Here is a 108,038-nt window from a genome sequence, read left to right on the forward strand (position 1 = left end):
TGAACATCTTCAGGGCACCCCACGCCCCCACCCCTCCACAGGGCAGAATAGAGCCTTAACTTCTAGCATAAGCTACCCCCCGCCCTTTCCACTCCATGAAAACTCTCCACATCCCACAAGACCAGGTCACACCTGTCACCCTTGCCTGATGTCATGGCTCATCTTGACCACTGTCCCCAGAACTCCTTTGGGGATCTATCAGCTGCTCTGGTTTCCCACATGAACTGTTCTTTAGGTGGTACCATTTGTCCCTGGCATGTCTCACTGAATGGTGACAGCCTGGGGAGCAGAGCAGGGATCCGATTTGGCCACCTTTGGTTAGTTGTTCAGTGTGTAGCCCAGAGCTCTTCTCAGAACAGAGGTCAGAGACAGTGATGGCGGTTGGACAGCCGACACGGGGCTGCCAGAGGGACTCACTGGATTCCCTTATCAAGCACACAGAACCCCACCTCCCCCCCAACATACTGACATCTTTCCCTCAACAAGATGTCAAAACAGAGCCCCTTACCATTGAATTTGCAAAGCATACAGGTCTCTAGGGGAGAGGGGGCCTCCCTCTGTGTCTGTCCCCAACCTTGACACCCTTCACCTTCACATTCCACACGTGATGAGGGAGCGGAAGGCTGGCTGAGAACAAAGCACAAGCTGACACCCTGCAATCTAACCCCCGCCCCCCCAACCCCTGGGGGGGATATGTGTGATATTCCTCCGGGAAGCTCCCAACTATCTTAATGTTAATGCTTTGCTAGAGGGAAAAACAACCTTAACTTGACAATGGCAAGACCTCCAGTATCCTGTGGGTCTTTAACATATGAAAATCCTTTTGAAACCCCTCTTTTCCTTACCTCCCCCAACTCCCAAGTATAGAATCAGTCACCCCTCACATCTCTGGGGCAGCAGCTCTTTCTAGTCCTATCCTGTGCTTCAATAAAACCACATTCTTGCACCAAACACTTCTCAAGAATTCTTTCTTGGCCATCGGCTCCAGACCCCACCCCACCTCACCTATATTCCAAAACCCCATCATGTGGACCAAGATCTAGCTGGGATTTTCACATTCAATTTCCCATTTAGTTTCCACCATGCTGCTTGAGGTTGGTATTATTATCATTGAACAGAGGGCCAAACTCAGGCCTCAGAAAAGGGAAATGATTGGCCTAAAACCTCACGGCTAGTAAGTAGCCAAGTTAGGACTTGAATCCAGATCTTTCAACTGGATTCCCCAGCTCAGTACCCTTTCCACCGAGCCTGCAGTCCCTGCTGGCCTCTCCTGAAAGGCAGCTGAGGTACTTGGCACCCATGCCCAGCTGGGAGGAAAAGGTAAGGTTTTAGGCCCCCTGGAGACATTAGGTGCCACGGATGATGGCCAGGGGCCAGGACAGACTATGGCCCTGCTTTGCATAGCAAGCAAACCAGGCCTCAAAGTCCTCAGGAATGCTGCAGGACAGCTCCCTGGCTCCCTGGCTCAGTACAGCTGAGAGTAGGCAGTCCCAGCTCGCAGGGTTTCCTGATAGCGGCTGGGTCCCACACCCCCAGCACAGACCTGGCTCATGCGGCTCATCTTTGCTGGACATGTCCTACAGCGCAAGCACCATCCACACCCTGTCCTCGGGCCATTTTCATTCTTTTGGGCCTTGATTTCCTGGTCTCAGGGAAGATGATAGGGGCGCCTAGGTGGCTCAGTCGTTAAGCGTCTGCCTTCGGCTCAGGTCTCGATCCCGGGGTCCTGGGATCGAGCCCCGCCTCGAGCCCCGCCTCGAGCCCCGCCTCGAGCCCCGCCTCGAGCCCCGCATCGGGCTTCCTGCTCCGCAGGAAGCCTGCTTCCCCCTCCCACTCCCCTGCTTGTGTTCCCCTCTCTTACTGTGTCTCCATCTGTCAAATAAATAAATAAAATCTTTAAAAAAAAAAGGATGATGATAATAATGGTCTATATGAAGGATTTTTTTTTTTTTTAAGGATTTTATTTATTTGACAGAGACACAGCGAGAGAGGGAACACAAGCAGGGGGAGTGGGAGAGGGAGAAGCAGCCTTCCCGCTGAGCAGGGAGCCCGACGCGGGGCTCGATCCCAGGACCCTGGGATCATGACCCGAGCCGAAGGCAGATGCCCAACCGACTGAGCCACCCAGGCGCCCCATGTGAAGGTTTGTTTGTTTTTTTTCCTGAAACACCACTTCCACTCCATTCAAATACCTTTAGTCCCCCCACACACTGCATAATAACAGTTGTGACTTACACTATCTGGAACTGAGTTACATCTTTACATCATCCCATTTTCTAGACAGGAAAACTGAAGCACAGGGGAGTTAGGTCAGTTGCTCTAGGTCACACAGCCAACAAATGGCAGAGCTGTTATTTAATTTCAGGATTATCCAACTCGGAACCCAGGTCTCTTTCCATGCATTACAACATTCTTGTTATTTGCTATTCAAAGTCCTTCCTCCATAACCTGCCTCGACTTCCCTTTGCAATCCCAGCTTCATCCACAGAAGCCCACTCACTGGTCCCCTCTGCGTTTTCCTGTTCTCTCCAATGGCCTCAATGTATATGCTCACATTTGGGGGTGTGTGTACTTTTGTGAGTGTTTAGATACATGTATTTGTGGGGCACCTGGGTGGCTCAGTTGGTTAAGCGACTGCCTTCGGCTCAGGTCATGATCCTGGAGTCCCGGGATCGAGTCCCGCATCGGGCTCCCTGCTCAGCGGGGAGTCTGCTTCTCCCTCTGACCCTCTTCCCTCTCGTGCTCTCTATCTCTCATTCTCTCTCTCTCAAATAAATAAATAAAATCTTTAAAAAAAAAGATACATGTATTTGTATGTGTACAGGGTCTGTGATGTATATATGTATTAATGCATGCACAGTGAGTCTAGTGTGCTTATGTGATTGTGTTTGTTAGTGTTAGTGTGTGTGGTGGATGCATGCATGTGAGGTTAGGATGTGTCTACCTGTATGTATTTCAATGACTGGGGAAGGATTTGACAAGTATTCCATGAACTATCATTGTACCTAGTGAGAAAGAAAAAACCCTGACAGTTGGTAGCTGACCTATAGCATAACCAATTGTCCCAGTTTGCCTGTCACTCGTCCAGGTTTAGCGTTGAAGATCCTGTGTCCTGGCTAAGTCCTCAGTCCCAGGCAAACTGGAATGGCTGGTCACTCTACTGGCTTGGCCAACAACAGGCTGTCGTGTTCCCTGCGGAACATAAACGGTTTCACAGAAGACCAACATCGCAGGAGGGCACTCTGCGACCATGCCAAACATAAGGACATTTTGCAACTCAGAAATGACCGAACATCCTTCTCCCCCAGCTAACACGAGTGATGGCTGTTTCATCCCCAAGGACAAAGCTAGTCCTGCTTTGCTCCTCCTGCCTCCTCGACAAAAATGATTCATGTTCTGTGTTGTCAGCACGAACCCAGAACAAACTTTTGATTCCTTAAATACTCTCCGAAATTGCCCGGCACAACCCCAAATCCTGTAACAAGCTCATTCTAACTATCTCCTGGTTACAAAGCCCCGTCGTTCCCCGTGGTGTGTGTGTTCCTTTTCGGTCAAGTTAATAAACCCAACTTGGATTACAGGTGTGTTCCTGGTGGTATTTAGGCCCTGGGCTTTTTCACTGAGAGTCTAGCAAAATTTCATGTGGAGAGAATGTACCAGTTCAACTTTCATTTGCTCAAAAATATCTAATGAGCCCTTACTTTGTGTCAGGCACCCTGCTGGGCAGTGGGGGTGGGGAGGGGAAATCCTTTGTCCTCATAGAGTCTACAGTTTGTTGAGGGAGACGCACTATATAAAGTTAAAGAAGTGCCCCAATCAAACTTGGATTCACCAGTCCTTGCCTCGCCAGCCTCCTGAAGAGTCTCTTCAATTGTGAGGATTCTACTTGCGGCCCAAGATCTATTTGGGGTTGGAGGCCCAGAGAGTCAGAGTTTCCCTATTTCTCTTCCCAAGCTTCCTCCCTTAAATGAGTCCCTTGAAGCCCCAGGTAGTAAATCCCATACTGGGAGGAGGTCAAGGTCCTAGCAGTAGCTGGAGATCAGGAAGGAGATCTCTGGTAACGTAAACCAAATGGGAGGGGGGAAAGCCCTGCTGGGTGGGAGAGCTTGTCCAAGGTGTCTAAGGACCTAGACCCAATCTATGAGAACACTTGAGCCCTGAAAATAATCTTACAGTGGCACCAAAATACAAAAGTCAAAGTGCAAAATAAAAATTAACTACTTAATAATTCATTATATGTTTCCCCCCAATGTAACCTGTAAGGGCAATTCAATTCCACGTGTAAAGTTTGTTTACTGTGGGATGTGCATCTTCCTTAATAGGGGATGTCAAGTGGGACAGTGGAAAATAAGAAGTCCTAGAGCTAGGGGGGGTCTTCAGCTGGCCCTGATGCTGGGGCTTCTGAGCCCCTCTGCCCATAGAATCCACCAGCTCCCCCAAGCGGGGGGAGCCGGCTTTGCCAGACTAGCAGCCCTGTGCTGGGCTGGACGGGGACTCCCAGCCGTCACTTCCTCCAGGATCGAGTCTCCGTGTTGTGTTCCCCTCCTAGAGGCGACCCGCGTGTCCTCCAGGGCCCCATGTAAGAATCAGGCGATTCCTGGGACACGCTGTCACCCCAGATAGCGGAGTCACTTTTTAGAGGCACAGACCAGAGGCGGGGGCCACCGCAGAATTCCCCAGCCGGGCAGCTCTGGGGTGGGGTGGGGGCAGGGCGGGGGGCGCGGGAGCTGGGGAGCCTCTCCACCTAACTGAGCAGAGAAGTAACCGGGAGTTGGGGACATGCCCCGCAATGTCAGCCCCAAGCACGGCTCCCTGACAAAGTTGTCTCCAGGCCCCTGCGTGCACTTGTGCCAACACCAGCCATAGGCATCTGTGGCTCTTAAGTGGTCTCGTGGTCACATCTTTGTATCCTGCCTGTTGTCCTGATCTATTTCTCCATTTTTTAACCTATGACATACATTTTTTTTTTAAATTCTATGAGAACACTTCTATTCTTATAAGCCCTCCAGTTCTTTTTGAAATAATAAAGTAAATGAACTCAAGACTTAAACTACGTGATAATCAACACTTAAAATTCTGGGAGGTTAAAGACTATCAACAAAGGAAAGACAGTGACTAGCTGAGGAGAAAAATATATATAGAACATCTATAATAAACACCCATTGCTATATAAAAATTTGTTGTTGCTGTTGTTGAGAGAGAGAGTACACAGGAGTGGGGAGGGATGGAGGGAGAGGGAGAGAAAAATCTTAGCAGGTCCACGCCTAGCGTGGAGACAGGGGGACTCAGTCTCACAACCCTGAGATCATGAGCTGAGCCGAAATCAAGAGTCAGACACTTAACCAACTGAGCCACCCAGGCGCCCCATATAAAATTATTTTAAAGATTTTTATTTATTTATTTGATATATAGAGAGAGACAGCACAAGCAGGGGGAGCAGCAGAGGGAGAGGGAGAAGCAGACTCCCCAACGAGCAAAGAGCTAAACATGGGACTCGATCCCAGGACCCCGGGATCATGACCTGAGTGGAAGGCAGACGCTTAACCGGCTGAGCCACCCAGGTGCCCCTAAAATTATTTTAAATTCCTAGAAATCACTAAGAAAAAGGCCTGGGAATTTGCAGAAGAAAGCAAATGACCAATAAACATGAAAAACTACTGAAATTCAGCAATTGTTAAATAAAGCCTCATCTGCCCATCAGATTGGAAAGTTTTGTAAAGAATTCATGAGAGTGAGGAGTGGGAATTTAAAACTTGTACAACTTGTCTGGACATAACGTAGCAATAACCATCCAAATTTTCAATGCAAATCCCTTCGACTTAGCAATCTTCCTTCTAGGAAATCGAACCTACAGAATTATTCAAGTGTCCAGATGTTTTTGTACAAGGCTATTCACTGAAACTTTATTTTGAATAGTTAATGATTACTTGTATAAATTATGAAGTAGCCATACAATGAAATATTACGCAGCCATTAAAAAGAATGACCTATATGAATGAACATGGAAAAATGGTCACAGTCTACTATGAAATGAACAAAGCAAGGTGATCCTGGTTTTGTAATTAAAGGCAACAAAAACGAAATTCTTAAGTGTGTATCAGTTAGAGTTTTTTATTTTAAGATTTTATTTATTTATTTGACAGAGAGAGACAGCGAGAGCAGGAACACAAGCAGGGGGAGTGGGAGAGGGAGAAGCAGGCTTCCCGCCCAGCAGGGAGCCCGACACGGGACTCCATCCCAGGACCCTGGGACCATGACCTGAACCAAAGGCAGACGCCCAATGACTGAGCCACCCAGGCGCCCTTTTTTTTTTTAAAGATTTTATTTATTTATTTATTTGAGAGAGAGAATGAGAGAGAGAGAGAGAGAGCATGAGAGGGAGGAGGGTCAGAGGGAGAAGCAGACTCCCCGCCGAGCAGGGAGCCCGATGTGGGACTTGATCCTGGGACTCCAGGATCATGACCTGAGCCGAAGGCAGTCGCTTAACCAACTGAGCCACCCAGGCGCCCAGTTAGGGTTCTTAATTAGCTAGTTTTAGCAGAAATAATTTAGCAGGAAAGAATTCATTAAAGGCTTTTGATAAGTCCCTGGGACAGCGAGAGGTCAGGTTTAGAGGCTCTACCACCAGTAACAATACTCAACCCAGACCAAAAGTCTCCTCAAGGAAAGACTTCACTGCCACAATTTCTGGGCACAGACATCACACCAATTACACTGAGCGGTAGACACCAGGGTCCTCTGGATTCTAGACAGTTCTTTTTTGCTCCTATTGTACAACAACAACAACCCATTTTTCTTTGGAAAGTAGAATCGATAGTCTAAGCTAATATTGCAATCCCATCTCTTGGCTGATCATTTGGTGGCATAAAAGCCCACAAAGTCCAGGTGACAGTCTCACATCCAATTCAGTGCAATCACTCCGTGTTCTCTGATAGAAGCATTTCTCCTTTTCTTTGGATTTTTTTCATTATTTATTTATTTATTTATTTGTCAGAGAGAGAGAGCACAAGCAGGGGGAACAGTAGGCTCCCCACCAAGCAAAGAGCCCAATGAGGGACTAGATCCCAGGACCCTGAGATCATGACCTGAGCTGAAGGCAGATGCTTAACCAACTGAGCCACCCAGGCGCCCCTGTTTATATTATAATTTAAAATTGAATCAATATTCAGTGTTCCATTAGAATGTTTATGCAAATATTCATAGTTAGGCATTGGGGTGTATGATGATTACAATTCCTTTATTTTTATTAAAAATAATTGCCTTGTTAGCGTAGTTGTCTTTGTACACATTGTTAACACTTCTCATGCCATCTAAAAGCCTCTTCTTACTACAGTTTTCTCAAACGCTATTCACATTAGGTGATAAGTCACTTTCACATCATTTCTTGGAGATCTTCATTCTCCTCCATCCTGGAGACCTCCAGTCTCCTTCAGTCTAGGCTAGTCGCTCTCCAGCCCTGCTCCGCGGGAAGCCTGCTTCTCCCTCTCCCACTCCCCCTGCTTGTGTTCCCTCTCTTGCCGTGTCTCTCTCTGTCAAAAAATAAAAATAAAAATCTTAAAAAATAAAAAATAAAAATAAATAAAATCTAGAACTATTCAGTATCTCTACCATTCTCCTTAACACCAATCACTACCTCCTCTCATACATGTAACTGTTGTTCATTATTTGATTTGTGTTTTTTTTTTTTACTGCTTCCCTCCCAAATTAAACATTGTCATCATAATATTGCTTTGTATATACAGTTAATGCTTGCTTTGATTTTACACGTTTTCTTGCCCATTATTGGCATTCAACTCCTTCTTCCATCCCAAACCTGCTTTAGGGTATCATTTATCCTAAATTGAACTTACTATGATTCTGATGATTTGTGTCCTTCTGAATTCTGGGAACTCCTCAGCCCATATCTCTTCAAAAATGGTCTCTTTTCATTCTCTTTAGACTCTGCTCACAGAATCCAGATTAGACCTATGGTAGACTTCAAATTTTATTCTATTCTCTGGATTTCTTTTTTTTTTTAAGTTTTTATTTATTTATTTGAGAGAGAGAGTTCAAGCTGGGGAGAGAGGCAGAGGGAGAGGGAGAGGCAGACTCCCTGCTGAGTAGGGAGCCCGATGTGGGGCTCGATCCCAGGACCCCAGGATCATGCCCTGAGCTGAAGGCAGACACTTAACCGACTGAGCCACCCAGGTGCCCTATTCTCTGGGTTTCTTAACCTCTAATGAGCACAGATAAATGTTTAGCCAGTCCTCTGAATTTGGTTTACTTTTATAAAGAAGCAAAACAAAACAAATATATACTGATTTATTTGAAGTAAATAGGAGAGAGTAGAGGTATATGAGAATATATGGCTAAAGGACATTTTTAAAGATGGTACCTGCTTAGCATGTCAATGGGAAGTTTGGACCCTGGAGCCTCATCTCTAGCTACCCCCAAAAGTAAAGGATAGGTGCACCACTGTGCTTTGCAGAATTTCCAAACTCCCGGCCTCTGGTCTCTAACTGTTGCTGTGCTGGAGGGAGACTAGATCACTGCAGTTGCACGGGAATCTAGAAAGTGCAGACTCTTCTGGCCTTTATAATACAGGGAGGCAAAGGGCGCCTGGGTGGCTCAGTTGTTAAGCGTCCACCTTCGGGTCAGGTCATGATCCCAGGGTCCTGGGATCAAGCCCCGCATCGGGCTCCCTGCTCTGCAGGAGCCTGCTTCTTCCTCTCCCACTCCCCCTGCTTCTGTTCCCTCTTTTGCTGTGTCTCTTTCTGTCAAAAAAAAAAAAAAAAACTTAAAAAAAAAAATACAGGAAGCCAAGATAGAAACAGATTGGAATGGTACTGAGTAAACCAAGTTTACAATAACTGCCATGCATGTAGTTTTATGTCTGGTGATAAGAGAAGCAGAGTGTATTTCTGTGCATGGGGTCAATGTCCACTAGTGGTATTTAACAGCAAGGTCCATGTCTATCAGTGTCCTGCCCACAGCAGTGACTAGCTGGGTCCCAACCAGACAGTTCTTGGGCAGACCAGGCTCTGGTTTCTGATAATTTTCCAAGCCTGGTTTTCCAGTCTCCTAACCAGTTCTCTGAATACCTCAACGACCTTTCAGAGCCTTTCTGTTTAAGTTAGCTAACATCGGTGTCTGTTGCTGCCAACAGATTCATATCCACCTAAGTCTTACATTTTACTCAATCATTTAATGTAATTTGCTATCTGTAAAGTAAGACAGAATTCAAAACAGAGGCTGGGAATAGTGGGCATTTGTGTTTTTGTTTGCCTAGCTTCCACTCCTCTCCTTTCGATTCCTTTTGGGGACTGTCTTCCCCCATTCAGCTTTTGTAATGGGGGTAAAGTAATCTCCACTGGACAGATCAGGCCTAGCCAATCAGAATATTCCCTCCTCCTACTCAGGTGATTTGATCACAGCACATCACTCCAGCCAGGCTAAAGACACTTAATGCTAGTACAGTCAGTTCTCATTATCTATGATCGTTACGTTCTATAAAGTTGGCGGAAACACCAAATTAGAAAATATGGAACTCTTGCTCCTAGGGGAAATAAAAGATTAGGTTCCTATAAGCCTCTGCTCACATTTTCATCAACCAATCAATACATAACCTTGGTTTATATGTTTCTGTTTAGACATTCTATTTAATATATGATTGATTCATTAAGGTTGAACTCACAGCCAACGGCACTGTAACTCGTGCATGAAGGAGGCTTATCTAACACATGCATTTTTTACATTAGCAGCAGCCTGTTTGTGCTTCGGAACACTAGACGATACTCCAGTATTATCCTTGGGGGCCATTTAAAATAGTGAAATCAGCAAGAAAAAGCACAACAATGCCAAAAACATGGCATTACATAGACTGCAAAGGGGCACTTGTTTAACAGGATGAGCTAAAGCAAGAAGGCAGAGTGTTGGCTTGTTGGACCTCAGCTGAGAACCGGTGCATTGGGTGACTCAAAATTTTCTTTCTCTTTCTTTCTTTCTTTCTTTCTTTCTTTCTTTCTTTCTTTCTTTCTCTTTCTTTCTCTCTCTTCCTTCCTTCCTTCTTTCTTTTCTTTCTTTCTTTCTTTCTTTCCTTTCTTTCTTCTTTCTTTCTTTTCTTTCTTTCTTCTTTCTTTCTTCTTTCTTTCTTTTCTTTCTTTCTTCTTTCTTCTTTCTTCTTCCTTCCTTCCTTCCTTCCTTCCTTCCTTCCTTCCTTCCTTCCTTCCTTCCTTCCTTCCTTCCTTCCTTTCTTTCTTTCTTTCTTTCTTTCTTTCTTTCTTTCTTTCTTTCTTTCTTTCTTTCTTTCTTTCTTTCTTTCTTTCTTTCTTCTTCCTAGCAAAAGAGAAACAAAAGTTTTCAAGCTTTAGGTTGTACTGGTTACAGATAACATATCTAACCCTATATCCCACCCATGTTATGCAGCCCCCCGGATGACTCAGAATTTTCATCTCCACACGTCTACAAATGACCTTGAAAGCATGGTGAAAGTGCCTGGCATTGGTTTTGGGGGTTATAAATATATTTAAATGAGGAGGTGAATTCACAGGTCCGTAACCCATAACTAATGATGACTTTTGTTGGAACCAACTTTTGTTGGAAGAAGAGTTCTATTTCTTCCAGGGGTGGGCTGAGAAGGTGGGATCTAAGCTTGGGGCTGCTGCTACCAGGTGTTCAAAGCCTGCATCAGTGAAGTCATCACCGAGGAAAACAAAAGTAAGATGGAAAGATACTTTGTCCAGAAGATGTCTATGAGCCTCTGGATCAAGTCATGCCTGAAGCATGATACCCCTACATTTTACTGTATAGTAGATCAATAACTTCTTTTGCCTAAAATGGAACAAAAGGCAACTGATAGAAAGGCCTTAATAAGGGTATGAAACATCGGGGCGCCTGGGTGGCTCAGTTGGTTAAGCAACTGCCTTCAGCTCAGGTCATGATCCTGGAGTCCCGGGATTGAGTCCCACATCGGGCTTCCTGCTCAGCGGGGAGTCTGCTTCTCCCTCTGACCCTCTTCCCTCTCGTGCTTTCTATCTCTCGTTCTCTCTGTCTCTCAAATAAATAAATAAAATCTTTAAAAAAAAAAGGGTATGAAACATCAGAACATGACTCCTTACTTGTTAAAAGGACACTAGTTATCAAAATGTCAAAACTATTTGCAGCTTCTTCCCATCTCCCCTTGTCCCTGGAGGACTACCTTATCAGTGGCTTTCTTCCCTCCAGCCCCTGGCCTCAGTGTGAAAACTGGAGAAATCAATGAGCGAAGCAAGGAGGTGGGGTGGGGAGTTTTGTAGGAATGATGTGAGGTTATCTGGGAGAGGGCAAAGGAAAATAAGATTAGTGTGGTCGAAAAGAGTGAGGGAGGAAAGGAAAGACCCCAAAGCAGGGCTGATGTCAAAGAGAATGGGGGGTGGAGGGGTTTGGGAGGCAGAAATGGAGAAACATCAGGGAAGCTGCAAAGTAATAGAGGAAAGAGAATTAATATTTTTTCTCTCAAGATAAAATACCCATACAGAAAAGTGCACATACTGTAAGTGTTCATCTGGATGACTTGCCACAGAGCGAACCCATGTAACCAGCACTCACATCAAGGGATGTTAGCAGCTCCTCACAGCTGCCCTCAAACCTCCTCCCAGTTACCACCTCCCACCATCACCTGCAGAGAAGAACCACTGTTCGGACAGTTAACAAAATAGATTTGTTTTACCAGCTCTTTGAAACCCATGTAGGTGGACTCACACAGTATGTACTTGTTTGTATCTGATTTCTTTCACTATGTCGTCATGTGGATCTGTAGTACTTGCTCTTTAACATTCGCTTGTGAGAATACTCACAACTTCTCTGCTCTACTGACACATATTTGAGTTGTTTCCAGAAGTTAGCCATCCTAGTCAAGACTTGATATTTATCTTCTTTTCCTTTGAGCTCATCAGGTCTGTAGTGATACTGAGCTGTGGCTTCAATTTGTGCTTCCCTGGTGACAAGTGGAGTTGGGGCAATTTTTCATGTTTATTGGATGTTTGAACATTCCCTTTTGTGAAATATCAGTTTCTCCTTCTCCTCCTCCATTTTTCCTCCTCCTCCTTCCTTTTCTTCTCTCTGACAATGAGGTATATAGCCTATCTTCTGGGCATGCCTAATACACGGGTGCTGAAAACTGCAGGTGGTGGATCAAAGGCTGATGGGATCAGGAGGAGAAATACTGGCAGTCAGGTCTGGAGGGGGTGAGAGGAGTTGTGTGATCAAGTAACCTGGGAAATGGGTGTGTGTGTGTGCTGAGAAGGAAGTTTCTGTAGAAGAGCATGTGATGTGTTGACAGGCTAGAATTTCAGCAGTGTATGCCATTCTCCCGAGTTTAAAGCCCCACAGAACCAAGAGGGCTGGTCTCTCTGACAGTTGCAACATTCTTCCAGGAGAGTCCTGGTGTCACACACTTCTTCTTTCAGTGTAGGTGACTAAACTGTGACTTGCTTGATATAATTGTTCATTCATACCTTTATAGGACTGTCATTACATAAGTCAACCCATCAGGGAAAAACCCTTCTGTCTCAATGGTTCTTTTTTTGGAAAATATGCTTGCCTAATCTGCTGGACTCACTATCAAGATGTAGAGCTGGGTAGGTCCCTGTAGGTTGGGGACTTTTTCCCTGAGACTGGAGAACATTGTCATACCAGGCATGGCCACCAGAAAGCAAGCAAGAGCAGCTGGGACCGGGTCTAGATAGAAAATCCATTAAAGCAGGCTCAAGGAGGGGCACTTGGGTGGCTCAGTCATTAAGGGTCTGCCTTCAGGTCAGGTCATGATCCCAGAATCCTGGGATCAAGCCCCACATCGGGGCTTCCCTGCTCAGCGGGAAGGCTGCTTCTCCCTCTCCCACTCCCCCTGCTTATGTTCTGTCTCTCACTGTGTCTCTGTCAAACAAATAAATAAAAATCTTAAAAAAAAAAAAAAAGCAGGTTCAAGGAATGGAAGGAGGCAGCTAAGGTTCTCAGACACCAGAAAGCAGGAAAGCCTCCCAGGCTATAGAAACTGGATTGTCTTGCTGCTGGTCCCTGGTGCTGTGGGGTGGTGAGCACTGAGCCCATGCACACTCTGTAAGTCCTAGCCTGTCCCTTGGTGGGGTTCGCTCTGAGCAGACTGGTGCCCTAGCGCCACACTGGCCACCCAACTGCCCTTGGGACCACCTGCCACAGTGTTGAGTTACTCAGAAGAGAACCTTGGGTGGACCCTTGGAGCCTGACCCAAGGTTACCCTTTGTACGTTGCACTGGATCTTCCCCATCCTGGCTTCCTTGATCTCTAGAATTTGTCCAAGTTATGGCAAAAGGCCAGCAGCATAGAGATCAGTGTTTTCCCCTGACTGGCAATCAACTCACCTTCTGATAACAGTATCTTGCTTTGCCTGTCCGGCTGGGTGCAGTCATGGAAGAATCAGGGCGCCTCCCTCCCTGCCAAAGGGTGGGCATGTGACCCAGCCAGGCCAGTCAGCCTGTTTCCTGTGAACTGGAATCTTGAGAATGATAGAAATGGGTTATAGCTGATTTCTCCTGACAGCCGTGTCCTGTAAGTGTGTCTGATGTTTCCTGCTGCCGGGATTCCCAGAACTGTCCTGCTTCTTGTCCCGATTGTGAGCTGGCTGTTCAGCATTCTTTGTATTCTGACAGTTACCCTTCCAAGGACTTCAAACAAATTCGTTTAAAAAAGACAGCCAGAATGCATTTCTTCTCCTTGCAACTAGAGAATGCTAAGTGACACAGATGGGCCGAATCTAACAAGGTGACATCACATGTAAGGGATACTTGTATGAGCCTGATGATGGGTCCAAAACCCATCTGCATGTGGGCCAGAAGGTGAAAGCGGACCCAGGAGTAGAGCGTGAGGTGAGACCCTGGGGATTCCCAGGAACGGCACAGCAGAAGCCAGCGAGGCAGTGAGAATGCCCTTTCTCCCCCCAGTTATGTCTTCATTAATGGGGCATAGAACTTGCACAAGCCAGGTGATGCTATGCAGCATCCTGCAGGGTGCTCTGTTCCTGCAAGAAAGGCCACTATGGGGAGGGATCTGGACATCCCATCAAAGGCAGAGAAGTCAAGGAGCCGAATGGTTCAGCCTGGAGCCAAGAAGGCATGCGGTCTTAAATTGTCACTTTTTCAGTCATCTGACAGTAATTCCTGGCATGTCGGGCACTGCTAGACAAGGCAAGACATATTCTGCTTCAGAGAACTAAAGTCTAGTAACCCAATGGGGGGAGTACAGGGCTCTGTGGTAGTGCCTGCTCTGGATGGGGAGTTGGCTTCCTGGAGGAGGGGTATCTAAGGTGAGTCTAGAAAGATGTGTAGGAAGGAGTTACTCTGGCCCGAGTTGGGGGGGAGCACAGGAAAGGGGAGTAGCTGGTGTCAGGGCTGTATGGGGAGCGGGCATGGTGTCTCGCATGGAGTGGGGACTGAGGGTGAGGGAGTTGGCACCAGATCAGAAAGAGCCTCAGATGTCAGACCAAGGGAATCACTGAAGGTTTTTTTTTTTTTTTTAAGATTTTATTTATTCATTTGACAGAGAGACACAGCGAGAGAGGGAACACAAGCAGGGGGAGTGGGAGAGGGAGAAGCAGGCTTCCCCCAGAGCAGGGAGCCCGATGCGGGGCTTGATCCCAGGATCCCGGGACCATGACCTGAGCCAAAGGCAGGCGCTTAACAACTGAGCCACCAAGGAGCCCCTCACTGAAGGTTTTTAAGGAGGGAAGCAACCAAATGAGATTTGCATTAAAAAAAAATTCACTGTGAGGGGCGCCTGGGTGGCTCAGTTGGTTAAGCGACTGCCTTCGGCTCAGGTCATGATCCTGGAGTCCCGGGATTGAGTCCCACATCGGGCTCCCTGCTCAGCAGGGAGTCTGCTTCTCTCTCTGACCCCCTTCCCTCTTGTGTTCTCTATCTCTCATTCTCTCTCTCTCAAATAAATAAATAAAATCTTTAAAAAAAAAAATTCACTGTGGAAAAGGTTTGGAAGCAGAGCAAGACTGGAATATAGAAGAGAAGCCAGGAGTTGGTTGGAATAGTCCGAGGAGGGAAGGGGTCTGGGCTGGTGGAAGAGCAGGGGGGACAGGGAAGGAATCATTGGAGGGTTACTGGGGTGGCAGCATCAGAAAAGATGAGGTCACAGAAGGCCTGTCCACCAGGTAAGACATTGAGTGATGGGGGGGCAGGTGGTCTTCCAAAGAGCCATCCTGGCCATGGCAATGGAAGCTGGGGCGGCCAAATGCCACTTTGGCAGAACAGCCAGACTGTCTGATTTTCAGAAGCTGACACACAGTAACCAAACCCTTCAGGGACTGCCTTGAAATTTCAAGTACCAATGTGTTAACTCCCAGTAGAAAATCAAACTTCCAGGTGTCTGGGTGGCTCAGTTAAGCATCTGCCTTCCGCTCAGGTCATGATCTCAGGGTCCTGGGATCCAGCCCCACATCGGACTCCTTGCTTGGTGGGGAGCCTGCTTCTCTCTCTATCTGCTGCTCCCCCTACTTGTGTTCTCTGTCAAATAAATAAATAAAATCTTAAGGGAAAAAAAAAAGAAAATCAAACTTCTGTAAACCTAAATAGATCTTCCCAGAGGGACAGCGTTCATGTGCAGCTCACCAGGTACCTCTATGCACTTGCTCTGGAGGCTGGAAGGGTCATCAGAGGTCACCAAGGGAGAAGACTGAAGGTGTGGGTGTGGCTGTGGGAGTCAATGTAAGGCTATTTATGACAAGCAGGAGCAACTTGCTGGTGAGGTCAGCTGTCCACTTATGCATCCGCATTGCCCATGTCCGCTGGATTCAACGCCTCTCACCCTGGAGTGGATAAATTGCCAAATTTCATCTTTCCCTTTTATCTCTTTTTTCCGGACCTTTCCCCCACCCTATTTTGGGCCACTCCTTTCTGTTGATACATTTTCCCACTATAAGCAGTACCTTATCTCTTACATATTGTGGCAGTTAAGGATGCAAAAGTTGAGAAATAAATTTACATGTCATAGGATGGAGCCCATTCCTGGAGCCCACAAGTGCTCTAAAACCCCTATTTATTATATAAATGTTTATGGGTATTTTTTTTACAACTCAGTAAAAGCAGACACGGGGGACGATGAGGAGTGAAGAGACTGTTCCGGAACAAAAGAGATTTAAGAGCCATAACATGCCCTTAAAATGCATTGTGTGGGCTTGTCTGAATCTCATTCAAGCACATCAGTGGTAAAAAGACATTTTTTGGCAACAGTTATGGAATACCCAGTATTAGATCATGTTGAAGAATTGTTACATTTTAAGGGGTGATAATAACATTGTGCTATGAGAAAAAATGTCTATATATTTTAGAAATGACAGAACATCATAATGTCTGGAATTTGTTTTAAAATACTCTAGCAAAGGACAAAACTAGGTGAATCTGTGGCAAGATTTGATAATTGTTGAATCTAAGTTATGAGTATATGGGGTTCTTTGCACTACTCTATTTTGTGTGTGTGTGTACATTTTCATAATCATATAAAAGTTAAAGATGGATTGCATAATAACATTGAATATAAGTAACAATACAATTAAGTTTCTAGGGTAATTTCTTTTTTTAAAGATTTTATTTATTTGAGAGAGAGAGAGCACATGCACGTGCACAGGAGTGGGGGGAGGGGCAGAGGGAGAGGGAGAAGGAGAGAAGCAGACTCCTCGCTCAGTGTGGAGCCAGACTCGGGGCTTGATCTCACCACCCTGAGATCATGACCTGAGCTGAAACCAAGAGTCAGGTGCTTAGCCGACTGAGCCACCCAGGTGCCCCTAGGGTAATTTCTTACCACCCAATTCTCATTCTCTCATTTCACTTAAGAGACAGGATAATTTTTTTTAATTTTATTTTTATTTATTTTTATTATTTTTTTATAGATTTTATTTATTTATTTGAGTGAGAGAGAGAGAGAGAGAGAGCACGAGAAGGGGGAGGGTCAGAGGGAGAAGCAGATTCCCTGCTCAGCAGGGAGCCCGATGCGGGACTTGATCCCGGGACTCCAGGATCATGACCAGAGTCGAAGGCAGTCGCTTAACCAACTGAGCCACCCAGGCGCCCCTTTTAATTTTATTTTTAAGTAAGCTCTACACCCAACGTGGGGCTTGAGCTCACCACCCCAAGATCAAGAGTCACACTCTCCACCGACCAAGCTGGTCGGGTGCCCCAGGAAAAATTCATTTTAAGGGCTTGCTGATGTTGATTTTTCCACAGACATTTTGTACAACATAAAGTAGGAGATTGTGATGCGGCTGGGTTTTAATGGCTTTTCTTGAAAATTTTCTTTTTTTTTTTTTAAAGATTTTATTTTATTTATTTGTGAGAGCGAGAATTGGAGAGAGAGAGAGAGCACATGAGGGGGGAAGGGTCAGAGGGAGAAGCAGACTCCCGGCCGAGCATGGAGTCCGATGCGGGACTCAATCCCGGGACTCCAGGATCATGACCTGAGCTGAAGGCAGTTGCTTAACCAACTGAGCCACCCAGGCACCCTCTTGAAAATTTTCAAGAGGAAATTGAATATTAGTTTCTTGTCTTGATCAAGGATTCTGTGATGAGCTGACCACCAACAGCTCTGCAGACCTGGGAGGCCGGCTGGGGGCAGCAGTGAGAAGTCTGGCTTTCGAAGCAGATGCATGGGATTCTAGTCCTGACTTTGGCCCTTCATTAGCCACAGACTCTTTGGTAAGTCACTCAACCTCAAAGAGCCCCAGCCTCCCCCTCGATAAATGGGAACAACAATGACCGCCTCGTAAAGTTTTATTAGCATGAGCTGAGATATATCTATGCTTGGCATGTGGTAAATACTCATTAACCTTTAGCTACTAGTATTATTCTTGCTGCATTTGGGTGACTGACATTTCTTTGTCATCATTATTATTATTTTGTAATATGACTTTTGCAGTTTCTCAAAAAACATGCATACAGGAAAAAGGGAGGGGGGCAATCCCACTAGCCAGAAGCAGGATGACTGCCCTCATCAGGTTTTACAGCTTCTCTTTTGCTAAAGGGGGCTCACCCGGCTTGCTGGAAATCGAACTCGGTGTAAGATCCAGGGGAGGGATCTTACACTCTCCTTGAACTCTCAATGCACACTCCTAGAGTACATATTTGGAAAGCAATTTATTTTATTTTATTTTTTTAAAAGATTTTATTTATTTATTTGACAGAGAGAGACAGCGAGAGAGGGAACACGAGCAGGGGGAGTGGGAGAGGGAGAAGCAGGCCTCCCGCCGAGCAGGGGGCCCGATGCGGGGCTCGATCGCAGGACCCTGGGACCATGACCCGAGCCGAAGGCAGATGCCCAACGACTGAGCCACCCAGGTGCCCCTGGAAAGCAATTTAAGTCCACGCTTTGACAGCAGAGGAAATAAAGTGAAGTAAATATAGACATAAAAAGAGATTCAACTACACATTTTGAAAACAAGAGGAATTACAGTGCACAGATAAAGTACATATCTAAGAGGAAATTCAAATACACATTCAAAAAGAAAGGTACGGTTCTTGCTCAGCGTTGTTAACGTTTAGAAGGTCTGATATCATGTGCTTTGATTATGGGAAGCTCATCTTCCTCTCTCTGAGGATACACAAGCCCCATGTTTATACCTGTCCATTTGCTAGGCTCTACAGACATGGAGGGACCCATGAGGGAGGGAACAAGGTGAGACGTGAAAAGGAGAGCCAGCTTCTGGCAGTGGCGAACTGCAGGTGCAAATGAGGTCAAGCATTAGGAATCCTGCCAGAAATTCCATTTTTGGGTATACACGTGAAGAAATGAAACACTGTCTCAGAGAGCTATCTGCACCGCCATGTTCAGTGCAGTGTTATTGACAATAGCCATGATATGGAAGCAATCTAAATGTCCATCGATAGATGAATGAATGAAGAAGATGAAGTATGCAAATGCAATGGAATAGGATTCACCCATAAAAAAGAAGGGTATCCTGCTGTTTGGGACCGCATGGATGGACCTTGAGGACATGATGCTAAGTGAGATTAAATCAAATAGAGAAAGACAAATCCTGTGTGATCTCACTTCTATGTGGAATCCGAAAAAAAACCAAACTCCTAGAAATAGAAAGTAGGTTGGTGGGGTGTGGGAGAAATGGGTGGTTAAGGGGTACAAATGTCCAGATGAGTATGTATTTTTAAGATGAATGAGTTCTGGGGGCACCTGGCTGGCTCAATAGGTGGAGCATGCTACTCTTGGTCTCGGGGTTGTGAGTTCGAGCACTGCATTGGGTGGAGAGATTACTTAAAAATAAAGTCTTATCAGGGAACACTACATCAAAAACTAATGATGTAATGCATGGTGATTAACATAACAATAAAAAATTAAAAATAAATAAAAATAAAAATAAAGTCTTAAAAAAAAAGATGAGAGGCTCCTGGGTGGCTCAGTCAGTTGAGCATCTGATTCTTGATTTTGGCTCAGGTCATCATCTCAGGGTCCTGGGGTAGAGCCCCGTGTTGGGCTCCTCATTCAGTGGGGAATCTGCTGGGGATTCTCTCTCCCTCTCCCTTTACCCCACTCTCTCACTCTCTCTCTCTCTAAAATGGATAAATAAATCTTAAAAAAAATATGAGTAAGTTCTGGGATGTAAGGCACAGCATGGTGACTAGTTAATAGTAACATAATGTAGGGGCACCTGGGTGGCTCAGTCGGTTGAGCGTCTGCCTTCGCCTCATGTCATGATCCCAGGGTCCTGGGATTGAGCCCCAAATGGGCTCCCTGCTCAGCGGAGAGTCTGCTTCTCCCTCTCCCTCTGCCTGCCTCTCTGCCTACTTGTGTTCTCTCTCTGTCAAATAAATAAATAAATCTTTTAAAAAAAACACTGTATTATATACTTGAAAGTTGCTAAGAAATTAGATCTGAAAAGTTTTCACCACATACACATACACAAAAGGTGAGGGGATTGATGTGTTAACTAACCTTATTGTGGTAGTCATTTTGCAATATATCCCTATATCATCACATTGTACACCTTAAGTTTACACAATGTTATAGGTCACTTATATCTCAAAGCTGGGGAAAAAATTAGGAATCCTGCAAGAACCCTAGGTTGGTATTCATCACCAGTGGTCCTATGGTGGTTTATCCAGGTGGTTGTTTTGATCCTTAATCCATCCTTTTAGAGACAACCCATTTCTTCATGTTTTAGACACACCCTTGGAGACACAGCCCCATCATTTCACAAGTGTTCTTTAAATTTGCCTTCTTCCTTCACCGCTGAACACCTGTCACTCACCCTCGGGGCCATGAGCACTCACCTGTGGCCCCAAGTGCCTTTCAGGTGCCTGCTGATGTTTCATCTTTATCTGAAGTACACAGCACTGGAGTCAGCCCCGTGTTTTCCCTTTTATATTTTTGGGATCATGACCCGAGCCTAAGGCAGACGCCCAACGACTGAGCCATCCAGGCGCCCCTCCAACCCAGTCCTATAGAATAAGAGCAAACGCCAACCAAATGTCAAAATAAATGCATAGAAACCTACAAGTGGGGAAAGCACCGTGGGATAGCCTGAAGTATCGGTTTGGCAGGGCTGTGAAGGTGTCCCAGCTTAGTCTCCAACAGGTGACCCAGGACTGTTGGAGCATAAGTATGAAAGGGTCAGTGCGTTAGTCATCAAGGAGCTGGCTGCCTTGACAGGTGAATGATGTGGACCATTCGAGAATGCGTCTGATGCTGTCATCCATGTAGCCAGCTAGGGTTGGCTGAGGTTGCACCTTTCGCTTTCCTACTCCCCCCTGACTAGGTTTCCACCTCAGATATGCTTCCCTGAGATTGCATTGGTCACCGAGATTAGGCTGTTTGTCCCTTAGACTCCTCAGTTCCACCTTTGAGAGAGGAGCTAACCTCACACAAATGTGCTGCATCTTGCTTGTTACGTTCTCTAAGGGTGAACCTATCAAGGGGCACCTCTGCTTCCTTCCTCTGTACTAAATACTTGCTTAACCCATTGAGATCTGCTTTCTATCTTTCCTTTCCTTTATCTCAGCTGCTAGAACTTCCGGGGTGCCCAGCACTGACCCCTAATTGCCAACACTTCCCTAGACGTCTCTTTAGTAACCAACACGTCACCACTCATACCTACAAATTCTCTTCTCTTGGCTTCCTCAACACTCTCCTCTGCTTCTCCTCCTCCACCCTCTCTGCCCACTCCCTCTTCCTCTGTCCATCTGAAGTGGCCGCACTCCCCACTGACCCGGGGTCTTTGTCACTTGTGTCCTCTCAGGATGGTCTGTTCACTCCCATGGCTCTGTCAAACAAATGCGGATGGCTCCCAGCCCTGCCCTTCTTCATGAATCTGGCCACAGCTGCCCATGGGAGCCCCTCCACCAGGATGTCACGCAGGCACTTCCAACTCAGTAAGATCCAAACAGAACTCCTTAGAGGCATCATCTGGTCCCTGCTGACGTCCCTGGCCTCACACCCTCTCTCCATAGCATTACCAGATTGTGGTGGGCTTGGCACGAACATGGCCTTATAGCTAATTAAATCAACCTAATATGGAAGGTAACAGAATGTTTTCAGACCCTTAGAATAGCAGCTCGGCATAGTGCCACAGTGATTCCATCTGCTTTATGTTCAGAAAGCCTCAGTATCGATCCTATAGAAACTTTGGGATCCCATTCCCAGACAACAGCAGGGCCCCTAAAGGGAGGGGCCAGGTGTCCTTCCCCTGAGTGAAGGTGAGTGGCCGGTGGTGGTTAACTGGAGGGGACAATTCCTTTAGTGGGTGTATGCTTGTGTGCACGTTGCCACAATCTCCCGAGTTTTCAAGAGGATCCAAAAATCTGGATTTTCATGTGAATCTTCCAACTGTTTAATGGTGGCAACGAATTCTAAATGAAAAATATACTATGTGAGCCAATTAATTTTTTAAGAACACTATGTGAATCAAACAAAACCATACCCCTATCTAACCTGCGGCCTCTCTGTCTGAATAGAAGATGTGGATGTGGAGGCTTGGGAGTCAGACAGACACCGACTCAAGTATTTCCCTGCGAGGTAATGAGAATAAGAGATCATATTTGTAAAATGGCTAGTCCAGAGCAGTTCCCTAAATGGAAGTCAATTCTTTTTTTTTTTTTAAAGATTTATTTATTTATCTGAGAGAGAGAGAATGAAAGCGATAGAGAGCACGAGAGGGAAGAGGGTCAGAGGGAGAGGCAGACTCCCTGCCGAGCAGGGAGCCCGATGTGGGACTCGATCCCGGGACTCCAGGATCATGACCTGAGCCGAAGGCAGTCGCTTAACCAACTGAGCCACCCAGGCGCCCGGAAGTCAATTCTTTTTAAGATTTTATTTATTTATTTGAGAGAGAGAGAGCAGGAGCAGGGAAGGGCAGAGGGAGAAGCAGACTCCTTGTTGAGCAGGGAGCCCGATGCCAGACTCGATCCCAGGACCCTGGGATCATGACCTGAGCCAAAGGCAGATGCTTAACTGACTGAGCCACCCAGGTGCCCAGAAGTCAATTTTTACTTCATCAGCACAACTGACATGCATATAAAAAGAACGTGTTTACGTGGTCAGCATAGGACAACAGGGTATATGAACACCACCGAGGAAGGAGAGGGCCAGCCACAAGCACTCACTGCTCAGTAATTCCATTGCGCATTTCCCTGGATTGGGAATGGGCAGCTCTAGATGAGCCCTGTGGTCGTACACTCTGGGCACAGCCTTCCGATTTGCACCCCAGCCTTGTTTGTGTTTCTTTCTCCGATGCACTTAGAAAAGCCAGATGCTCCAGACCATCAGCGCTGGGGTTCTGAGCCTGGAACTGGAGGGAGGGCCTGGCCAAAAGACGTCCTTCCTGAGAACCCTTAGACAGGACCCTCATCGTCAGCCGCAAACTGTGTCAGCCATGAGGAGCGCCTGCATGGTCTCCCAGAGGTCAAGAGGCCTGTGACCATTTCCCTTATTTGAGGATTCAGGCAAATTAAAAATGAACACTTGCCAAGACAGGTTTTTATAGTATAAACATTTACATTTAACAAGTTAACACGTCTTAACACACACACACACACACACACACACACACTATAATGCTATTTAACTGTGCTACTCATGGATAATTAGATGGACCTGCCTTATTTACAGTACAGAAAGCCCTTCTTCATTTCCTCTCTCTGTTCCTCTGGTGACTTCTCTTCATCACTTCCTGCTTCCAAATTCAGCTCCTCTGCTGTGACTACTTTTTTGACTTCCTCTTGAGGAAGTTCTGAACTGATTTATGCTGCTGCATACTTTTATTCCTGCAATTTAGGATTTGTGTTCTACTGGCCTGGGAACTCCTCCAGGGAAGGGACTGGAAAACTCCTGTCTGTAACTGCAGCGCCCAGCCCTGGTCCTGGAAGACTGTAGATGCTAAATGGAGGGAGGGAAGGAGAGATGAGAAGGCTCTAGCAAGAACAAACAAAGTGTTGGGGCGCCTGGGTGGCTCAGTCAGTAGAGCGACCCGCTCTGGATTTTGGCTCAGGTCATGATCTCAGGGTCCTGAGATCAAGCCCCGCACTGAACCCCACATCAGGCTCCACACTCAGCTGGGACTCTGCTTGAGGATTCTCTCTCCCTCTCCCTCTGCCCCTCCCCACCCTCGTGCTCACATGTGTGCATGCTCTTTCTCTCTAAAATAAATAAATATTTTTTAAAAACTTGAAAAAAGAAAATGAGATCAAAAGTAGGAGCGCCAAGACAAGAAGTGGTTTGGGGAATCTGTCCTATGGGGTAAGTGGTTGGGGAGCTGCCCCTCCAGCCCTGCACTTCTCTGGAATCTGGCTGGCAGTCCTCTCTACGGCTCAGCTGATTCATCCTTCCTCACCTTCAAGCTCAGCTCAACAGAAACCACCGTCCCTGGCACCTGGACACAGCCACACGTTTTCTCATTTGATCTTAACAACCACCCCATAGGCAGATGTCATGACTTCATTTTGCACAGGCAAGGAAACAGGCCAGAAATGACTTCCTAGGTGAGAAAACAGCGGACAGAAAGGCACTAGGCCAAAGTCTCGCCGGGAGACACATATAATTGCCACTTCCACATCAGCGCTAGGGACACCTGTGATTGTGACATAGACGCTGCTTTGACTTTCAGAATTGGCATGTGAGAAACCCAACTCAAAAGAGGACATGGCTCTCCCCTCATGCTCTCTCTGCACTCCTTGTTAATATCCCAAAACATAAATTGCTCTGCAGAAGCTGTGGTTGGTTTCTTGACTTGTGGAAAGGAAGTACAGGCTTTGGGTGAAAGCTAGGACAGACTGATATTCATTTTTGTTTTTGTTTTGTTTTGTTTTTTAAGCAGACTCCACACCCAACGTGGAGCCCAATGAGGGGCTTGAACTCATGACCTGAGATCAAGACCCGAACTGAGATCAAGAGTTGGACACTCAAACAACTGAGCCACCCAGGCGCCCCCAGACTGCCATTTGAATGAAGAATCCCTGTTGTAATCATCTCTCTCACAGTGGTTGTAAGTCTGTCTTCTCAGGCATTACCAAAGTGGGCATGAAGAAACCATGACAGCTTCCAAGGTCTTCTCCAAAGCTTCTCAACAAAACCTTCCGAGTACACAGCCCAGGTTTGGACAACACTGTCATTAGTGCCAAGATTTTTCATTCCTGAGCCCATGGCAGACATCACTTATGGATCACAGGCCTCCTTCCCACCAAGCCAGAGAAATAGCCCATTGATGCAGCAATCCAAGCAGCTGCAACCAATTGACTGGAGTGGGCACACGCCAACAAACCTATTCAACATTTCACCTTATTGCATGCCAGGCCCATTGCTAGGAGATGCAAGGATGAATAACACACTGTCTCTGCCCTCAAGTCAAATATGGGTAGGGGCTGGGAGTAGGCAAAACTCTCAACACATATTTATAGCCAGGTTACATATAAAACCAGGGTTAAATGTATGAACATGGTATTGTGGAAGCTCATACGAGGCAATGACGAATTCTTCCTGGAAGTGCAACACAGAAGTGAGTCTTGAAGAATGATTGGGAGTTGAATAGGCCAAGCAAGGTGGAAAAGGTATTCCTGGCAAAGGGACTAACACATACTAAGGCTTGAGTTCAGAAAGCACTGGAATGGGTGTAAGGAGAAGAAAATCTATACTTAAAGTGGGAAGAACCTCTTTCCCGCATTTCTCTAAGCCACAGATATGTCATCTGTAAGAATGATAATAGTACCTACCTCTTAAGATTGTGTTGAAGACTAAATAAGATCGTGTATATAGTGACCTCACACAGTGCCTGGTTTCAGTGAAAGGCAGCTCCCACTGATATTCCCAGAATGCTAATGGGCATGAAATTGATCTTTGGCAACTGAGTCAGAATGGGTTTAAAGTAGAGGAACGTCATCAGATTTTTTAAAATGTGATATTTTCCATGATTAAAATACATGCCTATTTTATTTTATTTTTAAGATTTTTATTTATTTATTTGAGAGAGAGAGAATGAGAGATAGAGAGGCACGAGAGGGGGGAGGGTCACAGGGAGAAGCAGACTCCCCGCCGAGCAGGGAGCCCGATGTGGGACTCGATCCCGGGACTCCAGGATCATGACCTGAGCCGAAGGCAGTCGCTTAACCAACTGAGCCACCCAGGCGCCCATACATGCCTATTTTAGAAGAGTTGACAATATTTTAAAAAGAGAAAGAAGAGAAGAAAATATGACCTCATCGCCTCTCCACCCAGAGAGAATCTCTCTGAATATTTTGGTGCAGTGTCTTCCCGTCTTTACTCAGCATACTTTTCTTTCTTTTTTTTTTCCTTTCATACTTTTCTATACCTATGACCATACCATATGGACAAAAAGTTCTCTAGTTTTTCAACATAAAATGGTGACATAAGCAGTTTTCTATATTATTACAATCTTTTTGAATATGTTGTCTTAATGGTGAATAGCCATTGAATGGATCCATTGTAATTTACTCTGTGAATCCCTTGCTTGTTGGACAAATATGTTGTTCACAATTTTTTTACCATTGTCAGTAATGTGATGGAGAATGTCTTGACTCATAAGGCTTTTTTTTTTTTTTTTGTACATCATATTATTTCCTTAGGATAGAGCCTCAAAGAAACTTGAGAATTTAAGGATCTGGATGCAATGTTAGCCACCTGTCTCTTGAAAGGGTACATTTATACTCCCTCAGCTGTGTTTGCTTCAGACAAGCCTTTCCAGCTTTGGGCGTTCTCCCTTAAAATGAAGTCTCTGCTAATGTGTTGGCCACAAAAAACAAAAGCAAAGGCGCAGCATTTCCTTCACTATTCATAAGCCAGAGAAGAGCGTACATGTGCGTTTCACACATGGTTCCGTGTTCCAGCTTCTCGGTGCTTGGTTTTTATCCAGCTGCTTGATGGATGAGGGAGAGATCTTAAATTGTTATCAAATATACTTAAAATATTAACTAAAAGGAATATTTTGTTTTCTGTTTGCCTTTTAACCGACTGAGCCACGCAGGCACCCCCTCTGTTTGCCTTTTAATTTAGAGTTTTAATTCTGCTGGAATTAAGTCCTACATAGCTCTTCCTTTGCGATCACTCCTTTCCTTTAAAGGTTTGAAATGGCAGGAATTTTTAGCTCCCTCTAGGTAAGTCACCTCTCTATGGACCTCAATTTCCTCATTTTTTATGTATTTATTTACTTTTAAAGATTTATTTATTCGAGGGGGAGGGGCAGAGGGAGAGGGAGAGACAGTCTTGAGCAGGTTCTGCACTGAGCACGGAGCCCAACACGGGGCTTGATCTCATGATCCTGAGATCACAACTTGAGCCGAAACCAAGTGCGCCACCCAGGCGCCCCTCCTCACCTTTTAAAAGGGCGGGTAGGCAAAGATAAGATCTCTAGGCTTCCTTCTAGGTATAGATTCCTGAACTCTGGACTCTACAGTGTAGCTGGACACTGTCAACCCTCTCCATGTGCACTGGGGCTCCTTTCTCCTTGAGGAACTCATTTATTCATTCAACTAACACCCTCTGAGCATCTACCCTGTGCTGGGCATTATTCTAGGTGCTGGGGATACAGTAGCAAAGACAATAAAGACCCTGCCATCAGTTCTAGTAAGGAGAGATGGACAACAAAGAAACCAGAAAGTTATAATAATTCAGATAGTGCAAATACTATGGAAAGAATAAACAAAGTAAGGGGTTAGGGAGTGCCAGGAGATGGGGGGAGGGGAGTTGCTATTATATCTAAAAGGCTCAGGTGACGTTTCAGCAGAGGTGTGAATGAAGTGAGCAAGCCAGTCACATGGATATCTGGTAGAAGAGCGTTTCAGGTGGAGGGAAGAGCAAATGCAAAGACCTGAGGGCAGGAGCCTCCCGGACCGATTGAAGGAGCAAGGAGGCCAGGATGGCTAGAGCAAAGGAGCACCTGAGATGGTGTAGGGAAAGGGTCAGAGAGGGCACATGGTCTTAGGGTCCTCTTAATGATGTGGCTTTCACTGAATGAAATGGAAACCACTGGATGGTTCTGTGCAGAGCAGTGAACTGATTGTAGCTAGGTTTTAAACGAGTTAGAAGAGGCCTCTGGTCTAGGGGTGCTTGGGTGGCTCAGTCGGTTAAGCATCGGACTCTGGATTTCAGCTCATGATCTCAGGGTCATGATCTCAGCAGGGAGTCTGCTTGGGATTCTCTCTCTCCCTCTGTCCCTCACCCTGCTCATGTTCTCTCTCTCTCTCTCAAATAAATAAATTTTAAAAGGAGAAAGAAGAAAGAAGAAGAAAAAGAAGAGGCAGCCTCTGGTCTAGTAAGCACCACAGGCTCCAGCTTGGGAATGGGCTACACCCTGTCCCATTCCCAGCTGAGGGAACTTGGCCTTATGTCTCTCCTTCTTAGTTCTCCAGTAAAGAAGAATACAGTTTCAGCTAGGAACCCTTCCCTTCCTGCAGCTGATATAACTGCGCCAACCAAGCTTTTGTGTAGGTAGGGGGGAGGAGAGGGAGCCAACCCAGGGGGCTTGTATGTTTAATGTGGGATTTCCTACCTCTAGGATGACCACAGGGTGGTAATGGTTCGGGGGGGGGGGGGCGCTGTGCAGGCCTCATTCAGTCCACCAGTATCTAGCCAGCATCTACCTATTGTGAGCCTAAGACCCTTTCTGGCTCAGGGGAGGTGGGGGATGGTCAATAAGCCAGCAACAAACCCACACACAATAATGGTAGCCAAAAATGGAGCTCCACCACCCCAAAATTCAGGCCTGTGGGTCATGGCACAAAGCTTGCCTCCAGAAATCCATTCAGCTGTGCTATTGTCAGGGAAAGCGGCCTTTTTTGGTCCTGCCCCGCCTAGACCTGGACAGGCTCCCAAATGAGCAGACTTGGATTCCCACAGCTCCTCTCCTTTAAAGCTCTTTCCACAGTTGAACTCTTTTGGAGATCAGTAGGATTCTTTGATGTGTCTCCCCCACCATTCTAAAAACTACAGGGCCTGGTAAAGGCGTTCCTGGAGCACTCCCAGCATGGTCCCTGACAAATAAGGGGTGCTCAAGAAATGAGCTGAGTAAATGATAAGGGAGAAAGGCAGGTAATGTTTTTCCCTTTTACAGGCAATAAAACATGCCCAGACAGGAGGTGTGACTGCCTTCTGGCCTAGTTCCTACCGTAGGAGCACCTGGAGCATAGGGCCACACTCGATGGCCTCCCAGGCCCTCCTCCAACTTCTCTTCCTCTGCTCCCCCAATGGCAGAGCCAGCCCTGAGCCTCTGACACAAGACCAGTTTCCCAGGCAAAGATCCCACGGCAGGAGTGGAGCAAGTGACCGCCTAGTAATAACAATAACAGCATTTAGAATGTACCAGGCACTCTTCTTCCACAACTCTTTGAAGCAGGTTCAATTAGCATCTTCATTTTAAAGATGAAGAAACGGGTCACAGGGGATAAGTGCCATGCCCAAGGTCGTAGCAGAGCCTAGGTAACAGAACAAAGGCAGGAGAGCTTGAGGCTGCGCTCAGCCACTCTGAGTTGCCTCTGCTGCATTGCAGAACATCAGCATGGGCATCAGAGGTCAGGGGTTTTCGGGCTCCGCCTTGACCGTCCCATGTCCTTACTTCCTCATCTGTAGACTGTGACCATTAATAATGGCTAGTCATAGGAGGATAATGCACGCGGAGTTAAGTACGGTGCCCGGCACACGGCAAATGATCAATAAATGTTAATTACTGATATTTTTGTTACCGTTTGGAGCGTTTCTGGGACTGGAAAATAGGGCTGCAGGGCGGTATCCCTGCACAGACTGCAGGTGAGGTCACTCAGGGAGCCAGGGGTGTGGGGCCCCTCTCCCGCCCTCACCAGCCCAGAGTGGGCGGGCCGAGAGTGAGGGGGACAGCGGCCCCGCCCCGCCAGACTTTTTAAAAAAGGGGACGTTGGGCGCAGGCGCAGGAAGCCCAGCCAGCGGCCTCGCGCAAAGCCTGACGCGCACGCGCATGGAGGGGCGCGCGAATCCCCCGGGCGAAGCCCGCGCGCGCCGCGGGGCTGCTGTGCTGTGCCGCGGCCCCGTGGAGCCGCTCGTCTTCCTCGCCAACTTCGCTTTGGTCCTGCAGGGCCCGCTCACCACGCAATACTTGTGGCACCGCTTCAGTGCCGACCTCGGCTACAATGGCACCCGCGACAGGGGCAGCTGCAGCAACCACAGCGCGGACCCCATCATGAAGGTAGCGGCGCGCGAAGAGCGCGGAGCGGGGCACCGGGCGGGCCCCCGGCGGGAGCGTGGGGGCAGCTGACGGGGCGGGGCCTGCGTCGGGGAGAGGGCCCGCTGGATTTTGGGTAGTGGGCGGGGCCAGAGCAAAGTTGGGGCCTGAGGGACCCCTGCAGGGTGGGGGACGCTTAAAGTGCCTCTAGGTAAAGCGAGGCCATGCGGATTAACAAAAGGGAGTAAGAGTAAGGGAATGGGACCGTGGTAAATTCCCTTTAACCCAGGGCCAGTTTTTTGAGAGTTTTACCAAGATTCTCTGAGGGCTAGGGCTCCAAAGATAGTTTCCACCCCTGTATCTCCCAGGAGGATGGTGATGGTTTGCAGGGTGGGCAACCCAGAGTGAGCAACCTGGTTAAGATTTATGTCCCCACAGGAAGTGGAGACCCTTACCTCCCACTGGACCCTCTACATGAACCTGGGCGGCTTCCTGGTGGGGCTCTTCTCATCCACCCTGCTGGGCGCCTGGAGTGACTGCGTGGGCCGCCGCCCACTGCTGGTGCTGGCCTCGCTGGGCCTGTTGCTGCAGGCGCTGGTATCCATCTTCGTGGTGCAGCTGCAGCTCCACGTCGGCTACTTCGTGCTGGGCCGCATCCTTTGCGCTCTCCTTGGGGACTTCAGTGGCCTTCTGGCTGCAGGCTTTGCCTCTGTGGCAGATGTCAGCTCCAACCGCAGCCGCACCATTCGAATGGCCCTGCTGGAAGCCTGCATCGGGGTGGCAGGGACGCTGGCCAGCCTTCTTGGGGGCCACTGGCTCCGGGCCCAGGGTTATGCCAACCCCTTCTGGCTGGCCTTGGCCTTGTTGATAGCCATGGCTCTCTACGCAGCCTTCTGCTTTGGTGAGACGGTGAAGGAGCCAACGCCTGCCCGGCTCTTCACCCTCCGTCACCACCGATCCATTGTCCAGCTGTACATGAATCCGGCCCCAGAGAAGTCCAGGAAGCATTTAGCTCTGTATTCACTGGCCATCTTCATGGTAGTCACTGTGCACTTTGGGGCCCAGGACATCCTGACCCTCTACGAGCTGAGCAAACCCCTCTGCTGGGACTCCAAGCTGATCGGCTATGGTTCTGCTGCTCAGCACCTCCCCTACCTCACCAGCCTGCTGGGCCTGCGGCTTCTGCAGCACTGCCTGGCTGACACCTGGGTGGCCGAGATTGGCCTGGCCTTCAACATTATGGGGATGGTGGTCTTTGCCTTCGCTACCATCACTCCCCTCATGTTTACAGGTAAAGTGTGGGCTCAGGGACAGTTTGTCCCAAAGGTGCTGGGTGAAAATTGGGGGTCACTCACTGCCCCTAAATGTGGTTCGTTTTTTTTTTTTTAAGATTTTATTTATTTATTTGAGAGAGAGAGAGAGAGAGAGAGAGAAACAGCATGAGAGGGGAGAAGGTCAGAGGGAGAAGCAGGCTCCCCGCTGAGCCGGGAGCCCAATGCGGGACTCGATCCCGGGACTCGATCCCGGGACTCCGGGATCATGACCTGAGCCGAAGGCAGTCGCCCAACCAACTGAGCCACCCGGGCGCCCCAATGTGGTTCGTTTCTGTGTCTAGAAACATTGTTAGGCTCCTAGCCTGCACTGGAGGACAGACAACTAAGAAACTTCATAAAAATGCCGTCTTTGTTAAACAGAAAAGACAGACCTTCAGTAGCCTTAGTAATTAATCCACATTGTCAATGATAAACATTGTTCGTAAGGTAGAGCAAAAGACACAGGTATGGCTCATACACTAATTGCTTCACTCGGCCTCCCACAGCCAGTATTTATGGTGTTCTTAAACAAAGTCCATGCTACTAATATCTTAATATTCACTTCTCTGATAAGAATCACAGGCCCTACCTCAAATATCCTTGGTCAACTTCTTGGAGTTTTTAAAAAAAGCTAGTCTTCTCAGACCAAATTCCTGCCTGCCTTAGTTCTTCCCTTCCCTTCCCTTCCCTTCCTCCCCTTCCTCCCTTCTCCGTTCCCCTCCTCCTCCGCCTTTTCTTCTCCCTCTTCCTCCCCCCCCCCTCCTCCTCCTCCTCCTCCCCCTTCTTTTTTCGGTGGGAGAGGGGTGGCTAGGAATGAGGAAGTTAACTTTTTTTAAAAGGGACAGATTAATTTTGATAGAGTTTAAAATACATTGTTTACAAAGTCAGCGGATCAGTAATCACAGATGTCTTAACTCAGCTGGGATGCCTCATGTACCCACTTCCGAGGATCCACTGTCCTTTAGAAGGCAACAGTTACACAAGGGAGAGAAACTGTTATGAAAGAAACCTTGTACACCTGTGAGTAACAAATGCAAAGAGAAAAGGAACTTGCATTAACTTTGTGGTCTGCACAGATGTTACCGCATGTATTCACTTCCCAGTAATGCTGTAACAAATGAACACCAACCGGATGGCTTACAACAATGGAATGTATTCTCTCACAGCTCTGGAGGCCAGAAGTGAAGTCTCTGGATCACTGGGCCCCAGCCAAGGGGTGAGCAGGGCCATGCTGCCTTCAGAGGCTCGGGGAGGGAATCTCACCTCTTCTGGCTTCTGGCAGCTGCCGGCATTCTGTGGCTTGTGGCCACCGTCACCCTAATCTCTAGCCTCTGTGGTGACATGCCGTTTCCTCTTCTGTGTGCCTTCTCTGTTCTGTCACATCTGTCACATCTCCCTCCATTTCCCTCTTCTAAGGATTCGTGTGATTGCATTTATTTTTTTTTTAATTTTTTTTAAAGATTTTATTTATTTATTTGAGAGAGAGAATGAGAGGGAAGAGGGTCAGAGGGAGAAGCAGACTCGAGCCCGATGTGGGACTCGATCCTGGGACTCCAGGATCATGACCTGAGCCGAAGGCAGTCGCTTAACCAACTGAGCCACCCAGGCGCCTGTCGTGTGATTGCATTTAGGGCCCAGTCTGGTCCAGGAAAATCACCTCATTGCAAGATCCTTAATCACATCTTCAAAGACCCATTTTCCAAATAAGGCAACATTTACAAAATTGCAGGGATTACGACCTGATATCTTAGGGGGTCCGTTATTCAGCCTCCTGCACAGCCCAGAACCATCCTGTGAGGAAGGCTTTGTTACTCTTTCATAGACAGGAGTCACGTCCAAGGCCACACGGTTAGTAAGCAATGGCATCAGGTTAGGAACTCGGGGCCAACTCCAAAGCCCATGCTTGTTTTCTGTGCCTTGCCATCTCCCTTCGAAGCACAAGGTGGGTGGGTGGTGCCCGCTGTGGCCACAAGAGGTGTTCTGACAACATAATTGGAGGGAAATCAGCATTCATTCGTGAAAGAGGTAGCTGGTAGGTCAAGCCTTGAGAAAGGTGGTCTCCGTCCCTCCTTGGTCATTGTCTCCTTCACCAATAAGGAAGCTCTTCCTGTGTCCAACCTGAGTCCCACATGGGCTATGTATGTATAGGAGTTCTGCTATGGGGAGTGCTTGGGCACCCCTCTCCCTGACCCCATGTTCTTGATTGTTTCTTTCTCTGCAGGGTATGGGCTCCTGTTCCTGTCATTAGTCACCACACCCATCATCCGGGCCAAGCTCTCCAGGCTGGTGGGCGAGTCAGAGCAGGGTGAGTGCCAGGGTCAACCTGCATCTGGTTCCTCATACCCAATGTTGCCTGAACTGGGCAGAGAGCATCTGGGAGCCAGGAGGCAGCTTACCTTCCTCCCTCACACCCCGGAGAAGTTAGTAGCCAAGACAAATGGACTTCTGTCAAATTGCCTAGGGCTGGCAGAGGACCACAGTGCCTTGGATTTTCAGATCACTGGGTTGGAATTTGCAGTCTGCAGAGCACACTTGTTCTCTTGGGTAACCCGAGCACAGGATTTACTCTCTCCAGACCTCAGCTTTTCCATCTGTAAAATGGATGCCAGGGTTCCCTGCTTCACTAGGGCCAGTGTGCAAGCTCAGAGGAAGCAAACAACCTTTAGATATTTCCTTGTCCCCAAGTGACAGATGAGAAGCAGAGACCCAGAGGGTTAAATTGGGTCACCCAAGGTCCCTCAGTAAGTGGTGGAGCCAGGATGCGAACCCAGCTCTGTTTTTAAGAGCAGCAGGTCTGGGGATATGGGTTTTGGTCCTGGCTCTGTTACCCACTGGCTGTGTTATCTTGGGCAGGTCCCTTTCTGTCTCTGCACCTGTTTCCTTCTCTGTAACATGAGTGGTTTGCTCTTGATGACAAGGCCCTTCAGCTCTGACACTGACAGAGTTCAAACTCAACTTCTGTTGGGTTGTTGCTCATTTTGCAAAATTTGGGTTCTGCTGGCATATCTCTAAGGAATAGCTTCTCAGGCCTCTGGGTCTTTAGATCCTAGTCTGGAAATATCTGGCTCATCCATTTTCCCGCGATCTGCCCTGGAAGGAGGATCTGGTGCCATAGGTAGCCCACTAAGGGTTCGTTCTTTTGCCCCCCAGAACCCAGGTACCTTCATTTGTTCACTCAGTAAGCTCTTTTTCTAGCACCTTCACTGTACCCAGAGAGGCCCCAAGGGGGAATTGGAGAAAAGAACAGCCCTGACTACCTTCAGGGGGCCAGGGCCTGTGATGGATGCTTTACATGTGAATTTACTGTTGCTGCCAATCTATGAGATAGGTATTATCCTTGTTTAACAGAAGGGGGACAGAAACCCAGAAGGATAAGCAACTTATTCAGTGATCACACAGATAATAAGTGTTGGAACTGGGAATTAAGCCAGCAGTTAATCCCAAACAGAAGATGATTCCCAAAGGGGATAAACCAAAACCCATTTTATCGGGCTTTTGGTAGAAGATATTACATATACTTTGAATACATGGATTTAGTAACAGCCATTTGTTTGGTGGCCCCGGTGTGCCAACTGCTCTCCATGCAGGACCTCGCTGAATCCTTATCACAACACACGATGTAGGATTTATCGTTGAGGGAGGTGAGACTCAGAGAGGTTAAATGACTTGTCTCAGGTCACACAGTGGCGAGCTAGGGGTGCTGGGATTTGAATCTAGGTCTTTCACACCCCAGAGTGTGATGTTTATTTCTTCACAGGTGCTCTCTTTTCTGCTGTGGCCTGCGTCAATAGCTTGGCCATGCTGATGGCTTCTGGCATCTTCAACTCACTCTACCCAGCCACCCTGAACTTCATGAAGGGGTTTCCCTTCCTCCTGGGAGCCGGCCTCCTCTTCATCCCGGCCATTCTGATTGGGTAATGCAGGGCTCTGACCCATGATCATAATGCCCTTTATCCCAAAGTTTCCCTCTTTCTCCTCCTCCCAAACAGAACTCATACCTGGAACCCCCTGATTCCCCGCTTGCGGACAGCTGCCTAGACATCTGGGAGCCATTGCCCAAGGGCAGCGCAGAGGAGCACTAGGGGAAGGGTCAGGGTACCATCGCTTGCAGGCAAGGCTGTGCTCTCTCCCTCGGCTCCCCCCCTCCTCCATTCCCATTTTGCAGATGGAAGTATGGTGGCAGAAATGTGCTAAAGGGAAGCCTGGAGAGCTTCCTCAGCTAGTTTCGGCTGGGCCCCAGGCTAGCCTGACCTACTGACTTCTGCCCCCGTAGCCTTAAGAGTTGCTTTCCAGAGCCCTCTGTCTCTGGACATTGCCTTATCTTCCACCTCTCAGCTTTGGGAGGGAATACGTGTACCAGCCCACCCGATAAAGCCTGTGTCCCATCTCTAAGCGTTGAGGGTGTCTCCCCATGTCAAATCTGGACTCTTTCTCTGGTTTCTCTCACAGGGTGCTGGAAAAGGCTAATCCTCGCCCTGAATTCCAGCAGTTTCCTCAGAGCCCCTGATCTGCCTGGACCGGAGGACAGAGGGCAAAGGGAGCAAAGCGAACACCAAGCAAGTGTGTATCTCGAGCCCAGCCCGCAGTGACACTGGCACCTCCCCTCAGAGGGCACGTGTCTACCTTGGACAGAGCAGTCCAGCTAGCCGGCTGTGCTAGCCTAGGACTCTAATCTAGAATTGTAACCCAGACAGTCCTACTCCAGGAGGCAGTGGGGGGGCTGTTTGGAACAGGGGTCAGTGTACCCCTTCTACCATCCGTCACAGAGAACCCTCCAGGGGAGCAGAGAGGTCCCGATGGAGGGACACCTCAGGGACCAGCTGAAGCACGAGGGCTGGCATCTCTGCTTCAACCCAAACTGCACAGCTCACTGGGCCATTTCTGGTGTGCAGCGGCTTCTCAGCGATGGATGTGGTTCAGAGCGGAAGGCTGTGGGAGCGGCTGGGTGCCCTCTGGAGGGAGAGTGCTGGGAATCGATCCTCTGAGCTTAGCAGTGCAATCACAATAAATCCATATAAATCACACTGAAGGGCCTTCCAGGCCCCCAAGGCATGGGGCTGTGGGGCTGTCTGCTTTTCCGTTCCCAGTCTGCCCACCAGAGGTCAGAAAGCAAGCTTCCGGGCTGGGCAGGAGCCCCCTGAGCTACTACGGGATTGTGCCGGGCATGGCTGGCCCACACCTCATCTGACTGCTCACGCCCTTCTCCTGAGCTGCTGGACGGGGCTGGAGGGTTGCCAGGCTGGCATCAGGCCAGTGGAGAGATTGGGGGCAGAGTCAGTTCCTGAGGGTCTGTCAGAGATCCATTCCCTGAAGGCACCTTATGGGTCAACCTGGCTCCACCAGCCCAAGTACGATCAGTTTTTGTTACTACTCAGCCCTCCAGCGCTCCCGTTGCCACGCATTTCAGCAGGGCCATGTGCCGAGACCATCCTCCTGCATCTGTAGCTCAACGGGAACCCGGAGAGGGGTGTGACTCCCCGATATGATCCAGGGGCCCAGCTTCTCAGAGAACGAGGGGCCCTTTTCCAGGCCGTCAGGAAAGCCTGGCCCAGAAGCTGAAAGGCGGAACTGGATTCAGTATTAAGGCACCAGCTTTGATGAGGGCTGCAAGCCCCCACACAGACCCAAATCAGGTGGCACTTGCCTGCAGATGTGAATTGGCCACAGGGCTTGGCTCCCTGCCACCCTCCCTCCCTCTCCCCTGCCCTGGAAATCAAACAGGTGTGATGGGGACAGTGCAGGGCAGAGCGGGGTCAGCTGTGGCCTCTGCAGCCTGGGCCTGTTGCCACATTCCCAGCTCACTGTCTCTATCATGGGGAGCCCAAAGCAAGGAGAGGAATACAGTTCCGACTGTCCCAGCATGAGGCAGTGAGGACAGTCAGGGAAAAGGTTCTGGGCTGCCCTCAGGCCTGGGCACTGCCTCTGGCTCGCTTGTGACCTTGAGCAAGCCCTCCTACGAAGGGCTACGTCAGCAGTGCCCCGAACTATGTGATCACAGGTGGACAAGTTAGGAAACACTGGATTAGATGACATTCTGAGACCCTTCCCACCTCATACATTCTAGAATGAGATGCCTCTCTTCCTGGGCAGGGGAGAAGAATGAAGGAGTTGGAGCTGGACTTCCTGACCTCTGGGTGTCCCTGAGCAGTCCTTAGTCCCTGGGGACGGCTGGGGGTGAGGTGGGTAGGGACCTAGCTGATTGAGCACCCACCTGGGGGAGCAACTGAAGCCCAGCCAGGCCGAAACTCCTGACCCCGCAGGCCTGCCTCAGAACAGGCTCTGGGGGAAAGGCTGTTTCTCAGCCCCGGTTCAGGACCAGCCCTGTGGGGCCAAGCCTGGCTGTGGGTGGGGGGGTCGGGGAATCATCCCCTCGGGGTTGGAGGCTGGGCTCCGATTCCCCAGAGACATGAAGGGGCAGCAGTAGAGGGTGTAGGAACAGAAGAACCGGCCTGGCAGCCTCCCCGAATACTGCCCTCCGGGCACCTCAGGAGGGAGGGGGACTGAGTGGGGACCAAAAGACAGAACGCTTTCCCTGGACGGTACTCATCCCACTGTAGTGTTACTGTCGATGCCCTGCCTCCCTCATGGGCTCAAGAGCTACGAGTGACCTGGCCAGCACCTGTGGGAGGTGACTCTGGAAGCTGAGCCAGCCTGAGGTGCCAGGCCACTGTCCCCAGAAGGGAAAAAGCAGGGCAGGCTCCAGTTGACCCCATTAGCTGAAGCCTGGGTTTACAGGAGGGAGGATACTTCCCTGCTCTCTTACCCGAGTGGAGAAAGGAGCAGAGGGACATTCCTGCTCGTTTATTTCTGTACAGCTCTTGGGCCAGCCTTTTTTGGTGAGAAGCCAGCCAGGTAGAGCAACAGCCCTGCCCAGGGCACAGCCTCCAGGATGATTTTTCTGGACAGGCAGTGGACTGAGCACCGGGAGGCCAGGTCTGGATCCCGGGGCGGCCACGCTGATTTGGGAAATGGCATGTCATTCAGTTCCTTCTCCGTACAAGGGAGATTATACGGGGTGGGGTTGCTCAGGTGATTGCAGGAAATGTGGAGTGGTGTGGGGGGCGGGGGGAAGGCAAAGATTTGGGAGGGATTGTGTTTTAGAGCCTCACTAAAGTACCATTCCTTGACCATCCGCATCCACTCACCTGGGAATTTGTGAGAAATGCAGAAACCCAGGTCCTGCCCAGGTCTCCCGAACGCAGTTTTTAGCAAAATTCCCCGGTGATTCCAACGCACCCCTCACCCTTCTTCAGGATCCTGCCTCTTCCCGTGTTGCTGCAGGCTCTGTCCAGCTGACTGCTGCTGACACAGGGGGCTGCCTCCCCTGGCCGCCCCCTGAGCAAGTGGGTGGGGAGGGGCTGGGGAAGCCAGCTGATCCAGGCCAGTGGGAACTGAGGCACAGCAACAAGGCATGTGGAGGGTGGTGAGCTGCCTGTTGAGCAGGCCCAGGCCCCAGGAGGCGGCTCCCTTGCACCGAGGAGAGCAGCTGCAGGCCAGCCAGAGTGAGGGTGACCCTGACCCCGGGTGTGGCCAAGAGGACTGCACCTCAGGAAGACTGGGGATCAGGCCAGCTAAGGACACAGTGGTTACAGGTCAAGGCCACAGGGTGGCAGGAAGCGGTAAGGCCAGAAGCCAGGCACGATCTAGGTGGAAAGCCATCACCGGACCCCCATCTCCGGCTGGCTGCTGGGCCCAGGCCCTTGCTTAGCCCCGAGGGGTGGGCATTGCCCGAACTCCTGTCAGAGGGAGGCTGCCTGGCTGCTGTCTGGGCAGGAGGGAATGTCGTATGCGGCAAACCCTCAATCTCCAGAGTCTCTCCCACACCTGAGATAGAGAGCCTGGTGGCAGGGCTGGCGGCGGGGTGGGGGGGTCTGGCCCTGAGCACCCCCAGTGCCTGGCTTCCCTTCCATTTCTAGACACCAAGGAGGCTGGGTTTGAGATGGACCGTGAGGGAGGGGGCAGAGCGACAGCCATTTCCAGAGAAGGGCCCCGGGCGGTTGCAGCCGAGAGAGGCCAGTTTGAGGAGCTGCTCTTTCGGGAGGGATGATGGAAATGGGGGGTCGCAGCAGGGCCTGGGAACTAAGGACTGGTTAAGTTGGGCCCATGGGTGCGGCCCCCTCCAAACTGGTGTCAGAGCCTGCAGATGAGTCCCGAGAGGAGCGGCCCTGCAGGAAGCGGATGATCTTCTCAATCGTGGCCTCCTGGTACTCGTGGGACCACCTGTGGGCACAGGGGCTGGTGGGTCAGGGGGCCGCGCAGGGGGAGCTGCTGGCTGGGGGCTGCGTACCCGCCCCCCTCTCCTCACTTGATGCCATTGAAGGAGAGCACAGCCTGCATGTCCTCAGGCAGGTCCTGGGGCTCTGGCCACTCGAAGCCATCGATGACCGGCACAATGTTCTTGCTGCAGCTCAAAGCAGTCACAATCTCCTACAGAAAGAAACGAGGGGAGGAGGAAGAGACCTGGGTCCCCATCTAGGGACCCTGGGGCCAGGTAGGCGCCGGGAGGGGTGCTGGTGCTGAAGTCCACTTTGACTTCTCCCTCACCCCTTGTTTTTTTTTTTTTTTTTTTTTATAAAAATCAAATATTTGGTTTTTGCCCCAGGTCCTTGGCATAGAGCTCCTAAAACACTGGGAATCCCCAGATGGGTGGAGGTCGGGGATGCGGGTGCCCAGGTAGCTTCTGGATGGGGGCTGCTTGCCAGGAAGACCAAGCTATGAGGAAAAGGTTGGAAATTTTAAGTATCCCACATACATTCACAGACGCACACCTCCCAGGAGGGGAGAGGGGACGGAGATTCAGTTCACTCACCAGTGGCCAATGACTTCATCATGCCTCCATAATGAAACCACCATCAAGTCCCCCAAGGATGGGGTGGGAACATATCTAGGTGTTGGGAGGGTGGCCTGCAGAGGGCATGGGAGCTCTGTGCCTCCCTGCCTGTGCCCCACACCCCAAACCTTTGCCCTGTGCATGGCTTACACTCCAACGTGCCTGAGCTATAGCCTCTACAATGAACCAGTAATAGTTAAGTGCTTTCTCAGTACTGCATGTCATTCTAGCAAATTATTGAACTGGCTGGGGGAGGGATGTGTGTGTCATGGGAACTCCTGAATTGCTAGCCAAATCAGACAAGTGCGGTTAACCTGGGAAGCCAGGACTCTCAGGCATCTGAAGCGAGCACGGACGCGTGGGACTGAGCCTTTAACCCTCTGGAGTCTGACGCTTGCTCTGGGTAAGTCAGTATCAGAACTGGACTGGGGGCATCTGGGTGGCTCTGCTGGTTAAGCGTCAGACTCTTGGTTTCAGCTCGGGTCATGATCTCAGGGTCTTGAGATCGAGCCTCATGTCGGATCTGCCCTCAGCTGGGAGGAATCTGCTTCTCCCTCTGCCCCGCCCTCACATTCGCAGGCACACAATGCGGTCTCCCACTCTCTCTCAAATAAGTAAATCTAAAAAAAATTTAAAGAACTGAATTGAACTGTGGGACACCCAGTTGGTGTTGGCAAATTGGAGAACTGGCTGTTGGTGTTGGCAAAAACCCACACAACTTGGTGTCAGAAGAAAAACATCACCCTTTGCACCCGAACTGACCCATCACCGGCCCCGCCAGCAGTACACCTTATTTCTCAGACCCACCCACTTTGTCTCTTCCTCCACCCACCGCCATGCTGCTCCAACCCCCCATCTTTGTCCCCCACCGCGTCTCTCCCCATCCACTCTTGCCCCCACTAACTTGTTCTCTACGTTGCCCCTTTACCGGGCTGCTCTTTGCAAAATGCGAATCTGATCATGTCACCCCCTACTTAAAAATCTTCAAGACTTTACATGGCTCTCAGAATAAAATTCAGACTCCTTACTGTGGTCTGAAGGCTCTGTGTGGTTGGCCACAGCTCCCTTCCCAGACTCCACCCTGCACCGTTCTCCCAGCCACACAGACCCTGCAGCCCCTTAGATTTGCTATCCTCCCTCCCTGCACAGGGCCTGTGCACATGCTTTTCCCTGCCCCTTCACCTAATGCCTACTCGTTTTTTCTGATCTGAGCTCAATCCATACTTTCCCAGGGAAGTCTCCACTCCCTTCTCTGACTAGGCACGATCTCCCTCTTGTAGGCTCTCATGGGCTCTTTAGCACATGCTACAGTTGCACACTTAATGAGTAATTTACTTAATATCTGTCTTCCCCACCAGACATAAAGACAGCGATCATGTCTGGTTTTTTTTTTTTTTTTTAAGATTTTATTTATTTATTTGACAGAGAGAGACACAGCGAGAGAGGGAACACAAGCAGGGGGAGTGGGAGAGGGAGAAGCAGACTTCCCGCTGAGCAGGGAGCCCCATGCGGGGCTCGATCCCAGGACCCTGGGATCATGACCTGAGCCGAAGGCAGACGCTTAATGACTTAATGACTGAGACGCACTCAGGTGCCCCTCATGTCTGGTTTTTATCCACCTTGCATCTCAGCATCTTTCACAAAGCCTTGTCCATAGCCTTTGCCAAATACTTAATTGGATGGCTGGATGGTTGGAATGAATGAATGAATGAATGAATGGGAGAGACAACACAGCATAGCCGTTAGGGGCTGCACTCTGGAATCATGAGATTGGGGTTCACATCGAATCTCTGACACAGGCTTTGTGGTCTCAGGCAACCAACGGGCCCTCAAAGCCTCTGTTTTCTCTTCTGTTGGGGGATACCTGCCATATCCCGTGGCAAGTGGTTAAAGCAGCGCCCAGCATGTAGTGTGTGCTTAATCAGTCACAGGGGTTATGATTTCCTCCTCTGTAAAGAAAGATACTAAGCCTCCCTCACAAGGTGGTTCTGAGGATATTACTTACTATTAATGGGTGCTCTGGTAAGTGCTTATTGAATGTTTTTTCCCTTTCAAGGGGGAACCTCAGGGATTGGGAATTCTTGAGTGCAGTTCACTTGTGGTTTTCTATACTGATTACCGCCAAATGTGGCTTCGGGGAAAGGAGTTTTAAAACCAGAGGCAATGAAGCACTAACAACAACCAATGAAGGCTGATGGAGCCTTTGGGACTGGTCCAAGGCGGAGGCTCCTGCCACCCCTCCTCCCTCTGGATGGATGTCAAGCACGCCTGGGGAGCAGAGCCTTCCTGGGGAAAGAATCCACACAACTCCAACACTGATTGCTTTTGGGGAACTTCTCATTTTATGAATGAGAAGAAGGAAGCCCAGAGAGGGGAAGGGACTTGCCCCCAAGTCACACAAATGCTCAGCCCAAGAGGGGCCAGGCTTCTGAATCAAGCTTTTAGATTCCAAGCCCAGGCTTCTTTTAGCCAAGCCCTCTGCCTCTCTGCTGAGAACTTATATGAATTCTGACCCTGCACAAATTTATTTATTTATTTTTCCTGCACAAATTTGAGAGCCTTTAGACATTTGTTTTATCCAGAATTACACAGACCCAAAGACCACACACTGCTCATTGCACAGACTCAGCATCTGGCCAAGAGAGGAAGAATGGCTTGTTCAAGGTCATCCAGCAGGTTAAGAATGAAAACTTGGATTTAAGTCGAGTGTTCTGGCCTGGTGAACCTGGTGGACATGTATGGCCTTCCCAGTTATACCAGCTTCCTCTGTTTGGTCACTGGTTCAAGTATTCCGTAAACTTGTCAAGAGCCTGCTTTGTACCACGCATGCTTGTCGGCATCCGGGATACAGAGTGAACACAGCAAGGTCTGATCTTGCATGGAGCTCAGCTACTCCTCTCTTTATCCCAGAAGGCCGCCTGCCACCTGCTCTGGGCCGTCAACCATGATCCTGCAGGTGTCTCTTTGGCCCAACATCCAACCGAGCCCAGTACTCAGCCCCTAAAACATGGCTTCCAGGGCCTGACCCTCTTCCCTACGGTGGGTCTGGATGCACTCTGGTGTCAGAGCCTTCTCCCTACAACTGCTGGCCTGGCCTCACTGCCCTTGTGGGATCCCTTTTCCCAGTCCTTTAAACACAAGACTTCTCCCAGCCTTTAGGTACCCTGCAAACTGGTTCTGTAGTTTTTCGCTTGTTTGCTTTTTTTTAAAGAGGGAGAGAGCCAGTGGGGAGGGGCAGAGGGAGAGGAGGGGAGAGAATCTTAAACAGGCTCCAGGCCCAGTAGGGAGCCCGACGCAAGAGGCTCCATCTCACGACTCTGAGATCATGACCTGAGCCAAAGTCAAGAGTCAGATGCTTACCTGACTGTGCCACCCAGGCGCCCCAGTGGTTTGCTGGTAAATGTTTAACAAATAAATCTCTGGGGGCAAAAAACCCCAACCAACCAAACAAATAAAACCCTGATTTATAGTGTTTACCAGTTTCCTTTGTGTCAATACTCCCACCAAGGCTGATTTCAAGCTACCAAAATGATGTCCCTGGACGGGGAATTGGGAAGAGATGCAGACAATCATTTCTGGTGTCAGCTCGATCCTGCCCTATCCCACCACCTCAGATCCGCGCCATGGAAGGCAGTCAGGTGCCGGGAAAGAGCATGGGCTTTGGAGTCAGATCGATGGAGTTCAGAGTCCAACTTTTCGGATTTCTACACCAGCCAGGGGAAAAAGTATTCGTCTCTGAGCCTCAGCTTCTTCATCTGTAAGCAATTACCAGTGACGCACCTTCCTCAGCCCCACTTTTGTCCTCTGCTCGTGCAGTTGCCCTGCCCGGGATGCCTTTTCTTCCACTTACCTAAATTCTTAAGACTCTTCTCAAGTCCTGCTTCCTCCACGAAGCCTTCCCTGGTTATTCCAGCCCTAATGTTCTCCCCCTTCTCCATGCTCCTCTGGTGAGTAAGAGGTTCACCTACATAGCTTAGCAGTGACACCAACCCATATATGAACTAGCCACGTCTGGGCAAACTCTTATTTCCTTACCTGCTTCAGGACAAGGGTTCCATCTCAGACGACTGCTGTATCCCTCACTGATTAATAATTAATAACCTGCAGATGTGATATGGACCCATTTCATCCATCCATCCATTCTGCAAGTATTCAGTAAGTTTCTACTGCGTGCCAGACACTTAAGATACGATGACATTAATTAAACAGTGGTAAACACTCATACTAATTATAAGAATAAATACTGCCATTATAGAGCAATTACTATAGAACTAGGAATTCTGCTAAGGACTTGACAGATTTTAGCTCTTTTAATTCTTATAACAATATCCTAGGGAGTTAGGGACGATACTTCTCCCACTTTACAGTAGCAAACATGAAGCTCGTTGCGGTTACATAGCTTGCCCAAGGTCAGAGCTGGGATTCAGACTCACAGCTTTGTGCCCTTCATGATCTCACTGCACCTGTCGCTAGGCTCTCTTGCCCCCCTTCCCACACTGAGGTTATTTGTCAAAGCGTTTTCCTCCTTTTCTGACTCTCACGACCATCCCACAGGTGAATATGACAGGCAAGTTATCCCCATTTTCTGAATGAGAACACTGAGGCCCAGAGAGCCTAAACGACTTGCTAAAGGCCAGTTACAGTCCTAGCTGTGCTCCTGCCTCACAGCTGGGCCGCAGAGGTTGCTGGGGAGTACAGATGAGAAGGAAAGGGAGGACGACCTTGACCCCTGGCCACAGGCCAGTGCGGGGACCACGGAGGGCAGCACCTACCTTGTGCACCCAGTCCTTGCACTCATGGTCCTGCATGCACTTGTCCAGGGCCCCGGCCGACAGCACCAGCACAAAGTTGCGGGCACCCATGACACTCTGGATGAGCTTGTCCTCGAACTTGCCCGCTTCCAGCTTCTCCACGTCAATGAAGACACTGAAGCCGTGCAGCTGCAGATGCACCTTCAGGAGGCTGGGAAGAGGTCCCACGTCACTGCTCTGGCCCGGCCCGGAGGCCCTGGGCCGCCCGCCTGCCCACCCCTTCTCACCTGGCCAGCTGGGAGCCTGAGTTCCGGCGGTAGCTGATGAAGACATCTGGGATGTCCCCACTGGGCTTGCCGCCAGTGCAGGGCAGGGGGGAGTGTAGCATTTCTGAGGCAGACAAGGGGACAGCTTGGTAAGGGTAGTCCTTCCCCTTCACTCACCATAGGGTACGTCATCCCCTGCCCACCCAGCCTGGCCCAGGCAGGTGGCCTGTCCAGAAGAGGGTCACTGAGATAGAGAGCTGGGCCTACAGGAAGGGAGGCTGCTCTCTATTGGCGAGTCCCTCTCAGGAGGCAGGCACTGTGTTTTAGGCACCCAGATCTGCACTTCCAGCACTGCCCTCTCTCCGGAGCCCCAGACCTGCACGGGCAGCTGCCCACAGACACTGTAAACCCAACACATCCCAAATCCTCCCCGGGCCCCTGCCTTCCTAGTGACAACCCTACAGCACCTCCAGATCCACACTTTGTAAGCTGTTGGCTAATCGCATAAGCCCCCTGTCTGCCCACCCCTATCCCCCATCCCCAGCAGGCACCCTCCTTGCTGTCTAGCCTCGACATCTGCATATACAGCTCCCTCTGCCTGGGCTGTTCTTCTTGCTGCACCCTCCTCCCCAGTACATCCTTCAAGACCTGGTCAGGCGTCCTGTAAAATGCCTAGACCTCGGTGGACAGGGTAGGCAGCGCTTCCTCTCAGCTCCCACTGGAATCCTGGGCGTGCATCCTGCTGTGGTCACCTACCTGCCTTACTTCCACCCTCCTGCTCAGCTCACACGGGGAACTTCTTTGCATCCTCAGAATCCAGTCTGGCACAGCATCTGTGCTCAATCCACCCTCAGGGAGGCTCAGAGGCCCCACCACTTGTCTCCCCTCGCCCCCCAGGGCTGGGGGCTAGGACAGGGGTGGGGTCCCAGGTGGGCGGGCTGACCTCTGGCGGCCGTGAGGATGCGGGCGCGGTGCACGCCCAGGCGGATGCCGCAGTCCTCCAGGAGCTGCTGCTCCGACACGCGGTGCAGCAGGGAGCGGTCCAGGCCGCAGCTGACCAGGCCGTACGTATACTGGCGGAAGCGCGGGTCCAGGCTGCCCAGCCAGTCAGCCAGGTTGCTGCGGTCGCACGTAGCGTAGTTGGCGAAGGTCTTGAGCTCCGTGAGCTCCCTAAAGAATCTGCAGCCCGGGGAGAAGAGGACGCTGAGGTCCTGAGTGGGACTGGCTAGTGGCAGAGGGCGAGGACCGGCGGGCAGGAGGCTCCGTACCTTTTGCGGGTGATGCCGGAGTTCATGCCCAGGTCAGTCTGGAGCTCCTCCTCCGTGAGCCGCAGAAGCAGGTCGCCATCTACCTGCTGCTCCTGGGGGAAGGGTCAGATGTAAGGAAGGGCTCTCCTTCTCAGCCGTTGGACCCCAAGCATAAGATGTAAGGACAGGGAACTGGAGACGGCGATGGGACCCAGATTAGAGACGAGTGGCCCCAGAAGTGGTTGAGTAGAGACTCCCACACCCGAAATCACCCCTGGCGCCGCGGGCGTGCTGGCCGCGAGGGGGCGCTGTTGCATTGTTCAGGGCGCCCCTAGCGGCCGCGCGCCCCGGGCATGCGCTGCTCTACCCGGAAGCTCTCGCAGTAATGGGAGAAGCCGATCTGCTGTAGCCATGTCTGGACCTCGGCCTCCTTCCAGCTGGCCACGCAGGGCAGGATGGGCCGCGGCACCTCCTCGCCCAGCAGGCGCAGCGCGCGTTTGGCCAGCGCCGACGTGGTGCCATTGGTGGAGTAGGAAACCAAGCGTTTCAGGCTCTGAATGGCTCCGATGTCGCTGAATACCTAGGGAGGGGTGGGGAGAGGGTGTCTTGGGTCCCCCGGTTCACCAGCCAACCTCAATCGGCCCAGTCCCTCCCCTCGCCTCTTCTCAGCGCTTAAACTCCCATCGTCTGCCCTAGCCCTGCCTTCATCAATATATCACCAGGTTCTGTGAATTCCCCCTCCTGAAACTCTCTCCACTCTTGCCCTCATGTCTTCCCTCTAGCAGCTTCCATCTCCCTGGGATGAAGTCTGAGGTCTCGCCCTGGCACAGTGCAGCCCCTGTCCACCATTCTCAGCTCACCTCCCCTTTCTCCAACCCACACTTGGCTGACACCCACCCACTAAGACTCTCCTAACTCTGGGCTCAGTCATGGTGTTCCCAGACCTTTAGTTCTTCCAGCCTGCTTGTGGAAATCCTGGGTCGTCCAGTGGAATCCAAATCCTCCATGCAGCCTGCTTTGATTTACCCACAGCTTGGCCCCTCCCTCCAATTAGGCCTGTACTCTAAATGCCACTGTTGTTAGTTGATAATGCAGCATTCACTAAACGATAAGCTGAGGTCATGTTTTAGTCACCTTTGGAGTCCTGTACCTGGCACACTGCAGGGTACAGAGTGGGGGCTGACTGTCTCTTTCCTGAACTGCATTCACTTGGTCTTGTTGGAAAAGGGATGGCACAGCTGGTGGTCATGGCTACTGCCCAGACACTGTCCTCACTCCCTACTTCCTTTCAAGTCCTTTCTCCCAAAGCAGAATGACCTGATTTATAAAGCCAGTCCCCCCATGGCCCAACTCTGGGGCACCGAGGAGGAAAATCAGAAGCTCCTAGGACATTAGACCTTGGAAGAGGCCTTAGAGATCCCCTAACCCAACAGTCTCTTTTTAATCTGTGGGGACACATACAATAAGTGACAATCATCTGTGAGACACTCTCCTCTCAGCAGCCCAGCTGACAGCTGTGGTGCAGCCAGGGTGGTCCATTTGGTGCCCACCACTCCCTGTGTCCCAGCTGTTGCCAACTCCCAGACCCCCAGAGGAATGCAAAGGAGGGAGAGGGGTGTTATAGGGATAATCTTGATTCTGTAATATATAAAACAAAACCCACAAACTTTTGATCATTTAACTATTACTAGGTCCACATGCAGGGTAAGAACTGCTGCTGTGGCCTGCTTCTTCAATTTTCCAGAGGCTAAAAAGGAAGCATATAGAGGCCCAGAGAGGGGAAGCCAGCTAGCCAAGGTCATACAGCAAGTTAAAGCCGAAGGCAAAAGCTTCAGATCAGGCCCTGGTCATGAGGACCTCTTGGGACGCAGGTGGGAGTTATCTGGTCAACACACTGACGTCTTGCCACCCCTCCCCCAAGCCTCTGTCTCTGCACTCCATCTCCTTCCTGCAGTCCAGACCCACATGATGAAATGGCCCACTGGGGTGCCCCAACTGGTCACTGTTCATGCACCCCAAGCTCAACCTGTCCCAGTGAACTCACTTTCTTCCCCGCCCCCACTGCAACCTCTCACCAGTTAACCTTATTTCAGTACCAGGTGCCAGCACCCATGGGGTTGCCTGTGTCCAAAGCCAGGAGTCACCCTCAACTCTTCCCTCTCCTTCACCCAACCAGCCACCAATTCCTAATTCTATCTCTTCAGCACCTCTGGGATCTGTCTACTTTTTGCTGCCTCTGCTGCCATGCTTCAGCCCCCCTTCCCAACTGTCCCCCTGTCATGGCCTCCTATCTGGCCCCCTTGCCTCCAGCCTCACCCTAGCCAATTCCATCTCCACGCTGCAGCCAGGGTAATCTTTGTAAAGCACATGTTGCCCGCTTAAAACCCTTGGTCTCGCCTTCAAGGCCAATGACTGGTCTCTCATCCTTCTTGCTTTACTTAACTCTTATGTGTACTTCAAGTCCCAGTTGAATGTCACTTCCTCCGGGAAGCCTTCCCAGACGCTCTCTAACCCCTGCCCCCTCCCTCACCCCACACCCACCTTGGTCTTGCCCTGCAGGCTCTTGATGGCAGCCTCCGCACACAGATAGAAAGCCCCGATGCACTGCGCCTCCAAGCGCGACGAGTCGAGTAGTGGCACGAGGCGCTGCAGGTCGTCGGGCCCGCGGCCCTGGCTTGTGTCACTGGCATCCACCAGGCAGCGGGCGAAGCGGCTGGGGTCCAGCGAGGCTACGAGCGGCTCCACGAGCGCCAGCGTGCCGGAGCGCTCCACCTCGCGCTCCACCTCCTTGTTGGTTGCCAACACCGCCACCGCGAGGCAGGCGTGCAGCCGCAGCAGCTCGTCCTCTTTGGAGAAGGCGAGCGGGAAGAGCCACTCGGCGGCGCGCTTCTCCACCATGCGCCGCTGCGCCGCCTGGCCCCCGTGCAGCGCGCAGTTGCCCAGCGCCAGCGCGCAGTGGCGGAGCAGCGCCGGGTCCGTGCGGCGGCACCAGTACAGCACGGCGTCCAGGCCACCGGCCGCCACCAGCCGCTGGCACGTCTCCTCCGAGTGCTTGAACATGTGCTCCAAGATGCCGGCCACGCTCCGCGCCAGCTCCACCGGCTCCCGCTCTTTTGCCAAGTTCAGTATCACGCCCAAACCGATGCGCGCCACGCGGTCCCTGCCGAAAGAAAGTGGGACAGAGACGATGGAATGGCGGTGCCCCCGGGGAGGTTGGCCACGCCGTGGTCACTTACACCTCTCTGGCGTCACTAGTGTCATATAGGACATGAGGGAGAGCATTATCCTACCTGCCTCCCGCTTCCACCTCCTGCCCTGGAAGGAATTTTAAGGGTGCTCCATCCTGGCCACACCCATTTCCTCCCTTACCTCTGCCTCCTTCCCCGCAGTGTGTGTCGTGGTTAAGAACCCTAACTCTGGGGCGCCTGGGTGGCTCAGTTGGTTAAGCGACTGCCTTCGGCTCAGGTCATGATCCTGGAGTCCCGGGATCGAGTCCCGCATCGGGCTCCCTGCTCAGCAGGGAGTCTGCTTCTCCCTCTGACCCTCTTCTCTCTCGTGCTCTCTCTCTCTCACTCTCTCTCTCAAATAAATAAATAAAATCTTAAAAAAAAAAAAAGAACCCTAACTCTGGGGGCGCTTGGGTGGCTCAGTCATTAAGCGTCTGCCTTTGGGTCAGGTCGTGATCCTAGGGTCCTGGGATCGAGCCCCATGTCGGGCTCCCCGCTCCGTGGGAAGCCTGCTTCTCCCTCTCCCACTCCCCCTGCTTGTGTTCCCTCTCTCGCTGTGTCTCTCTCTGTCAAATAAATAAAATCTTAAAAAAAAAAAAAAGAACCCTAACTCTGGAGACGATCCCCTGGGAGCTGTTTTTTTTTTTTTTCCCTAGAAAGCTGTGGGACCTTGAGTGCCTTCCTTTATCTTTCTACCTCAGTTCCTCACCTCTAAATAAAAAAAATACCAACTCCAAGGGTCATTATGAGAAGGAAGGTGATAAAGTGCTTTCCACAGTGCCTGGCACATAGGGAAGACTCACTAAATGTTAACTTCTTATCATCATTTGAAGCATCACTCGAAGTACACCCCTCTTAGCCTTGCCCTCAAACCTCTCTTCACTCCACCCAGTGTGACTGGAGTGTATTTATTCATTCACTTGACAGATGTTTATTGAGGAACTACTGTGTGCCAGGCACTGTGCTAGGGACTGAAGCTGAACAGTGACTAAGAGTGCCTGGAACTTATACACAGCTAATATGGAGACAAGCAATAAGCACGTGAACAATGAGTGAACAGGCCACAATGCTAGCAAACACAGGTGATGTAATGGGCACTGTTTGGGCGGAGGAGGAGATGACATTTTAGAGTACGATATCCAGAGACTCCTGCCTGCAAGTATCTGGGAGAAGAGCATTACAGGCAGAACCTTAGCAAGGACAAAAGCCCTGAGGGCTGGTGAGCTTGGCATGTTTGAGGAAGAGAAAGAAGGCCAGAGATATTTACAATGTTTAAAACCAACAATGAAAAATATAAAAGCAACAAGGATTCATAAATAGAATATATAGTCAAGTCAACAAAAAAAAGGTAGCAAATTCAATAGGGAATGGCGAAGGATATAAATGGCAACTTACAAAAGAGAATATCCAAAATGTTAACAAGCAAATAAAGAGATGCTCTAATTCATTAGTAATCAGTGAAGTGAAAATTAAATCAGCTATCACTTTACACTTATTGGATAGGCAAAAAGCAGAAGCTGGGTAACAGAGAAGGTTGGCGGGGTGTGGGGCCATGAACACCCGGAAGCTAGAGGTGCGTGCTGAGGCAGTCAATTTGGAAAGCAGGCTGGGATGGGTGGGTGAAGTTAAAGAGATATGCACCCTATGAGCCAGAAATTGAGGCTTTTGAGTTAAATCCCAAAGAAATTGTCACAGATCCACAAAGGAATGTGGAAAAGGCTGTTCACTGCAGGGTCGTTTGCGGTGAGGGAAGATGGCGGCGGTCTGGGTGTCGAGCTTGGGAGAGTGGAGAGGTAACATGGGCAGGTGCCCGCTCTGGAAGACTATGGAGCAGTTACAAGGGACTGAACAGATGATACCATAGCACATGAAGGCTCTTAAAAACAATACGGAGTGGGTGAAGGTATGGACCGGAATGTGCTATATAACACAGCACCATTTGTGTAAATTAAAAATACATGCACACAAAACAAGAATAAAGATTTTACCAGGATGCAGATATAAAGACACACATTAAATATATTGGATGGGTGCCTAGGGCATTGATTTGGAAAGAAGATGGGACATTCATGAAGAGGAGAAGGGGGATTGTGGAGATGGTATTCTAGGCGCAGATGCATGCAAAGGCTTGGAGGTATCTGAGAGCTGGTGCTCTTGGGGACTTGCCCCCACCTCAGCCATGCTGAAGTGAAGCCATTTCTAGTGGCTGAGGTGGAAGGTTCAAGAGGAGAGAAGGGAAAGGGTCCTGGGGGCCTTCTGAGCCCCCTCCAGGCATTTGTACTTTATCGTGGTGGCAAATGGAGAGCCACTGAAAGGCTTTAGGAAGGGGAGAGACCTGCCCTTACATGGGTTTTAGGAAACATTCTGTCTGCTCTAGGGAGGAAAGGTCCAAGGGAGGGAGCCTGGATGCCAGCAGGGCAGGCAGAAAAGTTGCCACACTCTAGGCAGAGGTGAAAGTTTTGTGTCTTCCTGACCTCCACAAATGATGTCCTCCACAACTGACATTACCCCCAAAGACTTAGAGGCTCAGCGTCCCTGCCCAGTGAGCATCACAGTGACACTTGTGACTTTGTGTCCACTGCAGGTCCCAGCTGAGCCCATAACATGGCACAACAATTTGGCTGAGTTGATCACTGAGCTTGCCCAGAAGTCCAAAAGAATAGGTGGGTTCTAATCATTCACTTGTTCCTTTTACCAATGAGAAAGCCAAAGTTCAGAGAGTTTACATGACATGCTCAGAGTTACACAGCTGGTGAGAGGCATAGCTGGGGTCTGAACCTGCATCTGTCTGTCTTCAAAGGTCAAGATTCTTCATCTATACTTTTGCTTCCAGAAGAGTCTGACTACATAAACTGATAATATCAGAACCAGGATGTGTTTAAGCAATAATCTAATCCAACACTCTCATTTCCTGAGGACCAGTGAAGGGAAGGCCTTGCTCAGGAATATCAATTCAGAGAGGACTTTATTCTTTTTTTGCTTTGTTTTGTTTTTTAAATTTTTAAATTTTTATTTTTTACTTATTTGGAAGAGAGAACGAGGGAGAAGCAGACTCCCTGCTGAGCAGGGAGCCTGACCCGGGGCTCGATCCCAGGACCCCGGGATCATGACCAGAGCAGAAGGCAGACGTCTAACCTACTGAGCCATCCAGGCGCCCCGTTTTTAAATTTTTTTAAGAGGGGCGCCTGGGTGGCTCAGTTGGTTAAGCGACTGCCTTCAGCTCAGGTCATGATCCTGGAGTCCCGGGATCGAGTCCCGCATCAGGCTCCCTGCTCAGCAGGGAGTCTGCCTCTCCCTCTCACCCTCCCCCCTCTCATGTGCTCTCTCTCCGTCTTTCATTCTCACGCTCTCAAATAAATAAATTAATTAATTAAATTAAAAAAGAAATAAAAAATAAATTTTTTAAGAGGACTTTATTTTCGGGGTGTCTGGATGGCTCAGTCGGTTGTGTCTGCCTTCAGCTCAGTTCGTGATCCCAGAGTCCTGGGATCGAGCCCCGGGTCAGGCTCCCTGCTCAGCGGGAAGCCTGTTTTCCCTCTCCCTCTGCCTGCCACTTCCCCTGCTTGTTCTCTCTCTCTCACTGTCAAATAAATAAATAAAATCTTAAAAAAAAAAACAAAACAAGAGGACTTTATTTTGAGTCTGCTGACCCCCCAGCTCTCCCCTTTCCCTATGCACTTGGCACCTTCACAGAACTTGAACTATGTCCTTGTTGTGAGAACTATATACTCAGCTCCCAACCTCTGCAGCCTGAGAGGCTATGGGTCTGGGTTCAAATCCCAGCTCCAAAGGAGGGAGGAAATCATACACATACGCATACAAGCATGTATATAGAATATACATATATGCGTAAATCCTTGTATGCCTAGAATTTCTCTGGAAGGACATACTGTGCAAGCAAGAAAATTGTTTTGTTGGTTTTCGTCCAGGGAGGGGGTCTGGGTAGAAAGAAAAATTCTTAAGTGTGTGACTGTTTTGTACCTTTGCCCTTTTTGAATTTATATGCCATAGCTTTCTGTTTTATTTTTTAAAGATTTTATTTACTTATTTAACAGAGAGAGACACAGCGAGAGAGGGAACGCAAGCAGGGGGAATGGGAGAGGGAGAAGCAGGCCTCCTGCGGAGCAGGGAGCCCGACGCGGGGCTCGATCCCAGGACCCCGGGATCATTACCCGAGCTGAAGGCAGACGCTTATCCATCTGAGCCACCAAGGTGCCCCTGTTTTGTTTTATTTTTTAAACATGTCTCCACCACTTATTCACTGTGTATTTTTGGGAAAGCCATTTAACCTGAGTTAAACCATTTAACCTAATTATGGTCTCCTGATGGGGCTGGGCCATAAATTTCAAAGGCTAGCAGTCACATGGGGCCCTCACACTGGTGTCATGGGAGCAAGTTCAGAGGGTCCTACCCTGTTGGACTTCTCTTGGCATTTGGGGGTGAGGGACGCTGTGATCTAGGCTCCTGGGCAGTGGGTGTAGTAGCACGCTGGGAAGACGGGAATGAGAAAAGGAGTGGGTGCACTGATTGAGGAACTCTCTTTAAGAGGAGGAGTTTGGTTGATGAAAGAAGGGCAAGATTTCAAAAACGCAGGTTCTCAGTGTATCACCTCCCTTCCCTCCTTTCCAGCCTCCGCCCAGAGCAGTCTAAAGGGTGACGAGATTCTGCCTTTCTTTGGGAAAAATTTTGATGGCGACGGGACTTGCTGGACTCTGTCCTTGGTCCTGAAGTGCTGTCAGGACTAGTGCGTGGTTTCCTGAGACCAGGGACGATGCGGAGTGTGACTCCTCCCTCAGTAATTCTGAACCAGGTGTTGTTTATTTTCAACCTTGAAAAACATCAGTGCAGTCTGCATCGTGCAGCCCTCCTCTTTCTAGAGTGTTGGCGGCACCGCTTCCCCAAGGGTTCTGATTATAGCGGCCACGCCCCACATACCAGGCTACCAGGTACGGCCACCCTGTGCCCACCACAGGGAGCACCCACTCTGTTTGCTAGCCCTCCAAATGTACTGATGATTGATCTTAAACGGGAAATTAATGACTTGCTGAGTAAGCAGACCCTAACTTGCTCTCCCCAACTTAAATTGCTTCATTCATGCATTTTTGACAGTTGTATCACTACCACCGTCCACAAGGGTATGTTTAATTTTTTTAAATGGTAAGGGGGAAAAAAAGAAAGAAAGAAAATGGTAAGGAAAGCACCCTTAACCCATGCCCATCACACTTATGAGAGCTGCATGAATTGAAAGTGACCCTTCCCAAACCCTTCTAAATCTGAGGGGCCTGGGAATTCAGCATGTGCCTACTGAGTGACAGTTTGGTCTGCTCTGGCATCAGAGGGGAGAGGAAGTGAGTGCAAGAGTCCTCATATTCCAGAGGAGATCCCAAGAGGCAGGCAAGAGAGGGGCAGCCAGACCTCAGCTGGACCCCCCCTACTGCATCTTGGCCCTACGCGGGGAAGGGACAGAGAACCCATACTCTGGCCTCTGCCTGGCTCCTCACCTGTGTCCTCTTCTCTCACCCTTTCATCCCACTAGAAAACCTTCTGTGCCCCATTAGCAGCCGCAGAATGAGATCATGTCTGGCCTGTTACGTGGGCCAAAATGGAGGAGGAAGCGGGAGGTGGATTGGGGGTGGCAATAAAGGGGGCAAGTAACCCTCAGATCAGTACTCACTTCTGTAATCATTGCCCCTCCTCCTACTCCGTTTCCTGAGCATTGTGTTCTCTTCCTTTCTCAGTGGCAGAGAAGGAAGCCTAGAAGGGCACCCGGGGCCTGTAGGGAGGAGCTCTGTGGGTTTAGGGGGCATTGGCAGCAGGATCCCAGCTCCATCCTGAGAACCAGGGGCAAATTCCTGTCTTACCACTCTGCTCTTCCTGTTCCTGTCCCATTCCTCACCCCAACAGTCCTGGGAGTGAATCCCGGCTGCACCATCAGTTCACACTGCGTTGTGACTCCGGGCAAGGCATGAAACTTTCCCAAGCCTCATTTTCCTCGTTTGTAAAGTAGACCCGCTGATCCCCAGCAGGGGTGTAGTACAGGGATGCGGTGAGGCGAGGCGGGAAAAGTCGCACCAGAGACCCGGGCCGTGGACCGCCCTTGCTGCCCCACAGCACCCCGCGCTCTCCCCTCAGCCCGGGAGCACCCTCACCGGTTCTCAGCCACCAGGATCTGCTCCAGCAGGCGGGCGGCCTGCACGCGCGTCTCCAGCTCCTGCGCCTGCAGCAGTCGCAGCAGCAGGTCGAGGCCGCCGTCCAGGCGGATGGCGTCGCACAGACCCTGGGCTACCTCTCGGCCCACGGCCGGAAGCAGCCAGGCCTCCTCCACCAGCTGGAAGACCTCCGCCAGGCCGGCGCCCACGGCCCGCGCGCCCCCCGCCTGCTTCAGCGCCGACAGCGCCTGCTGCAGCTCGGGCAGCGCGCGCTCCAGGGCACCCTGCACCTCGGAGCCTGCCCCGGGCGACACCTCGCGGGGCCCGCGGCCGCCCGCGGTCCACCATGGGCCCGCGCCGCCGCCCCCGTCCGGCCCCGGCACCGCTAGCCGCTCACCGCCTGGCCGTCGGCCCGACATGGTGAAGAAGCGGCACAGCTTGTAGGCGGAGAGGAGCAGCGTCAGGACCATGGGCGCGGGGCTGCGGGGGACATCCCCGGTCCGGAGGGGCGGAGCGACCCGGCACTCGGGGAACCGGGGACAGGAGAGGGGTCCAGGGAAAAGAAGGTGCAGGAGGGAGGGATGGATAGAAGGAGGCTACCTACCAGGCAAGGGCGCTGGCCCGAAGTCTGGGGGAGGGGCGAGGGCAGGATCTGGGACGGAGCTTTTGGGTGAAGGGATGCGGGCCCAGATGCAGGGCGTGGGCGGGAGGAGCGAGAGGGGAGCGAGGGATGGACCCGGACGCTGGCGGGTCTAGAAGGCAGCAAGAACAAAGCGCGGCTCCAGCTAGGAGATGCTCTGCAGCAGCCCCGCCCCTGAGAAGCCGCAGCCGGGGAGCTGACACCCCGCCTCTCGGTCACGTGGGACTCTTCCCCGGCCTCCTGAGTAGCCTCACCCCCCCCCCCGGCTTTCCCCAGCCACAGCCACGCCCACGCCCACGCCCTGCGGTGGGGTGGGGGTGGCGACTAGGGGGAGAGGGTGCAGAGCGGGAGGACTGCCTCGGTTTCCCCCGCAAACCCCATGACACTGCAACGTGACGGCAACACCGTGGAGCGTGCCCCCTCCCCTAACAGTGGTTCAAGCAATCATGGCAGCAGACCCTTTATGCCTGTTTCTCAATGAAGCCTTGAGACAGGCCTAAGGGGTAGGGATTAGTGTTCCCCTTTAACAGCCAAACTGACTGAAGCTCACAGAAAAGAGCCTGCCCAAAGTCACACACCCCTCTCTGATTATGGAACTGAAAAAGTCAGTTGGAAACTCCGACAATCATTTTTTCCAGGTGGTGCCAGGATTTCAGGAGGCCCAATGGGCCCGGGGCAGTGGGCACAAAATCAGGCCTTCTGTGCCAGGGGTATTTTCTGGAAAGAGGGATGCTACTTAGTCTAAAAGTGTGGCGAATGAGGCTATTCTTAACCCATAGGGAATCTGAAGGTGGAGACGGAGCAGTGCCTACCAAGGAGCAGTGAAATATGGGGAGACTAAGGAATCAAATCCAGTCCAAATGGTTAATATTCATCCAATTTTGCTGTGCTGTGAAGCCCAGCTTGGGAAAATCAATGCATCCAAGAGTTGAACCTAAACACGAAAATCTGTTTTTTTATGATAAAAAAAAAATTCCCCCAGGATGCTTACCAGCATTCCTCCAACCGCCCCCCCCCCCCCCCCCGCCTTTTCACTGCCCTAAATACACAGTGGGTGGGTGAGACAGTCAGGGATGTGCCAGATCAAACAGATCACAGATAAATAACCGGTTATGGAGAATGAAGCTGGCACTACTCCAGGCACTGGGAATTTCGTCTGCTTTAGTTTGTGTAACCCCCAACACAACAGGAGGCAAGCATTATTAATCTCACTTAACCAAAAAGAAAGCCAGGGCAGGTAAAACCATTTGCCCAAGGTCACAGCCTGTGAGTGGCACAGTGGGCCTTCTTTATGTCCTCCAGATCCACTGCGCTGGTTCCCTTCTGACACGACACGGAGCTTGGCAAGGATCCTATTTACAGTTCTCCCAGGCCCGGAGTTCCAGGAATGTGACCCTTTGCTGCAGCAGCCTCTGGGGTCCAGGGCACTGGGGGCTGGGCCAGAGATTGAGCAAACAGCAGAAAAGGCACAGCTCTTTTTCTCTGGCTCCCGCCCTCCCAGTCCCCACCTCGCCCTCCCTTCTTCAAGCATCGAAGCGCGCAGAGCCCAGTTCACCAGGCTAGAAGCTAGGGGCCTGCCATGGCCTCCCCAAGGCCCCTGCTGCCGCTAGTCCTGCTGGCCTGCGTTGTTCTGGCTGACCAAGGTGCAGAGGGGATTGGCGGCTGTTCGGGCCAACGGAGGGTGGGCAAGGGTGGTCTGGGCTTGGCCATGCCAACTAACATCTCCTCCCCACAGAGTCCTGCACGGGCCGCTGCACAGAGGGCTTCAACGCCGACAGGAAGTGTCAGTGTGACGAGCTCTGCTCTTACTACCAGAGCTGCTGCGAGGACTATGTGACCGAGTGCAAGCCCCAAGGTGCGTCCAGAAGGGCTGGCTGGGTCCGGGGTCCCCTCTGCAGCTGGACACTCACCACCACCCACTCTGCCCACAGTGACTCGTGGGGATGTATTCACTCTGCCAGAAGATGAGTATGGGGCCACTGACTACCCCGAGGGGTCGAGAGGGAGCGTCCTCACACAGCAGGGGAGCACCATGCTGAGCCCTGGCCTGCAGACGGGGCATGAGGAGTCTCCTGCCCTGGTACCTATTCTGATCCCTGAAGAAGAGGCTCCAGGACCTGGGCAGGAGACCTCAGGGCCTGAGACCCATGCCGAAGACATCCCTGAGTCCCCAGCAAAGGAGGAGCTATGCAGTGGGAAGCCCTTTGATGCCTTCACTGACCTCAAGAACGGCTCCCTCTTTGCCTTCCGAGGTGATTCCAGGGGCATGTCTTGGGGGTAGGGGTCTGCCCCTGGAACATCCCCTCCCTCACACAGCCTCCCGCACTCTAGGGCAGTATTGTTATGAGCTGGATGAAGAGGCAGTGAGGCCTGGGTACCCCAAGCTTATCCGAGATGTCTGGGGCATTGAGGGCCCCATCGATGCTGCCTTCACTCGCATCAACTGTCAGGGGAAGACCTACCTTTTCAAGGTACCAGGCCCGGAGGCTGTGGGTCAGGGTCAAGGGTATCTAGGCAGGGGTGGAGGGCTGCTGTGCCCAGGACTAGGGTGGGCAGGAAGGCTGGATCCCAGCCTGTGGTCCCTGACTGGGGCTCTTGAGGACAGGGAAGCCCAGGGCTCCAGGTCCTGGGCGACAAGCCTAGAACTGGGACGGCTGCCTTGGGTGGGGGACTCTGCCTGTGCCCAGCCAGCTACCTCCTCACTCCCTCCTCCTTCTCTACCCCTTAGGGTAATCAGTACTGGCGCTTCGAGGATGGTGTCCTGGACCCAGATTTCCCCCGCAACATCTCTGAAGGCTTCAAGGGCATTCCGGACAACGTGGATGCAGCCTTGGCTCTCCCTGCTCATAGCTACAGTGGCCGGGAGCGGGTCTACTTCTTTAAGGGTACTAAGGGAGTGGGTGCGAGAAAGAGCAGGCAGTGGGGTGGTCTTGGTTTGCCTCCACACTCCTCTAGGGGCAGGGTCAAACTAGGCTTGCCCCCTGCCAGGAGCTCCTATCTTCAGCAGCCTTGGGGCTGGCTTTCCAGCCTTGCTCACACGTCCCCCCCCCCCCCCACCCCCGGCTTCCCCACTCAGGGAGACAGTACTGGGAGTACGAGTTCCAGCAGCAACCCAGTCAGGAGGAGTGTGAAGGCAGCTCCCTGTCCGCCGTGTTTGAACACTTTGCCCTGCTGCAGAGGGACAGCTGGGAGACCCTCTTCGAGCTTCTCTTCTGGAGCAGACCCCCTGGTATGGAGGGAGGGCAAGTCTTGCTTTCACCTCCTGGGACCCTCTGGGGACGGGCAGGGCACAGCATGCCAGAGGGGGCTGTGATTGCAGAGCTGTGGATCAAAAGCTGTTTGCTCAGGCCAGACTTTGTTTCTGTTGACCTCTGGGGGGAGGTCCACCTGGACCCCACACAGTGGACTTTGCCTAGCACAGCCAAGGGCATAGACGGCAGGAGGAGTGGCCGTGGCTGAGGCAAGTGGGGAGGGCTGTAGTGGAGGAAGGCCAGGAGAAAGAGCACTGAACGGGGAGTCAGAGGGCCCAAGCACTGTGCTCTGCCATGAGCTTGCGGTGTCCTTGGGCAAGGCACACAGCCCACTGTTGGGCACCAGATGAACTCTACAGGCCTCCAGGGTTCTCATTAACCCATCCCCTGCCACAGGTGGTGCTGGACAGCCCCGGTTCATCAGCCAGGACTGGCCTGGTGTGCCGACGCAGGTGGATGCGGCCATGGCCGGCCGCATCTACATCTCAGGCTCAGCTCCCCGATCCTGGGCCAAGAAGCCCAAGTCTAAGCGGCGTAGCCGTAAGCGCTACCGTTCACGCCGTAACCGTCACCGTGGCCGAGGCCGCAGCCAGAACCCCCAGCGGCAATCCCGTTCAACCTGGCTGTCCTGGTTCTCCAGTGAGGAGAGCGGCCTGGGCACCTACAACTATGACTACGACATGGACTGGCTTGTGCCTGCCACCTGCGAGCCCATCCAAAGTGTTTACTTCTTCTCACGAGGTGGGAGCCTCTGCCATCCTTGGAGCTCGTCTAGCTGGGTCTTCCCTGCTGTCCCTGGTCCCGCGTGGGCTGAACATGGCCCTTGGGTGGTGACTCCAGAAAGCCAGGGTGGGAATCCTTAGCTGCATTTTGGATGTTCACTTACCCTTCCAGGAAAGACCCATGTCTTCTTTCTCAGGGCAGGACTGGGCAGGGCCAGGCTGGGTCTCACACATCCTCTCCCGACCTCTCTTCCAGACAAGTACTACCGAGTCAACCTTCGCACACGGCGAGTGGACACCGTGAGCCCTCCTTACCCACGCTCCATCGCCCAGTACTGGCTGGGCTGCTCAGCCCCTGGCCACCAGTAGGAATCTGAGCCCACACAGCTGGGCCCTCCGCTGCTCCTTCCTCAACCTCTTCCTCCCAGCCCAATAAAGATCCCTTGACCCTGAGTTTAAGACTACTGTCCTGACTGGGGTGGACAGGCAGGAGACAGGGATCTGCTTGGGGAAAGGAAGGGAGGCTGGGCCGTCACAATGTCTTGCGGGAGGAGAGCCCCCTTGTGTCCAGTCCACATTGAGTTCAGGCCCTCTCTGTGAACCCAAAAAGCTCTGGGCTGGGGAGGGCCTCACGAGCGCTAGCCTTCCTCCTGAGCTAAGCAGCCCCTACAGGGGGCTACCAACATTAGCAGGAGCTTGAACCCCACTGATGACGACAGGAGCTACCAAGTGCCCCTCCGAGCCCTGGGCTTGCTTTGCCTCTAGGAATTGACTAGGGTCTTGGAGGAGAGAGAAAGGGCAGAGGGAGGTGGACTTCTGGCTTAGCTTTCCTGCCCATCCTGCGCCTGCAATGTGGTTAGCCTAGGGAAGTGGTGTGCTCCCCCAAACCCACCCCTAGGATGAGCCTTTCTTTGAGGCCTCTGTCTCGGGTCTGGGGTGTGCGGTACTGAGGTTAGGAGAGGGAAGGGCAAGAATGCAAAAGAAATTCAAACGCACCCACTTCTCTTAGAAAAGTGGCTCCAAAGACTTACAAGGATGACTACTCTGTAAACACAAACATCTTTCTTAGGATGCCTTGATTGTACCTGTGGAACCTCCTCTGGTTCTAGGTTCCTGGACTCCAAGAAGCCCATTTGGGCTTTCAAAGGGTTGGATGCAGACGAGTCTCTAAAGCAGACCTGAGGGCATGCTGGTAGTGACATCAGCTCCCTAGCCCTGCTGAGGGCGGGGTGGCTGCCGTTCACCTGCTAGCCGTCATCCCTGTCATCACCCGCTGTCCCTGTCATCCTGCCCAGCCTTCGGTTGTGGCACAGGACTCCACCCACTCTCCCCTAAAGGTAGCCAGCGCCAGGGCACTGAGGGCTCCAGAAGGGGCAGGTGAAGCACTGGGAGCACTAGAGAGAGGGATTTTTTCAGCTGCCTGGAAGGAGTCCTGGGAAGATTTTCACAAAGTACAGGATTTCAGACACAGACTGCTGGAGTCTGCGGTGTGAGGAGGGGGGCTCGGACCGGCTTCCTTTATGAAGCCCCAGAGGAGCAGGGGCCACAGAAGTTTTGCTCCACCCATACCCACACAAGCCCCAACCCTGCCCCTGGCCTCCCCTCCTTCCTCTGGGACGGCTCTGCTCCCCTCAAGCTGGACATGAAACCTCTCCCCTCCTGGAGGCGGGGCCAACCCTCTGAGCAGGATAAAACCCCAGGAGGAGGGGTGTGGTGCGGGCACAGCCTTGGCATGGCCCTCTGGCTCCTCATTCTCCGCCAGCTCCATGGCCAGCCCTGTGGACGCATCCTCACCAGGTGATCTGGTGGGGAAAGGGTGGGCAGGGGGAGAATGTGGGGAAGGTGTGATGGGGGGAAGGTGGAAGTGAGGGAGCAGAGAGTCGGCTGGGAGTTTTGAGGCTGGGATGGAGGCTCTCGCAGGGAGTCCTGGCTTGACTCCTACTCTGGCCCGCAGGCCATGCCAGTGGGTTGGGTTCCCCCCGGAGAAAGCGGACCACCTTCAGCAGGGGGCAGCTGCTGGAGCTGGAGCGGGCATTTGCAGCACGGCCCTACCCCGACATCGGCACCCGTGAGCACCTGGCTCGGGTCACCTGCCTTCCTGAGGCCAAGATACAGGTGAGCAGTGACCCCCTCTCAGGGTGGGGGTACTCTCGCACAGTCCCTTTTTTCTGGGTTCCCACCTCCAGGTTTTGCTTTCCCTGTAGCTGGGGAAGGGGGTGCTGGAGCCAGAAGAGATTCCTTTTTCCCTTATCAGGTGTGGTTCCAGAACCGCCGGGCCAAGAGAATCAAGAACAGGAAGGCAGGAGGCCTAAGCCCCAGGCCCGAGCACACCCAGAGAGCTCGATCTCTTCCAGACACCCTCCAGCAGGCCCGGGAGCCCCGAACACTAGGCCAGCTTCCGCCCTCCAACAGCACACCTCAGTGTGCCTCAATGAGTCGACATGCCTCCTGCCCAGCTCCCGGCTTGAGTCCAGGGCAGGGCTGGGCAGGGGCTAAAGCTGTAGCCCCATGGGGACCAGCTGGGGCTTCAGGGGTCCACCTTTCTTCAGAGCGAGCCACTCCCCAAACCTCATTGGGCAGCTTATCTGACCTCATCTATGCCTCCGCCATCGTCACCAACCTGGACCACTCCTAATCGAAGACCAGAACTTGGGAGACCGCTCCTCTGGCTCTGCAGCCCACCCTGCCCCTCAGGGCTGAACGCATCAGAAGTGGATCCCCCACCCCACCTGTTACACAAGGGAGTTCTCTTATCAGAAGGAAGGTTAGCTGAGGAATCCCTCCTTCCCACTGTCCTCCAGGCCAGCCCAGAGTCCCCAGGGCCTGGCTCCTGCTACACAGCACCCCGCCCCTCCTGGAGCCTATGCCCATCACCATGGCAGGAGGTACCTTCAGAGAGATGGGGTAAGGGCTGGGTTGTCCACCTCTCTGAAGCCAGGCCTGGCACCCAATTCTTCTCACCCTGGCTGACAACACCTCCTCCCTCCAAAGAATGGGCAGCCGCCCCTCACTTTCAGGCCATTAGCTAGCTGCTAGGTGAGTTCGGTGAGAAGAGCACGGAAACTAATTCCAGACTGCTGGGAACCAGGGCCCCCTCTTCTGACCTACCACCACCTGGACAAATGAATCGGAACCATGGATCTGAAGAGGAAGTGATATTATAGTAGTAAAGCAGAAAGAGGAGCCCAGGGCTTATGTTCATTTAATTTTCACAAAGATCAGATTGGCTGCCCTCTGACCTGAGGCTGTGGAGACAACGTGACAGATTCAGCGGGGAGTGGGGGCGTGCACACTGGCAACCTTGGGTTTTCCTATCACCATCATCTGTAATACCAACTAATCTCCAAATAAAACCCAAACTCTATACACTTAATCTGGATTGTTGTGTGCTGCAAGTGAATGGGGACAAGCGCCGTTTGCTTTTGAGATGTATCTCCATCACCTAATCCCTAAATAGGGCCAGGTTTCACACAGCTCCTGGGTGGGAGGCATTACCCAGGCTTCTCCTGGGATTAGAGGGACAGTTAATTGAAGGGCTTAGGGCTCTGGCTGGGAGATGGGAGCCTCTGCCGGCACGTTCCTGCTTCTGCTCCCACAGCTTCCAGGCCGCTCCGGCTGCTTCCACTTCTGGAGCCGCTCTGCTCCAGGAAAGCATGGAATTTGCAATCAGTCTGGGCTGGATTCAAATCCTGGCTCTGCTATGTAACCCTGCAACTCTCTGAAAGTCTATGGGCCTGCAAAAAATGGGGGGTGATAATACTTGTCTTCTCTCCATTCGGGGAATGGGAAGCAATAATGTTAAGTGAAGGGCTTCATGTGGTGTGATGCGTTATAAAAGCTCTCGATTCACCCGAGGTGCCTTCCCTCTCCATACAGCAGGCTAGGAGAAACTGGGAGAACACCAAACTTCTTGATCATCTGGCCTCCTGCCAAGCACTCCCCTTTTGCCCTGGGAAGCCCTGGGCCCAGACTGCAGTGGAGAAAAGTATGGGGTGGTGAGAGATGGAGGAAGTGGCTGAGAGCAGAGAGAGTGTTCTTCTGTGACGAGAACCGGAGGACAGGCCACCTTATTGCTATCTCCAACTCTGCCCCTGCACGCGGAAAAACACTTTGCACGGTGAAGAACCCCTTGGCAGGAACTAGGTCTTCTACCTCTTGATCTCCAGCAGCTAGCACAGTACTTGGCTCATAAAGGAGTTCTCAATAAGTGTTCAAGGCCGCAGAAGCCTGCTGACTTGTGAGGAGGGGCTTGGGATCAAGGTAAGGACCCCATTCTAGTGAAAGGGGTGTGTGTGTGGAATGACCCCAATCTCAGTGTGAGAACACACCTTGGGGCAGAAGCTGTTTGAGGGGGCCTGCCCTTTATCTAACATTTACAAGCCTTCCAACCTTCCAATCCAGGTATCTGGGGGGCGTGAACGCTGAAGGCTATGTGGGCCTACATGCTACCTGGCCCGCAGAGTTCAGTAAAGTACGACAGCCACGAATCTCCACAGACATTCAGTGTAGCTTTTAAACTCAGTCTTAAATGGTCTGGCTTGCTAGAAACATTATAAAATGCCACCTTAACTTTTTTCTCACAGTTGACATTTCTTTCAACCAACAACAGAAATTCTAAGATCTCTCAACAAAGTCATCTATGGTGGAACAGAAGGAATGAACCTTCCCTCTCTCACGTACTGTCTGGGGAAGCTCAGACTGACTATGTACCAAGTAGAAACTAGCAAGCACTGTAGAGCAAATGTCTACTGAACCCATGAGTGTGTAATTTCTTTCCTCCTTTTTAAAAATATTTATTTGAGAGAGAGAGAGAGAGAAAGTGAGTAGGGGGGAGGGGCAGAGGGAGAAAGAGAGGGAGACTCAAGCAGACTTCCCACTGAGCGCAGAGCTAATGCAGGGCTCAATCTCATAACCCATGAGATCATGACATGAACCGAAATCATGAGTCAGATGCTTAACCAACTGAGCCACCCAGGTGCCCCATGAGTGTGTAATTTCTAAGAACAGAAGAGTACCCTGGGGAAAAAAAACACCATAGGAGTTCATAGTGTGAACAAATGGAAAGGAATATACCATTAGGAACAGACCCTGAACAAATATCAGAACTAAGGAATCTCTGAGCTTGTGTGTTGTCACAAGACTTGAAATAAGAATGCAGTAGATACAATAAATATTTATTGGATAAAAAACTGACAGTTTTAAAGTATCTTTACACAGATTCTATCAGTATACCACTAATCTAAGTTCTCTGAAGTTTAACATTACATGGGGACTTCAGAACAACCTAGCGGTCTTTGGCTCCATTTAACAGAGGAAGGACCGCAGCTGGTCATCTGATTTCTCTCAGCCTCAGTTTTGTCTTCGGGAAAAGGGGACTAAAGTTATTTCCTCTTCCAACCTCCAGGATTGTTATGAAGACCAAAAGTAATCACGTAAAACAATTACTCAACTGTGCATATTTATAAACTATTTTCTGCACTCACCCAAACCCAGATTTTTTTTAAGATCTTATTTATTTGAGAGAGAGAGAGAGAGAGAGAGAGAGAGAGAGAGAGGAACACAAGCAGGGGGAATGGGAGAGGGAGAATCAGGCTTCCTGCTGAGCAGGGAACCCGATGTGGGGCTCGATCCCAGGACCCTGGGATCAAACCTGAGCTGAAGGCAGACGCTTAACTGACTGAGCCACCCAGGCGCCCCCCCAAACCCAGATATTTTAAGAACCTACATAAAATATCCTCCGTCGGGCTTATATATGACATGTATACGTATTCATAATATATTATGTGTACGTATTCACGTATATGCTTATTCATATTCACATATACAGTTAAATCTGGAAACAGTCCTTTATCCACAAAGAACATCTCCCTTTATTAGCTGAGACAATCCACAGTAGACATACTCTACCTACCAACACACACAAAGCACAAGAGATTTTTCAATTAAAAGCAGACATACTGTTTTGCCATCTAAACTGGTTTCATTTTTGGAGGCAGAACAAAGGGTGATGGAAAGGCGGGACGTTTAAGGAGGGCTGATGAGTGGTAGAGACAGGCAGAAGCATACAGAAAAATCTAAAGGCGAGCAGAGGATGAAGACCGAAACGAAGATGCCAGAAAGGTAGCTGCCTAGCTCCCAATTTCACCATCCCGTACCAACCTTTCTCTTATTTGATGTCCTGTGATCAGTTCCTCTTCTTACACAAACTGAAGAAAAGGAATCCTTTCTGCTTTTTTGGAGGTTACTGATCTAAATTACAGGTCTGCATCAAGGATGTGTGGAGCAAGGGTGACCATCGATTTATGCACTTGGGGAAGTTCAAGGCAGTATGGTCTACTTCTGGGAAAACCTGGATTCTATTTACTCCTGAAGGAGAAAAACCCAGCCTTGGCAGTGCCCAGATGGACTAGAGAAGGCAGATGGGCACTGGGGTCAGGAGAAGGAACTGAAAGACCAGTTCTTTTCAGTTGTTGTCTGACTCTACTTTATTGCCCCTCTGAAAATTGACAGAGGATGGGGCTCTGGCAGGAAGAGCAGGTGGCCTTGGCTTGGCCCTCTGACTAACCAGAGCTGTGGACAAAGGGCCTGACAAGTTGACTGAGAGTCAGTGATTGGCAGCTGGGAGCCTGGAGTCTCCCAAAACCTGCTCCAGACTTTGATGATGACCCATCAGTTAAAGCTCTCCCAACTCGCCTTCCATCGCCCGCACCATGACATACAGCTCGGCCAGGCCCACCACAGAGGCCACGATCAAGGCAGCCAGTACCCGCTGGGGAGAGAGAGAACCAGGCTTAGGGGATGCATGCCAGCACCCAGCTCTGCAGCCTCTGGCACCTCTAGTAAATATTGGGGGGGGGGCGCGGGGAGGGGAGAAAACCCTGCCTATAAGTTGGGGGAAAGGAAGAAAATAGGATCTGGATTCTATTGAGGTTATTATATACGCCCATGACTGCTGGACAGCTCATATGCTCCTCTTGTTTATTACATAAATTTACTACTTGCTTAACACCTAACCTGTTCAAGGCATCTTTACATATGTCCTCTCTCTCCCACCAGCACTCCCACCCGGAGCACCCTGCCCTGCCCAGTGCCTACTTACTGAGGCCATTTCTGTGAAGATGTATTGGCTTCCAAGGTAAGTGCAGACGAAGGCAGCTGCCACCGTGACAATAAAGTTGAAGATGGTGATGACCAGAGCTTTCATTGACCTCACTTTGGGGAAGAACCCAGGGAAGAAACCTTTAAGTCAGCCTCCTCCATGAGGCCCTCTTATCTCAGGGCTGCCTCCCCCATCAACTGGGTTTCCTTCAAACAGCAAGCCTGAATAGCTCAGGCTTAAACCCAGGGCACTGGGGTGGGAAGAACTGCCATGACCAACCCCTCCCAGGGAGAGGCTTTAGCAATGTGATTTCCCAGTACCTCACCTTGCTTTCCTAGGTCACTAAGAGTCCCACCATGCCTTGAATCCTGGGAAAAAGGAAACACAAATGATTCCAAATGGAAGCAGCTCAGAGGCAGCCCAGAGAGTATCCATTTGTCAGTCTGGGCTCTGCCCTGTTTCCCAACACATTAACTCTGCCTTCTCCAAGGATTCTGTTGTCAGGGACCAGCTGGATTTTTTTCTGAACCAGAGATCCAGCATTTCAGAGAAAGGACATAGGTTCCCAGTATCCATCTACTCCTCTCTTCCTCCAGGGTGGGAGCATGTCACAGAACAATAGGGAGCACTGTCAGAAGAAAGGCTCCAAGGCTTATCTCCACCTCTATGACTTTTAAAGAATCAGTCACCATCTGAGCCCAGAGTCTCAGTAAAGGAGTTGGGAATTATATTAGGTTTGTGTGCAGCACAGAGCTTCTGTGGTCCCCGACTAGTATAAAAACCAAGTTTCCACGATGTTTTTTCCCTCTGTACCTCTTCCCAGCACAGGGCTCTGCTTTCAAGAGTTACTCAGGCCTTGTACTGAAGAGCAGGCCCTTACCTTACAGGTGACATTGTATGTGATCCGTTTATACTCCTCATTGGCCAGCTGTATCTTAATCTTCTCCAAACGGGCCACTAGCTCTGGGTTCTGAGGCAGAAAAATCAAACGAGAAGGGTACTCCCAGCTTGCTAGGAAGCCATGTCACAATCATTGGTTCATTGGTTTCAGGGGGCAAAGCACTGCTAAGGGTGCCAAGAGACCCATGCATTAGTTCTGCCTCCACTGCTTTGGAAACTTTTTTGGGGACATCTGTTTTCCAAGCTGTCAAGCAGGGAGGACAGTATCTGGTTCCCCCACCCCAGCTCTCAAGGATTTAAAAGAGAAATTTTTGAGCCCAAAGGTTGATTCATAAATCTGAATGTATCGTGAATAAGTCCAATTCAGCCAACACCCACTCTCAGAAATATATCCCTTACGTACCCGGGGAGGCTTCACAACCTCTGGGAGGTAGATTTCACTGCCTTCTAGGAGCTCATGAAGGTATAGTGTGGAACCTGGGAAGAAAAGAGTTTTACAAACATAATGATGCATAGAACTAAGGTTGAAGGCTTAAGATCAGAAAAGGGTCTGACCCTTCTGTTTTTTCTACCAAAATAAAACATGGCCATCCCTATTTCAATTCATCTCCAAGATCATTTTCAACTGGGACAATTCCACAAAAATATCTCCTAGTGCGCACAGCTGACTAAGTGTCGGCTCTTCAATTATCTTGTGATTGTCACAGCTAACAAGTAAGCCACTTATATTTGTGTTTAGATTAAGTCACACTGTGGCCACAATAGAACTGCCCTAAAGAGGTTTAAGTCACAGCGGTGCTAAATACTCAGAGAACGGTGTACTAGATGATCTCTAAGATACTTTTCACTTCTAATAGTTCTAGTAGTTGTGCAGTCTACAAAGGGCACCCTGCTTCTGGGTAGGCTATGTTAATTCTGACAAAAGACCTTACAAGCCAGTTTGTCCTAGTGCCTCCCTTTACAGTTAAGGAAACTGAGACCCAAGAAAGAGAAACGACTTCTCCAAGGAGAGTTTGTGGCAGAGCTCTGACTAGAACTCAGGTGCTACTCCCAGTTCAGGTCTTTCAACACACCTTTCCATCATCCTATGTGGGAAAAAAAAAAAAAAAAGAAACTATCAGATTTGACTTGTTTTTTTTTTTAAGTTTTTTAAAAAGACTTTATTTATTTTTGACAGAGAGACAGAGAGCACAAATAGGCAGAGAGGCAGGGAGAGGGAGAAAGAGGCTCCCTGCTCAGTCCCACCCTGACGTGGGGCTCGATCCCAGGACCCTGGGATCATGACCTGAGCCAAAGGCAGCCACTTAACCGACTGAGCCACCCAGGCGCCCCAGATTTGACTAGCTTTTGAGATGCAAAGAAATCCAGATTCCCAAACAGGACAAGATCACTATCCTAAGTTGTTTTCTAATGTGGCTTAAAAGGAAGAAACTGAATTTGTGCGGCGGTACGGGGTTATAACTGGACTTCCTCAAAGGTAAGGAGGCCCTAAGGCGGCCTGGTAGTGAAGAGGAGACTCTCAAGAGAGCAGAAACTGCACAGGTAAATTTTGTCACCCACGAGAAATCCCCATGGAAGCTGTTAAGGGAGTGGATTGTCCTACGGTTTATGAGGTGACTCTTGGGTTGGCTAGATGACCGTTCCGCGGGTGGAGGAGAGTGACGGGTTTTTTTTTCTCCCTCACAACGAGGCTAGAGGTGGGAAAGGACTAAGGAGGGAAAAGACTCTGGAAAAAGGGAGGCGAGTCCGGCCTGGAGACTGCGGCTCACCCCTCTCTCTCAGGTACTGATGCAGCTCTCGGATCAGGCGGAAGGAAACCAGGCGCACGGAGCCACTGGGAAGATCACCGTCCTCGTGCTTCTTCCCCAGCGCAGCTTCAAGTTCTGCCCGCAGCTTCCGGGGAAGCTGCTCTGGCTCCAGCTCCCCACCGGGGCTCAAAGCGCGAACCAGACGCTCGCCCGCCAGCAAACAAGACGCCATGTCCAGCGGACTTACGGTCAGGTGACCGGGGTCCGGGACTTCCGCCTATCGCGCGCCGGAAGGAGCATGGAGTTCACGGGGCGGGATAAGGCGGGGCAGAGGGCCGAGGGGGCGGGGACGCGGCGCGGGGCAGTGTGGGGCGGGGGCAGAACGCCTCTGGCAGCGAGTTGGGCCCCGTGTCAGCAGCCGAGCGGGCGCTCGGGCGGGATATGGCGGGCTGTGTGGCCCGGCGGGCTCTGGCCGTGGGCAGCCGCTGGTGGTCCCGCTCGTTAACCGGGGTCCGGGGGCCGAGGCCGCTCTGTGCGTCGGGTGGAGCTGGGGCCTTCCCACCAGCGGCGACCACGACGACGCGGAGGCACCTCTCGTCCCGGTGAGGGACGGAGCGCGGGGCCCGTACGGGGAGCCCAGGGAGCGTGTTCCGGCCAGGGAGGAGGCCGGGCCGGCCGAGGGTGATTGGAGTTCGACCCGGGAGAGGGTCCCGGCCGGGAGCCGACCTGCCCTGCCTGGGATGCGTGCCAGGAACAGAAGGGAGCGCGGCCCAGAGCCCTGGGTTACGCAGGACTGGCTCTGAGGGGGAGCTAGTAACCCTCCCGGAGCGAATCCTCCCTCCCCAAATGGGGATCTCGAGCGCTGTTGTTAGTGGGCAGCCTTTTAATTAAGCCCTAGGGCCCTTGACTTGAACCCTCAGCCCCGGATTGGGACAAAGCCACCCTTAGAAGAATGCTCGAAGTGGGAAACTGGACTCTTGAGAATGAGCCCTGCGTGGGTTCCGGGTTTCAGCGTGACCTTGGGGAGATTGGTTCTTTCTGTGTGACTTGGGGAGGGGGCTTGAGGCTATGGGGAATGGTGTGAATATTGTTTCTAGCTATGGGACAGGCAGGTCAAACTGGGGTTGGAGGATCAAGTGAGAGGAAAGAAGCATAAGGTTCACATCTCCAAAATGCTAAGAATAGCAGACCTTGGAAGGACCCCTAGAAAGAGCAGCCGTGTCCAGAGAGACCACTGAGAGAACTGACCTTTTGGTGGCTGAAATTAGACACTGGTATTGGGGAGAGATGATAAGTATTTGCAGTGTAAGATCTCTGTGAAATGTGACGTGAATCTGAACAAAAACTAGATTGAGAGACTACTAGGGGCAATGCAGGGAGTGCAGTAGGACGTTTGGAGAGGATTGCTAAGCAGTTCAAGGGCAGGGTGAAGGCTGCAGTTTCCAAGGGTAGACAGAGATGGAATTATATAGAAAAAATATTTCACACACAGTGGCTCTGAGGGGGAACACGGCTAATCAGACACAGGCATTGCTCCCAGGGAACCTACAGTCTCTAGTGGAGATAAGACATGGGCACAAATAACAGAAATGCAAGGTGGGAAGGGTGGTTACAATGCTGCGGGAGGTCAGGAGGGTGGGTCAGGGAGGAAGGAGAGGCAAGGGGTATAAATAAGCAGGGTGCGAGGGCATGATATGAGGAATGCTGAGAGTGAAGAGAGAAGAAAGTGATTGGGGGGCAGTCAGACCTAACACAGAAACTGAGGTAGGGCCTGTGGCTGGACCTCAAAGGGGGAAAGGCAGAATCTGGAGTGGTGGTTTGCGAGGACACTTACCTGTCTCATCTGCCACACTGCTTCGACCCTTTGCTGCCCTCACTGCCTGGCCCCTCAGTCTCCTGGTAGCTTTTTCTGATGGGATAGGTACCATTACCTTCTCAGCTTTTCAGCTGCTTGTTATTTTCCTTCCTCATCAGAAACCGACCAGAAGGCAAAGTTTTGGAGACAGTTGGTGTATTTGAGGTGCCAAAACAGAATGGAAAATATGAGACCGGGCAGGTGAGTGCTGGGCTGGGTCATCTGTCATTTTCTTTTCTTTCTTTCTTTCTTTTTTTTTTTTTTAAAGATTTTTATCCATTTATGTGACAGAGAGAGATAGTGAGAGCAGGAACACAAGCAGGGGGAGTGGGAGAGGGAGAAGCAGGCCTCTGCTGAGCAGGGAGCCTGATGCAGGGCTCGATCCTGGGATCATGACCTGAGCCGAAGGCAGACGCTTAGCAACTGAGCCATCCAGGTGCCCCTCATCTGTCATTTTCAGGGTACACCCTGCTTCTGTAAGGGTCAGTTTTGGTCATAGGCCTGAATGTTACAGTTTTCTGCCTTGGTGTTTAGTGCCAGACCAGAATCACAAATTTTTTAAGATGGGGTTTATGTTTTCCTGGATGTGAATCCTCTTCATGTGTCAGTGGGTACCCTTTCCAAGTTAGTGTGAACAGAGATTTTTTTTTAAAGATTTTATTTATTTATTTGACAGAGACACAGTGAGAGAGAGAGAGAGAGAGAGAGCACAAGTAGGGGGAGTGTGAGAGGGAGAAGCAGGCTCCCCACTGAGCAGGGAGCCCGATGTGGGGCTCAATCCCAGGATCCCGGGACCATGACCTGAGCCGAAGGCAGACGCCTAACGACTGAGCCACCCAGGTGCCCCAGAGATAATTTTTTTTAAAGATTTTGTTTATTTGAGAGAGAGAGCAAGCGAGCACATGAGCAGGGGGGGAGGGGCAGAGGGAGAGGGAGAAGCAGACTCCCCGCTGAGCAGGGAGCCAAATGCGGGACTCGATCCCAGGATCCTGGGATCATGACCCGAGCTGAAGGCAGATGCCTAACCGACTGAGCCACTCAGGCGCCCAGGACAGAGATAATTTGAACCAAAGTGAGGAGGGGCCCAGGTTGTTGAAGAATCCTGTAATTTAGTGGAAGGTGGGAAGCCAGTGGGGGGAGCTTTCAGAAAAGCATACCTTTGGGGTGCCTGGGTGGCGCAGATGGTCAAGCGTCTGCTTTCGGCTCAGGTCATGATCTCAGGGTCCTGGGATCGAGCCCTGTATCGGGCTCGCTGCTTGGCAGGGAGCCTGCTTCTCCCTCTCCCTCTACTGTTCCCCCTGCTTGTGCTCTCTCGCTCTCTCTGTCAAATAAATAAAATAAAATCTTAAAAAAAAGAAAAACACACTTTTGGGGGCGCCTGGGAGGCTCAGAAGGTTCAGCGGGCTGACTCTTGCTTTTGGCTCAGGTCATGATCTTAGGGTCCTGGGATCGAGCCCCGCATCTGGCTCTGTGCTGGGTGTGGAGCCTGCTTAAGATTCTCTTTCTCCCTCTCCCTTTCCTTCTCCCCTTCCTCCCTCTCTAAGGAAAAAAAAAAGAGTAAGAAAAAAAAGGAAAGCAAACCTTCGATACTTTGTCATAGTTGAACTGATTGCAGGGTAATATATGCTGTGGGTGTGAGGCTCTTGTTTTTGTATCGACTTTGTGCCAGATCCACTGAGATAGATTTAGGCCCCTTGTAAGTAAGAACTTCTTGTTTATTCAGCTTCCCACTCCCCTTTTCTTGTCTGCCTGCAGCGGACGCGGGTGTTTGGGCGTTGGACTTGAACCAGAAAGCAGTGCCTTCGTAGATTTGGCAGTCTAGAAAGGAATTACGATGGGGTCAGTGGCTATGCACTGTGCTGAGTGGAGGGGAGGTCAGGGAAGTCTTCCTAGGGCTCTAAGCTACAGTCTAAACGATCAGCAGAAGTCAGCCAGGTCAAGAGGGGCTAAGAGGGTCCGAAGCTGGTGGGGGTGGATCACAGAGTTCAAGAGAAAGATCGGCAGGACCTCACGCTGGGGTTGCAGCTACCTGTCCTGCTTAGCGATCTGATCTTACCACCTGGAAGGACTTGTGGACTGCACACTCACTGAGGCTCTCTTTCCTCTTAGCTCTTCCTTCATAGTGTTTTTGGCTACCGAGGTGTCGTCCTGTTTCCCTGGCAGGCCAGACTATATGACCGGGATGTGGCTTCTGCAGCTCCAGAAAAGTAAGTACCCCTGTCATTGTGCCTCACAGTACCCTCAGGAGGAGGCCTGACTCATGGCTGACGTAAGTAGTTGGGGTCCCAGGGGGGAATTCAGCATCCTCTTGGGCCATTGGAACAGTCCCAGGTTACTTTGCGGACACCATGGAGACAGAAGTGCTGAGTGCCAGGGACAGTCTTAAAAGCCAGAGGGTCCCTTTAGGCCTCCCCAGGATGCTTTCCCAAGCTGTTCTCTGTTGCATTATAAGTAGCCCACAAGGCATTGAGGGACTAATTTTCTTGACTTTTTGACATTCAGTTAGAATCTTTCTTTCAATTTCTTATCACTAGAGCACATTAAAAAAGAAAAGGCCTAGTTCCATTAAATAATCATAGACCACTTCAGGGATGTGAGAAGAGTGGGGTACTCGGGGCTTCAGGGATGGAACCAGCAATTTGATTTTCTCAACATGGTCCCCTTCTTCCAAGAAGCAGCCAGAGGGTAAGGCAAATGGAGACTCTGTGCCGTGGGTCCTCCATATTTCCTTCTTGGCCCCTGACTGGGGAAGGGCAGGGCCCGGGTGTTGCTGAGCAGGTTCAGATCAGGTACTAACTAGTCTGTTTAGGTAAGGAGGTGGTAGGGAGCTAGGGTAGGCACCACTTCTGTTTCTCTTGGGGTGATCTTGGGCTTTTTCTCCTACCCTCTAGAGCAGAGAATCCTGCTGGCCATGGCTCTAAGGAGGTGAAAGGCAAAACTCACACTTACTATCAGGTGCTGATTGATGCCCGAGACTGTCCACATATAGTAAGTAAGCAAGATGGCTGGGCCTGGGGTTTCTTTCCATGGGAAGGGCCTGAACCTGATGGGGACAGAGGGAGGGAGAAGGGTCAGAGAGAGCCCAGCCTGGGCCCCAAGTTCTCAGGACTGGGTAGTGACTAAGAAAATCTCTGACTCACTTCTTGCCTCAGTCTCAGAGATCTCAGACAGAAGCTGTGACTTTCTTGGCTAACCATGATGATAGCCGGGCCCTCTATGCCATCCCAGGTGAGTAGTGAGCATCTATCTGGTGTATCTCAGTGAGAAGATTCTGATGCCTTTCCGATGTCCTTTAATCTGCTCGGAGGGATTGTAGAAGCTGAGAGCAATGGTGCCAGGCTCGTCCAACCTTGAGACAAGGCCAGGCATTGTGTTTCTTCTCAGCCTTGTTCCTCCTTTTTCCTGTGTGAGTTTCACTGTTTCTTTTCCCTCTCTGTGCCAGGCCTGGACTATGTCAGCCATGAAGACATCCTCCCCTATACCTCCACTGATCAGGTTCCCATCCAGCATGAGCTGTTTGATAGATTTCTTCTGTACGACCAGACAAAAGGTGAGCTCTCTCAAGAAGGGAGCTGGAATGGGAGGGCCCTTTCTCCAAAGGCAGCATCACAGAAATAACTTCAAAGCTGTACATCCACAACTTTATTCAACCTCCCATTAGGTCTATCAGGCGGATGGCTATTATCTCTTCCTAATAGATATGGAACGTGAGGCTCAGGGATCAGAAGAAGCCTGGTTGCTAGTGAGTGGCAAGGTCAAGGTTACGGTAGGGTCTGAAGACCTGGGCTTCTCACTCCCAGCCCGTTTCTCTTCCCAGGATGTCCCGCAGCTGCTCGGGGCTTATTCTGCGTGGCCTGGTGCCTTCTTCTGGCCTGTGCTTTTGCTTCAGGTGTGGGTGCCTCGTTTACCTGGGCCGGCACTCGGCAGAGTTTTCTAGGAGGGCCATTTGGAGAACACCCGGGACTCTGGCCTGGACTAACTAGTCATCTCTTGCCGCAGCACCCCCTTTTGTGGCCCGGGAGACGCTCCGGGCCTGGCAAGAGAAGAATCACCCCTGGCTGGAGCTCTCTGACGTCCACCGGGAGACGACCGAGAACATTCGTGTCACTGTCATCCCCTTCTACATGGGCATGAGGGTGTGTACCTGGCCTGGGCCCCTTCCCTCGGGCGGGCCCCCAGATTTTCTGTGGTATCCCCAGTGTGACTGTGGAGTGGGTTCCACATTTAAACCATGTGCCTAGTGGTTCTGCTTCCAAGTGCTGCACATACTGGGCGGACTCCAAGATCGGGAGCAGCGAGACCCTCAGGTTCTGGGACGGAGTCCTCCAGGCTGACTCTCCCTTCTGTTCTGGTTCAAAGGCTTCCTGTTTATGAAGAACATACACATACTTGTTTAAATCAGTAGAGGCTGATCTTCACACTTTGTATGCATTAGTCAGATGTTTATTGAGCTATTTCTTGCCTGGCTGTGAGCTTCAAATAAACATGAAACCCTGTCCCTGCCTTTCAGGAGCTCATGGTAGTGGGAGAGGTTGGCAGAGAGCACATCAAGTGTTGTCATAGCACTGGGCTCTGGGAGGGCCGAGGAGGAGGGCGGTGGCCTAGGCCAGGAGTGATTGCGGGGGGGAGGGGTGGGCAGCAGCTGGCTGGAAGACTGGTGAGAAAGGGAAGGGCCCTGTGGCTGACTTCCATTGGCACCCAGCTCTATTGGTGAGCTTGACGGGATGAGGAGGAGGGAGGCCAGGGACGGGGCCAGGGGAGGCTGCCTCCTTTGGGGCTTGTTGGCCGTAGTCCAGTCACCATCCCACAGACACTCGCGACATTGTTCTGTCTCGGCAACCTTCCTGGAATACACCTACTCAGTTGGGGAGCTGTTGATTGGAACAGACTTGGTCCTGCCCTCTGGGACTTAAATTCATTGTTTTTTTCCCCAGGAAGCCCAGAATTCCCATGTCTACTGGGTGAGTGTGTGCCCGGGAGAGGAGGGTGGGGTGGGGTGGGGGGGTCGGTTTGGAGGGGGGGAGTTTGCCTCTGGTGGGAGGGGCCTGTGCACTGCAGGTGTCCGTCTTTGTTGCCTTTTGCTTTCCTAGAATTCTGGGTGGGCTAGCCCAGGTCTGTTCTGTCTCAGCTGTGAACTCTCTCCACCCCCCACAGTGGCGCTACTGTATCCGCTTAGAGAACCTCGACAGTGACGTGGTGCAGCTCCGGGAGCGACACTGGAGGATATTCAGTTTATCTGGCACGTTGGAGACAGTGCGAGGCCGAGGCGTGGTGGGAAGGGTGAGCATCATCAGGCTGATAATGCCCAGTTTCTGGTCCTTCCCAGCAGGCCTGGGGGCTGAGTGTCTGCTCTCCTCTCCTCTGTGGCTAGGGACAGAGGCTCAGTATGTGAATGCCTTGGGCTGTTTTGAGTGACACCTCACAACAGCCCCATGAGCTAGGTTTCTTACAGCCTGATTCACAGATGAAGAGAGAGGTTGCGAAGTGAGTAACTGGCGCACGGTCCCGCAGCTGGCAGTGGCAGGACATGGATCCGAATCCAAGGGCGTCTGACGTCCACGCTTGTGTAGAGTCCTTGTTGCCAGCACGGAGCCTTAGTAAACACATGAACATGAGTGCCCTTTGGTGGGCTCCTCCCCACCCCCAGAACCTCTGCTTCTGGTTGTCCTTCCTCTGCTGCTTTTTTTTTTTTTTTAAGATTTTATTTATTCGTTAGAGAGACAGCGAGAGCAGGAACACAAGCAGGGGGAGCGGGAGAGGGAGAAGCAGGCTTCCCGCCGAGCGGGGAGCCCGATGTGGGACTTGATCCCAGGACCCTGGGATCACGACCTGAGCCAAAGGCAGACACCCAGCGGCTGAGCCACCCAGGCGCCCCTTCCTCTGCCTCTTTACACATCTGCGGTCTCTGCTGGTCCAGAAGAGATCTGATTTTGCAAATCCTGCACTACCCCACCCTGTCTCCTGAGAAATAGAGTCACGAGAAATGGCCAGTGGCCACATTGAACATGTATTTATCCCCATCAGCACGGGCTTGGGAAGCAGGGTGGGATATTGAGTGAGAACAGGGCTTTGGAGTGAGATAGTCTGGCTTTGAATGCCAGCTACGTGTGGTTTACTCACCACATAACTTTGGGCCAGTTTAACCAAAAATCTCAGTTTCTTCCTGTTAAATGGGAGTCACACCTATTACCCTTGTAATTACCAGGAGAGTTAAGTCAGCAGAGGTTTGCAGAACACCGCCCTGGTGCCTGGCACTCAGGCACTCCGTGCATGGACTCTGGAAGAGCTATTTACAGAGGAGGTCCTGTGCCCGGCATCTTTGCCTAATGGCCTCAGATGTTGAGTGTGAGGTTCTCTTTCGCAGAAGCCGAATGCAAGGCCCACGTCAGTGGCTGTGCCCCGGGAGGTGGTACTGGCCCGCAGTCATTGTGGGAGGCCAGAGGGGCCATCGTCCTGATGAACTGGCAGCGTGTGGCCCCGGGGTACAGGGAGCTGGCCTGGCCTTACCGATTTTGCCTAAACCCTCACAGGAACCCGTGTTATCCAAGGAGCAGCCCGCATTCCAGTATAGCAGCCACGTGTCCCTGCAGGCTTCCAGTGGGCACATGTGGTGAGTGGGCTCGTGTGGGGCGGGGCGCCTCGACTCCGCACGCGCGCCGCAGCTCAGAAAAGCGAGAGCTCAGAGTTTGCCGCTAATTCTGGGCCAGGTTACATTAGAGATGGAGCTTTAGCTGCTGTTCATTCTTGGGTGGGACTTGTCTGATTTTTTTTTCTGTGTTACTAGTTCCTATGATTTCATGGGCTGAGGACTTAGGCCCAAGAGGTCTGACGGTTTGATGCTGCACTGAGTTGCCCATGTTGTTGGTTTTTCCCTGGTGGTTCACTCCTTAACCTGAAAGTATGGTTGGGTAGTTTATGCAGCGTACATCTAAGGGCCAGAATCAGGGCAGCTCTGTTTCCTCTTTTCATGTAGGGCCAGGAAGGGCTTTTGGGTTTCTGGACTGGTGTTATCCTGACATGAGCCAGGCTGGAGAGAGCCCATCCTGCCTCATCCTGCTGTGTTCAGTTCTGAAGCTGAGGGCCTAGGGCTCTCAAGATCCTCAGTAGGGCCTCGGTCCTCACTCCCTCTAACCCAGCTTCTCTCTGATGCACAGGGGCACCTTCCGCTTCGAGAGGCCTGATGGTTCCCACTTTGATGTCCGGATCCCTCCCTTCTCCCTAGAAAGCAATAAAGATGAGAAGACACCACCCTCAGGCCTTCACTGGTAGGCCAGCTGAGGCTTGCTTGAGTGCCTAGGCTCGGCCCCTGAAGAACAGCTCTCATCCCACAATTGCTGCAGAACTCTCCACCATGGACCACAGTGGGTCTCTTTATCATTTGCGCCATTTGATTGTGGGGTTCTTTTTTGGTGGGTGGGTGTAATCGTTTTCTCCAGAAGACCTGTGTAGGACTCCTCCAAGGCTGGCCTCCCATGTAAGCCCTGGCTACACTGTGTTCCAGTAAACCTTTCCACCAGGAAGTTTGTGTTCAGCTGCCACAGGCCTGGGGTTTCCTGGCCTGTCACACAAGTTGTTTGGAATATGAGGTTTGGTCAATAAACCAGTGCACACTTGGCCCCCCCCTCGCCATTTCTGCCCCCGGGGTCTCAGGCTCCCTTTTTGATGCAGTGGGGGACCTTGGTTGCTGTCCTTGCTGCCTTTCCAGGAAACTGCCCCATCTACTAGAGTGTATCTCTTTCTCTCCTGAGGCTGGGGCTTGGCTGGACGTCTCCCGGGGTCACTGTGCCTCTCAGCCAGTGGGGTGGGGGCTAGACTGGACTCTTGTTGTCTTCTTTACCCTCTGCCAAATGCTGAGCAGGCCAGCATCAGGCTCGGGCTCTCAGCACTGGCCACCCATTGACATCACTGGCCTCCTCGGGCCTGGGAAGGAGTGAGGCAAGCCATATGAGTTCCCTGGAATAATAGGCCTGCCAGCCGTGAGCCTCTGTCAGGCCTTTCCAGATCGCAAATGCAGAAACTTAGCCGGAGCTTTAGGTATGTATGGATGGGGACTGAGCCAAGCTACTTTCTTGAGCCGCTTGCTGGTCTCCAAGAGCCAGAGATGAAATGTGCTGCATTTCCCCCCCGAGTCTCAGAGATTCCTGCTTCCCTACTACCATAGTGATTGTTAAAGAGGTCGTTTTATTCTTGATTAAATCTCAGTTCCAGCCCTTATTAGTGTTGTCCTTAATCCTCCACCAGGGGGAGCCTGGGTTGCAGGGCAACTGAGTGCAATAGGATTTCCGACTTGGGGCAAACATGAGGTGGTGAGCAGGAGGAACACAAGAACTTTGTCCACAGCAGTGAGCTGACCCAGCTCGAGTCACTGCAAGCATGGCTTTGCAGCACTGCGGTGTAACACAATTTTATTAGAAATTAGCGTTGGTTTCCATCACCCATGCTGAGCAACAAGTGATTGCAGTTAAGGGACAAAGGAGACCTCTCGTGGTAGGACCTGGGCCATCCTTTAGGCAGACATTGGTCAGATAAGAAATGGAATAAAACCCCAGTCCTGGTACATGTGGTGAACAGCAGCCTTCCAGTTTTCTCAGAAACCGAGAAGGCTTGACCTTCATCCACACTCTTTTGTTTGCTTGCCCCTGGGCTGCTCCGAGTTGAAAAATTCACACAGCCAAGAGCTGCTTTCCGAATGGGGCTGAGAAATGCAAAGAAAATTCCCCCAACCCTTACGCCACAAAGTCCTTATTAAAGAAGCTGACTTCAGTGATTTCAATGTTAGTATTTTTCTTAAGACCAGGGAGAGATTTTTGATCAGTCCAGGATTACTGTGCTTTCTCAGGAAGAAAGAATAGTCACCACTGAGAGAGCTGAGGATCTAAATGTCAGAGCAGCAAAGAGGCTGCAGGGCTGGGGAGGTCAAAGGACAGGCATTAAAATACCTCAGTGGGAAGCTGGGGCTTTGAGTATTAGAGGGCTTCGGGAGGGGAGGAAATAGGCCAGAGGCCTCAGGCAGAAGCGTTCCAGTCTCTGTGGGAAAGCCACAAAGCCAAAGGCGGAATCTGGCCAAAGAAATGGATTTGTTTTCATCTCTACTCCAGGGAGGGCTGGAGAAGTGTTCTGAGCTGATGACCAGGGTGCCTCACCTGAAAGTACATACTCAAGGCCGACAAGCGTAAAATGCCTGGTTAGTCACACTTCCCCTGCCCCATCATGTCATTTCAGGTCCTTGTGGGTGTCTACAAACCCGGGCCTGGCATTTGCCCATAGGCTCCATCGCGTTGGCCATAAGCAGGCCACTTAGCTAAGCGACAGTCGTCAGGAGAGAGGAGCCTGATAACCCGATAACCGGCGCTCCTTCCCGAGTGGCTACCGCTCAGCGGCTATGGGGTTTTCTTAGGCTGGCTGAGCAGCTCCCTCCCTGATGGCATTCCTTTGCAAAAGAATTCGAATAAGCAGCCTCCCAAAGGGCCACGCCAAACAGAAGGTAGTGAAAAAAAGCCCCGAGGAGGAACTTGCTTCCTTGCCCAAGAGCTGGGCCTTGGCAGCTCCACGGCCACATCACCCGGCCTTTGAGGGGACTTAGGCTGTTCCCATCACCCTGCGTCCAGACTCAACGCTGGGCAGAACCACCCCCCCACCCCCCGCCACAGCTGGGACACAAAACCAATAGTATGGGGCGGGCAGGGGCCATATGGCCAAGCACATGCCACCTCTGCACAGGGCTGCTGGGAACGCAGAGCTCGTGTTCACTGTCCTCAGCTGGTGGGCGTCCGAGTGCGGCACCCATGGGCCTCACAGCCTTCCCGCTGCGGCTCATGCTCCTGGTCCCTGTAACGGCCCTTTGGCTTTCCAGAAAGTAAAGCGAAGCACACCTTGGAGTTGAGGGCAAGAGAATCAAAAAGAGCAATCCTGTTAGGCCCTAGGACTCCATTACGTGACCTTAAAATGTCCTTTCTCATGGGCATTATTAAGACTACAGTTCCCAACTTAAGTGTCCTTCCTTCCTTCCTGTCCATGCTCTCTGGGTCGGCTGCTTGGCCAGCCCAGCAAAGCCCACGTCAGTCAGTATTTTGTTTTTGTTTTATTGCTTCTCTAGCCCCTCTCTCAGACTGATTCTGTAGGGAAGAGGGGTTAGAGTCAGAAAAAGATGACGTGTGTCAGGGCAGAATACAAATCTCCTGAATAAAAGTACAAAGTACTTTAAAGAAACAGATGCCAAAGGCATCAAGGAAAGGGTTCTGCCCTCTACCCAGGGTTTTGGCACCCTAGCGGGGTAGCACAAATACCTATTCCCTCATTATTAGACTCAAAACTCTTCACTTCCTAGATGACTTTTTAAAAAACCAAAATCATGAAGCCTGTGCTTAAACACCTCAGGGAAAAAGGAGCCCCACCTTCTGTAAGAAACTGGGCCTCCACAGCACCAGAACGAGCTCATTCCCCATGGACCTGCCCAGAGGCCTAAAGGTAGCCCTTCACTGGAGCAAAAGGACACTCAGCAAGGGGTCAAGGGCGCTGTTCTCATGGGAGGTGGGCAGGGCAGTCCATTCGCCTCGGGGGTAGACGCAGCTCCCTGTCAGGAAGGGTGAGCAAGGGGTCCAGGCCCCGGGCATCTTCAAGTGCTCAGGGAGCAGGGCGAAGCAGTGTGGTCCCTCTCCCGCTCAGGCCCTCTGCCTTCCTGTCAGGCCTCTGGGCGCTGGGGCAGAAAGCCAGCCAGCAGCAGCGTGGGGTGGCCAGCGGGGCAGGGTCCCACAGGAGGCTCTGTGGGTGTCCCGTGGCCTGACTCCCTGAGGGCCCTGTCAGTCGCGATGGGCGGACTGGTGGCCGAGCTGCCGGTCATCGTAAGTGCTGTAGCGTTTGACGTGGATACGGCGGACCCGGTCCCGCAGTTCAAAGGTCTCCTCATCTTCACTGGGAGAAGCCTGGCTGCGGCTCCGGCTGGTGGCCTCCAGTAAGGAGTTGTCAGGGACTCGGGGGGTCTCGTAGAGCAGAACGTTCAGCGTCTCCTCATAGATGCGGGCCTCTGGGAATTCCACCTGAGTTCAGGGGGACAAGGGGGCCGAATGGGGCTTCACCCCAGCCAGGCAGCGACATGGTGGGGCCCTCGCCCCCGTGCTGGCCCTCCAAGTTCCTCCTTAACTCTCTCCCGAGACGGGTGAGCGGGGGTGGGGGGGGTCCTCTCTGGAGGAGACGTGGGGAGTTGTACTCTGCACATAAGGACGCCAAAGACTAGCGTGCTGCCCGGGCCCGGAGCAGTGGGCTAGTGTGTGCAGGGTTCGGGCCTCGGCTTTGTGCTCAGAGCCAGGCTCCAGTATGGGCTGCGAGGCCTCAGTTTCCGCCCGTGTAAAATCAGGGCTAATACCTACTTCCGAGAGTTCTTGTGAACATTACGTGGGAGACAGAAAGGCACCTGGACTCTAGCCTAACTTGACTTCTGTTTCCTCATCTGTTAAATGGGGAGAAGGCTCCAGCCCTGCCTGAGGAGTCCCTAAGTACACAAAAGAGAAAATGCTCAGGAAAGTGACGGGTTGCTGCCACTTCCAAGTGTAAGCAGCCCCCACAGAGACCCGACCCCGAATCCTGACTCTCTTGATACGTGCACACGGGAATCCGCACCCCCAAAATGCCAGGAGGAAGCAGGGCCACCTCCTGTAAGCTGTCCTTCCCCACCCGTCAGGCGGCCCAGCTGGAGGCAGTTCGGGGGCCTGGAGGCCGAGCAGGTGCTACACAGGCTTGGCTGCTTTGAGCGCCTCACGCACACGACCTTCCGAGTGGGCTGCCCTCCTGGCCCAGCAAAGGCCTCCGCTGCCTCCGTTGCACACGCTCCCAGCGGCGGGGGGGGGGGGGGGGGGCCGCAGCGGGGGGAGCTCCTCTCTGGGGAGGACACCAACTGCTCGCAGCCTGGGAGAACGGGGTTTGCCGAGTTCGTGTCAACTGTCACCTGTCAAATCCCTCACACGTACCTGGCGCTGAGTTGTTCCTGCGGAGGCTAAGCTGGTCGGCCGGGAACACCCAATTAGCAGGGCCAGAGAGGAGACCAGACCCTGAACTGCTGCTCCTAGGAACCGCCGCATTTTCCTAACAGTTCCGTTAACTGCACACTATCATGCCCAGGTTTGCAGGTGCGGAAACTGAGGCCCAGCTGGTTTAAATGGCTTGTACGAGGTCAGAAAACCGGTGAGTGGTAGAACCAGAATTCAGACCTGAATTGGGCCAACTCCAAAGACCCAGTCCTTCCCACCGCACCACGCTGTTCTTGCTGGTCAACAGCCCCCACCGCTCAGCTGACCAGAACAAAGTGTTCGCGAGCCAATCCCTGAACTGCTTCACCTGGCTTTGTCCTTGCCCAGCACCATCATGTGGGTCTGGGGAAAACAGAGAGCGAACCGAATGCCCTTCCGCTCCCCGTGGTGAAGGGCACAGCTGGGGCTGCGCTGGGGTGTGTCCCGCCCCCACCCGCGCAGAGGGAAGTCCCCCCCGACCTTGGTCTGCTTCTTCTCCGTGGCATACACGATGGAGGTGCAGCACACCTCGGCCAGCTTGCGACCCTGGCCGTAGAAGGACCAGCAGCAGATCTCATCGCCAATGACGTCCTTGATGAAGAGCACGCGGCCGTTGAAGCGCAGGGAGAGCTTGTCGAACAGCTCAATGTTTTTCAGCAGGTGGTCGTCCGAGTTGCTGAAAAACCCATGAAGGTCGGGGGGCCTGGGAATGAGGTTCCAGCACAAGAGACGGTGCTGGCTGGGCGCTTCCCCCCTTCCCCTCCCTGTCACGCAGAACTGAGGCAAAGTCAGGATGCCAGAGGGGACAGCAGGGAAGAAGGTCACAGGGCACCCTCTGGGGTTGGGGGCCTGCGAGGGGAAGGAGGGGTGTTGGTCTGAAGTTAAAGCAGAGAGAACTGAGGGCGGGGGGGGGGGTCTCCTCTCATCAGGCCCCGAAGGAAGGAGGCTCGCCGCCCTCGCGGCAGGAGGACCCGTTCCCTTGCCGTAGGGGGTGTGCTGGCAACACCTCCGTCCACGGGGACTCCCCGAGCCCACGGCCTTTTGCGTACACCTAACTGTGGCCCGCCGAGGGGGCACTGGGCAAGGGAGAAAGCGGCCCAGCTGTGAAGCACAGAGGCTGGCTTAGGAGGAGTCCCAGCCACGGGCTTCCCAGGGTCCCTCCTCCCCCTCATGAGCTAATGCTGGGAAAACACCTGGCACGTTGCCCGACAGGACACATGGGGGGGGGGTTCCAGTTCGTTCCCCTCGATATCCCAGCCAGGGCCCTGCACCAAGTGCCAAATGCCTCTGTCCTCATTTCCCTTCTCTCTCTGTTCTTCCCGCCTGAGATCCAGACCCTCGCCAACCGTGCCAGGAGTGCAGGTGGCTTCTCTTGGGTCTGCTGCCCCGTGGCTGGCTGCCTAGTCCTTCTAGCTACTTCTGCAGCCCTTCCCCGAGCCTTGGCCCCCCGGCCCCCAGACCCCAGATGCCCACCCTACCTGGTATAGGAATACTTGTTGTTGCTTCTATTGTACAGCAGCTTCACCACAGGCTGGGAGGGAGAAGAGTGTGAGCGCCAGGCTAGGGTCCCGTCCATCCCTGCCCACAGCCCTCAGGGGTCCCAGTACCTTGGTGGAGGATTCGATGAGCCTCTCTTCCTCTTTCAGGGAGGTGATGATGGGGATGTTGCACACAGGCTGGTAGGAGTCCTTCTTGTCCTGGGTGATAAACACAGCCGAGAATCTTTTTTGAGATCTCCTGCTTGCCAGGCTAAGCCAGGCGTTCCCCAGGAGCTGTCGGAGCCCCTCTGCCAAGGCCACCCTCTGCTTGTTGAGGAGGCAGCTGGCCATAGAAACTGCCAGCCGGCAAGCAGAACCCCATTTCCAGAAAACCTAAAATCCAGATAGCAAGGTGTAGAAACTGGAAGCTGGGCTTAGTCCTACTGCCTGAGTCTGTCACCTCACAAACAGACTGGCTGCCAGTGTCCTTGGCCTGGGCAGCACCGAGCATATCTAACAGTGAGGTTCGGACTCACCAACCGTACCGGTCATGAGACCTTCCAGGAACTGGACCTTTATGTCCCTGAAGGGAGGGGCCAACTCCCAACCTCCTCGACCTGAGCCCACTTTAGCTCCGTACCTGCAGAGCAGTCTGGCACACGCTCACCAGCCCCTGAATGAGGTAATACTTGGCTTCGGCCATCAGCTCCTTGATTTCTTGCCGGTTCTGTGGGAGGATGATGGTGTCATCGCGGAGGTAATTCAAAATGGTGCCGAAGTGCTTTCCACATCGGTCTATGAGGATCCAGCCTAGGGATTCAGACAGGCCCCCGACAGTTACTCTTTGCCTCCAGGTAGCCCGCATCACAGGGTAACAGAAGTGGGAATGCCACCTCTAGCTCTCAGGTCTGCGGCTGTTCTTTTCCAGCACGGATGGCCCGGACTACGGGGGACAGAGGCCCTCCAGGCTCTGCGGCAGCCCACAGAGGTCTAAGCTCAGGAGCGCTCAGGCCTACCGCCTGGCGACACAAACGCCACCAGGCCCTGCCTGCCTTTTGTGCACTGTCCCGTCAATACAGCGATGGTTCTCAGGAGAATCTAGTCCTTTTGTTATTTAAAAGGTATGGATCTTGGCCCTGGAAAACATGTAAGTGCACACCCTTCTACATACAACCTCAAAGAATGCTGAGGCTCTACCACAGACTCCAGGTGAAGGAGTCCTGTACCAGGTAACAGGAAGGGTGAATCTAGAGTCTAGACCTGCCAGGCTTGAGCCCTGCCCCAAAGTCGCTTCCTCAGGAATTCTTTCTTCCCTCCTCAGCTGGCCCAACAAGCCCCAATGCCTCACCTTCTTTGTCGGTCAGCACCTCCATGCGCCCGCTGAACATGGCCTTGAGCATGGTGTCGTGCCGGGTGAGTGCCCGCACGGTGGTGTAGTACAGGGAGCCCCCCACATTGAGCTGGACGTATTTGTTGCCCAGGCCTCCTCCCTTGAAGCCGCTCAGCTTGGGCTTGGCCCCCGAGGCTGGGCACAGACAGGTATCCCCTGACATCTCCCGCTGCAGGTAGATCACCACACGGCAGGAGGTCGGCTTGGAAGGCTCCGCCGTGGTGGAAGGATCACAACGAGCCAGTGGCCAGCAGAGGCCAGAGCCTCATACTCCCAGCACTGTGAGCAGGAGATGGGAGAGAAGACAGGAGTTAGCAGAGGAGAGCCCTCAGCTGAGAGGGGACAGGAGAGGGCCGTGCAGTCATTCTCTCCTTGACAAGCAAGACCCCCTGGCAGAGGCTAAGGCCCTAGGCAAGAGCAACAGAGGACGTTCCTGTTCTTCTTTATGGTACCAGGAACCAGCACAGTCTCCCAGAGCCTGCCCCTCATCTCGCCAGCCCCCCTGAGCCTCGGCTCAGCTCTCGGCAGCGAGGAGGACAAGCAAGCCCTTGGAGTTAGTCCGAGACGGCTGGAGGAGCAGACAGGGCAGCCGAAGTCTTTACCCTGGGGAATGACAGTCCAATTCCAGTTCTTTGCCTCTCAAGGTTCCCAGGACCCAAGTGTTCCCACCAAACCTACTGGGAATCCTGCCAGCGCAGGAGATTCCCAGGAGCCAGAGGGGCAGGATGCACTTCCTTTCTAAAGATTCCAGGCCCAGAAGCAGTCGGCACCAGCGGTGACTTTGAGCACCACCGCGGTCTGGCTTCAGGAAGGAAAGTAAAAGCAGCTTCAGGAGAGCACAGGAATGAGCCAGGCTGGAAGCCGCCAGCCAGTGTTCCTGGCAGAGGTCACCCAGGCCGCGGCAGAGCTTCCTGACCTTCCTCTTTCTGGGTCCCAGCCCTGTCCCAAGTTCCTGAAATTGTCACCATTTTCCAGGACAGAACAACTACAGGATGGCTATTTTTACTTCTTTTTCCTGAGAGGAGGCCCAGCCTTATCTCTTCCTTTCTTCCCTACCCACAAGACTGGGGACAAGGGGCTTGAAAAGACCAGATGATAAATCTAAAAACAACTATGAAGTGATCTGGAAACTAAAACACTGACAGGCATTCACGGGAGGGAGGAGTGAGGGAAGCAAAAGAGGGCAAAGCCAGGTCACTCCCCGTGAGCTAGATTCTCTATTATATGTCTTGGTTTCCTAAGGAATCACTAAAATTCATTCACTGAAAAGAAAGAGCAAACATTCACTGCACGTTTACTATGTTCCAGGTGCTAGTCTAGGCAACTTAATATACACATTACTTCATTTAACTCATTCAGCGAGAAAACAAGACTGAGTGTCACTACTCCGTTAGGCGGTAGGGACAGAGAGATGGAAAGGTACGGACCTTGCCTTCAAGGAGTACAAAGAAGCATCATAATGTTAACAAGAATAAAACCAATAAGAGTTAGTGTTTATTGTGCCCTGTTATGTGCTGGGCAGTGAAGATACAGAAGAGAACAAATAAGTCATGGCCTCACGGAGATCACATTCTAGGGGGAGGGTACAGACAATAAGCAAGACAATGAATAAATAAGCGAGCAGTTCCAGAGGGTAAGAAATGCAATAAATAAGCTGGTGATAAGAGAGTGACTAGGGAGAAGTCCTAAAATGGATAGAGGCCGGGGAAAGCCTCTTTGGGAAGGTGACATTCCAGCTGAAGTCTGAAAGAGCGTTCCAGATGGATGGAAGATTAAGTGCAAGGTTTCTCAGTTAGACACAAGTTTTAGGAACAGAAATAAGGCCAAGACGTCTTGGGGATGCCTGGGTGGCTCAGGCAGTTAAGCCGCTGCCTTCGGCCCGGGTCCTGATCCCAGGATACTGGGATCGAGTCCCACATCGGGCTCCTGGCTCAGCAGGGAGCCTGCTTCTCCCTCTCTCTCCCTCTGCTTGTGCTCTCTGTCAAATAAATAAAATCTTTAAAAAAAAGGCCACGATGTCTAGCGCATAGAAAGAAGGGGGAAGTTGGCTTGATGTAAGGTCAGGACGCAGGGGCCAGTTCATATTAAAAAGTTTGCATTTTATCGCTAATTGCGATGGCCATCGATTGGAGGGTTTTAAGTAAGAGAGTGACAGGATCTGAGTTATTCACATTTTGAAAAGATCACTCTGGCTGCCGGGTAGAGAATGGCTCATAAGGGTGCATGAGAACAAGCGGGAAGACCAGAGGAAGCGGCAGTCTAGGCAAGTGGTGAAGGCCTGTACTGCAGTGCCGGCAATGGAGACAGAAAAAAGGTAAAATTGCCTCGTAGTCCTCACAACACGCAAAAGTTTACGGTTGCATGTCACCTCCTATAAGTGAGATCCAGAAGCAGTGCTTACCACAATGCCATGCACATCTGAAAGTATTTAATATGTCAGTTTGTTAGACTGAAACCGTCCCTGGAAAGATTTAGGTAGGCCCCTAAGAAGAATGTCCAAGGAAGGACCAGACGGGTGCTTTGTGAAGTACCGAATTTCTTTGGTGGCTTGTCCAGCAGACTCTCATTTACCCCAAGGATGGAGTATGGATGAGATGAACCCTCACCAGCAGACTGCCCAATCCCTAACTAACACATGAACAGTATGAAATCACCTCACCCTCCTCCACCCACCCCAAAGGAATAAGTCCACCCCTTAACAGGTTTTAGCAAGTTCCCTACCTACTTTGGGTCTAGCCCCGATTTCCCCAAGGATCAAAGCAAGCACACATGTGTTCTGCCAAAGTAAAGGAATTCAAAGCCTAGGCGGTGGCCAACAGAGCCTACAAAGCAATTGCTTTGAGCCCCTGGGTGACGTCAGCTCAGATGCCGCCCGCTCAGATTCCTCCCAGACCAATGGGCTCCAGGAATGTTGTGGCAGGTGACGCCCCAGAAAGTAATTCCAGTGAGAATGAAGTTTCCACTGATAGCCTCACTGCTGTTCCTTCCGGACTTTGTGTGTGTGGATATGTGGGGATGCCTGGGGCTGAGGGCGTATCCGAGTCTCCCTCAGCGAGGCTAATGGGAACCGAAGCAGAATAAAGGGCAGGACAACAACCACGGCCATGGAAGGTGGGGTGCTAAAGGAAAAAGGACCCAGAAATCCATCACACTCGGTGGTGGCGGGCGGGTAACCGATCTTGGGTAGAGGGGGAGGATCTAGCAGAAATCCTAGGTGTAAATCTTAAGCTTCGTCCAAAGGGACTGGAAAGATTTAGCGAGACCCAACCTCTCTGCGGTCTGTGGTGAGTCTTCCCCGGCCCGCACCCCTCCTCACCACCGAGAAACTGAGACCGATTCTGACACCCATCCCAGTGGAGGATTTGAGCTCTCCATCTCCCCTGCACCGTCCCACGCCTTTTCCCCAGGACTGGGTGGGGCTCTCTGCTCCAGCCCGGGGCCCGTCCATCCTGTCCCCCAGAGCATCCGCACCCCGGCTCTCACCGTCCCCGGGGGGCGCTTCTCCTCTCAGCTGGGTTGCAAGCCGACCCCCGTGCCGCCCTGGGCTGTGGCCGCCAGCCCGCCAGCAATCCCGGCTGTGAGCTCACATCCTCCGCCCGCGGTCTCAGCCTGGAGCCGCGGCCCAACCCCGCCCGCCCGCAGCCTGGGACTCTAAAGCGGGCCTTGCCCAGCACCCAATCACGGGGGAGGGAGGGGCCCTTGAGAGAATTCCGCCGTGAGTGCTCAGCTACTTCCGGCAGCCTTTCCGGCGCAAAGGCCTCTGGGTCCTGTAGGCAGCCGTCCCTCCTCTCAGGCCTGTTTCCCAGCAGGCTCTGCGGGTTGGGCGGAGTAAGTACTTCCGCAGTCCAGTAATGACGTTACGGGTAAACAGGGCCGGTAGCCGTGGCAGCGGCTGAGGCCGGCGGGCCAGGCACCGACTGCCGCTGACCCGGGAGAGAAGCGGCCTGCCGGAATCAGCCCGGGCGGTAGCGCGCCGCCGCTACGGGGTTGGCAGGTAGGCAGCGACTCCGGGTTGGGGGACGCGGGCGGACCCGGGGCGAGTGAACCCAGCAGGCCGAAAGAAACGGGATTCCGCGCGATTCTTTGCGAGCCGTGTGACACCCAGCTTTGGCCTGGAGCTTTACGCGTTGATGCTCGCAACGGTCTTGTGAGGAGACTGTGGCTCATATAAGTTCAAGGCGTTCACGTAGTGTGGACAGCCAGCTCCACCACCCAGGTCTTCCTGACTGTGTGCGCGGTGCCCCTTCCCCTCATCCCGCGGATGGCGCCTGCTCGCGGGGCCCGGAGAGGATCTGGGAGAGCCGCGGGGTGGACAGAGTGTCGCCGCCGTCATCTTCAGGGAGCTCAGTGCGGTTCTTGTGCCACGCACACGTGTGGTGGGAGTTGGGAGGGAATCTCATAGTCGGTTGGGAACTCTCTCCCTGCCCTCCTTCTCCGGTCCAGTCCATCTCATTCAACTCTGCCCTCCAAACATACAGTTGGCGCTCAAGCCAGGTACGTGGGAATCTTGCCTGCCTCTTTCCCTCCCTCATCCCCAAACTCCTACATTCAGTCAGTCCTTTACCAAATGCCATAAGCTTACATAACATCGCAAATTGGAACACTTTTCTTCAGCTCCAAGCCTTGGTCACTGTAATAGCCTTCTCTGTTTCCAGTCATTCGTTCCACATTTACTGAGTGCAGGCGCTCAGTATGTGCAGGCATCCTGCTAGGTGCTAGGGTTACAGTGATGAACAAGGGAGGTGTAGCCCCACTCTCTCGTTCCCTGCAGTTCATTCTCCATCCTGGGTCAGAGTGATCGTTCCAAAAGGCAGATATGGCTGTGCTTCTCTGCTAAGGATCTGCTGGCTGCCCACTACCCTTATGATAAAATCCAAGCTCATGAGGGCGGCTTTCAGAGCCCTCCCTGAACCAGCTCTGGCCTCCCCATCTAGACTTATCCTGTTCCACATTCCCCCCCAGTTCACTGGGTTTTAACCACGCTAGCCTTTCGGTTCCTGGAATGCATTACATTTCTTTTAGCCTCAGGATCTTCACACATGCTTTTCCTTCCGCCTGGAACACCTCCTCCCTGCTTCACTTGGCAAACTTTTGGATATTCTTTAGGTCTCAGCTTGAGTGTCATGTTTTCAGAAGCTTTTGTTGAGGGGGCACCTGGGTGGCTCACTCGGTGAAGCATCTGCCTCTGGCTCAGGTCATGATCCCAGGGTCCTGGGATCGAGCCCCATGGGCGGGGAGCCTGCTTCTCCCTCTCTCCCTGCTTGTTCTCTCTCTCTCTCTCTCTCTCAAATAAATAAAACCTTTAAAAATAATTTTTAAAAAGGAGTTTTTGTTGAGACACCCCCCATATGAATTATGTCCTCTTGCTGCAGCTTTATGTAGCACCATGTGCTTTTCCTCATACTGTCCTCAAAATATGTGATTATTTGTTTACTGTCTGTCCAGAGATCAGAAATGTTTCTGAATAAATGCATCCTCTCAGGGAAGGGAGTGGAAGTGGAAGCAGATATTTGCTCCCTCAGGTTACTGGAAGCTTCCTAGGAGTAGCTGGTCTGACTAATCACCTGGTAGGTGTTAAATGCTCGGACTATATGTGTAAACGTAACAGAACAGCAGGAAGACGGATCTTTTAAAAAAGCTCGATTAAAAGGAAGCTCGGGATGATTAAAATGTTTCAAAAGGAAGATGCTAGCTAGCTTAGTTCCTTCAGTGGATTCCAGTAGGCCAACGGCTCAGTCCTACACAGACAGCCTATAGACATGCATTAGTTGGCCCACAGTGTTAGATGTGGTTTTTCCTTTAAAATTTTGAATTCAATACTTTCCTTTAAAAATCAGATTTCATCTCTAAATCTGGATTTTTGGCTGTCTTGAAAATCAGTTCTGGCAGCTGGGGAACTTAATTCTTTTTTAACCATTGCTCCTCCTATGGTATACCTGCTCTGGGAAGTTACTCCCATAATCACCCCATTTGGGACAGAACTTTTCTAAGGAAGACAGAAGGGAAACAGCTGGGGGAGGTGGGAGCAGAGGAAAGGGCTGGCGCAGGGCCAGCTGGTGGTAGCCTTTGGAACACCTGGGGTTTGGGAATTGGTGTGGCAGCCAGTGGCTAGCCCTAAGTAGCGTTGTGTGTGCTTTTTAATTTGTGTGTGCGTGTGTTTGCCAGAACGAGGGTGAGTTTTCAGTGTTTCCTTCCCAGAATTGAGGCATCCTCTGGACCAGGAATGCAGGGTGCCCTAGGAAGGGAAAAGATATCTCTGCTGGTTCTCTTGCCTACAGAAAGAAACCCAAACTCCTTAGTTGGGCACACAGGCTCTTTCTGACCTGGCCCCAGCTGACCTTTGCAGCTCCGTCCTCGGTGCTTTCATCTTCTAGGTCTTCTGGCCGGTTCAGTGACTTCACACGCTTGTCTGTGCTGTTTTCTCTGCTTGGGAAGCCTTTCCCTAGCCTCCTCACTTGGTATGTTCTTGCTGATGCTTCATTCCTTTTTGTGTTTTCTGCTAGAAAGAGACGGAGCCAACTTTGGTCCTAGTTCAGGCCAACATGCCTGTGACATATATTGTGGATAATGTCCTTATTCCTGGCTTATTTTTAACTCTCATTTTTAAGTCATGCAGATTTCCTCTTTTCCTTGCTTTTGGTGTTATGCTAGGACTGTACTGGAAAAGCTTTTTCATGTCCTTTTGGGTACATAATTGGGGATAAATATGCTTATGGCTTCTCACGATTTAGTTCAAATGTTACTCGCTCACCCTGTTAACTGCTTTGTTCTCCTGCAACACTTGAGTGATATTTCTGTAAAAGCACTTAACACAGCATACTTTCTCAGTTTACGTGTCTGTCTTCCTCCAGCTAAACTATGTGCTCCTCCAGGGCGGGCACCGTGTCGCGCTCATCTTTGTGCCCCCAGCATCTAGCAGTGTTGGCATGTGGTAGGCACTCAAGAAATGTGTGTTGAATGAACGATGCCCGTGACAAGCAACTGGACTTTATTCTTTCCTGACCCTTGCTCCTATGACACACTTCCTCCTGACTGCCACTAGCACCCCTTCAGAGCAGAGCTGCTCTTCTCTAGGGAAACCGGAAGGGAAACAGGTGAGGCTCAGAGAGGTGGAGGCAGAGGGAAGGGGAGCCTTCGGAGGAACGTCTGCGGTTTTGGCACTGGTGTCTGGGGGCAGGAGCGGGGCTGGGCTGGGCTGGAAGCGGGCATTTCCTTGGGTGGCTGGGAAGTGATCGGGGACTCAGGCTGCTTTCTTCACAGCTATGGCCAAGGACATCCTGGGTGAAGCAGGGCTGCATTTTGATGAGCTGAACAAGCTGCGTGTGTTGGACCCTGAGGTTACCCAGCAGACCACAGAGCTCAAGGAAGAGTGCAAGGATTTTGTGGACAGTGAGTGTCATTTGGGGAGACGTGGTGCCCCACCTCCACTCCCACCCGCAGCTGTCACCCTGGCCAGAACAGGGCTAGTGCCTCTCTGGATGTTGTGTCTGGCCTTTAGGAATTCCCACATACCAACCACCTTGTCTCCCTGCTCTCTGATGCTCACATGTAGTCAGACACAGAGCATCAGTCAAGACAAATGGTGAAATGGAGAGAGGATATCCCATCTTTGATTTTTTTGCTCTCAGAAACCTTGAACTTCATGGGGCAGAACTATGGCTTGAGGGTGGGAAAGAGTTATGTACTCATGATGTGATTTCTTGGAAGTTCAACAGACTCACTGAGGTCATTTTTTAGCTAGATATCCAGGACACCTCCTGTCCCAGCAGGCAGGCAAGCCGAGTGGCAGTGAATACAGGGCAGCTCTAGCTAAAGCAGGGATTTCCATTGTGTTGTTGACAAGCAGGAATTTCTGAGCCTTCTGCGCACTCCATAGTCTGTAGAAAGCTTGACTGGTGAAGGGCGGCATGAGCTCCATTGCCAGTCTTCTCACTGCCTGTTGTCCTTCCTCCCTGGGTCCTAGTTCATTCCTCAGTAGAATGAGGTCCCATCACACCCAAGGACATTGAAAATAGCGAATGGGAGATTAGGTACTTAAATGCTTTGAGCTCTTTATTAGCTCTGGTTACAGTTGGCAAACCACTGCCCCCCTAACCACCATTAACTGAAATCTAGTTCCTTATCTGGGGCTAGTCAGGAGGCTCTGTTCAAGTCCTGAGTCAGTCCTTTCATGAACATGGCCCTTTGTGCTTCCTGTCACTCCTGCAAAAGCAGGATAGAGCCTGCGCAGAAGATGGGCCCATCAGGAGCCTCATACCTAAGGTTAATAGTCACTGGCTGGCTCATTTGGGACTCAAGGTCCAAGGATGCCCCAGTCCAGCTCTGGGCACTTGGCCACCCTTCTCTCGGTTTAGACCAAGCGTGGAAGACTTTAGGTCAGGAGGCACCAAATTGTTTTGACACAAATTAGAAGGGGCAGTTAGCCCTGCCCTCTTGCCACAAGGGAACACAGAGGGAGTGGTGATGCTGAGAAAATAAAACCTTTTCTGTTCTTTCCCTAAAAGAAATTGGCCAGTTTCAGAAAATAGTTGGTGGTTTAATTGAGCTTGTTGACCAACTTGCAAAAGAAGCAGAAAATGAGAAGATGAAGGTAAGATCAGCAGGCCTTCTAAATCTTGGCCTGGGACATGGTTCACTCGTTCTTTTTCTTGGGGAGGGGGGTGTGTGGGATTTTATTTAAAACAGGATTTGGGGGTGCCTGGGTGGCTCAGTCGTTAAGCATCTGCCTTTGACTCAGGTCATGATCCCAGGGTCCTGGGATCGAGCCCCGCATCGGGCTCCCTGCTCCGCGGGAAGCCTGCTTCTCCCTCTCCCACTCCCCCTGCTTGTGTTCCCTCTCTCGCTGTCAAAAAATAAATAAAACCTTAAAAAACAAAACAGGGCTTTAGTAACAAGTGCAGTTAACCTCCTGTTGAACTCATATGCTAGTACACTTTGTCATTCTTGCCTTTAATCTTCACATCACTGAGATAGGTGGTTTTATGCTCATTTTATAAGTGAAGCAATGCAGGCATGCAGGGTGTCGATGACTTGGCAAAGGACCCAAGGCTAAATGGCACCCTAAATGGGCCACTGACCACCTGTGTGCTAGACTCGGGGATACTCGTAGACCTGTCCCTGAGCTGCAGTCCAGGTCTCATTAGGCACTTGGGATCATGCAGTTATTCCTCCCCCTTATTCCTGAGGCTCGGGGGCTCGACTCTCTTGCCAGCTGGGCACTGAGACAGCCCCCAAGTGGCCCTTCCTTGGCTGAGGACTTAATGCTGAAGATGGTTTTAATGAAGCCATGACCTTCTTTGGTGATACTATTTTTCTAGGCCATTGGTGCTCGGAACTTGCTCAAATCTATAGCAAAACAGAGAGAAGCCCAACAGCAGCAACTCCAAGCACTGATAGCAGAAAAGAAGATGCAGCTTGAAAGGTAAGATGTAAAGCTAGTTCTTTACTCAACTGCAATTCCATTTTTCCTTCTTGAACGGTCACCTCTTCTCTTCCCCCTTCATCATTGTTCTCCCAGGAAGTGTCTCACTTGTCATCCTGATTTGAAGACTTAAAAAAATAAAATTACATTTGATGAGAAAGAAAATATCTTAATACAAAACCACCTCTAATATCGAGAGCTTGAAAGCTCAGGTAGCAAGTGTCCAGAGTTGGCCGGTTCTCCTGAAGGAAAACCCCTCTCGGGGCTGGACACTTCTCATGGGTGGCCCTCGGTTGGGCTTTGCCTCTTTGTTCTTTCTTACCCTACCTTCTGCATTGTGAACTCACACCATTTCTTGGCATTATTTAAGTCATTTATATTCTTCTCTAGAAGAATTAAATCCATGGTTTATTTCATCCATTCTTAGGGCTTCTAACAATTTTGTTTTTCAGGTATCGGGTTGAATATGAAGCTTTGTGTAAAGTAGAAGCAGAACAAAATGAATTTATTGACCAATTTATTTTTCAGAAATGAACTGAAAATTTCATTTTATAGAAGGGCAAAAAAAATAAGACCCCAAAAAACCTCTGTAATGTTCCTGTGACTTGTCTAATGGCCCACGTATATCCTGAGAGATGGTGTGTAACGAACGCAGCATCTCTGAAGGCAGGAAACAAATCTGGGGAGCTTGTTGCAGATGTCCGTGCACAGCTGCTGGTGAACACCTGTGGCCACAGGGGGTCCAGGCTCTCAGCTCTTGGCATTCTTAGCCTGAACGGAGCAGTCTGTAAATGATTTTTTTTTGTAAATTCAAAGCTTTGGAAAGGAAGAGCAATAAATTATTGTTTTCAGATGGCTTGATCTACCTCTTTTTCTGGTGCCCTTAAAGTGTACATTTAACATCTTGAGAGAACTCTGGACTCTCGAGCCCCTCCCTCATCCACAAAACCAACCAGGCAGTGGTCAGCAGGGACCTTTATTTGGACCAGACACATGAGTCAGATGATACTCCCAACAATCAGAACAATATGGCTTGTGACCAAAACAGACTTAAAGAGGGAACCAGACAGGACCAGTTATCATTTTCCATGTGTGTTCACAGGTGTGTGTGTGTGTGTTTGAGTTGACCTCGAGTACAAATTTAGAGAAAGCTAAGGAACCAGTGAAGAGACCCTGCATTTATACAATGGACATCTCATGCCCAGCTGCCCTTCCACTTTGAGAACAGGCCAGGATGGATGATGAAACTCTCAGGAAGGGTGAAGTTATCCAACAGGAAGCATACTTCCAGATCAGGTTTGAGACACCAGACCTCAGAGGGAAGGGACTTATGTCAGGTGGTCTGTAAAAACAGAGAAGACTAAGGTATGGAAAGAATGAATCAGGAGATGATTAAAAAAAAAAAAAGAATCTTTTCTGGGATGACCTGTTTAAGACACAAACAAAACACCTTCCAGCTTAATCCACTTCTGAACGTCAGGCCAGAGCTGACCCTTGAGTAAAACCAAGTTTAGGCCTCTTGCAGAACCTGTCCCCAACAAAGGGTGGTGGCAAAAAAACCCATGATACAGTTTTTAATGAATATTAAAGAGGCATAATTTCAAACTTAAAAATGACCTGAAAAATCCCACTCTTCATTTTGCTGATAAAGGATATGCTGCGGAGAATCAGGAGTCGGGGGTTTAATCACATGGGCACTGTGGGTCAGGTGCCAAGCAGGCCACGTTTCTTGGAAGTTTATACAGGATCTGGTCTGGTCCTGCTCACGATGGAACTTGGGCACACAGTGAGGTATTTGGCACCACTTCCCTATAACCTAGCCCACACCCTTCAGTCCGTGCTCAGGTGACTGGTCTGTTTGCACCAGTGTCCTCAGGAGGGGGCGGTTCTGATGTGGCTCCTGCCAGAGTCTTGTTCTTTCTGTGTCGCTGGTGTGTTTCAAATGCTACTGAAGACATGGGTTCTGAGCAGTTTTCCTCATACTGGGTCCAACCGGAAAATTGCCCTATGGGCATCTCCCCACCCTCCCACCAGGCCAGTCATTATTTCTCTCATTTTTTCTTTCTTTTCTCCTCATACTTGTAGTAGGGGCTCCACAACATGAAAAGTAGAAGCATAAAAGGGATGAGAAAGTAGGGGGCATAGACAGATAAGAGGGTAAGTCGTTCGTGGAAAGTCTTAGGTCCTTGTCCTTTGAAACCACTGGCTTTGGAGAAATCATCAAATAGAAACGTGGAGAGAATTGGAATTAGAGTTGTCATGGTGTGAACTGAGTAGATGATTGCAGGGGTGCGGATCCACCTGCGGCCTCCTGAAGTGGGGGGGGGGGAAGAGAGAGAGATAAGCGTTTGGTCTGTCCGTGACCCCAGGGCTGCCCACAATCTTCTCCATGCCTGCTCCCTTCAGCTGACCCCGTCTACCCTCCCACTGCAAATGAATGGAGAACTGGGGGTGCTCTAATACTGCCTAATGCACGGAGCTGGGGCTCTAGTACACTGACTGCCAGAGAACCAAGGGTGGGGGTCGGAATTTAATTGAGAAAAACTCTAGGGCAGTAAAATGGCCATTACAGTTTACACAAGGCAGGGGGGGAGGGGCCTGCCACTAGCATCTGTTAGTGATTATATATAGGTGAGAGGATCAACAGCTTCTGCCAAGACATGGAGTTGGGGGCTCCAGTGGGAAAGAGGCTGTATGAGCTTAGTTACCATGTACATGAGTGTGGCCCCCGTCTTTATAAAAGCGTTAGTCACAGGGGAACACTGTAAGAATAAATGAGAAGTGAAGCCCTTCCGGGGTGAGCTGGATGCTACTGCTCAAAAGCCAGTCTGGTGCTACCCAAATCAGAAAAATAAAAGCCAATGATAAAAGGAAAATTCTGCAGGGGTAAAAACAATAAAAAGGAACAAGTTCAATCTGTAAGCACCCTCCAGCGTAGGAGAGATTTCCAGCTAAGCACGGGCACAGGCCTGAGCCACAGTAACGCCCCTTTACCAGCCCCCTCCTGCCATTCGCACCCCACCCCACCCCACCCGAGATCACCCTCACACAAACTACAGGGACCGCTCCCCTTCTCTGAGACACTTTCCCAAAAGATTTCTGGGACCTAATTTCAGAGCAAAAGTGGGATTTCCCCACCAGTTACCTACCTCTTAAGAAGGCGTACGTCGCTATGGGAAAGAAAGGCAGCTGGAACACAAGCTCACAAAACAGGAAGGACTTAAACCATGTTGGGGGGGCCTGGAGCAGAGGGTCTTTGAACTCCTTAGTATACCACTTCAGCAGGTTTGTCAGCTGAGGAAAGAGAAAGGTCACGACGCATGCAGCCGCCTGGCAGGACAGGCTAGCAGCTCCATCCCACGGCAGCCCAGATGGTCACTTCAGAAAAGCTCCCTCACTCCTCCGAGAGGCTTCTCTCAGCTCTTCCAGGCCCTCTGGGCTACGCGGCATCTGTTCCTGACTCTATGACAACGCACAGCCTGCTGTGTTGCCCACTGTCAAGAGCAACGATATCTAGCACTTAGTAGGCTCTCAGTTCGAGGAATGAACATACAAAGGCAACAAATCTGCCACAACCTGCTTCCTGGTAAAGGACAGCCATGAAGAGCGTCCTACCATTTGGCTGGAAGAAGAGCAGCTGCACACCAGGCTCCGAGGGCCAGACCGCCTCAAATACAGAAATGAACCGAGTTTGTCTTTTGGGGGCGGGGTGTGGGGGGATGGAAGGGAGATACATTTAACTTCTATAAAGATGCAATTTAATGCCTAAATCTCAAGCTCATCATTCTTAACTACTCTAGTTCTGCAGAGTTTTCTTGTAGGAGACCAGTAGGCTATTTTTTTTTTTTTAAAGATTTCATTTATTTATTTGACAGAGAGAGTGCACAAGTAGGCAGAGAGGCAGGCAGAGGGAGAGGGAGAAGCAGGCTTCCCACTGAGCAGGGAGCCCGACGTGGGGCTCGATCCCAGGACCCTGGGATCATGACCTGAGCTGAAGGCAGCGGCTTAACGGACTGAGCCACCCAGGCGCCCCCAGTAGGCTATTTATAGAACAAACTGCCCAAACCACAAACTACAGAGCTTCTAGGCTATGTCAGGGCCTGAGGATTAGCAGTCTCGGTTCCAGCTTGGGGCCCACCCTCCTAATTACACTGTTAAATCAAGATGCTGATCTGTGAACACGTGGCTGTGGGGGCAGAGGAAGGAAGCAGAAAGGTTTGAGGTTGCCCATTTTGTACCCTTTGTAAGAACCCGAAGCGCAGGGCTCCCCACACCACACGGACTACCGAGGGTCTGTCGCATTTTACATCCTGTCTTGACACACCTGCCTCCAAAGCCAAATAGGTGTCTTGATATTATGATAAATAAAGGCAACTTCCAGTGTGAGAATTTTGCCTGCAATGGAAAAATCCAAAGATATTTTTCCTGTTAATTTTTAATCAAAAGATTAAGACTCACTATTGTGAAATTGAGGCCTCACTGCTGAAAGTAAGCTTTAAGCAAATATCCAGAAACAAACATTCTGTTAGCATGATCTTAATTGCAGGAAGGCTCTGGCTTGATAACCAGTTTATTGACCAAGTGATATCGAATTTGTACTTGATTTCAAATCGAAATCCACGGCAATACCCTTAGCTTCCTTCTAGGCACTTTTCAGGGTGGTAATGGGGTAGAAAATACTCATAAAGGTTAAGTCCCTGCATCTCTCCTGGGCTCTGTTTCCTCATCTGTAAAACAAGCAACTTGGACCAAATGTTTAAGGTCCTTTTTTGCTTTCCAGATTTTCTTTAAAAAAAAAAAAAAAAATAGTGGGGGGAATGACCTTTGAAGATTTGCCGTAGAATACAAGGCATTCTGGTTTGTCTGAATTTCATTTTCTATTCAATCTGTATTCCAACCTCTCAGATCCACCTATTTCATAAATCCAGACAGTTCTACACAGCACGGGTAATTTCTGAGGGCTGCAGGATGAGATTAGCAAAACTCAAAGTAATCTAATCAGCCAGCTCTTGAAGTAATCAATTAGGATCCAAGCACCTGCCCACAGTCCCATAATAGCCTTGATATGAAAACAAGGCCTGGACTAAGGGCAGATGGAAGGCAAATCACAGGTCCCTGGCGAGGGAAGAGCATGGGACATGGGGGGTGCAATCCGTGGCTCTGGGCAAAGCGCTTAATCTCACTCAACTTGTTTCCCAGTTGTAGTACTTACCTCACTACTGGTGAGATAAAATGACTTAATGTACATGGTTTTTAGAACAGTGTCAAGCACACAGTAAATGTTACCATTACTTAAGTGAATGTAATTAACACATATTCAGAGAAATTCAAGTTTAATCCCATTAAAATCTCACCATGCAACTGGTCGTAAGAATTATTATTATTAGGTAAGACCCAAAAAAGGTTTATACTTGACTCATATTTGACTAAACTATTCACCTGGCCTTTGCACAAGGATTTCTAAACCAGGAGTTGCTACTGAATAAACCTGTATACTTCCCTACCTTAGAATGAGGGCACAGGGGTGTGTGGGTGGCTCAGCTGGTTAAGCGTCCAAATCTTGATTTCTGCTCAGGTCATGATCTCTGGGTCATCAGATCAAGCCCTGGGTCGGGCTCCTCACTGGGAGTGGAGCCTGCTTAAGATTCTCTCTCTCTCTGCCTTTGCCCCTCCCCAATCATGCTCTCTCTTAAAAAAAATGAGAGCACAGACTGATTATCTTTCCTTATTATTATTTTTTAAGATTTTATTTATTTGGGAGGGAGGGAGGGGGGGAGGGGGGGAGAGGGGGAGAGGGAGAGAGGGAGAGGGAGAGAGGGAGAGGGGGAGAGGGGGAGAGGGGGAGAGGGAGAGAGGGAGAGAGGGAGAGAGGGAGAGAGGGAGAGAGGGAGAGAGGGAGAGAGGGAGAGAGGGAGAGGGAGGGAGAGAGAGAGAGAGGGAGAGGGAGAGAGAGCGCGCGCACAAGCAGGAGGAGCAGCTTCCCGCTGAGGGGCTCGATCTCCAGGACCCTGGGATCATGGGCGGAGCTGAAGGCAGAAGCTTAACCGACTGAGCCACCCAGGTGCTCCCCATCTTTCCTTATTTTAGCAGAAGCAAGGCTACCCAGCTGCAAATGATACTACAAAATGCTTCCCCATCCTCTCCAAGTTCTAAGTCAAACTAAATTCCTACAGTCTCATAGTAAGTTTTTCCGAGGGTTGATCGGTTCAAACCAAGGAAGATATTTAATTGGCAAATTTTAGCCCAACTATTATGGGAGCTCCGCAAAGTTTTTAGTTCTAGGGGAAAATTCCTTCTATTTAGGGAAGAATAACACAACAGATGTTAAGATTTGGCATTTTTTTCAAAGAGAATCTGAGAATAACTCAAGGATTTTATTATTATTTCCCCATAAAGAAGCAACAAAATCATCAATCTCTACTCCCTCAAATACTGACCACTGACCAGAGGTGGGGGGTGGGGGCCTTACACACACCCAAGGAAGAAGTGTCTTCAAAAGGACCAAAGTGTCTGCCCCATAAGGGTCTGGGGCAAAGAAAACCCCAAGCAAAACGTCGAGTTGACCGGTAAGGAGGGGCCGGGGCACCGGCAGGACCTAAGGACGGCGGGAGGGAAAGGGGGGGCAGAACCAGAACCCTGGGCGGGGGGGGAGGGGCTCGAGCGGAGGAGGGGAGGTCTCGGGGACGCCAGGGTACAACAGCCGCAGCGCGCGCAGGAGCCCCAAACTCGACCACCGGCGGTCAGGAACAACCATCGCCCTCACCTCGACCGGGTAGAATTCGCGCGGCAGCACCACCTGCAGGTCCAAGAGCAGAGTGATGGGGACGTGGGAGAGGAAGTAGAGGCCCAGTAGCCACTCCAGGCCGCGTCGGACGCCCAGAGCCCCCATCATCCGTCGGTTACGCCGGGCAGGAGCCGAGACCGCGCCCGCGAGGACCGCCGACGTGGGCAGAAGGCCCGCGCCCGCACAGCGTCCGAGACCTCCGCGCCCGGGCCGCCCGCTCCGCCCCCTGGAGGGATACGCCAGCCACTCCCATTGGCTGGCTGAGAAGCCGCGGCGGGAGCGGCACTCGCCGCAGAGCGCGCCCACTGGCTCGTCCGTGTATAGCGTGTCGAGGCGGTGCCCCGCAGACCATTTCTATTGGCCGCCGGGGGCGCCGCGTGGGACAGGGGCGGGGCTCCTCGCCCGCCGCGTGGGACGGCTGGCCGGCGCGCGGCATGCGGACTGAGCGGGCATGCGGGGGCCTGGCGCCGGCCGGACCTCTAGCCGCCGACTCCGTGGCGCGCTCTGGTCCCTTTCGCTCGGTACTCCGTTCATTCACCGCAAACCTAAAGCGCTGACTGAGCGGCTCCTGTGGGTCGGGCCACGGGCGCTGCTGGAGGTGAGCTCGCAGTGCAGCGGAGGTGCCGCACACCAGGGCCGGCCGCACAGTGCGTTGTGATCCGCCCGGTGGCTCGGCATTCACGGGCCGTGGGCACGGCGGCAAGATCCCTGTCCCGCAGGCATTGAGGGGTCCCGGAGCCTTCCGAACGTTGACTAGGAGGCAGCCAGCCTCAATTAAGCAAGAACCACAGGGATGTAGTAAGACGATGGACAGGTCTTGGTGATTGGCTGTGAAGAAAGAGGGAGGATTTATTCATTCTGCAAATACTGATCTTTAGCTCTCTGCTGGCCCCAGCCATTCACTAAGGAGTGGGACACAGGAGAAGGGAGTTGAGAAAGTAATCTGTTTCTGGCTGCATTGACAATCAGCAGTGTCTGCAGCATCTGAGTGGAGAAGTCTAGGAGGCAGTTGGATGAACCTGTCTAGAGAGGTAGATTTGTGTGGCAACAGCGTTTGATGGGAGTTGAAGTGTTGAGAGCAGAGGGCCCGTAAGAGGTCTTAGAGGAGCTCCAGCCTCAGGGGTGCTGTGAGGAGGGGGCTGAGACACAGGTGCACAACAGGAGTGTGATGTCACAGAAGCATGGGTGTGTGTGTGTGGGGGGGGGGCTCGGTCCTGTCGGAGCAACCTTGAATGGTCCCCGTGGTGGCCCTGTGAGAGCACCTGTGGTGTGGTGGAGGCAGGGCCAGATGACAGCAGGGCAGGGAGTGTAGATCTCCGGTTAGGAGGAGAGGAGAGAGCAGGGGGAGTAGCTTGAGGGAGATGTGCCCCATACAGGGCTTACTTAGTCATTTCTCAGAGGAGAGAGACTAGAACACTCTGACTTGTTTAGATGCTTTTTTAAGTTTCTGGGTCAGGGGGAGAGGTTGTCCTTGTAGGAGGAAGGGAGCAGGAAATGTGGTTCAAGGCCCCCAGGGGCTGGAGAGAATGGAAGGATTAAGGTTAGGTCGGAGGAACTCTGTGCTCCCCAGGGCGGGTTCCTTGGGACTGGGCCAGAGAGACTGGTGGCAGTGTAGAGGGCCCAGCTGAGGTGCGTGGCCATGGATCTGGAGGCCCGATCTCCTAGGCTGTGTGCTTTTCTCCACGGTGGGGTCTGCTCAGCAAAAAAGGCTGTTGACTTATGCAGGGTTGGGGTTCAGAAAGACAGTGGTGATTTTGAGGCGTTGGATGAGAGCGATTGCAGAGAGGGAGCATGCGCTTCAAGCTGGATAGGGTGGAGGCCGTGTGGGACCAGAGAGGCTGGCAGCCTGGGGAGCGTGGGAAAGGGAATGGGTGTGAGGCCGAGGAGGCTGGGTCGGCATGGTGGGCGCCACTGGATGAATGGGCCGGAAGGCGGGGAGATTAGGATGAGGGGCACAATGTCACAAGGTCAGAATTCCTGGTGTCGGAAGAGATTCTGTGCAGGGGAAGGTGTTTGGAGATGGGGTCAAGGGACAGAGAGCCAGGGCGTGTGATGGATGGACGGTGAAGACCACATAAGATGGTGGTGGCAGTTGGGTGGAGAGAAGGCTGTGAGCCTGTTGCCAAGAGGAGTAACCAGGAGAAGGTGGGCACGGGCTGGGGCATGGCTTAAACCTCAGAGATTGGAGGGTGAGCTTGTGGCCTTGGGGAGCAGGGAGGCCCGTGACCCCACCTCCTGACCCTGAGGTCAGGTGTGTGAACAAATGAACGGCCTCCACTGGAGAGGGCCGTGGGGAAGCCGAGACCTGGGAGGGCAGGGAGCCAGGTGTCCGTTCCTGCAGCAGGTGAAGGCTGAGGGTGTGGAGGGCTTTGGGCTCTGGAGAGGAGGGGGCTGTTCACTAGGGAGGACGGCGGGACAGAGCCCGTGGCAGGAGAGCATAGCAGGGGAGGGAGGTGAAGCTTCCGGTGTGGTGTGCAAGGGATGAAGGGCACTGGTGGCTGAATGCGGTCAGAGCACAGAGTTCTGGCGGCCCAGGGCCTGTCGGGGGCAGGTGGAGCCCCCCCACACTCCCCACTCCGGAGGGGCAGGTGGAGCCCCCTACACACACACACCTACTCCGGAGGGGCCTGGCGGCAGGGTGCTCAGCCCGAGCCCCAGCAGTGGCTTTCAGCTGCACTGCGTGCTGATTAGAACTGCTTGCTGGGGGGCGGGGGAGGGCATGTGGGGCCCCGAAGCTGGGATTTGCCCAGGGAATGTGTAAGTGTACAGCTGCTAATGTGACTGATCCTCGGCAAACCTCACACCCGGCCAAGTTGGTTATCTGTAGATAAAGACTTGCAAGGCCAAGCACTTTCCCTGCAAGGCTTTTCTACCCAAAAAAAAAAAAAAAGTCTCTGTGCAGCTGCTGCCTTATGTTTGAAATTCCTTTAGTGGGGGAACTGCAGCTCTTCACTTGAGGTCAGATAAGTGGTAGAAGGCAAATGGCCCTGGGGAGGAGGGAGGACGGCTCATCAGTCCGCAGAGTCCCCCACCCAAAGCAAGGGTGAAGTGAAAGACTGACTTTTAAAAGGGGAGGGGGGTCTCCAAGCAGTTTCCCTGTCTTTCTGAGTGAGATGAGGCAATGTTTAGCACCTTTTGAAAATGACTTGTACGGTGATGAGATGGACGCCGTTAGCCCAGTAGTGCTGGAAGTGGAACCCCAGCTGAGAGGTGTTCAGAGGAGGGACCCACCGCTTTCCTGTTTGGCAGCAACTGTAGAGTTCTTTCCTCTGCTTTCGTTTCACTTTTCTCTCTCCTTAAAACGCACCCACACTACTCGCAGCTCCCACCCCCCCCTTCCCTGCGTATCTGAAGGCCCAAAGGCCTCCTCCCCTGCTGTTGTCTGTTTGGTGGTGCTGCTGCTGCCATCTCTGAGCCTTGGCGGCGTTCTCTGGGACACGTCTGTTCCTCTCACTCTGAGCCACACTGATCTGACTCTCTGTCTCCACACACCTTTCCTGCTGGACTGAGGGTTCCATATCTGCCATTTCACTAACACAAAGCCGGAGTCATTGTTGAGTGAACTGTGTACGAAAGCCTCCTGGCTCGCGGACACTGCCACCTGCTAATGGAAAATGCTAAGACCTGGGAAGCCACTGTGGCTCTAGGATCTGCAGATGGCTTCACACCTCAAAGCCAAAACCTTACACGTTCATCAACAAAAGCTAAGATTCTGGTGGTGTTGGAGGTGTAGCAAGGGGGCTGTGGGAGGGGGAGATTCAGAATGATCTCTCTTTGAGATCTGTGGGTTTCGTGGAGTTTTGAGTGGCTACCTTCTTTTCACGTCCAAGACCCCGTGAACGTAGATCGAGGGGCAGAGTGGGTGCAAGTTAGTTCTCAAAGACTTTGTTAAAAATTTGGATATTTTGTTGTTCATAGATCTTTTTGCATTAATTTTTATTTTTATTTTTTAAAGGATTTATTTGAGAGAGAGCAAAAACGATCACAGAGGCAGAGGGAGAAGCAGACTCCCCGCTGAGCGCAGAGCCAGATGCAGGACTCGATCCCAGGACCCTGCGATCATGACCTGAGCTGAAGGCAGATGCTTAACCGACTGAGCCACCCAGGCGCCCCTTAATTTTGATTAAAAAAAAATACTGCATTAAGATATTATATATCCTGATTACTGAGTTTTTGGTACCACCTAAGTTTTGTGCCTTGGGGAATATCTCCCTCACCTCACGCTTGTCCCAGCTCTGATTGTCAGGTAGGAGTGGAGCTAAGTTTGATTTGGGGAGGAAGGGTCAGATTACTGGGTCTGGAAAGCTAAGAGTCCATTAGGTTTGATGTCAGGGCAGTAGACAGTAGGAGATCTTGAGCAGGGCAGATTGGGATGACAGTCATGTTGTAGGAAGATGCATCTGGCCCTAATGCGCAAGGTGGACTGATTGATGTGTGGGAGAGGGCTGGAAGCAAGATCCTGGAATTTGTATAACTAGAGCGTGTTTCCAGAAGCTTAACAGTTAGAAAAGGAAAGAGCGGGAGGTATTAGGGTCAGGCTTTTTTTTTCCAAGATAGATGTGTTTCAAATACATCTGGTGGGGGAAGTCAAGGGGCCCATGTAATGGGAGAGTTAACATTTCTCGCTTATCAAGTGCTTACCATATACTACAGCAGAGGTTGGCAAACTTTTACTGTAATGTAAAATGTACTGTAAATGGCCAGACAATAAATATTTTAGGCTTTGTGGGCTATGCCATTTATTATGTGAAAGCAACTATAGAGAATATGTCTATGAGCAAATGTGGTCATGTTCTAATAAAACTTCATTTACAAAAACAGGCACTGGGCCTGATTTGACCCGTGATGGTTGTAGTTTACTGATTCCTGCTCTAAGGCATTATTATCTCCATGGTCAAGGCCAGGTGGCCATAGGTTCTAGTTAGTAAGTAGAAAGAAAGCATGGAGGGAGTATATACATCATACTAACGCCTAGGCCTGGAAGTGGTACACATCCCTTCCAATGACATTCCACATGTTGCCACCAGGGGCTTGGGAATGTAGTCTAATCTTGTGCCAGGGAAAGAGAGATTTCAGTGGTCCATGAACAGTGTTTGCCACAGCTTCCTTTAGGGGCAATTTCAGAACCTTCATGGAAAGATCACTGATAGATGGCACTGGATGACTTTGTTGAGGAATAAGATGTGGTCTCAAAGTACCTTTCCAGGGGCGCCTGGGTGGCTCAGTCATTAAGCGTCTGCCTTTGGCTCGGGTCGTGATCCCAGGGTCCTGGGATCGAGCCCCACATCGGGCTCCCTGCTCAGGCAGGAAGCCCGCTTCTCCCTCTCCCA

The 108,038-nt window shown here is 51.5% G+C and overlaps 9 protein-coding genes across 14 annotated transcripts; 5 read left to right on the forward strand and 4 right to left on the reverse strand.

Annotated features, from left to right (window-relative positions):
* The first annotated feature begins 29,214 nt into the window (after nt 1-29,214).
* Nucleotides 29,215-35,764, forward strand: SLC46A1 (solute carrier family 46 member 1). The gene is made up of 5 exons (XM_027625431.1): nt 29,215-29,659; nt 30,074-30,926; nt 33,170-33,253; nt 34,706-34,862; nt 35,398-35,764. Exons 1-5 carry the CDS (start codon nt 29,432-29,434, stop codon nt 35,453-35,455), a joined length of 1,380 nt encoding a protein of 459 aa, XP_027481232.1. The 5' UTR covers nt 29,215-29,431; the 3' UTR covers nt 35,456-35,764.
* Nucleotides 35,756-56,155, reverse strand: SARM1 (sterile alpha and TIR motif containing 1). Its single transcript, XM_027625428.2, has 9 exons — nt 55,419-56,155; nt 48,584-49,202; nt 46,410-46,622; nt 46,064-46,155; nt 45,739-45,974; nt 44,817-44,919; nt 44,551-44,740; nt 39,254-39,375; nt 35,756-39,168 (listed from the first exon to the last, which is right to left on the reverse strand). Exons 1-9 carry the CDS (start codon nt 55,886-55,888, stop codon nt 39,039-39,041), a joined length of 2,175 nt encoding a protein of 724 aa, XP_027481229.1. The 5' UTR covers nt 55,889-56,155; the 3' UTR covers nt 35,756-39,038.
* A 1,322-nt stretch (nt 56,156-57,477) lies between these two features.
* On the forward strand, nt 57,478-60,484 carry VTN (vitronectin). Its single transcript, XM_027625429.2, has 8 exons — nt 57,478-57,701; nt 57,794-57,913; nt 57,990-58,310; nt 58,390-58,529; nt 58,787-58,943; nt 59,135-59,287; nt 59,706-60,050; nt 60,288-60,484. The coding sequence occupies exons 1-8, from the start codon at nt 57,638-57,640 to the stop codon at nt 60,398-60,400; spliced, it is 1,413 nt and encodes a 470-aa protein (XP_027481230.1). The 5' UTR covers nt 57,478-57,637; the 3' UTR covers nt 60,401-60,484.
* Nucleotides 60,485-60,930: 446 nt separating this feature from the next.
* On the forward strand, nt 60,931-63,401 carry SEBOX (SEBOX homeobox). Its single transcript, XM_027625434.2, has 4 exons — nt 60,931-60,967; nt 61,697-61,828; nt 61,986-62,146; nt 62,286-63,401. The coding sequence occupies exons 1-4, from the start codon at nt 60,931-60,933 to the stop codon at nt 62,664-62,666; spliced, it is 711 nt and encodes a 236-aa protein (XP_027481235.2). The 3' UTR covers nt 62,667-63,401.
* Nucleotides 63,402-63,423: 22 nt separating this feature from the next.
* TMEM199 (transmembrane protein 199) lies at nt 63,424-70,031 on the reverse strand. Of its 2 annotated transcripts, none has more exons than XM_027625432.1 (6): nt 69,800-70,031; nt 68,434-68,507; nt 68,011-68,100; nt 67,456-67,498; nt 67,131-67,243; nt 63,424-63,669 (listed from the first exon to the last, which is right to left on the reverse strand). In XM_027625432.1, exons 1-6 carry the CDS (start codon nt 70,008-70,010, stop codon nt 63,556-63,558), a joined length of 645 nt encoding a protein of 214 aa, XP_027481233.1. In that variant the 5' UTR covers nt 70,011-70,031; the 3' UTR covers nt 63,424-63,555. The 2 variants fall into 2 exon arrangements, with proteins under 2 accessions (XP_027481233.1, XP_027481234.1); XM_027625433.1 differs by lacking the exon at nt 63,424-63,669 and adding an exon at nt 65,611-66,800.
* A 103-nt stretch (nt 70,032-70,134) lies between these two features.
* Nucleotides 70,135-79,249, forward strand: POLDIP2 (DNA polymerase delta interacting protein 2). Its single transcript, XM_027568490.2, has 11 exons — nt 70,135-70,380; nt 71,753-71,834; nt 73,743-73,840; nt 74,525-74,621; nt 74,786-74,861; nt 75,076-75,183; nt 75,633-75,769; nt 76,568-76,594; nt 76,788-76,913; nt 78,164-78,243; nt 78,788-79,249. The coding sequence occupies exons 1-11, from the start codon at nt 70,220-70,222 to the stop codon at nt 78,900-78,902; spliced, it is 1,107 nt and encodes a 368-aa protein (XP_027424291.1). The 5' UTR covers nt 70,135-70,219; the 3' UTR covers nt 78,903-79,249.
* Nucleotides 79,250-79,950: 701 nt separating this feature from the next.
* TNFAIP1 (TNF alpha induced protein 1) lies at nt 79,951-90,159 on the reverse strand. 2 transcript variants are annotated; one of them, XM_027568491.2, is made up of 7 exons: nt 89,987-90,159; nt 86,462-86,782; nt 85,754-85,923; nt 85,243-85,332; nt 85,114-85,166; nt 84,116-84,311; nt 79,951-82,669 (listed from the first exon to the last, which is right to left on the reverse strand). In XM_027568491.2, exons 2-7 carry the CDS (start codon nt 86,664-86,666, stop codon nt 82,433-82,435), a joined length of 951 nt encoding a protein of 316 aa, XP_027424292.1. In that variant the 5' UTR covers nt 86,667-86,782; nt 89,987-90,159; the 3' UTR covers nt 79,951-82,432. The 2 variants fall into 2 exon arrangements, with proteins under 2 accessions (XP_027424292.1, XP_027424293.1); XM_027568492.2 differs by having other exon boundaries at nt 89,975-90,159.
* IFT20 (intraflagellar transport 20) lies at nt 89,508-96,780 on the forward strand. Of its 4 annotated transcripts, none has more exons than XM_027568496.2 (6): nt 90,342-90,497; nt 93,355-93,597; nt 93,764-93,892; nt 95,008-95,093; nt 95,821-95,924; nt 96,377-96,780. In XM_027568496.2, exons 3-6 carry the CDS (start codon nt 93,766-93,768, stop codon nt 96,456-96,458), a joined length of 399 nt encoding a protein of 132 aa, XP_027424297.1. In that variant the 5' UTR covers nt 90,342-90,497; nt 93,355-93,597; nt 93,764-93,765; the 3' UTR covers nt 96,459-96,780. The 4 variants fall into 4 exon arrangements, with proteins under 4 accessions (XP_027424295.1, XP_027424296.1, XP_027424297.1 ...); XM_035724827.1 differs by having other exon boundaries at nt 90,350-90,497; nt 93,376-93,597; XM_027568494.1 differs by lacking the exons at nt 90,342-90,497; nt 93,355-93,597 and adding an exon at nt 89,508-89,614.
* A 107-nt stretch (nt 96,781-96,887) lies between these two features.
* Nucleotides 96,888-102,921, reverse strand: TMEM97 (transmembrane protein 97). The gene is made up of 3 exons (XM_027568493.2): nt 102,688-102,921; nt 99,074-99,218; nt 96,888-98,235 (listed from the first exon to the last, which is right to left on the reverse strand). Exons 1-3 carry the CDS (start codon nt 102,814-102,816, stop codon nt 97,976-97,978), a joined length of 534 nt encoding a protein of 177 aa, XP_027424294.1. The 5' UTR covers nt 102,817-102,921; the 3' UTR covers nt 96,888-97,975.
* Nucleotides 102,922-108,038: the final 5,117 nt, after the last annotated feature.

Source organism: Zalophus californianus, chromosome 16, assembly GCF_009762305.2.
Source record: "Zalophus californianus isolate mZalCal1 chromosome 16, mZalCal1.pri.v2, whole genome shotgun sequence".
NCBI lineage: Eukaryota > Metazoa > Chordata > Mammalia > Carnivora > Otariidae > Zalophus > Zalophus californianus.

What these genes read in the sequence shown, in the direction of transcription:
- TMEM97 (XM_027568493.2), bottom strand. Translation starts at nt 102,816, where the DNA reads ATGATGGGGGCTCTGGGCGTCCGACGCGGCCTGGAGTGGCTACTGGGC. An exon ending in GCGAATTCTACCCGGTCGAG is followed by an intron (nt 99,219 to 102,687) that starts GTGAGGGCGATG and finishes CTCTTTCCTCAG; the next exon opens with CTGACAAACCTGCTGAAGTG. An exon ending in GACGTACGCCTTCTTAAGAG is followed by an intron (nt 98,236 to 99,073) that starts GTAGGTAACTGG and finishes CCCCCACTTCAG; the next exon opens with GAGGCCGCAGGTGGATCCGC.
- TMEM199 (XM_027625432.1), bottom strand. Translation starts at nt 70,010, where the DNA reads ATGGCGTCTTGTTTGCTGGCGGGCGAGCGTCTGGTTCGCGCTTTGAGC. An exon ending in TAGTGACCTAGGAAAGCAAG is followed by an intron (nt 67,244 to 67,455) that starts GTGAGGTACTGG and finishes TCTTCCCCAAAG; the next exon opens with TGAGGTCAATGAAAGCTCTG. An exon ending in TCTTCACAGAAATGGCCTCA is followed by an intron (nt 63,670 to 67,130) that starts GTAAGTAGGCAC and finishes TTCCTGGAGCAG; the next exon opens with AGCGGCTCCAGAAGTGGAAG.
- VTN (XM_027625429.2), top strand. Translation starts at nt 57,638, where the DNA reads ATGGCCTCCCCAAGGCCCCTGCTGCCGCTAGTCCTGCTGGCCTGCGTT. An exon ending in GACCGAGTGCAAGCCCCAAG is followed by an intron (nt 57,914 to 57,989) that starts GTGCGTCCAGAA and finishes CTCTGCCCACAG; the next exon opens with TGACTCGTGGGGATGTATTC. An exon ending in CTCCCTCTTTGCCTTCCGAG is followed by an intron (nt 58,311 to 58,389) that starts GTGATTCCAGGG and finishes CCCGCACTCTAG; the next exon opens with GGCAGTATTGTTATGAGCTG.
- IFT20 (XM_027568494.1), top strand. An exon ending in CAGAAAATGAGAAGATGAAG is followed by an intron (nt 95,094 to 95,820) that starts GTAAGATCAGCA and finishes CTATTTTTCTAG; the next exon opens with GCCATTGGTGCTCGGAACTT. An exon ending in AAGAAGATGCAGCTTGAAAG is followed by an intron (nt 95,925 to 96,376) that starts GTAAGATGTAAA and finishes TTTGTTTTTCAG; the next exon opens with GTATCGGGTTGAATATGAAG.
- TNFAIP1 (XM_027568491.2), bottom strand. Translation starts at nt 86,666, where the DNA reads ATGTCAGGGGATACCTGTCTGTGCCCAGCCTCGGGGGCCAAGCCCAAG. An exon ending in GGTGCTGACCGACAAAGAAG is followed by an intron (nt 85,924 to 86,461) that starts GTGAGGCATTGG and finishes CTGAATCCCTAG; the next exon opens with GCTGGATCCTCATAGACCGA. An exon ending in TGTGCCAGACTGCTCTGCAG is followed by an intron (nt 85,333 to 85,753) that starts GTACGGAGCTAA and finishes TTTATCACCCAG; the next exon opens with GACAAGAAGGACTCCTACCA.
- SLC46A1 (XM_027625431.1), top strand. Translation starts at nt 29,432, where the DNA reads ATGGAGGGGCGCGCGAATCCCCCGGGCGAAGCCCGCGCGCGCCGCGGG. An exon ending in GCGCGGACCCCATCATGAAG is followed by an intron (nt 29,660 to 30,073) that starts GTAGCGGCGCGC and finishes ATGTCCCCACAG; the next exon opens with GAAGTGGAGACCCTTACCTC. An exon ending in GGTGGGCGAGTCAGAGCAGG is followed by an intron (nt 33,254 to 34,705) that starts GTGAGTGCCAGG and finishes ATTTCTTCACAG; the next exon opens with GTGCTCTCTTTTCTGCTGTG.
- SARM1 (XM_027625428.2), bottom strand. Translation starts at nt 55,888, where the DNA reads ATGGTCCTGACGCTGCTCCTCTCCGCCTACAAGCTGTGCCGCTTCTTC. An exon ending in TCAGGCTCCCAGCTGGCCAG is followed by an intron (nt 44,741 to 44,816) that starts GTGAGAAGGGGT and finishes ACCTCTTCCCAG; the next exon opens with CCTCCTGAAGGTGCATCTGC. An exon ending in GCAAGGACTGGGTGCACAAG is followed by an intron (nt 39,376 to 44,550) that starts GTAGGTGCTGCC and finishes TTCTTTCTGTAG; the next exon opens with GAGATTGTGACTGCTTTGAG.
- SEBOX (XM_027625434.2), top strand. Translation starts at nt 60,931, where the DNA reads ATGAGCCTTTCTTTGAGGCCTCTGTCTCGGGTCTGGG. An exon ending in TGTGGACGCATCCTCACCAG is followed by an intron (nt 61,829 to 61,985) that starts GTGATCTGGTGG and finishes TCTGGCCCGCAG; the next exon opens with GCCATGCCAGTGGGTTGGGT. An exon ending in TTCCTGAGGCCAAGATACAG is followed by an intron (nt 62,147 to 62,285) that starts GTGAGCAGTGAC and finishes TTCCCTTATCAG; the next exon opens with GTGTGGTTCCAGAACCGCCG.
- POLDIP2 (XM_027568490.2), top strand. Translation starts at nt 70,220, where the DNA reads ATGGCGGGCTGTGTGGCCCGGCGGGCTCTGGCCGTGGGCAGCCGCTGG. An exon ending in GGCCCTCTATGCCATCCCAG is followed by an intron (nt 74,862 to 75,075) that starts GTGAGTAGTGAG and finishes TCTCTGTGCCAG; the next exon opens with GCCTGGACTATGTCAGCCAT. An exon ending in CCTTCTACATGGGCATGAGG is followed by an intron (nt 75,770 to 76,567) that starts GTGTGTACCTGG and finishes TTTTTTCCCCAG; the next exon opens with GAAGCCCAGAATTCCCATGT.